This window comes from Vulpes vulpes, chromosome 9 (assembly GCF_048418805.1).
Source record: "Vulpes vulpes isolate BD-2025 chromosome 9, VulVul3, whole genome shotgun sequence".
NCBI lineage: Eukaryota > Metazoa > Chordata > Mammalia > Carnivora > Canidae > Vulpes > Vulpes vulpes.
Genome location: NC_132788.1, coordinates 101,490,035 through 101,624,975, shown reverse-complemented (window position 1 = coordinate 101,624,975; position 134,941 = coordinate 101,490,035). Strand labels below are relative to the sequence as shown.

Below are 134,941 nucleotides of genomic sequence, written 5' to 3'. Positions count from 1 at the left end.
CCTGGGCTTTTCCAAGTGCGGCCGGTACGTTCTTTCATACACCAGCAGCAGTGGGGATGACGACTTCTCCTTCTACATCTACCATCTGTATTGGTGGGAGTTCAACGTGCACAGCAAACTCAAGCTGGTAGGGCTGGGCCCAGGGCTGGGCTGTCCCTTCCAGCAGGTGACCCGCAGGTCCCATCACTCCCCAAACCTCTGCTTCCTTGTCCATAGAGTGGGGAAACTATGCTGTGTGTTAGGTCAAACCTGATGTGAAATTGCCGTTTTCATAGTTGAAAGCGGGTAAACAGCAGCACTTTCTTGTGACTCAACTCAGTGTATATAGCCTGTAAGAAGGAAATGGCAGGCTCAGGCCAGGTAGGACCCGTTAGGTTTGCTAGCTCATTCACTTCACCCTGACTTTGACACCTTGACCTACCCCTCCCCCCACTCCAGGAGGTGAGTGCTGTTACTTCAGTTTCTACATGTGCTCAAAGAGGTGAACAGGTTTCAGGGTGAACGGCACTTGGAACTGCTGTGTCTGGCAGAGTCTGATTTCTTGGGGCAGGGCTCCCATCAGCTCCCCCCCACCCCGTGCTAGGCTGGCCTCCCTGATTCCCCTGCTTGTAAGGGGAGCCTGCCCAGCCTGTTCTTGGGAATGCAGAGGGGGGTGGTGTAGGGGCTGCTTGGGACTCCCTGCCTGGAGCCAGAAACACCCCTAGCCCCCCAAAAAGGTGCTCCTGCCAGCTCAGCCCCAGCTCCCATTCCAGCCCAGTGTCATGTGGCTTTGGGCCCCTTGCCACCCTCCACCCAACCTGCTCAGACCCCATACCCTGAACTTGCTGCTCAGGTCCGGCAGGTGCGGCTCTTCCAGGACGAGGAGATCTACAGCGACCTATACCTTACCGTGTGTGAGTGGCCCAGCGATGCCTCCAAGGTCATTGTCTTCGGCTTCAAGTAAGACTTGGGGACATGGAAGGCCTGGGGACCCGGGAGGGGCGGTGCATGGGCCAGGCTGCTGAAGGTGTGCTGGCCCCTAGCACCCGCTCAGCAAATGGGATGCTCATGAACATGATGATGATGAGTGACGAGAACCACCGGGACATCTACATCAGCACTGTGGCGGTGCCGCCACCAGGCCGCTGCGCTGCCTGCCGCGAAGCCAGCCGGGCCCATCCAGGTGAGCGCCTGGGGGCCTTGGGGTGCAGGCTGCCTCCCTGCCCCGAGGCCACAAGTGAACCTGTGTGGCATGTGTTAACCGCAGGTGACCCGAGTGCGCAGTGCCTGCGGCACGGCTTTATGCTGCACACCAAGTACCAGGTGGTCTACCCCTTCCCCACCTTCCAGCCTGCCTTTCAGCTCAAGAAGGACCAGGTGGTGCTGCTCAACACCAGCTACTCTCTGGTGGCCTGTGCCGTCTCGGTCCACTCAGCAGGTAGGCCCCCCCGGGTCTGATGATAGGCCCAGTACGTGCTGGGAGCCTCAGAGCTCCTGGTCCAAGATCCCTTGGCATCCCTTGTCCAAGATCACACAGCTGGAAAGCAGGACTGCTGAATCCAGAGCTAGCTGTGTTCCACCCCAGCACTGTCCACTAGAACTTTCTGCAGGGCTGGGATGGTCTATATTTGCTGTGTCTGCTATAGCTGCCCCCATTAGCCACTTGAAAGCGGCTTGTGTGACCAAAGAACTGAGTTTTTAATTTCAGTTCTTTTTGGTTGAGTTTCAATAGCCACATGTGGCCACAGCTACCATGCTGGACAGTACAGTGTTCTTTTCGAAAATTTAAAATTTCAAGGAGTGAGTGGACAGTGGACATGTGGCTGTCGTGCATTTTTGGAAATAGGAAATATGCCAGTGAAGATCACAGGGTGATGTCCCTTGACGGAGTGCTCAGCATTAAGAAGCTGATAATGCTACTGGCTGGTGGTGATGTGGGGCCCTGGGTCTCCCCTGTACTCTCAGGGCCACACGGCAACAGTGTGACTGCAGCCCCGCTGTCCTGCGCCTGGGAGTGTCCGAGGCTCTGGGGGCTGCCTACTGTCTATTCTTGGGGATCGGGGAGGTAGGACAAGGCGGGTATTCTCTTGGATCAGCAGTCCCAGTGGGCACCCCAGCCTGCATGTCCATGGAGCATGCCTTCAAGACATGCTCGAATGCAAAAGAAACGAAAGGAGATCTATGGCCAGATAATGATACCACTTATGTATAAATTAAAAATATATTCCAGTTTTGCAAGAGCCCAGTCAAATACAAAGATAACCACCAACTACAATAAAATGGTTGCCTCTGGGAGAAGAAAGGGAGTGGACATGAAAAGAGAATTAAATGTGTATATAACTAAGATCACAAATCAGCAAGGGCCAGAATGCCTTGTGCCTAGGCCCATCCAGGGGCCCCTGGCCCTGGCCACCTGGGCCACTGTACACAAGGCCCTGCCCCTCATCAAGCTGCAAGCCCCCAACAAGCCAGGCCTAGCCAAGGCCCATACCCCATGTACCTGTGGCTGTGGGTCCCTGTAGGAAGGGTTGTGTGGGACAGGACTCAGCTGCGTGCAGTCGGGGCTAATGGGGGCACTGTCACCTGTACCTAACACTCACCTCACCATAGGGGTATTGTCTTGCAGTGTGGCCTTGGCCAAGTTTCTCTCTGAGCCTTTGTCTCTAGTCTCTGGACACAGCTCCTACCCTCCCAGCGTTGATGGTGGGGGGCCCCACGGAGGTGGTGAAGGGAGAGCCCTGGGCCCAGCTCCCGGTGCTGCTCAGTGGACTTGTCGGGGTCGTCCATGCTGAGCCCACATTCCCCAGAGGGGGAACTGGTCCCTAGTCAGGCAGACACAGACGGAGGCCTGGGATTTGGCTGCTCTGTGCCCAAGCCAGCTTGGTTCCCGATGGGGAGGATGGATGGCTGTGTAGTAAACTCAGACTTCAGTGATTTTTACCTTTTGTCACTATAGACTGTCAGCTTCCCAAGGGCAAGGATTTTTGTGTCTTGTTCACTTGTGTCCTCAGCGTGTGGCATTTGGTAGATGCTCCAAATTGAAGCCTGAATGTGGTATTGATGCGCATGCGTGTGTATAGGCCTTTTCCCCTTCTGAATGTTTCAGACTGATCTTTGAACATAGGTTAAGTCCTCTAGAAGGGTCTCTTCAAGGTGGATCTCTAAGAATCACCCCCGGGACGGTAGGGAGGTTGGCAGTGTCCCAAACTTGAACTCACCTGTTGACCACCCCCCACCTCCCTCCCCTCTTTTCGTTCCAGGCGAGAGCAGCTTCTGCCAAATCCTGTATGACCACACCACCTCCCCGCCGGCCCCTCCCAGCCCCCCTGGGCCCCAGAGCCCCGAGGTGCCCCCCGCCCTCCCCAGCCCCTGCCCTGAAGCAGCTCCCGCCCGGCCCCCCGGGGCCCCCGAGCCATCGCCTGCCATCGCCAAAGCCAAGGAGTTTGTGGCTGACATCTTCCGCAGGGCCAGAGAGGCCAAGGGAGGGACCTTGGAGGAAGCCCGGCCACCCCCGTGCCCGGGGCCCTCAGGCAGCCGCTGCCGCCTGCCCTCCGAGCCCCTGGCCCCAGGTGGGGAGGTGGTACCCCGAGATAGCCCCCCCGCAGCAGAGGCACCAGCTCCAGAGCCTGGCTACGTCAACTACACCAAGCTGTATTATGTGCTGGGGTCCAGCGAAGGGACAGAACCGGAGGACGGTGAGCGGGCAGGGCCCGAGGTGTGGGAGGCCAGCCAGAGGGGCCATCAGCCCCACCCCACCCCTACCCCCACCTCCTGTTCCCTCAGAGTTCGAGGATGACAAGATCTCCTTGCCCTTTGTGGTGACCGATCTCCGTGGCCGCAACCTGAGGCCCATGCGGGAGCGGGCTGCCGTCCAGGTTGGTGCCAGTCGGGGGGCAGCCCCTGGGGAGCCTGCCAGCGTGGCAGGTGATGCAGCCCCCCACCCCCACCCCCAGGGTCAGTACCTGACGGTGGAGCAGCTCACACTGGACTTTGAGTACGTCATCAATGAGGTCATCCGCCATGACGCCACCTGGGCCCACCAGTTTTGTTCCTTCAGTGACTATGACATTGTCATCCTAGAGGTGGGCCCTGGGAGGGGACGGGGTGGGCCCAGGGCCCCTCTCTTCTGGGTGTCACTCAATAGCTGTCACTGCCATCCCCACCCACCCACTCCAGGTCTGCCCGGAAACCAATCAAGTCCTCATCAACATCGGCCTGCTACTCCTGGCATTCCCGTCCCCAACTGAGGAGGGCCAGCTCCGGTGAGTGAGCAGGGATGCCCCTCACTTGTCAGCAGGCAGCCACACTCACATACTTAAGTGGGGATGTGAGACGACCTCCCCTGCCCCCATAACCTGGATCGGGCACTCCATTCCTGCTCCAAAGACAGAAATCCCTGAGTCGCCTGGGTCCCAGCTGCAGGACCCATTGGTCCCATCCCTTTCTCCTTTGCCCCCCACCCTGCTGCAGACCAAAGACCTATCATACCAGCCTCAAGGTGGCATGGGACCTCAACACAGGCATCTTCGAGACAGTCAGTGTAGGCGACCTCACCGAGGTCAAGGGGCAGACCAGGTGAGGTGGGGCTGGGGCGGGGGCCAAGGGCCAGGGACTGGGGAGGGGGTGGCCTGGGTGATGAGAGCCCTCACCCCCTTGCCCTCAGCGGCAGTGTCTGGAGCTCATACCGCAAGAGCTGCGTCGACATGGTCATGAAGTGGCTGGTGCCCGAGAGCAGCGGCCGCTATGTCAATAGGATGACCAACGAGGCGCTGCACAAAGGTAGGCTCCATGACCCATTGACGGTCAGAACTGAGGCCCTTGTCTGGTGCCATGCCAGGCCTAGATTGATATGTTCCTGAATGGAGTCCACTGGCCATGCTAGTGGATACCACGTAACTGGGGTGAAGGAAGGGCTGGCTCAGAGGGGACCTGGCAGGTGTGGTACCTGGGGACCCCCAGCCAGTCCATTCATTTGCTCTGTAGATGGCTACTGGGTGGCTGTAGGTGGGAGGCCCACAGGGTAACTCAGGGTCACTGCCTTCTGGAACCTGGGGCCCAAGTCCAGTCAGGGAAAGAGGCACCCCAGCCTGGGCCTGTAGACTCCGAGGCTCACCCCTGACCCTTCCCTGCAGGGTGCTCACTGAAGGTTCTGGCGGACAGTGAGCGATACACATGGATTGTGCTGTGAGGGCCCGGCCGCTCTGGACACTGACTCCAACTACCTCCGCGGCCTGGGAGCTGGCCGCCTCCCTGGCAGCCTCTCCCCGGCTGGCCGGCCCACCGATGCCCAACTGACGAGCGGCACTCGTGTTAGGCTGCGGGGAAGGGGGCTGGGCGGGGCAGCCCCTGGTGGCCCGAGAGTCTGGACGCTTCTTATTTATGCCTATTTAAGTTGGTAAGGGGCAGAGGGAGGGAGCCCCCTGCCCCACCAGCCTCAAGCGCCCATCTTCACCCTGCGCTGGGCACAGGCCCTCGTTCTCTGCGCCTCTGCCCCCTTTCCTTGGCTACAGCTGTGGACATTACTCCCCCCCCCCCCCCTCATGGAGGCCAGTTGGACCTCCTTGTCCTGCCCTGCCCTGCCCTGCCCGCCCCAGCCTCCCCCCTCACCCGACACTGAGGTGGCCAGCCTCGTGGCCATCCCCTCCCCCTGCCCGTCCTTCCTCTTCATGTAATAAATGTTTTATTTCTGAACCTCCCTCAATTCCCTTTCCTGCCGCTCGGGGCCCAGCTGGAGCCCCCAGCCCCAAGGCCCCTCGAGTCAGCAGCAGCCACGTATCACAGCGGAATTTATTGTGTTTTAAGAAAGACTACAAAAAGGTAGAAAACAGCTCGGCACACTAGACTACCACACGCGTGGACACTTTCACGGCCAGGAGGGGGGGGCCCCGAGGGAGTGGGTAGGGGAAGGGGGGGCCACCCCAAAAGCTGTAGCACGCGGAGCACACAAAATAGTGATTTTTATACAATAGGTCAGATTTTTTTTTTCTTTTTTCTTTCTTTTTTTTTTTTTTTGCTGTTTGCCATAAACATCTATCTCACAGGTTGAAGACACTGAGAAAACCGGAACAGATAAGGCCATGATGGTTGGAAAAAAACCAACAAGTTACCAACTCCGCTCAGGCGGCTCACAAATCGCACAATAGTCATGTGGGGGGCGGGTCGCACTGCACGGAGGAGGAGCACAGTCTCCCGGGAGAGAAGGAGCACAGAGGTTCCATTACAAACCAGAGGCGGGTGACCTGGGACACTGGGGTCTTGGATCTGAGGGAGCCGAGCCCCCAGCCTGGGCCAGGACAGGCGGGCACTTCTGGGCCCCACTGCCGGCAGCAGGCCCCTAGGGGCTCCCAGGTCCAGCCCAGCCTGCTGCTCTTTGGAAGCTGGAGGCAGTGCCCCCTGCCGCCCTCCCCCCAACCAGGCTGGGCAGTGCCCCCCTCGAGGGCTGCGGGGCAAGGGAGGGCCCAGCTCTGGAGAAGATGCGACACCCACGGCTTTAATTGCACTTATACCAAGGAGTGGGGAGCGGTGGGGTTGCTGGGGGAGGGGTCCCGGGGCTGCTGCTGACAGTGGGGGTCCCCAGGTGATGCCCACCTGTGCCCACCTGGGGCTCAGGGTTGGGCCCGGGACAGACTGTGCAAAGCCAGCGAGCTGAATAAGTTAACGGTTCCACAGGGGAGGGGGGCCTGCCTGCCTGCCCCCCGGGATGACGGGAGGGAGGGTGGGACTGGGGGAGGGAGATGCTGAGGCCTTCGGGGGGCCAAGGAGCCTAGCTGGCTGTCCCACGGGGCACCTGGGCACGGCGGCGGGTTCCTTAAGGCACGTCTTTGTGTCAGTTTGCAGCTGCGGCTCCGCCCGGCCCTGTGATTGTGCCGGCCCCACTGGGGGCGGGGACCCCCTAGCCTTCCCTGTCTTGGAGGCCCCCTCCCGGCCCTGGCCGAGGCTGGAACGGTGACGGCGAAGCCACAGAAGCTGTGAGGGACCCTGGAGTGGACGGGCGGCGGGGGTGGGGCGGGCGGGGCGGGGGATGCCGCGGGGCTTAGCTGGAGGGCAGCGCCTGCACGAAGAGGCCACGCGCGTCTGTCCGTGCCAACTTGGCCGGCGGCTCCAGGGCGTCAGGGCCCAGCGCGGGCGACTCGCCGCCGGCCGCCAGCGAGATGTCCTGCGGCAGCTCATCCTCGCTCTCCTCCTCCTCTTCCTCCTCCTCGTCTGAGGCAACAGAGCGGGCCCGGCTCAGCGGGGGGCGCCGCCTCCACCCCCCCCACCCCACAGACATACACAGTCAGCCGCCCCGAGGCCTGGAGACACGCCCCGCCTACCTTTGTCCGGGTCTAGGGGGTTCAGCGAGGTGGTCAGGTTGGCGAACTGCAAGGAGGCAAGACAGGGAGTGAGGATCCCGCCGAGGGGCGCCCCGCCCGCGCCCTCCGAGCCCCGCCGCGCGCACCTCGCCCATGACCGCGATGGGGGTCTCGCCCTTGGCCTGGGCCACGCGGTGCTCGATCAGGTAGTACATGTACTCGTCGTAGAGCAGCCGGATGAGGTGGAAAGAGCCAAAGCTGGCAGCGCTGCGCAGGGTCAGGTCCCGGATCACCATGGAGCTGTGGGTGGCGGCGGCGAGGAGGCCATGAGGCCCGGGGCGCCAGCAAACCCAGCTACCCCGGCCCGCACGGGCTTCCCCGGCGCGGCCATCGTGAGAGCTTAGGGGCTTCACCCTGCCCACTGCCGGAAGGGCCTCCGCCTTGGTGAAAGCGCTCCTGCGCCCCAAGGAAGCCGAGGGGGGGGTCTTCTCGGGCCCCACGTTCCGCGAGGAGGCGTGGCCTCCGTGATCCCGCGTTGGCCCGCCCCAGAGAGGAGGAGCCGCCCGAGGCCCCGCCCTGTCCCGCGCGGGCCGCCCGCAGAGCCAGAGCGCACCTGTAGAAGGACCACTTGAGGAGGAAGAGCTTGGCGGCCTTGGGGAAGCCGGCGCTGCCCTGGTAGGGCTTGAGCACCTGGCTCACGACGCCGTCCAGCCAGGCCGCCCACTGCTCCAGCGAGTTCTGCTGCTGCAGGGTCACCTTGAAGTCCTGCTCCAGCCGCTGCACCACGCGGTCCTCGCAGCGGCACACCCACGAGGCCTGCTCCTGGAGTACAGCGGGCAAGTGCCTGCGGCTCAGCCGCCGCCCCGGGCCGCCCCGCCCTCACCTGCGCCGTCCCGCGCTCACCTGCCCTGTCCGGCGCTCACCTGCCCTGTCCGGCGCTCACCTGCACGTTGGCGAAGTCCACACGGTTGAGGTCGCTCAGCATCTGGTTGATCTGCGCGGTGTTCTGCAGCACGGCCCGAGCCGCCTGCGCCAAGTGGTTGAGCGACGTGTAGCGTCGCAGCGTCTGAGCGAAGGCTCCGGCCGCTGCCACCTGCGGGGCGGGGGTGGGGGGGGTGCGCGTGTGCTTGCCGCTGGCGCTGGTGCGGAACCCACCCCCCACCCCCTCAGCCCTGCTCCACCCGCTGCAGCTGCAACTTCTAGGAGCCTTTCTTTCTCCTAAAAGAGAAGGTTGTACCTCATTGCTTTGGTTGACAGATCAAGGGGTCGGGATTTTCAAACTTCGGGTGGACACCCAAAGTATGGGACAAAAAAAAATTCACGAAATGTGTCTGACCTGCATTATTATTAAGGATTAGGACACAACAGAAACCCTCAGAGGGCACCGACTAGAAAGGGCAGTGCTTGCACTGTTATTCCCTTGAACATCAGGTTGGGGGGGGGGTGTTGTCCATCTCAGTGGTTGCTGTGCTCACAGCATTGAGAACCGCACTGCCACACAGTAGGTGCTCAATAAATACATGCTGAATAAATGAATGAATGCATTTATTTATTCATTGGATCGAGCTTCTACTCCTTCCACCTTCCACCTCTCCACTGCACCCAGGGGTGATGCCTCAGATGCCCAGTTCTGTGTAACTGTCTCATCATTTTAAGGATGACACCCCCCCTTACCTTCCTTTTATTATTTTGCTCAAGAGCAAGCACATCACATCTAACTCCTCACATCAGAGTAGTTAGTGAATGTGCAGCATTGATGAAGAGTCCCGTTATTCTGTTCCCCCACAGATGCTGTTTTTTTTTTTTTTTTCCTATTGAAGCTGTCTGGAGAGAACTACTTCAAGTTGCATTTGGTTTTTATTTTTTCAAGATACTGTGTTGTGTACAAAAGACCACAAAGGGGTTGTGTTTCAGAAGTGGGTACCTGAGGAAGCTGGTTTGTCAAAACAATACCCAAAGCTCACTCTGAAGAACAGGCAGGACAAATGCTATGGCCTCTATGGGGGACCATGGCCTCCAGCCCCCAGTTCCACAGGCAGGAGCTGGGCTGTGCACCCAGGCTGGCCAATCGGGCCCTCCCTGTAAGCCGGTGCCCAGCCCCCCATCTCCCCTCACCTTCACACGCAGCATCTCCTCAGGGATGTTCACCATGGCATGGGTGAGCCAGCTCTCCAGGCTCTTGGCAAAGTTCCGGATCGCTTGGGTCAAGGCACCTGCGAGGGGGGCAGCAAGGAGGGGCTGAGCAGGATGGTGGCGGGGTGGTGGGGTGGTGGTCAATGGTGGGGTGGCTGCTGTGTACTCACTGGGGATGGGCCGCAGTACGTCAGGGATGAGGATCTCCACCAGGCCCTGGTACAGCACGTTGTCACAGTGCTTGGTCCACTGCAGCACTGGCTCAAACTTGGAGAGGAGCACCAGGCTGGCCTTGGGCAGCCGCTTCTCAGCCTCATCATGCCTGTGGGCACCCGCCCCCCACCCCCCAGGTCAGATGGGGGAGGTCTTACACACAGGCCCCTGCCCACTGCAGGGAGGAAATGGCTTAGTGGGGCTGGCTGTCCCCCATGCAGATGCACAAGCATGCTTGGGAGCAGGGGTCAGGAGGCTGTGGGGACCCCACCAACTGCAGGGTGCAGGCAGATGCACCCGCGGCCAAGGTCTGGCTGCCCTGGCCCTGGGTGCTGACTCCGCGGTGCCCCCCTCCTGCTCTCCTCCCCACTCCCACTGAGGGACTCACACGGCCAGCGGAGGCGCCTCGTTGGGCTGGCTGAGGTTGTACCTCCAGAAGGTTTTCCACAGCGTCTCCACCAGTGTGAATTGCAGGTTCACCATGACATCGACAATGGCCTGTTGGGGAGGCTAGGTGCTCAGGGATGTGTGGCGGGGTTAGTACGGGGCCGGGCGGGCAGCACGCCCTCCCCTCGCCCCTGCCTGCCTGCCCAGCTGCCCCTACCTCACAGTGTTCCCGGTACAGGACCTGGAAGGCCTTGATGTCCCCAGGCCCGACGCCCTCAGGGAGCACTTTGCCCTGGAGGTCAAGCTCTGAGAAGTCAGGGAGACTCCGCGAGGCATCTGGAGGCAGGAGAGGACACTATGAGGGCTTTTACCCTCCACCTGCCTGCCCCCCTCAAGCCCCTCCCTGGGGTCTTATCAAGGTGTCCTCAACTTTCCTCACAAGCGGGGGTTTCCTGTGAGCAGTGGGTCATGGGGAGGCTCAGGGAAGGCAGATGAACCCCAGCCCGGCCCCCGCCCCATGGGCCAGGGTGCTCTCACCCAGGAACTGCTGGTACTGCTGGACCTGGGCGCTGATGTCGGACAGCCCGGTGGCCTGCTGCGGCCCCACGGCCACACCGTTGGTCATGCCCTCCATCTTCTGGATAGGCTTGAGTCTGGGGAAGGAGCCGGTGGGGCGCTGAGACAGGCCAGCACGCCCTCCCCCACCCACCGGCACAGGCAAGAGCCGGCCCCTCCTCCTACCTCTGCTTCTGTGAGAAGGGCTGGCCCCGCATGGCCATGTGCTGCTGGTCCTCCATCAGTCGCAGCAGGGGCGAGCTGGCCTTGATGCGCAGGCCATAGTAGTGGTACTTGGAGTTGCCCCTGGGAGGGAGGCAGAGGCTGAGAGCTCGGCTGGGGGGCCTCCAGGCGTCCACCAGGACCTTCATACCACACCTGCCTCCCCTGCTCGGGGGCCACACAGCTTGGGGGCAAGACCCATGTTCCACAGAGCCAGGGGTGCTGTGCTGGGGAAAGTACAGGGGCTGTGGGTGCCAAGAGAGGTCCCCTTGTACCAACTGAGTTCCAAGAAGACAGGGCCAGCCGTCTGGGGCACTCCTCAGCCTCCGATGCCGGCATGGGGCAGGAGCTCAACAGTACTTGTTGACTACTAGTTATGACAATCTGCCAGGCACTGTTCTGAGCACTTAGCATATACAAATCCATGTGTCCCTTAGCTCTATCCTATGAAGGGTGCTTCTGGCATCCTCCAGGGACAGATGAGGAAACTGCAGCACAGAGAGACGTGGTACTTTGCCCATGGGTTATGCGTAAGTGAATGAGGTGACACCTAAGCCGGGACCTGGACTCGAGAGATGAGCAGAGCTCACCCCAGGGAGGTGTGAGGGTTGCGAAGGATTAGAATGGAAGGGTGGGCTCAGGGGAGGGCCCCTTGTTCTTTCCTACATAAATTCAGACTTGAAGGCCCTGATTAAGCACCAACTGTGGGCAGCTACCACACCCTCAAGGTAAGTGCATTTCAGCACTGGAGGCCAGATCAGAAAGAAAAGAATAACCACAAAAGGCATGTGGGATAGTGCTCCATAGTAAGGAGGGAGAGCAAGCAGGGAAGGGGGGGTGGGGAGTGTCAGGGAAGAGGGAGGTGGGAAGGCTTCAGTTTCAGTTAAGGAGGCCAGGAGGGCATTTAAGTAAGGAGATGGAGAAAAGCACATGAAGGTGGAGTCACAGCTCATGCAAAGTTCCTGTGGTGGGAGCGTGGGGATGTCAGAGGAAAGGGCCAGTGGAGCTAGAGCAGAATGAGTAAGGGCATGAGAGGGGTAGCTGCGGCCCTGGAGAACTTGGGGTGGGGGCGAGGGTGGGCCTTGCAGCTGTCGAGGGTGGGTGGCCCACCTGGTGCCAAGACGTCGGGTGCGCAGGCCCATGAAGACAGAGCGGATGAGCTTGCCAAAGGAAGCGGCGTTGACGGGCTCCAGCTTCTGCTCCTGGCAGTGCAGCAGGTAGTGGCAGTAGAGGGTGCTCCGCGGCAGGCTCACACCCTCCGCCGTCTCATAGTTGTCTAGGAGCCACTGAACCTGGGGCCGGACCAGGGACAGAAGAGCACTAAGAATCACCTTAGTTTCTCGAGTACTCGTTGGTCAATGCTCTCTGTACCTATTTCCAATTGCGATCCTGAGAACCACACTGTAGGGCCCATCATATCATAATCACCGATGGGAACTACATCCCATGAATTCTCTAAAACTGCACTGTAGTTGCTGCCAACCACATGGGGCTATTTAAATTAATTAATACTGAGTGGAAAAATCCAATGTCAAAAGGTCATGTGGAGTATGATTCACAGAACATTCTCTAAATGACAGCATTCTAGAAATGGGGAACAGATTCGTGGTTGCGGGGGTGGGGGGGGGCAGGAGGTGGTGGTTAGGGATGCCAGGAGGGAGGAGGGCGGGAGTTACTATAAAGGGGGAGCAGGAGGGCGATCCTTGTGACATGGAACAGTCCTGCATCTTGACTGTAGTGGTGGTTTCCCAAATGTACACTCGTGATGAGATGTAAGTAGACACCCACACTGTACCAAACCCAGTTTCCTGGTTGGATGCTATACTGCAGCTATGAAAAATGTAACTAGTCGGGTAAGGGCGGGGGGTGGGCATAGGGATCTCCCTGTACTATTTTTGCAGCTTCCTTTGAAACTACAATTACATTAAAATAGTTTAAAGAAAAACAAACTCAATTCAGTTCCTTGGTGACCCCAGCCACATTTTAGGTACTCACTAGCAACATGTGGCCAGACGCCTCTCTATTGAACAGCACAGAGGAATATTTCCATCAATGGAAAATGCTTTATATGACAGCATTGTTCTAGCACAGAATGTTTGCAAACTTCAGGTAAGGACCCGTTATGGGGTCATAAAATTAGGTAGGTCACAACCACATTAAAAAAAAAAAAAAAAAAGACTAGAAGCCGTGCTGCACGGGAGTATGAGGGAGGGTCTGCTTGCTTTCCAAGAAGCTTCTATTTTGGTTATGAGGTCCATGATGGGTTGCTATGCAAAGGGCAGTCTTAATATCACTCCAGACCCCAAGTTCCAAGAGGACAAGGACTACGAGGACTCCTCCCAGGACTATGAGGCCCTGACCCATCCACAGTCACAGAGCTAATGGGGGGCTCTGCCCATGTGACTCCATACAGCCTACCTCTGGGCAGAGTTTGTCTTGATGCCTTCAGATGGACAAAGAACTTTGCTCAGGGCCGCTCCCCCCACGCTGGTGCCTGCCTCTCCCTCCCCTTGCTCTATACCCACCATCATCAGTTATAATCACAGGAGACAACACTTTGTGAGGCACTGTTCTAGCAGCTTCATGCGTATTAGGTGAGGCCCAGAGAGGCTTGGGACCTGTCTGAGGTTACCAGTGAGGATTTGATCTCAGAATATCTTCATCTGAGGACTCTGGTGCAATGGTTATGGTGGCTGATGGTGGCCACCGACCACCCAGCCCCATCACCTCCATCCAGTCCCCCTCCTCCCACCACCTGCCTCTTCTGGGGCCCACGCTGGCACTTACGGTGGCTGGCGAGGCACGGGTGGTGTGGGAGTAGGACTGGCTGGCACTGCCCAGCATGTAGCCGCCCTGGATCACATAGGTGCCTGCTCCGCTGCTGCCGCCTCCGCTGCCGCCACCACTGCCACCACCCCCGCCGCCGCCTCCCCCACCGCCGCCACTGCCGCCACTGCTGCTGTTGCTGGCCCCACCTCCGCTGCTGGTGGAGCTGGTGACGACCTGGCTGCCGGACACATACATGGGCACAGAGCCGCTGCTGGCCACCGCCTGAGAGGTGGCAGGTGTGCTGACCTGGGCGGCTGTGCCCGCAGCTTCGTAGTAGCTGGTGCCCGCTGTCTGGGTGTACAGCGGCGTCTCCGGGTAGGGGTAGGTACTGGAGCGGCTGAGAGAGAAGCAGAGGGAGGAGTCAGAGGGCCAGAGCCTGACGGATGGGGCTCCTGGGGGGCAGGCCCCTCCCGGGAAGGGAGTGAGGAGCAGCAGCCCCAGCGCAGCCAACACCTAGTTACCTACACGGGACCAGGCACTGCCCTGAGTGCTTGGTGGGACACAATTTCTTATTTCATCATCAAAGTGGCCCCTGGCACAGGAGTCCACAAAATTTTTCAGAAAAAATTTCTTTTTTTTTCTAATTTCTAATTTCCCACATCTCAGGTGGGAAGAAGCCAACTTGGAATAGGCCAACACAGTCAATCCAAAACGAAACAAAACAAACAAACAAACAAACAAAAAACAATTATTGAATACCTACTGTATGCTGGACACTGTTCTAGGCGCCTTAGACCCAGCAGTGGGTAAGCAGAAAAGGCCCTGCCTGGGGGAGTTAATGTGGTGGGGAAGACAGAGGAGAAGCAAGCATGAAGGTAAATCAAGGCAGAAGGTGGGCCATGCCCAGGTGGTAAAAAATGCAGGAAGGTGCTGGAGAAAGGGGGAGAGCCACCCGGGGGAGTCATTCAGCGATGACTTTTGGAGTGCAGAGTACGTCCCTCTGAGGCAGCGACATAGCCTGCCCTGGAGCCTTCTCCCTAAGCCATCCCTGGACCGGAGTCAGACGATGCAGGCTCACGGCTGCAGGGTGAAGCAAGAGAGTGAAAACTGGGGTCCATCTTTAGAGGAATGCTAAGTGAAAGGTGTCAGAATTCTATGGAGGGATGAGAGAGAAAGAGGAAGGTCCTGCCCAGAGAAGCAGCTCCAGAACATTCTGTCAGGTAAATGGAAGAGGTGGGGAAAGGAAAGGATGGGGTTTCCAGAAGAGTGGGGCGACTAGGCCCCATTTCATATCTCCATCTGCATCCGTGGGGGTGGAGGCCCATGGAGGGGAGCAGGCCTCTCACAAGACAGCGCTGGGCACAGTTTGGGTTTCTGAGCCGTCTTTACATATTAGTGATTAAAAACAACATCAAATTTTAGAAAACCAAGAAGAGAGCAAAGCCGGCCAGGTGGGGCTTGCCTTAGAAGGCACTGCTGGAGTCTCCCGAGGAAAGCAGGGGAAGGAGACTTGAAGGCCTCTGGGGCTCTGGGGGCAGCAAGGAGAGGTATGAGGGTGGGGGCTGGGGGGAGGTACGGTCACCAGAGCTGAGCACCCTGCCTGCTGGACACCAAGATGCAGCTCTTGACCAGAGCACCCTGGTCCACATGGACTGAGGTGGTGCGGAGCAATCCTGACAGCATGGGACCCAAGCAGCCCCATCAAGTGCCCTCCACCCCACCCCCAGGCAGGGACCGTAGCCAGCCCAGCCCAGCCCAGCCCAGAGCCCCACATGCTGACTGACTGAATGAATGAATGTATGCATCTCTAGGCACGGCCTAGATGGGGCCAGGGACAGAGGTGCAGGGGCTTTGGCCAGGGTGGGGATCCAGGCTGGCAAAGGGCTGGGGATCCAGGCTGGCAAAGGGCTGGGAACCCAGTAAAAACTCACTGCAAGAGAGAAACAGAAGACACAATGCCGCTAACAACTTCACACAGAAGAATCTGACGGCAATGATGGGCTACGTGCGATCACACATACTATAATCACGGAGAGTAGAATTCAAACGAAGCAAAGGACAGATGCTACCAGGGGAGGCAGAAGGAGCCAGCGTGGCACCACAAGGTCTGGGCTTGTGCCTCGGCTCCGCGTCTCACATCCCTAGAGGCCCTAGGGGGCCATACTCTTTTCCAGAGTGTCCCCTATGCTCACTACCCACTCTGGTCTGCATGGCTGACTGGCAGCACTGGAAATAAATCAAGGGAACTATGAGGTAGCTGGATGCCACGGACCATGACTCAGGTGCCTGGGTTACACCCTTGGGATCTACTACAGCATCATAACTCGGAGACTGAGTTGCTCCATGAGCTAATCCACAGCATCATGCCCACGTGGGACAGGGGAGAGGATATAAGAAAAACAAAACAAATGCAAAGAAAACCAATGGAAACTTCCAATAATTAAAACAATAATCACTATAATCCTGCAATTATTACTATGGATGATGGGAGAAGGTGGTATGTGGGGTATCCGGGATGAGAGGGAACCAGAGCCAGGGCTAGGGCAGGCCTGGGGCATGCCATGTGCCTGCTGTGGTACATATTAATGCTGCAGTGTGGGAGTGGGCATCACCCAGGTGTCAGCCGGATGTGCACTGACTATGTGGCTTGTGCGACATCTGCACAGTGAAGCGCCACATAGCCATTAAACAGAGCGACCAGAGCCCACTCACGGAAACAAGGCAGAGCTTCAAGACACACCGCTGGGGTAAAAATAAGGGAGAGAACACTCTGCCTGTTTCTGAACAAAAAAGGGGGTAGTTTCTATTCTCAGAACATCTCTAGGAGGAAACAAAGAAACAGGTCACAGCCCCCCCTTTGAAGCAAGGTTGGGCATCAGGAGTGAAGATTTCTTTTTTTTTTTTTTTTTTAAAGATTTTATTCATTCATTCATGAGAGACACACAGAAAAGCAGAGGGAGAAGCAGGCTCCATGCAGGGAGCCCGATGTGGGACTTGATCCCGCGACCCCAGGATCACACCCTGGGCCGAAGGCAGGCACTAAACTGCTGAGCCACCCAGGGATCCCCAACAGTGAAGATTTCCTCTTCACTGTTTAACATTCTCTATTACTTAGATAATTTAGTCTGTTACAAGTAAAATTGTCTTTTTCCTTTTCTAAAGACGAGGCCCATCTGACTCCAAAGCCCTAAATTACACTGGGGTGCTTTTGCCAAGCTGCGAGGGGTTCCCTCTGCTTTGCCCCTGCCTGGCGGCTGCTGGCTATCCTTAAAAAGCACCCACCATCTGTCAACCCAAGGCCTTGAAGGCGGGCTGGTCTGCTTGGGGTTGGGACGCAGGCCTCAAGTCCTAGCAGGGTCCTGGGCAGAGACATAGGTCATCCCCTCCTTTGCCCTCCCCCAGCCCTCTGCCCACTCACATGGCACTGGCCGTGTAGCTGGCGTCACCGCCCTCCACATACTGCACTTGGCTGGAGTACACGTGTGGGACAGGCACCTGCTGCAGCTGCTGCACCTGGGGTGGGAGGAAGGGCACAAAGGAGGTCAGGGGTGGGCCAGCTCCTCTGCCTCCATCTCTAAAGGGCTGGTGGCTGTCCAAGCTTGCAAGGACACCTGGCTCCCCCAGGCTGCATGTCTGGACTTTCTGAATACATCCTGGACAGAGCCTGGGGTCAGAGGCCCAGGGGCCGCGGGCTCGGCCAGGGCTGGGAATCAGGCTGAGCTGTGTCAGAGCCAGGGCTCTGTGCTTAGACTGGGGACAGCAAGAGAAGGGCCTGAAGTGGAGAGGGCTGAGAGGACCCCAGAGTCGTACTGTGGGCGTGGAAGCTGGACCCCAGGGATAGAGCCAAGCCCTGGCACAGGGCTGTCACTACAGCTAGTCAAAGCCAGAGCCTGAAACTACGTACAAACAGGGCCTCGGGGGTGGAGCCTGCATCGAGGGAAGGATCCCCGTCTGCAGGGGCGGGGCCTGGAAACTCGGTCCAGGATGTCAGGGGCGGAGTGAAAGATCAGAGGTGGGGCCCCGGTTCGTGGGACGGAACCTGGAATTACTGACAGAGCCTCGGGGGCGGGGCCCGAGTTCCCCACCCCCACCCCCACCCGTCTGTGGGAGCCGAGCCGGGGGCCTGGAACCCGCCTTGGGGGTGGGGTGGGGGTGGGGTCAGAGGCGGGTCCCCGGACTGGCCGGGCGGCGGCGGAGGAGGTGGTAGTGGGTGGGGGTCTCCAGGGCCTGCGGGGCCGGGCACGGGCCGGGGCCGGCGGATCCCGCCCCCGCCCGCCCGCCGCCCCCCGCCCGTACGTCCGCCACCTACTTTGAGGGCCGTGGCGGCCGTGCCGAACACTAGCACCTGGGGGACTCTCTGGATCCTGACCCTCTGGTCGGGGCTGGCTCGGGCCGGGAGCCCGGGCAGTGGCTCGAAGACCACTTTCTGCTGCGGCAGGAGCAGGTGCGGGGGCAGCACGCCCACCAGCTCCACCCACTGCTCGGCGCCCGGCTCGTAATGGGGCGGCGGCGGCTCGGGGCTGCCTAGCTGCGGGACCTCGCCGCTGCGCGCGGGCGGGAGCGGCGCCGGCGGCTCCGGGGCCAGCGCGCTCGGCCGGGGCCCGGGCGTGGGTGGCCGGGGCGGCGGCTCCGGCGGCGGCGTGGGCCGGGGCTCCTGCTGCTCTGCCTTCCTAGCGGGAAACTGACTGCCTGAGCTCTGGAGGACAAACAGAGACACTGGGGGGTCACCCGGGGCGGCCGCGGGCGGGGCTCCAGGCCTCCGCCGCCCACCGGGTCGCTGAGCTCATGCAGCAACCCAACAGATCTCCCCCCCAGGTGTCTCAGGGAGGGGAGAATCCAGATCTCTCTCTTAGCAAACCTGGGCCCCTGAACTGCCAGGGGCGGGGGCGGGGGGAGAGGATGTGCCAAGACCGAGTCTGCAGCTCACAGCCCCAAGTGGAGCCTGGAGCCGGGCTGGGGCCCTTGAGGACCCCCGCTCCCCTCCCTCCCTGCGCCCTGAGGGGCCCGCACCCCTCCCCAGCCCAGCCCGGGGCCCCAGTCCCGGGGTTTGCCCGGAGGCAGGTGGAGAAGACACGCACCTCTTGAGCCACGTGAACCGGCTGGAGCCCCTGCACTGTGAGCTGCTGCACAGGGCCGGCTTTGGGGGCCTGCGGAGTGGCTTGGACCACCGACCTCTGGGGAGGGAAAAGGAAAGTCAGACTCTGGTAACCGTGGGGCCCCAAAGAGGCCACCATTCTGCAGCTTTTCCCTGCCTGCCCTTCACCAAGTGCCTGTTAGATTCAACACCACGTTGACTTTGGGCTCAGCAAAGTGAGGCCCACCGGAAATGGCAGAACTGAAGTTGAACTTGGGCCTGAGTGAGGGAGTCCTTGCTGTCCTCCCCTCTACTCTACATGGATTCCCCCACACCCCCACATCCTTGGTGCTGCAGGGATCCTGATCACCCTCAGGATCACCTGATCCTGATCACCCTCCTGATCACCTTCCCACCACACAGGGGACACAAGCTGGGGGCAGGGGGTGGAGGGTGGGGGTGCTGCGTGGTGGATTACGGCTCAAACCCAGGCCTGGAGGGTCAGAGGGTCTGTGGTACCCGGCAGGAACATCTGGGAATCCTTCAGGGTGAGGTTTCTGCTTTCTTTTGGGAGAAGAATCTATGGTTTTATATGGTTTTCTGAGGGGTTTGGAACCCCGCAACTTGAGTGATAGCAACCAGGTGGCAGCCATCCCTTGCCATTTAAGCTGCTTCAGCTGCCATGACTGGCGACTGGCAGCTCAGATCAATAGCCTCCTCCCAGAGGCTGGCCATGGATTTGGAGGTTGGGCCTCCCCCAAGCTCCTTAGGGGTAAGCCAGGACTCGGCCTTGGGACTTCCTCCAGGCAACTGGGCCCAAAGAGGCCAGGACATTTCTGAGTTTCCAGCACCCGTACAGTGCCACGTGCACTTCATATCATTTGCTGCTTTACACACAGAAAGCCACTCATGAAGACCACATTTCATCCCCCAGCAGCCCTGACCACCCTGCTCCCCTGGGCTCCTAGGGCAGAAGCATTATTTAGAGGAGGATGCTGAGTCTGGAGTGAGGTGGAAGCGCTTGCCAAAGGCCAGGGGTTGAGGGGCTGCTGAGGCTGTACCCCCATCTGCTGGGCTCCTGCAGCCTTCCCTGCCACAGCTCCCAGACAGTCAAGGAGGCTGCAGAGGCTGCCTGGCCAGGACCCCTTGCCCCAGCCACTGCCCGCCTTGGCCTGGCACCTCTTGGGTGACGGGGACACTCTGCTGAACACCATGGACCTGCAGCTGCTGCGGCACTGTGCCCGTGGGGGCCCCAGCCGTCTTGCTGGAGGAGCTGTTGGCTTGCACCGGTGACCGCTGCAAGGGAAGGAGACACGAGAATATGGTCTGGTTGCCCAGGCCCTGACAAAACCCTTTTCAGGAGGGCTCTCCCAAGGGCTATTTGGGGAGGGTGGCAGGACACAGAGATCTCAACCTCCTATGCCACTAACTGGCCAAATTCCCTGAATCGGAATTGCAAGAGTCCCTACCCCAGTCACTCCGAGGCAAAGCTGGGAGTCCGGCCCAGAGGCACTGGGGGGGGGGGGGGGGCAGCCTCCCAAGGGCAGATGGCCTCAGCTCAGAGGCTGCCTGTGGCCTCCATAATCAGAGAGACTAATACCCCTGAGGTGAGGAGGGGGAGGTGAGGGAATCCCCACTTAACAGATGATGTGCTAAAGCACCAGATGGGAAGAGACGTCCCAAGGCCACACAGCTGAGTGGTGGCGCCAGGCACGACCCCGGCCAGACTGGCTGCAGGTCCTCTGGGCCATGCTGCGGCACTTCATATCATTTGCTGCTTTACACATAGAAAACACTGGGCTTGGGAGGCTCCAGGGGCCTCGCCAGAGTCCCCCAGAAGAAATGGCTAAGCTGGGGAGGGGGGTCTGACCCCAAGCTCCTGATGCTACCACCCATGCTCCCAGGCACCCGTGGCCTGCCTGCCTCCAACACCCTCACTGATGTTTGGGGGATCCTCAGAGCAGGGCCAGTGGCCTCCTTTCCTTCCTGGGATATGCAGCCCTGAAGTGGAGGCCCAGCTCCACCCAGGTGGAGGCTGCTTCTTCCTCCCAGAGCTAGACCCAGCTCACTGCCAGTGGGGCCATGAATCAGGCAGCCAAGCCACTCAACCCAGGCAGGAGAAAATGGGCTTGAGGGGTAGGGACCCCTCCAAGTATAGTCTGGGGGTACATGGGGAGAGAGAGACAGGGAGGTCAGCTGATGGGGCCACCACCTACCTCAGGGGGCGAGTGCACCTGCTGGGTGCCATGCACTGTCAGGGAAACCTGGCCACCCTTGCTGCCTGGGGCTGTGCTCTGCACCACCAGACGCTGTGTGGGGAGAGCCTAGAACCAGGAGGGAAAGGACCACAGTTCACTCACAGCAGCCTGTCGGTTGCCATGAGCACCTGCTACCAGACCAGGAGATGTCCTAGTGCTGTGCCCCTGTTAGCTCACAGAACTGCCCCAACAGTCCCGGCACAGCCCTGCTACTAATTCCACTTCACAGGGGTGACAGAGAGGCTCAGGACGGCAAAAGTGCTTGCCTAAGGTCCTGGAATCAGTAAGTGGCAGAGCCACAGGGTCCTATGCTGAGCCCCACCACCCTGCCCACAGGCTTCCAGGGGACAGACCATCACACGCTCACAGTCCCTGTGCTGGCTACGGGCTCTCAGCTCCTAACCGGCATTGGGTTCTCTGCTTTGAGACACTGGGGCTGGACCCAAAAGCCACCTTCCTTATTGCTACTCCTCAGTTCTGTCTACTAAGATAACTTGTATGGGTCATCCTTTTCCGATGGGCCCTGACTGCCATGGTCTCACTTGCTGGAGGCAGCAGGTGGGGGGAGAGGGGCCTGGTTGGAGCCTATGTCCTTGATGCTGGTGAGGACAAATCTGAGCAGGCCACAGGGAGTTGGCTGTCTACCCTGGGGGAGGCTGTGAGGGCCAGGCCGGGCATGGCAGGCTTACCTGCTGGGGTACTGGGATGTTGGTGAGCTGGAGGGGTGACACATGGCCCGGCTTGGCCTGCACACTTGTCTGGACCAGCAGACGCTGTAGGGGCAAGGAATAAAAACCTGAGCCATGCCAGCTTTCCCAGTGAGGCCTGGCCCAGGTGGGTGGAGGGGTACTTGAAGCAAGCATCTTGATAAGAACATGTGAGCAGATGGCTCTGACAGCAGGGCAGGAGTGGAGGCCACAGTGCCCATGGCCACAGTCTCCACTGCCCCTCTCGTGTATCCTCCCAGCCCGCCCTCCCCAGGGGAGGGGTGTGTGTGTCCTACCTGCTGGGTGCCCTGCACCTGCTGGACCACCTGAGTGGGCACTCCGGTCTGGCTGGCTGTGGAGCCTGGGCTGGCCTCCGATACAGTCTCACTGGCCCGCATAGCGCCTTCTGTGAGGAGGGGTCACTGGGTCAGCTCTGCCTGCTGTCCCTGCCTCCACCCTGAGCCCAAGCCTGAATCCATCAGGATGGGACGATGTTGCCTGAAGCTGATCCCTACCATCGCTGGGCCTCTCCAAGAATTCTGCCTGCCTCCTGGCCAGCCCTGACACTGCCCATTGAGGTGAGCCATAAGGACCTATGATCCTAGATGTGCAGAAGCAGCCCCACCCCACCTCTCCTCATCCCAAAACCAGACCAGAAGGGGTGAATGAGGAGCCAAGATGCACCAGAGGCCCGAAGGGCTGGATCCCTTCTCCCAACAGATAAGATCTATGGACTTCCAGTGACTGGCCCTCTACCCTGGGGTCTCAGCAGCCCTAGAAGGACCAAAATGCTACGGCCACCTTCCTTCTGGGACCAAGATGACTCCTGGCTTCCCAGGAATGGAAGATAGTCAAAAGGGTGACCCTACAAGGCCCTGCCAGCCTGTGGCCCTCTCCTTCTCCACTGTCCCAGCCTCCCTGTCCTCAGTAGGTCGGGGGCAAGAGGGGGCTTGAGGTGGGCAGGCAGCTACTCACGCTGACAGGCAGCCGAGAAGAGGCAATTGTAGAACATGGTGCCCACCTGCCCCCACCCTGCCCCTGCCCCCGTCTATCTAGGAGAAACTGTTCTATACTCCTTACTCCTGGTCCACCTCTTTGGGAACAGCAGGGTGAGTGGGTGGCTTTATACCCACAACCTTGGGGAGCTAATCCCCCACCCCACCCCCAGGGATGCAGCTGTAGAGCTCCTCTGCTGCCCTCTTGGAATAAACACTGTCCTCCCAGTAGGCGTGGCCCAAGCAGAGCCTTCTCTGGGCTGGGGCCTTGTTATGAAGTCAGGAGGGGGGCTGGTACCCAGAGATTCTATCCGGCAGGCACAGGTCAAGTTTCAAGCACATCTCGCTGAGTGATTAACAAGGGAGCTGAGAAGGGGAGAGGCAAAGGGGGCATGCCTCCAGAGTGGGGAGCTGGGCCTCAGCCATGTGGGGACACAGGGAGGGGGCCTGGCCAGGGCAGAAGGGCAGTTCCAGGTCGATTCAAGAACCCCAGGGACTAAGTCCTGGGCAGAGCTCATGAATGTGTTATGTGTTGGGTGTAGGGGAAGCAGTGGCCAGATGTGGAAGGTGGTGTTGTGGGGAGCCTCCCATTGGCCACATGTGGGACGGGCACTGGAGCAACCTCAGGCCTGCCTGGCCAGCTGCATCTGCAGCCAATTCCAGGAGACATCATTTCCAACGTTTGGCTAGAATCTTCCTGGGCATCCACTTGGGCTTCCCTGAGCAGTGAAGGATGCAGCCCCCACTGAGATGGGCCCTCAGGAGAAACCTGAGAAAGCCCTTAGTCACGTGGGGGGCCCGGCACACCTGGGTGTCAGAAGGACGTGGGCAGCCAGGCCCATCCCAAGGAATGGCACCCAACCGAGGTGGCCTGTGACAGGTCTTGCCTAGTTCAGGGTAGGCAGTGAGTGAGTGGGGGGGCTGGCCAGGAGGTTCAGATGAAAACACCACGGCTGATCTTTCAGTCGGTGGGACCCTAAGCAGCTGGGAGGCCTGGGGACCTGCTGAGATCAGGCCCCTGCCTGGGTGGGGGAAGCCCCAGGAAACAGTCTGGGATGGCAGGGACCCCCACATCCACCAGGCATGCCGGGCCTGTATCACGAGGATAAACAGGTGAGATTCCAGAGTCTACTGTCCGGATGAGGGGCTTCCCGTGTGTGGGTTCCTGTTTGCCTGCATGTGGCCCTCGCTGAGTGTGTCTGGGAGGGCGGGGTGTTAAGTCTGAGAGCCTTTCCATCTGTCTGTCTGCCTCCTCCATTCTGGGCATGTGCCTGAGACCAGGGAGGGCCCTGCAGTCTCAAGTCTGTAGTCAGGAAGTGGCAGCTGATTTCCTGTCCCTCGATCTGATGAGCGTCTCTTCCTCCCTGGGCCCTGCACTTCCCCATCGAGACCTACTCATGTCTCCAATACCACAAGCTATGAAGGGGAAGACTGAGGAAGCCCGAGAGGCTCCATTAGGATGAGCTGGGGCCTTACTCCCTGTGGACACCCGGCAGGGCCATCTGGCTCCCTCCCTCCAGATCCTTTGCTCTAGGAGAGGACTTCAGTTGGGGGCTCCTGAGGGGGCTGGTGGGTCCTGGGTCCCTTGATCTTGGTTTCCCCATCTGTGCTGGGGATGCTGACAAACAGCCTCCCATCTTCCTCTCAGACACAAGTCTTCCTGGACTCCCTGGGACTCCAAGTGTGGGAGACGCAGGGAAGAAAGGCTGGCTGCTGCCGCTCCTTCAGCCCAGCCCTATCTGCTGTGGGCGGGCTTGGTTTCACCTTCCTGGGGGTGGCTGCCAGGGCCCACAGTGCCCTCCTCTTTCTACCTCGAGTTTGGGCAAGAGTCTGGTAGCCTGTGAAGACAGGGGCTTATGGGTCTACAAGGCTGTTACTAAGCCTGGAAACTGAGCTTCTTTCCCATCACCTCCATAGACACTTAGGGCAGAGCCTCTAAGGACCGGGCTGGATGAGCTGCCTGTGGGGTTGTTCCCAGCTGGCTTTCAGCCTGGGCTCCAGGTTTGGGCCCAGGGCCCCTCCCTGTTTCCTTCCTGAGTCTCCCTGGGTCCCTGATCGGCTCAGATTGCTCTGGCTCCAGAGGAGTCCCAGGCATCTTGCCTTTTACTGGTGTCAGTTACCTCCCTTACCCCCGCCAGGCCTGAGATGAGCTCAAGCGGCTCTAAGGCCACCTTTAGATGAAAAGGGATGCTAACCCATGAGAGAGTCATGGAGGAGTGCTGGGAACTCACTACAGGGGCTGGGAGAAGGGTCAACAGAACAGCAAGTGGAGTAACGAGGTACAGCCAACCTCCTCTTCCTCAGAAAAATTCGAGGAAGCCCATTCAGTAACCCTCCGGGGGACAAGCTCACTGCCACCAGAACAAGGAACAGTAGGGAAAAGAAAGTCCCCAGGACCCCTGTGAAAGACCATGAAGGTTACCTCAGACCAAAGAAGGAATCCCGAAAGTCATACCAGCAGCCCACTCACTGCAGCACATAAGCAGAGTAACCCCATGGTGATGGGGGAATTAGGGGGAGGCGGGAACAAAGGCCTCAACCTCTAAGCCCTGGGGACTCCCTGGAGTCCATGGACCAGGAAGAACTGGGGAGGCTGGGCAGAGAGAGGAATGTGCCAGGAGTTGGGGTGCTCTGGGGCCTGGAGCCATGTGCCGTTTCCAGAGGACCCTGGACCTCCCCACCACAGATCAGCCAAAGCCAACACCCAAGAAGTCCATGGCCAATCAGATGCCCTGGAAGCTGACCAAAGTCCTCCAGCAGTGACAGGCGAGGCTTTCCACCTGCTCTCAGTTGCCCAGGGCTAACAGACCATGAGGGCTGTGACGGGTCAGCCCAGCCTTCACCTGGGTCTCATGCCACCAAGACTCAGTGGACAGAGCCCTGCCCTCAGGGATGAAGGGTTGGACATCATCATCATCATCACTTCAGGTGGTAATGAACGTTAAGAAAAATCAAGCAAAGTGAGGACACAGGGATTGAGCAGTGGAGGTGGGGAGGTATGGGTGTCAGGGAGGTAGATCTGCACTGACACTAGAACACAAGGGACGAGTCACCAGGAGGTTTGGGATGGGAGTGCTCCAGGCAGAGGGCACTGCAAGTGCAAAGCCCTAGAAGCCAGACTGAGCCTTGTGGGTTTTGGAGCCGTGGGAAGGCCAGTAGGGCTGGAGCAGGTGTGGGAGGGGAGAGGGAAGGCTGGGAGTGGGGGCTGGGAGGGGAGTTGGCAGGCCTCCCAGACCAGAGCTGAGAGGCTAGAAAATTGTCAGCAGGGGATACAGGAAGTGTGGAGCTTTTAAAGCCCTTCCCTTGTGGGAGGGGCCACAGGGGGCCACCTGTCAGATGAGAAAGCCAAGGTCAGGGTGTCCCAGAGAGTGTCATCAGGGCCCCCTGCCTCAGAATCATCTGGGGTGGGTTGTGATGGGCTCCCTCCTGGTCTCTGTGCGGGTGGACTGTGACAGGTGAGGGCAGAGGCTGGGCCAGGATGGGGGCCGTGGTGGTGGGAGAGGTGGTGGGGGCTGGGGTGGTTCTAGTAGCATTTAGGAGGTAGAGACAAGACATCTGGCTCAAGGATAGGTAGGGTAGGAGTCCATGCTGAGCCAGGACCAGGGGTGGTATTTATTAGAATGAAGAAGTCTCAAAAGAGGATAGATTAGATGAGGGGAAAAATCCAGGGTTCTATTTGGCCATGCTGGCTTCAGGAGCCCACTCAGTCCTGAGTGGATGATCACAGGTGGCTGGGCTTCGGGGCCACAGCCCAGGGCACGGACCACAAGATGGGCACACTGTTAGCACCAAGGTGGCAGTGAGAGCTGAGGTGCTGGACGAAGGTCAGCACTTCTCCTCCTCTGAAGGGGAGGAGAAGGAGGCAAGAATGGGATGGAGACCAGGGCAGGGGGCAGTTCTGGGAGGAAGGAGACCAGGTTGTCAGGCGCCTCCCAAGGACCCAGGAAAACAAATACCTGAAGTGACCCAGCAGGAGGACAAGTCGGGGGACTCCAACTGGGGTGGCTGGGCAGGGGAGGGCAGAGAGAAGCAGAAGAGAGAGCATGAGAGAAGGGAGGGTGGATCACTCAAGAAATTCTGATTTAAAAGGAAGTGAAGACATGGGCAGCAACTGGATACAGGAACTGGGATTTCTGATTAAAATGGAGCTATTAAAAATAATAATAAAAAAAATTAAATGGAGCTATTTCATCTCTGCATGCTGGTGGGAAAGGTCTGCAAGAGAGGGATGCGATGAGGCCCTGGGACTCAGAGAGCCAGTGGCTGCTGATGACTGGGGGATGAGGCTGGCTCAGGGGAAATGGGATCCTTCTTGGTATGTGGTGGTGCCTGTCCGCAGTGAGGAAGGCAGTGGGGTCAGGGGTCAGGATGGCAGAGTGAGACAAGACGATGGAGGTAGGGGTGGGCTTCTTGCAGGGTGGGGGCATGCTGGTGAGAAAACCTAGCAGAATAGCTGGGCAGTGCTGGAAACCCGCTGGGATGCGGGGCCTGGGAACCCTGGCCACGTCCATGGCTGGTACTCTCAGCATGGCTCTCACGTGCCACCCCTCCAGACCAGTCCCTGGGCTAAAGAGTCACTACCCTGAGCCCCTGCAGGCCCCCACCCCCAGCCCTCTCTGGGGACCTCCACACTGCCAGGAGCCTAAAGGATGCTGCACAGGGCCCCAGCTACACCTGTTCTGGTCCCCTGGGGCCATGTCAGTTGCCACATGCCACTCTTTATTGTCCTATATTCCTAAGCCTAGTTTTGACCTGCCCCTTCCACAGCCTCCTAAGATGGCTTTTTGATTCCCGTCCCTTCCTTTACCACTCTGGAAAAACTGGGGTGGGGGGGTCACCACATTCTCCCCCCTTCACTGAACACACTGGAAACCACTAACGATGCCCAGTCCTGGCCTGAGCTTCACATTCTCAAGGGAATGACTGCCTGTCCTGACCCTCTGCTCCCAGTTCCTGCTGCTTGGCCCATCTCCATCATGGAGGGAAGTGGGGCGGGGGGAAAGATCGTCTGGGCAGGAATCACGGGTGCCACGACCTGGGCTTCCTGGTCATTTTCTCCACGGCCATAAGGGGAGAGAGACCACAGCGAGAAACAGGGGTCCTTGGCCACATGATCATGAAATTGCCTAATCAATGGCCTTCCTTGGCCCCCGGGACCTGCCAAAACCAAAAATGTGGCACCTCCAGGAGGCCTCCCAGCTGACCTCCCTACAGTGCCTCCGTGAAAGCCTCGCATGTATCCCCTGAGCTCATGAAGCCATTACCAGCCTTTACAGAAGAAGCAGGATGGCCGAGGGGCTGCGAGAAACCAGGCTAGGCCCAGAGTGCAGTGGCCTGGTGCTCACCCTCCATCTCCAACAGATGTTTGCAAACTTTTAGCCCACCACCTAGTCCTTTCCTCAAGTGGCAGTTTACTTGGGGATAAAGAAAGAAACAGCCCTAAGAGCTGCCCTGATGGAAAGGCGTTTATAGGTGGACAGAAGCCTCACTGCTTGGCCTGACTACTTCTGCCCCAGAAACACCCGCCAAGTCCTGCCCAGGAGCCCCAGCAAGTCTGAAAGCCATCATGCTGGGGAGGGCATCACTGTGCTCCCCACATCCAGGATGCCCATTCCCCAAACTCCTCTCCAAGTCATTACAGAGCACCCTGGCTCTGAGCGCATGTCCACTTACCAGACACGGTGACCACGATGTACTGCTGGGACGCCGGGGACGGGGTGGGTGCGCCAGCCGGCTGTGAGGGCGTGGGGGTGGCCGGAAGCTCCGTCACATATTGTTTCTGGCTGCCTGGTGGCTGTGCCTGGGGCTGGGGGCTCTGCAACTCAGTGACATATTGGGGCTGGGGGGTAGCAGCGGTGGCAGGCGGCTGGGGGGGCTGGGGTGCCGCTGGTGGCGGCGGCGGTGGCTGGGGCTGGGCCTGTGGTGGCTGGGATGGTTGCGGGGCTGCCTGTAGCTCAGTAACGTACGCTGGTGTTGCCATGCCAACAGTGGGGAAAATGATAATAAATAAGGCTTTTTTTTTTCTTTCTTGGGAAGAAGCAGAGGGGGGGAAAACAGGAAAAAAAAAAAAAAAAACAAAAGGAAAAACAAGAATTAATCTACAGGCAGAGGAAACCAGGGACAGTTCCTGGCTCCCTAGAGACACGTTTAGGTTCATCACTAACTTAATTAAATCCTGAGGCTGGTGGCCAGATACAACCAACCCATCACCGCACGGGGACTGGTTATGGACTGAGGCTAGTCTACGCCTCTTCCACTCATCCCTGTCCAGGACTCCTGCCTCCTTCCTTCCCAGTCCCTGGTGCCTGGAGGACCCCTGTGACAAAGGGGGGTGGGCGAGGGTGGGGTCTTGGGCCCTCGCCCAGAGACAAATGGCCCATTTCTGAGGGCTCCTGCAGACGGAGCACCATGCTCTCTACATTATTTCATCTTAAACTTTACAATAATCATGTCTGGGTTTGGGTTTGCTCTGGCAGATAAGGAGCTGAGGCTCGGAGAGGTTGAGAAACTTGCCCCAGGCACACAGCAGGCTGAGGCTGAACCCTGGGCATTCTGAGCACTTGAATAGTTGGCTAACTGCTGGAAGGCAAAGTCGGAGGGGAAAGCCATCTCCCAGCCAGCCTGTCCCAGTTCCCTATATGCCTGCTATTTGGGCTCGGATTCTTGGCTGAGTATCATTCCCAGTGGGGTGCCAGACAAGGGGAAGGTGTTTGAGTCCAAAAAGCCCTTATTCGGAAAGCATATTGTGGTTACAGGGGCTTTCAGGCCCTTGAATGAACCTTAATGGGTGACGACACCACATGTGAGCTCATCACAGGAAGAGTACCCTTCTGAGTCCAGGGGGACTGGGCTGAGAGCAGGCCCTGGCCACAGGGCAGGCTCAGCAGGCACTGCTGACCTCAGAATGGGGCTGGCCCAACCAGGCGGAGGCAGTTTTTCAGGATGCTAAGCAGTCATGTTCCCTCTCCCAGGTAGTGGGCTAGGCACCCCGTCTGTCTTGCTCAGCCCTGTCCCTTCCGGCTCAGGGCTACCCTCTCTCAACAAGTTCAGCCTCATCAGAAGATGAGCAAATGGTTTCCCCGCTGCCCACACTAATGGGGGCCATCCCCAGCTGCTGAGTATCTGAGGACAGCAGAGCAAACACTTGAGTGGTTAAGAGGAAAAGCTCCAACCCCCCTACCTTTGTGACCCCTGCCCGACCCAGGGAAGTATTTGACTTTGACAGCTCTGCCTGTGGTTACCTGTGACACTCCAGGGCCCACTGGCCACTGAACCAGAAGCTATTCTGCGCTAACCCTGGAGCACCTGTGGGCCATCTCACGCCAACAGGCGGCCCTCCAGCCACTGGTGACTAAGTAGGATTTGCAAGGGGAAGGAGGGGGGAGAAACAACTGCTGCTGGTTAACCAGAAGCCCCAGGAGCCTCTGTTGTGATCACCTCTGCACCGCAGCCCCATGGCAGAGGAGCCATCATGGCCATTTCACAGATGAGTAAAACCCTGTGAAGGGTGCCCCACAACTGGTAAGAAGACAATTTGAACCCAGGTCTCTCTGACCTCTGGATGTAGGCTCTTAGCCCCCGGCCCTGCTCAGGAAGCCAGGGACAGGGCTCGTTTATTTCTCACAAATAGGGAAGATAACATCTTCCCCGTTTTTCAGAGGGAGAGACCTGAGCCCCACCCACAGAGATTAAACACCTGCCACACATTAGAAAAAGGCATCTGTCCCCCAGCCCCTGCGCTCCCAAACTCCTTCCTGCCAGCCTCAGAGGGGCTGCCATCTGGGGGCTCCTCACACCATTGCATCCAAACTCTGGCCCAGTGCAGGAGCTTGAGTCACAGCAACTGATCTGTGTCCATCTGCCTGGTGTTAGACCCACCCCGACATGAACCTTGACCTGTCTCTTCATTCGCAACCACGTTACTGACCTTCCCCTGGGACTCAAGTGTCCCCATCTGTGCCTGGGGATGGTGAGGACACCAATTCATAGGGCCGTCATAAGGCTCCAATGAGACAAGCCAGTAAGCGCTGAGACACGGAAGTCACTATTATCATTGTCACTGGACAAATAACCCTGCCAGGTGGAGACAGAAGAAAGGGGAAGGAGACACACACATTCCTCAGGCTCTTAGAAGGAGGTGCCCCAGGGATGCCTGGGTAGCTCGTGGTTGAGCGTCTGCCTTTGACTCAGGGTGTGATCCTGGAGTCCCGGGATGGAGTCCCACGTCGGACTCTCCACATGGAGCCTGCTTCTCCCTCTGCCTGTGTCTCTGCCTCTCTCTCATTGTGTGTCTCGTGAATAAATAAACAAAATCTTTAAAAAAAAGGGGGGGGTGCCCCAGAGTCTGCTCTTTGAGCTAACCCCCCCTTGGGATGATTCTGAGTTCAATGGCCCTGGGGGAATTCTCTGAAAAACCCTGGCCTGGGCCTTGCTGGGGCCTAGCAGAGCTTGCTGTGGTGCCTACCACAAGGAATGGACGTTAAAAGCGCCACCCTTGCAGGTGCTTTCTCCTCCCTGAGGAGGAAGCCTGCCGGCCCCATCCCTTCCACTCAGGGGCAGGGGAAGGAGGCGACAGTAAAGGCTGAAAGGCCAAGCATGAAAAGGAGAAGGGGAGATTAGTAAAACAGTTAAACCCACTTCTCTATTGGAGGCCTTCCCAGCACTGTCCCTGTCAATCAGTCCCCAGGAAGGGCAATACCGGACACCGAGTGTCCCACAATTACTCGGCCAGGAAGTCGTTTTCTTTCCATTTGTGGATGGCTAAGTCAAGCAGAGTTCTGCAGGGTGCTCTCTAGAGAGAAATAAGTCACAAATATTTAAACAGCATGAGATCCTTTCCTTTACAGAGCAGGGCACACAAGACAAGGGAATCGCTCAGCAAATCTGTTCCTTGGCAATGAAACTGCCAAGAAAAGTGCCAATGGCTGCACCTATCTCCAAAGCCAATAGCTGTTTTGGGAGAATGTTTGAATCAATTGCTTTAGATCAGGGGCTGGCAAACTTTTATAAAGGGCCACAGCCAATATTTTTGCCTTTGTGGGCAGACAGCCTCTGTTGCAACTACTCAGCTCACCACTGCGGTGTGAAAGCAGCCATAGATAACATGTAAACAAATGAGCGTGGTTATGTGCTAATAAAACTTTATTTATAGACACCTAGATTTGAATTTCATATGGTATCACATGTCCTGAAATTTTACTCAGACCACAAAATATTCTTGTAATTCTTTTCCCCAATCATTTAAAAGTGCAAAAATCATGCTTAGTTCACAGGCCACACAAAACCAGGTGGCAACCCCTGTCTGCTGACCTCTGTCTTGGATGGAGATTCTATAATCAAATGGTTTACATCTTGGAACAAGCCCTCCTAAAGAAACAGAAAGAAAACTCCCTTTCCTCACCTGTAGAATGGCTTCAATAAGGAATTTGTAGAAGAACAGGGAAATTAGATCTAAAGATGTGGGTTTCCTTCATCCTCTACATTCAAGTGAGTCTAAGATTGCTCAATGATTTCTTCAAAATAGATCCTAAGGCTGGATACTTCTCTCCACCTTCATCAACACCCTCCTACACTGAGCTGTCTTCATCTCTTGCTTGGACCCCTCCAACACCCTCTTTATTAGCTCCTAGCTCCATGCTTGCCTTTATAGTCTTTAGGATTCTTTGAAAACACAAATCCTATCTTGTCACTCCTCTTTTCAGAAGGCTCGACGGCTCTTATGACAGAGACAAAATAAAATCCAGAGCCCTTCCCAAGCATCATGGGGCCTTGAGGTCCTTCCTATCTCACTTTGAATGTTCTAGTCAAACTAGCTCTTGCTCCTAGAATGCTCCAGGCCTCCTGCCTCAGGACCTTTGCACCAGAGTCTTCCACCTGACTGACACACTCACCTCACCTCTGCCCCCATTCTACACTGCTGGCTGCTTCTTATCATTCAGGTCTCAACTTCTATGTCACCACCTTGGGTCTCAGGTGTGCTCCCCTCTCCCACCCCCAAGCACTCTGAAGCACAGACTCCTTTTTTTTTTTTTTTTAAGATTTATTTATTTATGATAGACATAGAGAGAGAGAGAGGCAGAGACACAGGCAGAGGGAGAAGCAGGCTCCATGCCGAGAGCCCGACGTGGGACTCGATCCCAGGACACTCCAGGATCGCGCCCTGGGCCAAAGGCAGGCGCCAAACCGCTGAGCCACCCAGGGATCCCCTGAAGCACAGACTCCTGTTTTATTTTCTTCCTGGCCCTGTATTTCTTTGTCTGCTCTCTTATTCACAGTTTCCTTTCTCTCCATGGCCAGAAATGCAAGCTCCCCCAGGTCGGAGACCTGGCCTGCCCTGCCCATCACTGCATCTCCAGCTCTTTATAACACTGACGGGCACATGGTGGGGGACTCAAGTTTTACTGTCAAAAAAGTATCTACACGCCAGGAGCATACTGCTAGTGAGTGTCAAAGGCCGGTTTGAATCTACCAATTGACAAACCCTTGTGAACACATTCCAGCCTCCTGCCTCCTGCCTCTGCCAGCAACAGGCGTATGCAGCAGCAGCAATAGGTAATGCCCCCTGGGCATTACAGAATGGGCTTCCCAGCCCAAGAAGAGCATTATGCATTGTGCAGCTGCTATCTGCAGGCTGCAACCCTGGGGGAGCCTGCCTGGCCCACCCCTGAGACGCTGAGCTGTGTATGGGGAGGGAAAGGCAAAGACTTCAGCTCTAGAGACACCATTCCCACGACACCCACATCCCTGGCTCACCCAGCTGCCTCCTGGAAGCCTTAGGGCTGAGTCTGGGCGCAGGCCCAGGAGAATTTAGCTTTTTGGCTACTCTCCTAAAGCGGCAGAAAGGCTCTTCAGGAGCAAGGCAAATGACACTTTCTCACTAGAAACTGGAGTCCTGGTATCCAGCTTCCTGGGATCTCTCTCTCATCTCTGTCATCAGCCCACACAGCCCAGCAAGTGAGTCAACCTTTAAAGCCACTAGGCTCTCACCCAATTCAAAATGATAAAAATAAATGCAAGTGGTGTAATTCAGAGAGCTGAGCAGGAAGGGCCAATCATGAGAATGACAGTGGTAGCTAACAGAGTTTGAGCAATTACTATGTATCTGATACTCAACATGCATTCCTTTATGTAATCCATAACACAGTAATATGAGCTTAAAATTATTACCAGTGATCACTGTCCCTAGCTTAGATAAAAGGAAATTGAGGTCCAGAAAAGTAAAATAACTTATCCAAGGGCACACAGCTAGAAAGCAGGTGATTGTTTCCAAAAGCAAACCAAAAAAAAAAAAAAAAAACCCAAAAAAACAAAAAACAAAAGCAAAACAAACCAGTGCCCTCTACCCTTGTCAAAAGATCCTTCTGGGCTTGGACCCTTCAAATATAAAAGTTATGGGGCAAGAGGCGGGTGAGGGTGGGGACAAGCAGTTAACAAAGCTAGTTGAGGGACACCTGGGCAGCCCAGGGGTTGAGCGTCTCCTTTGGGCTCAGGTCATGTCCCCGGAGTCCCAGGATCAAGTCCCACATGGGGCTCCCTGCAGGAAGCCTTCTTCTCCCTCTGCCTGTGTCTCTGCCTCTGTATCTCTGGTGAATAAATAAATAAATCTTAAAAAAAAAAAAAAAAGCTAGTTGATTGGTAACATCACCTTCTGCTCAAAGTCTGCCTTTCCAACAGGTGGTGGTGACCTTTCAGGCAGGCTTGGTATTTCCAGGTTTGTACTGAAAACTAATCCCCACCCTTCCTAACTTTCAAAGGGGTCCTGCCACCTCTCAAAGAGGACTCAGTCTAGAAAAAAGTCCCTGGAGAAGTGAGGCCCGCCCCACCCCGCAAATTCTTGAGGGAAAGCTTTAGCAGAGCCTGAAATGATCCTTCTTGAAGTTTATTGATTTTAAAGGAAAACGGCTGCAGTTTGCACACCACCACTCTGCTCTGCTGATGCCAAGCTCCAAAGCAAGACAGAGAATAAGCAAAGTGGACTTGGCCCAGCTGGCTGTTTGAAAAAAATAAGTTCTCCAGCAAGCTGGCAGATCCTGTTGCCCAGCAAAGCGGTCGCTCACATTCTCCTGTAACAAACATGGAACACTTCCCTTTCCCTCTGATCTTCATGTAGCGCTCCTGCCCACGTGGCTCTGGAGACTGGTACCTCCTCAGTGACATGTGACCCAGTTGACACCAACTTGATTGACACAAAAACATGTGTCCGGCCAAGAGAAGCAGCTTAAGAAATCTAAGAAACTTCCTCGGGCGCCATTTGCTTCCCATGCCCAGAAAGGGAGACCTTTATGGGCAGAATGGTTAGAAATCATCCCCACTCCAAAAACAAGTCTCTGCCCAGGGATAACACTAGGTCTAAGAGCAGCTGCCAGAGAAGCAATCAAGTTTCTGTTCTTCTGTCTCAGTCACCCAAGATCACTCCTCCCTGCCGTCGGCTCCGATTTCTGCAAACCAAATCCTCCCGGCTAAAGCCATATTCCCAATCCACAGCTTCGCCATGAAACTTTGCTTCTCTTTGCCTTCTCTCAGGGAGAAGAAGACAGATTTAGGAGCAGACAGCAGTGCTGAAATCAAGATTAGCTAACAGTTCCATCAAACCACATTCAAAAACAGGACATGGGGTAAAAGTTCAAAGATGAACCCTAGAGAAAGTCCTGAAAGGAATCAAAGGAGTCCCTGAAATGCAGAAAAGGGACGATGGCAAGGATTCTCCCCACTTTACAGGATGTAAAACTGAGGCCTCAGATGTGGCAGATACTGTGTACTAGGAATGACCTGGGCGGGGGCGGGGGGGGCAGGGCGGTTTCTAAAGCGACGCGGCACAGGTGGCCTCCCATCTCTGGGATGCGGTAAGGCCCCGGCGGCAGCCGCCGCACCCGGTTCTCCCTCGCACCCGCCGGCCCCGCCCACACCTTACGACCTGGCCCCGCCCACTCACCTCGGCCCCGCCTCGCCCCTCCCTCGCTCCCATTGGCCCAGCCTCCCCAGGCCCGCCTCTCCGCACCTCCCAACATATAAAAGCCCCCCGCCCCGTCCGGCCGACCTCCACTCGCCGCCGGCCTGCTAGCGCCCGCCCCTCGCGGGGGCTGGGCCCCGGACCCCAGGGGCGGGTGGTGTCGCCCCAGCCGGGCCCCGGCCCCCTCCCCCACGGCCCCGACAGTCGCCGCCGCCATTTTGACCGCCCGCCCCTTCCCCCCGGACTATGATTACAGCGACACCCGCCTCCCGGGCCCCGTCGCCCTCCCTGGCCCGGCCAGCCACCCCGGGGCCGCCCCGGTTACCTCGGCTTCTTCCTACTTGTGTCCGCAGAAGGGCTTTCCAGAGGTCTCGGAGGCGATGTTGGGAGGGGGACGGAACGTGCCGGGGTCCCCGGGCCAGGCAGGGGGGGGTGGGGGTGGGGGTCGGCCGGGCGGTTGTTGTTGTTGACTCGCGTTGCCGGGTTGCTTGGTCGCCACGACTACCGTGGCTATGGCGCCTCCGTTTCCCTCACCGGGGCAACTGTTGCTACCCACCCTACACACGTCACGGGCGGGGCGGAGTCCCGGGTGATTGGCGGCGCCGGGAGAAGTGATTGGACGGCGCTAGGTCCTGCTGCGAAGCTATTGGTCCGAAGTCACGCTTTTCAACACCTCCTCGACTTCTCGGCGCTCTGATTCATCGCTCTGCATGTCCATCAAAGGAAACTGAGCCCTCAAAGGCAGAAGAACCCGTCACTCCCGCGAGGAAGCGGCCGCCTAAGAATAAAGGGGTGGGGTCTGTGAGGTCGGGATTGGTTTGCGGCTGTAAAACCTGCCTTTTGGTTCAGCTACTGGGACGTCAATCTATTCCAAAGGTTTGCCGCGCTCTCCGGCTGGGGACCGTGCGCATGCGAGGAGCAAGGCCAGCTGGGAACGGTAGTCCGCTCTGCGTACTTCAAACGCCTTACCAACTATAAAAGGCGAGGAAGGAAAGCTCTCTCCCTTCAGACTTCTCCCTTCCCCAGTGGGTCAGTTCCTGCCCTCGCGCGCTTACGTCACGGGAGGAATGCGGTGACGTGCACTGCTCGTCTGTGACGTCGGCGGCGGGGGCCGGGCTAGGGGGTTCGATGACGTCACTGGGCGCTCTTTTCCCCCTACCCCCACTGCCCTCCGACGGTGGGATGGTCTAGGGGAGCCGAGGTGGAGTTCGATTCCTGGCTCCCCTACCCGGAGCAAACTTCCCCCGCCACCAACCCCCATCCCCGCCACCTCTGCGTAGACGCGGCCTCCGCGCCAGCTCCCGCCTCCCCGCCCTGTTGGGCAGGGAAAGGTCACTGCTGCCGGGACGGCCGCGGCTATCTCGCTCCCGCAGGCGGCGCGGACGGCCCTGGGAAAGGTCTCCCGCAGGCGGAGGACTTAATTAGAGGCTTCTACCGCGGGCGATAAGCAAAGGTCGGCGCCCAGCCCCTCCCGGGGGAGCTCGGGCTGCTCCGCTGGGCTCCACACCGTCCCCCTCCCACTCCCCCCAGCCCCGCCACAGAGCATTCCCCCCTCACCGTCCTGCTTGCCTCAGTTTCCCCAGGGGACAAGAGATAGAAGCGGGTCAGGATTAGGGTGGAGCGCACCTCGGGCGCAAAAACTCGATCATCAGGATAAATGACATTCTAATATTTTTTCCAATATTTTTTAAGTGTCAAAATTAATGGGAAAACGATAAATCCGTGATAAGCAAAATGCCAAAATGTTAAAGATAGGACCCGCCAGGACTTGGGATTAAGGGGAGGTGAGTCAGGCAAGCACAGGATCGGAACTTTTACTTTTTTGAAAACATTTTGATCATGGAAGTTTTTGCATTAATTTTGACTTTTCAAAATATATTAGTTATCTTAATAAGTGAATGTTTTGGCACCCCGTCCCTTAAATATTGCACCCCAGTCTCCACTAGACACAGTGAGGACAATAAACGCAAAGGCTCAGAGCCCATGGTTCTAATTCCACTTCTGCTGTGTGACAGTGAGACAAAATGGCTCTAGCTCTGAGCTGCTGTTTCCTAGTTCAACCAATTTCACACTTCTTGTGTGCAAGGCCCAGGATGTAAAAATAAAGCAGACAAATCCTCAGACTTTGCATTCTTCTAGGGGAGATGCAATTATTAGTGAAGGTAATGCATGAGATAAGCTTTTAAGGGCTGTGAGAGCAATATAAGAGGGTGTGGGGGAGGAAAGAGAGGGTGCTGTAGCCTCTGTCACCTGAGGAGGGGTCATGCAAACAGAGCCTGAGTGGTGAGAAGAAGCAGGCCCCATAAAACCCAGGTGGAGGGAACTGCAGAGGCAAAGGCCAGGTGGGGAAGGAACAAACATCTGGCTGGGGCAGAATGAGCAAAGAGGGAAGTGGCAGGAGGTGAGCCAGAGAAGTATAGGTAGCCAGATGATTCCTCAGAAATCCTCCCAACAACCCAGCAAAGTGGAATATTCCCCCGACTAGACAGGTAAGCAAACAATCTCAGGTGGAAGTAACTCCCTCGGGATCACACAACTGGAGGCAGCAGAGCCCAGACAGCCTGTCTCCTTTTTTGGGACTTCCCATTGTGCTTTGATGCCCCTGGATATGACCCTCCATGGAAGAGGAGAAGTAGCATCAGTCCTGATCTGCCTAGAAATGCCAGCTGAGCCCCAGCCCTGAAAAGTCCCCCCAAGAATTAATGAGACTTCCAGGCATAAGTTGCCCAAGATAAATCCCAGCTGGCAGAGCAAGTCACTCAGACCCTGTAGCTGCTTCTGAGAGACAGGCAGAGCTCTCAGGGCTAACCCTGTGGGCAATGGGAAGGGGACTAGAAGCCTTATTTGCACCTCTCACCCATTTCCCCACCTTCCTGACCTCTCTCAGCCCCAAGATGGGCACAGCCAAGCCTGGAAATCACTTCTTCAATCACAAATAATCATTATAAGACTTTGTGGCAGGGAAGGTAGTATGGGCTAGAATTGTTCTTTTTTTCTTTTTTTTTTTAGGGTTTGTTTATATATTCATGAGAGACACAGAGAGAGGCAGAGACACAGGCAGAGGGAGAAGCAGGCTCTATGCAGGAAGCCCGACGTGGGACCCAATCCCAGGGCCCCGGGATCACGCTCTGAGCCAAAGGCAGATGCTCAACCACTAAGCCACCCAGGTGCCCCTGTTCCTTTTTTTTTTTTTTAAATAGTGGTTGCATGGCTATATAGAAATAAAGATTCCCTTAGCTCTCCATTCAAAATCTGTGCACTTGGGGCACCTGGGTGGTTCCATCCGTTAAGCATCCAACTCTTGATTTTGGCTCAGGTCATGATCTCAGGGTTGTGGGATCCAGTTCCGTGTCAGACTGCGCTCAATGTCTACTTGGGATTCTCTCTCTCTCTCTCTCTCTCTCTCTCCCCCTCTCCCCCTCTGCCCTTCCCCCTGCTTGCTCTCTATAAATAAATAAATAAATATCATTTTTAAAAATCTGTGGGAGCACCTGGGTGGCTCAATCAGTTGAGCATCCGACTCTTGATTTCAACTCAGGTCATGATCTCAGGGTCATGAGATCGGGTTCTGTGTCAGACTCTGCATTCAGCGTGGAATCTGCCTGCCCCTCACTCTCTGCTCCTTCCCCTGTTCACACTCTCAAGTAAATAAATGAAAATAAAATCTTAAAAAAAAATCTGTGCACTTTATATATGTTATGCTCCAATTTGAAAGTTAAAAACATATACATACATTATACCATTGGAAGCAGCTCTTGACCAATTCCTTTCTGAAACATTGGTAATTAAAAGTAAGGAATTAAGGATCATCTTGCCTCCCCAGTATTAGCTGTAGTGGTCACTAAACAGCCCAAGAAGAATGCCAGCTGAAAAATTTAGGAGGAATGGGAGAATGAGAAAAATCACCATTTTGCAAAAGCCAAGGAAATAATTGGTTTGGGCAGTGATCACCAATAGGCATTATAAAGCATCAAATGAAAGGATGATGGGGAACAAAATATTCACAGGGTGTTGGATGGCTCACTGGGTATTGGGGAGTGGACCTCATCGTGGAGGCCAGACTATCGTCAGACTTAGCTGCAGTGAAGCTCAGTGTCACAGTAAAGGGACCTGTGGCCTCATTAGTTCACAGCTTCCCCTATGACACATCTTGCCAAAATGTTAAACCTGACTCATTAAGTCTCTCCACCTAACATCCAGTTGGCAGAAAGTAGAAAGAGAAGAGAGAGAAATTAAACGACAACATCAGGGGCACCTGGATGGCACAGTCGATTGGGTGTCTGACTCTTGGTTTTGGCTCAAGTTGTGGTCTCAGGGTCCTGGGATCAAGTCACATGTCTGACTCTGTGCTCAGGAGGGAATCTGCTTGAGATTCTTCCTCCCTCTCCATCTGCCCCTCCCTGCCTCCCCTAAAATAAGTAAAATCTTAAAAAAAAAAAAAAAAGACAACATCAGGAAGCAACAGACAAATGGGGTGGCGTGTGCTACAGGACGACTGTCCCTGTCTCTTCAAGTCAGTCCTGGAAAAAAAAAAAAGAGTGGGGACTTTTCTAAGACCAAATTGTTCTTTGTAGCAGGGGGCTGCCCTGTGCATTAGAGCATATTGAACATATAGATGCCAGTAGCACCATCCCTCCCCAGGTATGACAACCAAAGATGTCTCTAGAGAGAGCCAAATGTCCTTGGAGATACTATCCTAGAGGATGGTACAGCAACTGACAGAAGGACATGAGGTTCCCAGCCAGCAGCCTGCAAGAGACAGACATTCTGTCTTACTTAAGCCAGTTATTGGGTCTCTGTTAAGAGACCCAATAACTGAGAGAACTGTGACTTGGTAAATTCTGTTCCACATTTTTATATTCATTGAAAGTTTCACATCAGGTAAGGATGCTCATTGAAGTGGGAAGCTGGAGGCAATGTAGGTGTCCATCATTCTAGAAAGATGAAATCAGAAGGCTGCATGTTATAAATACTAAGCCAACAGTGAAAACAAAGTAGCTCTTAAGAAACGGAGTGCTAATGGGGTGAAATCCAGACACATCATAGCATTTTAAAATATAGCAACCTTGCTCCTGACCCAAACAGCAAAGGAAAGAGATCTCCATGGAATTTTGCTAAAAGGTAGAAAAAAAGAAATTTAAAACTATCTACTAATGTGCCAGGTAGTGAGAGTCTGACACTTGGTGCATTGAGATGCAAACAAGGTATCTTCCTGTTACACTGGCAAATCATCATAGAAGCTGGTGCGTTTCTGCTTATTATATATGAAGCGTTATGAATGATTAGCAGGCTAGGGTTGTTGGGTTTTTTTTAAGATTTTAATTTGTTCATGAGAGATACAGAGAGAGAGAGAGAGAGAGAGGCAGAGACACAGGCAGAGGGAGAAGCAGGCTCCATGCAAGGAGGCTGATGTGGGACTCGAACCTGGGAATCCGGGATCACGCCCTAAGCCAAAGGCAGGCACTCAACCACTGAGCCACTCAGGCATCCCTGGGGGATTTTTTTTTTTCTTAAGATTTCATTTATTTATTCATGAGAGACACACAGAGAGAAGCAGAGACATAGGCAGAGGGAGAAAAATGCTTCCCATGGGGAGCCCGATGTAGGACTCAATTCCAGGACCCCAGGATCACGACCTGAGCCAAAGGCAGATGCTCAACAACTGAGCCACCCAGGTGCCCCCCTTTAAATGTATTGTTGAATCCAGTTCACTAATATTTTGCTGAGGATTTTTGCACCCATGTTCATCAGGGATATTGACCTGTAATTTTCAATGTGGCTATTAAAAGTAAAAGCAACTAAAATAAAATAAAATAAAATAAAATACAATGAACTATTTAGTTCTTCTTTTCTCCTGAACACATTTCAAGTACTCAATAGCCACATATAGCCAGTGGCTACCATGTTGGAAAGCAAAGATATAGAACACTTCCACCATTGTAGAAAGTTCTGTTGGCCTGGGCTGCTCTAAATCAACTCTGAAAAGACATTTCAGAGACTCAGGAAAATTTGAATATGTGTTTGGTGTAAGATGATACTGAAGAACGATTGCATATTTGTCATTGTGTAAATGTCCTTATTTCTCTAAAGGCATCCTATAGTATTTAGAGATGAAAAATGATGTCAATAAGGTTTAATGAGATAGTGTGTTTAAAGCACCTAGCACAAAACCAGACACTCATCAAATCCTTAATAAATGTTAGTGTTAATTTAAAAGTTTGGAGAAATGGCAAATTGGGAAAAAATATTTACAACTCATTTTACAATAGTAAATCTCCATATATAAAGAACTCCTAGAAATCAAGAAGAAAAACATCAACAACCCAAAAAATAATGGGCAATGAAGGTGGCCAGAGAGCAAAGAGAAAACTATAATAGCTCTGGAATGCATGGAATATGCTGCACTGCACTTATGGAAGGGAAATACAAATCTTCTCTTCTCTGAGATTCCATTTTTCACCTGTTATATTGGCAAAAATCCAAAGGTTGATATACTCCGTTGGTGAGGCCATAGAGAAACAGAACTCTCATTAGTTGCTGCAGGGAATGTGAATTTATCCAGCCTCCAAAGGGAAAATTTGGAGATATCTATAAAAAGCACGGATGCACAAGGGCACCTGGATGGCTCAGTCGGTTAAGTGTTGGACTCTTGATTTTGGCTCAAGTCATGATCTCAGCGTCTTGAGGCTGAGCCACATCTTGGGCTCCAAGCTCAGAAGGGAGTCTGCTTAAGGTTCTCTCTCTCCCTCTCCCTCTGCCCCTCCCCCTGCTCTCTCTCTCTTAAACAAACCTTTTTTTTAAAAAGTCACAAATGCACATATTCTTCAATCCAGAAATCTCACTTTGGGGAATTTTTCTTAGTATATGTGCTGCCGAAGCGAGCACTGGGGAATTTTTCTACTGATACATGTGATGTATGTGAAATGGCGTTTCTACAAGGCTTTTCACTGCAATCTTAGCTTAAAAACAAATGTATGAAAAAATGTCTGTCTCTGGGAGTGAACAGCAGAATACCATGCAACCGTAGAAAAATAACAGGGTGTATGAAGAGAGTTTCATTTATCTTTTTTGGGGGAGAGGAGCAGAGGGAGAAGAAGAGAGAGAATCTTAAGCAGGCTCCACACCCACCATAGAGCCCAATACCGGGCCCCATCTCACGACCCTGAGATCATGACTTAAGTTGAAATCAAGAGTCAGATGCTTAACCAACTGAACCTCCCAGGTGCCCAGGATTTAATTTTGTTTTTTAAAGATTTCATTTATTTATTCATGAGACACACACAGAGAGGCAGAGACACAGGCAGAGGGAGAAGCAGGCTCCCTGCAGGGAGCCTGATGTGGGATTCGATCCCAGGACCCTGGGATCACGCCCTGAGTCAAAGGCAGATGCCCAACTGAGCCACCCAGGTGTCCCCTAAAGAAGATTTTAATAAGGGGAGATCTCTAGCATTTATTGTTAAGTGACAGGGCGGGGAAGGGGGGAAGCAAGGTGCAGCAGAATGTGTAAAGCATGCTACCTTGAATCGAAATTCTGAGAAATTCTGACGCATGCTACAACATGAACTTGAAAACATTGTGCTAAGTGCAAAAAGCCAGACACAAAAGGACAAATACCAACTGCTTACACAAGGTACATAGAAGGGACTCCCTGGTGGCTCAGCGGTTTAGCATCTGCCTTTGGCCCAGGGCCTGATCCTGGAGTCCCAGGATCGAGTCCCATATCAGGCTCCCTGCATGGAGCCTGCTTCTCCCTCTGCCTGTGTCTCTGCCTCTCTCTCTCTCTCTCTCTCTCTCTCTGTCTCTCATGAATAAATAAATAAAAATATTTTTTAAAAAAAGGTACATAGAAGAGGCAAATCCATAGAGACAAAAAGGGAGGGTGGTAGGCAGCAGGGGCTGAGTGGAAGCTGGGGAGGAAATGGGGAATGTCTTCAGCTCCTGTCATTGGATTTAGGGTCCAACCAGATAATCCAAGATGATCTCATCTCTAGCTCCTTAATTACATATGCAAAGACCCTTTCCCCAAATAATATCATGTTCAAAGTTCCCGAGAGGGGCAGCCCGGGTGGCTCAGCGGTTTAGCGCCGCCTTCAGCCCAGGGCGTGATCCTGGAGACCCGGGATCCAGTCCCACTTCGGGCTCTGCAGGGAGCCTGCTTCTCCCTCTGCCTGTGTCTCTGCCTCTCTCTGTATCTCTCATGAATAAATAAATAAAATCTTAAAAAAAAAAAAAAAAGTTCCCGAGGGTTGGGATGTGGAGGTATCTTTGTGCAGGTCACATGCGACCCACTGCCCTCACTCTGTGCTATGCATGCACAGACAACTGCATGCACCAACAACTGCGAATTTCACCAAAGTCCCCAAACAGCCCCATGAAGGAAATATGCTTATTAACCCCATCTTCCCAATGAACTCAGAGAAGTGCCAAGCCTTGCTCAAGGTCACGTGAGTACTGGAATTTGAATGCAGCTGTTTTGGGCTCAAAACTCTGATTCTGTGTGAGGCATAAATCAGTCAAAATCAGACAGGCAGCCGTTACTTTCTGGCATGATCTTTCCCAGCCGGTGAGTTAGGCACTGGGGATCTGGAGGAAAGGGCAGAAGGGTGCATCCCTGGAGAGTCGCCGGGAGAAGAGGAGATATGTGTGGGGGAGCATATTATTCATCAGCCCTTTCAAAGCAGTACAGTCAGAAATGATTCCCACCTTCTGGAGCATTGCCTTGGCCCAAGATACCACAGGGGGCAACCGAGGTCAGGGGTTTGTCACAAAGAAAAGGACAAAGGAATAAAGTTCGAACCCAAAGGGAATGTGTCAGGTAGACATAACATTTAAAAAGCACTCACTGACTGCCACAGAATGTTTTAAGGTGCACTCATCGAATCTTCCCTATTTTACAGAGGAGACAACCCAAGGTACAGAGAGGTTAAGTGACTCGCCTATGGTCACACAGAAGGGAAGAGGCAGAGATGGGATTCCAGCCCAACTCAGCCCATCCCCATAGCCCCTCTTGTTGTTTATTTAAATTGAGGTGAAAGTGACATAACAGAAAATTAACTGTGTTAAAGTGAACAAGTCAGTGGCATATAGTATATTCACAATATTGTGCTACCACTGCCTCTGTCCGAGACATTTTCCTTTTTTTTTTTTTAAGATTTTATTTATTTATTCATTAGAGACACAGAGAGAGAGGCAGAGACATAGACAGAGGGGGAAGCAGGCTCCTTGCAGGGAGCCGGATGTGGGACCCGACCCCAGGACCCTGGGATCACAACCGGAGCCAAAGGCAGATAGTGAACCACTGAGTCATCCAGGTGCCCCTGTCCAAAACATTTTCATTACCCCAAAGGGATATCCTGTGCTGATTACTACCCATTCTGTCCTCCTCCCAGCCCCTGGCAACTTCTAGTCTGTTTTGTTTTTTTTTTTTTTTTAATCCTCTATGGACCTGCCTTTTTGGGATATTTTAGGTCAACAAAATCATGTAATATGTGACATTCTGGCTCTGGCTTCTTTCACTCTGTGTAATGTTTTCAAAGTTCACTCACATTGTAACATATATCAGAACTTCATTCCTTTTCATGACTGAATCCTATTCCATTGTAGGGATCTACCACATTTTGGTTATCCATTCATCTGCTGATGGGAATTTGGGTCATTTCTGTTCTTTGGCTGTTGTGAATAGTGCTGCTATGAACACACGTGTACGTAAAACACTGAAATGGTGAACTTTATGTATAGGAACTTTATTCCAATATTTTATTTTATTTTATTAAAATATTTTTATTTTTAAATATTAAAATTTTTAATTAAAAATTTAAATCTAATAAAATAATATTTTATTTTGTTTTACTTAGATTTTATTTATTTGATGGGGGTGGAGAGAGCAAGCAGGGGGAGAAGCAGAGGGAGAGGGACAGCAGATGCTTTGCTGAGTGCAGAGCCCGACCTGGGGCTCTGCCTCACCCCCTGGAGATCATGACTTGAGCCTAAACCAAGAGTCAGATGCTTAACTGATTGATCCACCCAGGCGCCCTTATCCCAGTATTTTTTTTTAAAGAATGCTATTGGGGTGCCTTAGTGGCAGTGGGCAAGCATCTGCCTTCAGCACAGGTCATGATCCTGGAGTCCCTGGATGAGCCCCAAGTCAGGCTCCATGCTCACCAAGGAGTCTGCTTGAGATTCCCTCTCTCCCTCTCCATCTGCAGCCCTTCACCATGCACATACTCTGTCTCTCTACAAAACAAAACAAAACAAAACAAAACAAAAACCCTCTTAAAAAAAAATAAAATAGGGTAGCCTGGGTGGCTCAGCAGTTTAGTGCCACCTTCAGCCCAGGGCCTGATCCTGAAGACCCGGGATCAAGTCCCATGTCAGGCTCCCTGCATGGAGGCTGTTTCTCCCTCTGCCTGTGTCTCTGCCTCTGTGTGTGTGTGTGTGTGTGTGTGTGTGTGTGTGTGTATGTCTCTCGTGAATAAATAAAATATTTTTTAAAAATAAAATAAAAAATAAAATAAGGGGGATCCCTGGGTGGCTTAGCGGTTTGGCGCCTGCCTTCGGCCCAGGGGGTGATCCTGGAGTCCCAGGATCGAGTCCCACATCAGGCTCCCTGCATGGAGCCTGCTTCTGCCTCTGCCTGTGTCTCTGCCTCTCTCTCTCTCTCTCTCTCTCTCTCTCTTTCTCTGTCTGTCATGAATGAATAAATAAAATCTTTAAAAAATAATAAAATAAAATAAATAAAAGGAAAGAGGATCTTCCCAGAGCCTCAAAATGTTTCATCTGAAGCATTTCTCAATTACTGTACTTTGAACATATGTCCACAGATTCTTCCAAATTCTCCCCTCCCAAAAGGTGGAGATTAACTCCTCTGTCTTGGGGGGAGGCTGGAAATGTTTTCTGGACCCAGCCGTGGTTACAAAGTATGTTCAGTTTGTGTTACCTTATGATCTGTGCACTTTTCCTTATGTGTGTCATACTTTGATCAAAAGTTGAAATTGTTAGAATACAAAAGGAAAACAAAAAAAGGAAAGGAAATGAGACAAAGAACTATCTGTTTCAGAGATGCACGTGTTAGTGTTAGAGTTGTCACTAGAAGCAAAGCAGGAAGAACTCAAGGCAGGATGGCAGCCACCTCTGAGGGGAGGGCGCGGTTGTGACCAGAGAGGATGCACAGTAGGGGATGTCTGTGCTGCTGGCAACGTTCTACTTCCTGACCTGAGTGATGGTATCGTGGATGTCCTGTTTATGATTCTTTTCTCTGTCTCTGTCTCTGTCTCTCTCTCTTTTTAATGATTTTATTTATTCATGAGAGACAGAAAGAGAGAGAGAGAGAGAGAGAGGCAGAGACACAGGCAGAGGGAGAAGCAGGCTCCATGCAGGGAGCCCGACGTGGGACTCAATCCCGGGTCTCCAGGATCAGGCCCTGGGCTGAAGGCAGGCACTGAAACACTGAGCCACCCAGGGATCCCATGATTCTTTAAATTGCACATTCTAACAGTGTCCTGGAGCCAGCTGACACTGACTTGTGAGAACTGATGGTTAACTTGTTAGGACTTCCGTGACCACGCTGACATCACTTTGGTGCTTGAAATTGGCCAGAAACCAACAACTGCTACAAATTAGGGCCTTTTTTTCTTTTCTGGAGAACCCATTTGTCAATATTTCCCAGTTTCTCTATGTATATTAAACATTTTAATTTTATTTATTTATTTATTTATTTTTAAAGGTTTTACCTATTTATTCACGAGAGACACAGAGAGAGAGAGGCAGAGACACAGGCAGAGGGAGAAGCAGGCTCCACCCAGGGAGCCCGACGTGGGACTCGACCTCGGCACTCCAGGATCACGCCCTGAGCCGACGGCAAGCACCAAACCGCTGAGCCACCCAGGGATCCCCAATATTTTAATTTTTTAAGATTTTATTTTTTTTATTCATGAGAGACACAGAAAGACAGAGACATAGGAAGAAGGAGAAGCAGGTCCCCTGTGGAGAGGCTGATGTGGGACCCGGGATCACAACCTGAGCCAAAGGCGGATGCTCAACCACTGAGACCCTCAGGTGCCCCTAAATTAAACATTTAAAAATTATTATTATTTAATTGTAGTAAAATACACATGACATTTACCATCTTAACCATTTTTAAGTGCCCGGTGGCATCCAGCACCATCCATCTCCAGAACTCTTCTCATCTTGCAAAACAAACTCTGTCCCCATATTATATATTTTTTTAATCCTCAAAACTTTCCCTTGTCGGGCATGGATTCTGGAACCAGATGCCCCTTTTGAATCCTCATCTTCTGCCCCCCGCCCCTGCCTTACTAGCTGAGCCTGGGGACCATGTGTCACCACTCTGTGCCTCAGTTTCCTTATAGGTAATATGGGGATAATCTTAGTCCTAATCTCCTAGTCCAGAGGCTCTCAAAGTGTGATTTCTGGACCACCGCAGCATCAGCACGGCCTGGAAATTTATTGCAAATGCAGATTCTCAGAGGCTCTGTAAATAGGGCCCAGCAATCTGTGTTTTAACAAGCCCTCCAGGAGATTCGGAGGCTTGCTCAAATTTGAGAATCATTTTCATAGGATTAAGTAGATACAACAAACTTAGAGCAGTGCTTGACCTCGCAGCCCATACCAGGGAAACACTCATTATCATTGCTAATATTATTCACAGAGGAGGACCAGCCCTATGAGGGGGGCGGTATCTGGCTGTGCCCTCTCTTCCTATCTGGAGGGGTCTGGGTTCCTGGTCTCTGCTGAACTGAGACCTTCTCGCCCCTCTCTGTTGGAGATGACAGTGAGCTGGACCACGTCACCGCATCCCTGGTTAAAGGTTATCACTTGGTCCTGGAAACAGGAAAGGTCGGGGTGAGGAGGGCCGTGCCGCCTCCCCTCTGCCAAAGGAGATAAGGGAGGTCACTCGCCTTCTCCATGACAGGTGCGGGGGAGCCAGGATGTATAAATGGGGGGCCAGGAGGCAGCAGCGACACAGACACCCAGGGGAGTTGCCTTGCCTCGCCCCACTTGCCAGGTGTTCTGTCCAGCATGGCCAAGCGCCCGCTGCTGCTGCTGCTAGCCCTGTGGGTACTGGCTGGGGAGCTGTGGCTGAGGGCTGAGGCCCGGCCGTCACCCTACGGAGTGAAGCTCTGCGGCCGGGAATTCATCCGAGCAGTCATCTTCACCTGCGGAGGCTCCCGCTGGAGAAGGTCCGACATCCTGACTCATGAAGCTCCAGGTGAGGCTGGGGGAGGTAGTGTGTAGGGGCAGGGGGTGGGCAGTGGATGGGACATGGGATGGTCCAAAGAGCGGGGGATGGAGATGAGATGAAGGGCGGGGACAGAAGAGTCCCTGTCCTACTACATGCAACTAGAGAAACTTGCTCAAGACTCAAAGCTGTGCCGAGGTGAGAGGAGCCAGTTAGCAGAGCTGGGATGGGGGTGGCAAGGCATCCACAGCCTCTAGTCGTCGGAGAACTGGCTACTATTTCTGGAGCACCTGCTGGGTGTGAGCCTGCCTTAAGCAAGGCTGCTCCTGGCACAACTCCTAGGTTGGGGGAGTAGGTGGGAGGTAGGATGCCATTTAGAAACTGACACTGAAGTGCTTTTCAACCACTATGTACAAGGTGGTATATTAGGCCAGATTTTGCCACCACCTAGCAGGTGACCCTGAATCTCTCAGGATGGTTAAGTGGCAACACAGTCAAAAACAGATTAGGACACCGTCTAAGCTGGGCAGGGGGCTCAGCATGGGCTCAGCAGGGGGGATGGGGTCTAGTTTCATGAGATGCAACGGCCTGGCCAAAAACTGACAACAAAAAAAAAAGAATAGAAAAAGGCTTTCATGATGATGATGATACGTATACGGACCTGGAAGACACACTGCCTGGGTTCTAGTGGCAGCCCTACAACTTCATAGCTGCGTTTTCTTGTGCAAGTTAATCTACCAATCCCTGCCTCGGTGTTCTCCTCTGGAAGATGGGAATGATAATAGCTGCACCCACCGCATGGGGTTGTCATTGTGAGGAATAAAGGAGTTAATGCACTAGATCCTTTAAATGCACCAGATCCTTTAGTATCTGGCACATAAGTAAGTGCTCAGTAAAGGATCAGTGCTATTTTGAGTGCTTCTTATGTGCCAGACACTGTTCTAAGCTTTTCTATGGGTATTGATTATTTCATCTACTCCATATAAAATAGAAGTTATTACTATCCCCACTTTTATTCATTCATGAAAGACACAGAGAGAGAGAGAGAAAGAGAGAGAGAGAGGCAGGCAGGGACACAGGCAGAGGAAGAAGTGGGCTCCATGTCGGGAGCCCGATGTGGAACTCAATCCGGGTCTTCAGAATCACTCCCTGGGCCAAAGGCAGGTGCTAAACCGCTGAGCCACCCCGGGATCCCCCATATGCCCACTTTTCAGAGAAGGAAACTGAGAGAGAAGTAAATTCATTTGCTCAGGATTATAATTCAGAGAGGCTGGACTGGTGCTTAGTTCAGCTCCCAAACGCATGTTCTTAACTATCAGGCTCTCAATAAATAAAGAGGAGGAGAAAAGAAATGACGAGAGGAAAGGCAAGCTCAATGAGGTTGAATAATCTGCCCATCAGAGCTGGAGCCCTGGCTGGAATGGAATAAAACTTTTGACCATGACAAGAATAGAAGTAGCTGGGCCAGCCAGACTCTAGGTGTGACCGAAACTGAGCCCCAAGCACTAACTCTTTTCATGTTTCCCCTTCCCAGATGCAGACTCTGACACAGACAGTGAGCTGGATGAGGCTGTAGCCTCCAGCGAGTGGGTGGCCCTGACCAAGTACCCCCGGGCTTTCTATGAGGGCCAACCTGGCTGGCAGGGAACTCGGGGGGCTGTGCGTGGTGGCCGCGACGTCCTGGCCGGCCTCTCCAGCAACTGCTGCAAGTGGGGCTGCAGCAAGAGTGAAATCAGCAGCCTCTGCTAGACCAGTGTCTGGACTCTCCTGCATTCATTCATTAGCAAGTCAGAGGTCAGGCACTGTGCCCTTGGACACAGTCCCCCTAAATGACCCTGACCTTTGACCAGCCTATTCCGACCCTGAGCAAACTGCCCCTACCTGGCCAGATGGGAACCTCTGATCCTGACCCCTTCCCTCTCCCCAGGTCATATCATGCCTTTGCCTGGTCTATACCGCACGCGGCTGCAACCGTGCCCCTACTTTACCCAAACTGGCTGCATCGCCAGACCTTTGCCCAAACTGATTCTCTGTTGCCCCCACCGTGGCCAAGACCACGGTGTCTCCTGACCAGCCCAAACCGCGACCCGGCTCCACTCCGGCCTTTGCCCAGCCTTTCTCCCAGCCTTCCAGCCCCTGCACCCCGACCCGCTGCGGGCCCTAGAAGCGGCGGCGGGAGCCCTGGCTGGGTTCCCCTCACAGCCTGCGGTGGGAGGCCCGGCAGGGGGGGCGGATCAGGACCTTCTTCAACCCCGATAATAAAAGTTCCAGAAGACCTTGCAGCGTCTGTGTGCCGTCGCTGGGGGAGGAAGCGGAGGGGGGCGCACCAGTCCCCGCGGAGCTCGGCGGCGCCCCAGGCCGCGCCCCTCCGCGCCCCTCCGCGCCCGCGGCCCCCGCCTGCGCCGCCGCCTGGGACTTTCCGGCGCGGGGAGGGGGCGGGTCCCGGAGCGCAAGGTGCGGAGGCGGCGGGCAGGGGAGGGACGCTTCCCGTCGCCGCTCGGGGCCGGAGCCAGGCGGGCGGCGGCGGCGCGGGGCCGGGCAGGGCCGGGCGGGACTGGCGGCGCGGCGGGGGCGCCATGCGAGCGGCCCGGGCGGCTGCCCCCCGGCCGCGGCCCACGCCGCTGCGGCTGCTGCCTCTGCTGCCGCTGCTGCCGCTGCTGCTGCTGTGCCACCGGACCCGGCCCCAGGGTGAGTGCGGGCCGCCCCCGCCGCAGCGCCGAGCCTCCCCGCGTGCACCGGCGGCCCGCACGCGCGAGACGCCGCCAGGCCCCGGGCGGGCCGAGAGCGGGGGGACCGGGGACGGGGGTCGGCGGCGGGGGGCAGCCGAGGCCCGGGGCTGGGGTGGAGGCTCCGGGTGGTAACAGGATGTGGCTGGTAGAAAGGGAGGGGAGGAGTTATGCCCCAAGCCCGGGGAGGGGTGCCCAGCGCCCCCTTCCTGCTGCTCACCCCCGGATGGGACCCCCGGAGGGCCCCCCACCATGGGCAGAAGTTCAGCTTCTGGGATGCGCGGGATGGGGGAATTGAGCCTTCTGCCCTGGGAACACCCCTCCACCCCCCACCGTGCCTCCCTCTCCAGACAGCCCTGGGCCACTGCAGTGCTATGGAGTTGGACCCTTGGGCGACCTGAACTGCTCGTGGGAAGCTCTCGGGGACCTGGGAGCCCCCTCCACGCTGCACCTCCAGAGCCAGAAGTAGTGAGTACAACCGGCCGACTCGGGGAAACTGAAGCTTTAGAGGGGTGGCCGCTCAGGTCCCAGCATACTCAGGTTGAGAGGACCCCAAGAGTTCTGCTCCTTGGCGCCCCCCCCACCACTCTCAAGCCCTTCGATACCAGGTTTCCACGTTTCCTTGCCGTGTGACCCTAGACCAGTCGCCTTCCCTCCCTGAGCCTCGCTGTCCTCCTCTATCAGAAGGCGGTAATGAAGAAACCTGCCCCCCAACCTTGGTTCTGAGGATATGAGGAATTAGGCAGTGGTGAAGAGAAATTGCTTAATAATTTGAAGCTGTCTTTTATGGCTGTGTGACCTTAGGCAAGTAGCCTAACTTCTCAGTGTATAAAAAGATAATTCGGTAAAAAAAAAAAAAAAAAAGATAATTTGGTATGGTGCCAGGGAGGCAGCAATGAAAGGCAGATGAAAGCCTGGCCCTCGTGGAGCCCATAGTCAAGGGGGAGACCTGGGTTCCTTCATGATGAATCGCAGCTGCAAACTCAAATTCATTTCAAATTTGGCTGAAGGAGGAGTAAAAGGGGCATTGAAAGGTGGGAACCACAGTGGGAGGGGGGAAGCTGGTTTTTTTTTTTTTATTTTAACAATGGCAAAACGTAAAAGTTGCCATCTTTTAAAAAAAATATATTTTATTTATTTATTCATGAGAGACACAGAGAGAGAGACAGGTTCCCCGTGGGGAGCCCGATGTGGGACTCGATTCCGGGACTCTGGGGTCACACCCTGAGCCAAAGACAGAGGCTCAACCGCTGAGTCACCCAGGCGCCCCTGAAATTTACCATCTTTTTTTTCTCAACCATTTTAAGTGCACAGTTCAGTGGCATTAAATACATTCACGTTGTTGTGCAACTGTCACCACCGTTCCTTTCCAGAGGGGCCTAGTTTTAATTGGCATAAGACAAAGGGGAATCAGAGAAGGTCCCCCCCTTTTTTTAATGAGATGAAATTCACATCACATAAAGCTAACCTATTTTAAAATGAACAATTTAGTAGTATTTGGTACATTCACAGTATTGTGCAGCCACCTCCTCTATCTAGTTCCAGAACATTCTCATCACCCCAAAAGGAAGTTCCATCCCTATTAACAGAACACTGTATCATCATCCCCCCACCGGCCCCTGAGAACCACCATACTGTTCTCTATGGATTTTCCTCTTCTGTGGATTTGCCTATAAATGTAATTATAAGAAATGCAGCCTTTTGCATGTGGCTTCTCTCATCTAGCATATTTTTAAGTTTCATCCACGTTGTAGCAGGAATCTGAACACAATTCCCTTTTATGGCTGAGTAATAACTCCACTGTATGGATCTACCACATTTTGTGTCCACCATCTATTGGTGGACATTTGGGTTGCTTTCTTCATCTTTTGGCAGTCGTGACTAGCACTGTTAGGAACATACATATACAAGTCTTGAGTCGCTGTTTTCGGTTCTTTGGGGGTCTATGCTTGGGAGGGGAATTGCTGGGTCCTATAGCCATTCTGTGTTTAACTTTTTGGGGAACTGCCAAACTGTTTTCTGCTGCAATGGCACCATTTTTTACCTTCCCACCCGCCGGGTACCAGGGCTACAGTTCTCCACATCTTCACCAACACCTGCATTTTTTTTGTTGCTGCTGTTTTATGAAGGCCTTGTTTGGAACCCTTGAAATTAATCCTTTAGGATATCTTCACGGTGCTTTCTGTCACCCACATCTGGTCTGTCAGCAAGCCTGGCCGGCTCCACCTTCTACATTATCCAGAATCTGGCACTCTCTACATCCTGGGCAGGCACTCTGGTCCAGCCCCCACCATCGTGGCTAGCTGGCCAGGGTGGTGCAGTGGGTCACTTCCTTCCTGGGACCCTGGCTGGCACCCTCAGGCCCACAGTCTGTTCTGCATCACAGCAGCCAGGGGGCGCCTGTGAGCATTTGCGGCCGGGACCATCTCTCCTTAGCTCTCTGCCTTCCCCTGGGCTCCCACTTCACTCAGGGTAAAAGCCCAAGTCATTCTTGTGGCCCCCCCAGGCCCCGCACAATCTGCTTGTCACCTCCCTGCCTCACCTCCTCACACTTCCCCCTCACTCATTCCACTCCTGCCATGCGGGCCTCCTCCTTGCTATTCCTCAAACACACCAGTCAGCCCACTTCAAGGCCTTTGCTTCCTCCTGAAATGCACCCCCCCCCCGCCCCCCGCATCCTGCAGGGCTCTGTCCTCATGTCCTTCGGGCTTTTGTTCAATGGTCTCCGCATCTGAGAGATCTCTGCTGAGCACCCTCCCCAAAATAGCACTGTCGTGCCTCACCACATCATCACACTGCATCCTCTTCACCCTATGACTGCCCTTTCTGTCACTCACACCGCCAGCAATTATATACTCACGTGTTCCTCGTCTGCCTCCTGCACTGGAAGAGCAGCTCCCGAGAGCAAGGTCCTCGCTTGCTTCGATCTTAGTCCTATCCCCAGCTTCGACCAGATGACCTGACACAGTATATATTTGCTGACGGAATAGTTGCATAAGTGTAAATGTGCATACATATAAGTAGGTGTGGATAAACACAACATGCGATGCTCACGTAACGTGTATTGGGCGCCCAGTGCTGTTCTTTTTTTTTTTTTTTCTTTTTTTAATAGGGCAGTTACATGCTCTGATTTGTATTTTTACAAGATCATTGTGATTTCTATATAGAGACTGGTTACAGTCTGTACAAATTATTATTATTATTATTATTTTAATTTTTATTTATGTATTATAGTCACAGAGAGAGAGAGAGAGAGAGAGAGAGAGGCAGAGATACAGGCAGAGGGAGAAGCAGGCTCCACGCACCGGGAGCCCGATGTGGGATTCGATCCCGGGTCTCCAGGATCGCGCCCTGGGCCAAAGGCAGGCGCCAAACTGCTGCGCCACCCAGGGATCCCCCCCAGTGCTGTTCTAAGCACTTTTCAGTCATTATCTCATTGATTCCCCTCATTCTTTTGTCCTTCAGCTAGTATTTCTGTCACCCTCATTTTATAGACGAGGAAACAGACACAGAGAAGCTAAGTCACTTGTTCAAGGCCACACAGCTCTGAAGCAGCAGAGCTGGGATCTGAACACAGGCAGATGAGTTCTCATTATGGCTCCAGGCCCAACCAGATACACCACCCCCCCATGCCCACATTTCTCCTCACAGCCATTCCAACAGAACCTGGACTGTGGCAGTGCCTGCCGGGCAGAGCTGGGTGACCATTCCACGGGAACAGCTTACCATGTCTGATGAACTGCTTGTCTGGGGTACCAAGGCAGGCCAGCCTCTCTGGCCCCCTGTCTTCGTGAACCTGGAAACCCGAAGTAACAGGCGGGATGGGGGGTGTGCTGTATGTGGGGTGGGTGGTCCTGGAGGCCCCGGCTCAATGCATCTGGCCTCCCCTTCCTCAGTGAAGCCAGATGCCCCCCGGCTGCACCCTGATGTGGACTTTTCGGAGGATGACCCCCTGGAGGCCACTGTCCAGTGGGCCCCGCCTGTGTGGCCACCCCATAAGGTCCTGGTCTGTCAGTTCTACTATCGAAGATGCCAGGGGACAACCTGGACCCTGGTGAGTGTCAGGGGCCCCCTTTCCCCCACTGTATTCCAGGGAGGGCCCAGGGCATCATCCCCAAATCAAAGACCCAGCCCAGAGAGCCACTGAGAGCCCCTTTCTTATTTATCCTATGAGTCTGTCCATATCTCACACAAAAGGCCTGTACATGCATCTCGTTCAACTAAAAAAAAAAAAAAATTCATGCAGTCCCAATCCACATTCCATTTGGAATTTATGAGAAACTCAGTAAACTTCCTCTAACATTTTTGTGCATGAATAGAAGTCCTCAAATAGCTTACCTTAACCTTAAAATAATAATCGAAGATATTTAGAGAGCATCTACTGTGTGCCAGACACTGTTCTAGGCTCTTTATTGAACCCTTACAAGATCTCTTTGAAGTAGGTGCATTTTATACCTACCCATTTTATGGATGAGGAGCAAGGCTTGGTTTAAATAAACACCCAATGGCTCAGCGGTTTAGCGCCGCCTTCAGCCCAAGGCGTGATCCTGGAGACCCGGGATCAAGTCCCACGTCAGGCTCCCTGTATGGAGCCTGCTTCTCCCTCTGCCTGTGTCTCTGCCTCTCTTTCTCACTGTGACTCTCATGAATAAATAAATAAAATCTTTTTTCCTATGTTCTTGAAACCCCCATGGTCTTGGACAAAGCAGTTGGACCCTGCTGACATATCAGGTCAAATACTCTCAACTCAGTTCTTAGCTTCATTGCTCTTTCCTCTCTATCCCCCAGCTGGAACCAGAAGTAAAGTCCATACCCCTGACTCCTATTGAGATCCAGGACCTGGAGCTGGCCACAGGCTATGAGGTGTTTGGTCGTTGCCGAATGGAGAAAGAAGAGGATCTGTGGAGCGATTGGAGCCCCATTTTGTCCTTCCAGACACTACCCTCTGGTGAGGATCTCTAGGCTTTGCCCCTCCAACCTCTCCTCTCCTGGCAGTCTGTACCACTATACCCCTCTCATTTGTACCCCTTCCCTCATCCTTGACAGCTCCAAAAGATGTATGGATATCAGGGAACCCCTGTTCACCAGGCAGACAAGAACGGCTGCTTCTGTGGAAGGTGAGCTATAGTGATCAGTTTCATTTTTCTGCACATGTCAGGAAGCCCCAGATAACAATATAAACAAGGCAATGGTTTCAATGCTGCCTTCTTGAGGTGGTTTCAAGGCTTCAGGAGGGGTCACTCAGAGAGGTCCTAGCATAGTGTAAGGCACAGAGCAAGCCTCCACCAATGTCAGCTACTTCTAGGAGACATGAGCTGAGACATGAAGGTGGGTGCAGGTGTTCCAGACAGAGGGGAACAGCAGGTACAAAGGTTTGAAAGCAAGACTAAGCTCAGCTCCATAAAATACAGCACAGCGTGCCAGGACTTGGATGTTTGTATCAAAATGGCATTAAGCTGGGGCGCCTTGGCTGGCTCAGTCAGTTGAGAGTCTGCCTTCAGCTCAGGTTGTAATCTTGGGGGTCCTAGGATCAAACCCCACATCAGGCTCTCTGCTCAGAGGCGAGTCTGCGATTCCCTCTGCCTCTCCCTCTGTGATCTTGCTCTCTCTCAAATAAATAAATAGAATCTTTTTAAAAAAATGGCATTAGGAGATGATAGGCAATGATGCAACCATCCTCATTGATCCAACTCTGTTGAGCATCTGCTATGTTTCAGGTGTTCCAGGTCCCTGGCTCACAGTAAATATGGCAAGGGACAAAACAAAAGGGCCCATCTCTGCTCACACAAGCTGACAGTAATTTTAACCACACATAACACAGAGCTCTTCCTACATACCAGGTGCTAGCCTACATGCTCATTTATATTAACTGACTTTACAGATAAGAAAAATGAGACACAGAGGTTGCTTCAGACCACACAACTGGTAAGTGGCAGAGCTGATATTCCTTGCTTTCAAACAGCAATTCACAGCCTCAGTGTCTCTGTATCATAACACATCCTTGTAACACCCTTTTACTATACTGAAATGAAATACATAGATAACCCTTGTATACTCATGTTTTTAAAAATATATGACAGAGTGTTCTAATTGTAATATTCTGTAGAAGATAAAGGGAAAATAGGGTAACTGCATATGGCAATTATGTCACCAATATGAGATGAGCATTAAATCTGTATGTACCTAATAATATGGCTTTAAAATATAGAGAGCAAAAATTGACAGAACTACAACGACAAATATATGAATCTGCAGCCAATGTAGGAGATTTTAATGCACCCCCATCAATAATTTCATAATAAAAAAAAAAAAATAATAATTTCATAATAGATGGAAACCAAGTCAAGATCTAGACTGTTTGAACATGTGATTAACAAACAGCCTAATGGACTCACATAGGAAATGTCAGAACCCTTTCTTCCGTGTACAATTAGGGCATTTATCAAATCAGCTGCATGCCAGGCCATAGAGCCAGTTTCCAGGGACTTCAAAGGGGTGAGGTGATGCAGGGCAATTAAAGAATTCTCTAATTGGAACACAGATTGTGCTAGGAATTGATCATAAAAACTGCCTAGAAAGTCCCTATATATTCTGAATATTTAAATATTCAGTGAGTATGGGGGCTCCTGGGTGGCTCAGTGGTTGAGCGTCTGCCTTGGCTCAGGTCATGATCCCAGGGTTCTAGGATTGAGTCCCGCATCAAGCTCCCCACAGGAAGCCTGCTTCTCCCTCTGCCTGTGTCTCTGCCTCTCTCTCTCTGTGTTTCTCATGAATACATAAATAAAATCTTTAAAAAAAAAATTCAGTGAGTATTAAAACCAATCCTTCCCCGCCAAAGATTTTGTCTTAGGATTTTGTTTCCAGGATCACTTAACATTATTAGAATATTCATCTACAAAAGTTTTTCCTCTATACAACAGCAAGAATTTTGAAATCCCAAAGAATTGCACAGGACACAGATTAGGATGAGGCGAGTAAGGCAGGCTCATGCAAGTGCAGGGTCAGATCCCGTCTGTACTTAAAATCTTGAAATTTGGTTTGTCATGGGTTGTTTGGCTTTAATTTTGATTGATTAAAATATAATTTCTCTTAATTTACTGGGTTTTTGATATCCTCCCTTTTAACTTTTGCATCTAAGGGGAGTGCCTCACTCATTTCCCTTTCGTTTTGGTCCTGGAACTGTATTCTCATGTCACCTCTGCCACTGAGCACCCCCTCAGACTTATTTTCTTCACCTGCAAAGTGGAGCCAACAGAAATATTTCACTGACTGTTTTTCCAGGTGGACCCCACTGAGATATGCAGTGTGTGCCTGATAAATGGAAGATACTAACCCTTTCTTCCTCTCCTCCCTCAGGACCGGGGGCACTGCATGCAGATGAACTATAAAGTTTGGTTCCAGGTCAAAGATCAGGAGCTGATCCAGAAGACGGCTCCCTGCTGCAACCTTTTCATCCCCACCCAGGCGGAGTGGGTCGGGGTGTCTGCTGTCAATGCCACAAGCTGGGAGCCTCTCACCAACCTTTCTTTGGCCTGCTTGGGTAAGAGGCTGTGATTTCCTCTGAGCAGTGATAGGACTCCCTGGGACGGAGGCAAGGACTCCCCAACTGGACAGCTCAGACTTCTCCTCCCCCATCTAGGTCCAGATTTTGCCCCTCATGACGTGGTGGTCAGCAGCATTCCTGGGAGGACAGAGCTGCTGGTGACTTGGCAGCGGGGGTCTGGGGAGTTACAGGAGCACGTGGTGGACTGGGCTCGAGACGGTGATCCCCTGGAGAACCTCAGCTGGGTCCGGCTTCCCCCTGAAAACCTCAGTGTTCTGTTGCCAGGTGAGGCTCTGGGACACCTGGGTTCCCATCCCAGCTATTGCAGAGCAGACTGTGAGTCCACCTGCAAGAGAGAATGTTATGGCTGAAGTGTCACTAATTCATGCAAGCAGTGTTCATTGACCACTCACTATGTGCTAGGCCATGTTCTAGACACTGGTATGCGGTGACAGCAGCTGATGTCTACTGGCATTTGCCATCAGCATTAAATTATTCAAACTTCCTTATAAAGGAGGTTTCTGTTATTATCATACTTGAGGTATAGATGAAGATAAAGGCCCAGGAAGGTTAAGCAACTTGCCTGAGACCACACAGCAAGTAGGTGGTAGAACCAGGATTTGTTTTTTTGTTTTTAAGATTTTATTTATTTATTCATGAGACACACAGAGAGAGAGAGACAGAGACAGAGACACAGACAGAGGGAGAAGCAGGCTCCACGCAGGGAGCCCGATGTGGGACTCGATCCCGGGACCCCAGGATCACACCCTGGGCCGAAGGCAGGCGCTAAACCGCTGAGCCACCCAGGGATCCCCATAGAACCAGGATTTGAACCACATAATCAGGCCTTTGAAGCCAGACCCTGAGCCATCACACCACTCTCTCTCTCTCTCTCTCTCTCTCTCATGGAGTTGACCTCCTTGTGGGATGAGCAGCCCAGTGAAACAAACAGCAACAAAACAAGTACATTACAAATAATGTAATTGGAGAAAAAAATAAAACGGCAAAGGAGAGGAGGGAGGATTGCTATTTTAGAAAGGAAGATTAGGGGATCCCTGGGTGGCGCAGCGGTTTGGCGCCTGCCTTTGGCCCAGGGCGCGATCCTGGAGACTCGGGATCGAATCCCACATCAGGCTCCCGGTGCATGGAGCCTGCTTCTCCCTCTGCCTATGTCTCTGCCTCTCTCTCTCTCTCACTGTGTGCCTATCATAAATAAATAAAAAAATTAAAAAAAAATAAAAAATAAAATAAAAAAGAAAGGAAGATTAGAAAAGGTTCCTGGAAAAGCCGCATTTGAACCAAGACCTGAAGGAGGTAAGAGAGGGTGCTCTGAGTATGTCCGAGGGAAAAGCAAGAGGGAACAGACACAGTGCAAAGGCCCAGGGGACAGGAATGTGCCAGATGTGTTAGCAGAACAGCGAGGAGGCCCACATGGCTGGAGTGGAGTGAGTGAGGCGGAGAGTGGGAGGAGGTGAGGGCAGGGAGGTTGAGGACAAGCAGATTGTGCAGGGCCTGGTGAACCTCAAGAGAGACTTGGGCTTTTGGTACAAGTGAGGTAGGAGCCATGGAGAGTTCTGAGCAGAGGAGGGATATGCCCTGGCTCAGTTGTCTACAGGTGCTCTCTGGCTGCTCTTGGGAGGAATAGACTGGAAAAGGGATGAGGACCATACCAGATGGGAACTGAGAAGGGGAGACAAGCAGGTTCTGATTGGAGGTCCTGGGGCAGAATTTTGGGGATCCATTTGGATATGTTGTGTTGGAGATGTTCATCCAAATGGAGCTGTCCATAAGGCTGTTGAATATTCAGGTCTGGAGGCTTTCAGTGAGTTCTGGGCTGGGGTGTGGCATCGGGGAGCCCATTCTTGCTGTAAAGGACTTGGGAGAGCATGAGAAGGTATTGAGTGGAACATTTAGGAAGGAGGAACCCTGATTCTAGACAATTCCCATTTGGGGAAGGCCTGGCAGCAGCAGTAGGTCTTGAGAAGGGACTTCAGGAGCCTCACCCACCATGATGGGTGGTTTCAGGGCCCCACCTGTAGCCTGGTTTGAGCATCTCTCAGCCTCTGGCACCTGCATTTCCTGGCCTGAAGGTGCTCTCTGGTCACTGAAGCATTTTGCCTGTCTGAGCAGCAGGCTGGACGTGCTGGTGAATGAAGTTGCCTCAGATACAGCTCACGAATTACTAGTAAGAATTGGTGGATAAATACCCCAGATTCCTCCCTCCTTGGATGGGATGGCTCCCTGGGCTGATGCTCTCTGCTGCCCCCCTGAGGTCAGCAGTGGGATCGCGTTTCCATTGCCTCCATTGAGAACGTGTTCTCATTTACCTGCGGCCTTTCTGCCCCTGGTTAGCTCACTTCCCAGCTGCCCTGTTGGCATTGTGTGGGGTTACCACCCAGAAAAATTGCCATTCCCCAGATATTTATCTCAGCATGTCCTTCAGGAGACACAAATGAAGATGCCTATCGAGTAGGAAATGAGCAGGGGAGGGGAAGCCAACTCTAACTGTCTTTGCTCCTCCACCGACCAGGGAATTTTGAAGAAGGGGTCCCTTACCGAATCACAGTGACAGCAGTCTCTCCTTGGGGCTTGGCCCCTGCCCCCTCAGTCTGGAGGTTCAGAGAGGAACTGAGTAAGTGGTAGAGCTGGGGAATGAGGGAGCCCCCTGGAACCCCGGCAGGCCTTGACCTATTGGCTTTCTCCCCAGCACCCCTAGCAGGGCCAGTGCTTTGGCGACTCCAGGATGCCCCCCCAGGGACCCCTGCCATAGCATGGGGAGAGGTCCCAAGGCACCAGCTCAGGGGCCATCTCACCCACTACACCTTGTGTGCACAGAGCGGGACCAGGCCTTCTGTCTGCGTGAACGGTGAGTTTCACGGCCTCTTGCCCCCTGCTCCGAGCTCCCACAAGACCCACCCATCAGTCTGCCTCATCCTTGTCCCCAGGTTGGCCTCTTTTGGTTCCTTCTCAGTCCCTGGGAAAGTCTGGGATGTCATCTGTTCCCTAGTGAACAATAACCCTGGTGGCTATCATTATAATGGACTGTCATTTGACTATTAAAAGTGAAGACTTGGATCTATATTTATTGACATTGAAGGATGCCTGTCATGTTTTATTAAATGAAAAAGATAAAAAGAGGGCAAAATTCCTCGAGATGGTTCCATTTGTATAAAATAAACCTGGTGTCAAGCAAAGCAGAGACACAAATGTGAAAACGAATTGCCCACAGTGTCAACAGGATTGCAGGATTGTGTATGATTTATATTTCTTTCTCATACCTTTGGGTATAGGCTACATTTTTACTCTGGACATAAGTTCCTTTTTAAAAATGCCTTTATTACCCTTTTTCTCCCTAATTACAAAAGTTAACTGTGATTATTGCCATAGCTGACCCATTAAAGGAATAGGTCATCTAGAATATCATATCAGCATTCTTGAGGTGCCTTGGGGGCTCAGTTGGTTGGGCACCCAACTATTGATTTTTTTTTTAAGATTTTATTTATTTATTTATGAGAGAGAGAGAGAGGCAGAGTCACAGTCAGAGGAAGAAGCCGGCTCCATGCAGGGAGCCTGACTTGGGACTTGATCCCAGGTCCCCAGGATCAGGCCCTGGGCTGAAGGCAGCACTAAACCACTGAGCCACCTGGGCTGCCCCAACTCTTGATTTTGGCTCAGGTTATGGTATCAGGGTTGTGGGATTGAGCCCCATATCAGGCTCCCTGCTTGTTATTCTCCCCCTGCCTTGCTTCTCTCTCTTTTTCTCAAATAAGTAAATAAATCTTAAAAAAAAGAGAGAGAGAGAGAGAGAGAGAGGCACCTGGGTGGCTCAGTTAAGCATCTGCCTTCGGCTCAGGTCATCATCTCAGGGTCCTAGGATCCAGCCGTGCTGTGGCAAGGGGCAGGGTGTCCCTGCTCAGAGGGGACTGTTTCTCCCTCTACCTTGCTCTTGCATTCTTGCTCACTCTTTTGCTCTCTCTCTCTCTGTCTTAAATAAATAAATAAAATCTTTAAAAAAAAACCAGATTATCAGCATTCTCATAATTTTACTGACACTGATAATGCAGATTCCACATTTTTCCATCCATTTATTTTTTTTAAAGATTTTATTTATTTATTCATAGACACACGGAGAGAGAGGCAGAGACACAGACAGAGGGAGAAGCAGGCTCCACACAGGGAGCCTGATGTGGGACTCGATCCCTGGTCCCCAGGATCACACCCTAGGCTGCAGGCGGCGCCAAACCACTGCGCCACAGGGGCTGCCCTCCATCTATTTTTTTAAAGATTTTATTTCTTTTTTTTTTTTAATTTTTATTTATTTATGATAGTCACAGAGAGAGAGAGAGAGGCAGAGACACAGGCAGAGGGAGAAGCAGGCTCCATGCACTGGGAGCCCGATGTGGGATTCGATCCCGGGTCTCCAGGATCGCGCCCTGGGCCAAAGGCAGGCGCCAAACCGCTGCGCCACCCAGGGATCCCAAAGATTTTATTTATTTCTTCATGAGAGACACAGAGAAAGAGGCAGAGACATAGGCAGAAGGAGAGGCAGGCTCCCCATGGGAAGCCCGATGTGGGACTCAGTCCCAGGACCCTGGGATCATGACCTGAGCCGAAGGCAGACGCTCAACCGCTGAGCCACCCAGGCACCTCTTCAATCCATTAACACGGAGATATAGGAGTTGTGTTCTTTAAAGCTTTTTAACTTTGTATTATAGAAAATTCAAGCACATACAAAAGTAGAGAGGCTAGTATAACAAACCCTGGTGTGCCCACCACAAGGTGTCAACAGTTACCTGCTTTCTGCCAGTCTTTCATTATATCCCTTGCGCTTTTTTTCTAATCTTTGGTGTCACTTTACCCAACTACATCAGTGCTTCAGCATTTATCTCTAACTGATAAAGCCTATTTTTTAACATAATTACTTTGCCATGATTGCACCTTACCAAAAGTATATATTGATCATTGGATTAAATTTTTTACTTGTATTTATTTTTAAGGATTTAATTTCATTTATTTGAGAGAGAGAGAGAGTGAGAGAGCAAGCATGAGCCAGGGTGGGGCGAGGGGACAGAAGGAAAGGAAGAAGCAGATCCCTCACTGAGTGCAGAGCCAGAGGAGGGGCTCGATCCCAGGACCCCAGGATCATGACCTGAGTCAAAGTCTCAGGCTTAACCGACTGAGCCACCAGGTGCCCCATTTTTTTAGATTAAAGTTTTCGTACATATCTATATTATATATACATTTATTATTATTATTATTATTATTATTATTATTATTATTATTATTATTATTATTTTAGAGAAGGAGAAGAAGAGAGAATCTTAAGCAGACTCCATGCCTGGAGCAGAGCCCAGCATGGGGCTCAGTCTTATCATACTGAGATCATAACCTGAGCTGAAATCAAGAGTCAGATGCTTAACCAACTGAGCCACCCAGGCACCCTGGTATTATTATTATTTTAAAAAAAGGACCATGTTATAGACTATAGTTTGGCCCCTCAATCTCTTATCCCTGTGATGTTTTGCAACTTCCTTTTTTTTTTTTTAAGATTTTATTTATTTATTCATAGACAGAGAGAGAGGCAGAGACACAGGCAGAGGGAGAGGGAGACGCAGGCTCCATGCAGGGACTCGATCCTGGGTCTCCAGGATCACACCCCAGGCTGCAGGCGGCGCCAAACCACTGCGCCACCAGGGCTGCCCTGCAACTTCCTTTTTTTCACGTGCTGATTTAGCTTGGACATCTTTCTATGGCAATATAGCTCGATCAGTGTTCCTATCTTCCCCAATCCTACAACAAACCAAAAGCTTCTTCCTCTTTCAGCTTAAAAACGAAAAAGAGGGGGATCCCTGGGTGGCTCAGTGGTTGGGCGCCTACCTTTAGCCCAGGGCGTGATTCTGGAGTCCTGGGATCAAGTCCCGTGTCGGGCTTCCTGCATGGAGCCTGCTTCTCCCTCTGCCTCTCTCTCTCTGTCTCTCTGTTTCTCATGAATAAATAAATAAAATCTTTAGGAAAAAAGAAAACAAAAAAGAGCAGTTTAGTAAAAAAAAAAAAAAGTAAACAAATATAGTTCTGGGAGGTATATGTCTTCCCATCATTTAAAGAGAATCTCCATTCCCTGGGTTAATGCCCCGGTGGGGGATGTGCTTATTTATTCTTTATTTATTCGAATATATATCATTTTTAAAAAATATTTATTTATTCATGAGAGACACACAGAGAGAGAGGCAGAGACATAGGCAGAAGGAGACGCAGGCTCCCCACTGGAAGCCCGATGTGGGACTCAATCCCAGGACCCCGGGATCACAACCTGAGCCAAAGGCAGATGCTCAACCACTGAACCACTCAGGTGCCCCTGAATATATATCATTTTTGACTGCTTTCTGTGTGCCAGGCACTGATCCCAGTGCTGGGAACACGGCCTTTGTGGAGCTAACTTTGTAACAGTCAGGGAACATCTCACTGAGGAAGTGAAATTTGGCAAAGACCTGAAGGTGGGAGCCATGTGGATATCTGGGGAGAATTTTGCAGACAGATAAAGGAAGCACATGCAAAGGCCCTGAGGTAGGACTTGACTGCCTCTGCAACCTCTCTGGGTGTGTCCTTCAGTGAGTGGCAGCACCCAGAACATCACCCTGCCCGACCTTCAATGGGGTCCTTGTGAGCTGTGGGTGACCGCATCCACCATCGCAGGACAAGGGCCACCTGGTCCCAGCCTCCGGCTTCACCTACCAGGTAGGGGGTTTGGGGTGGGTCTGCCATGGGAGGGGGTCTGCTCCATTTGGAAATAGGGGTTTCAGTGAGTGAGCAACCTTTTGATGTGGGGGTGGTTATTGGTGATGCCTCCAGGGCACTCTGACCCTGCTAAATGGATCATTGGGCTGTCTGTGTCTCTGACCCTTTCACCTGTCCCTGACCTTGACCTATCACCAGCGACTGTTTTGTTTTGTTTTATTCACTAGCCTGCACTCCCACCCCAAGATCTCCCAGCCCTTAGCCCTTACCCACCCATAAGCCCCGCCTATTTACCTGCCTCCCTCACCCAAGCCCTGCCCCATCCTTTTTTTTTCTTTTTCTGCCCCATCCTTGACCCTTACCTGATCCCTCCCCATCCCTGGTGTCCAAATGTTCTTCTGCCCCTCCGCCTCAGATAACACCCTGAAGTGGAAAGTCCTGCCAGGTGTCCTCCTCCTGTGGGGTTTGTTCCTGATGGTCTGTGTTATGAGCCTAGCCACTTCTGGAAGGTAAGGCTGTCAGACGTGTGGGTGTCTGCCCAGGAGGGCAGCTGGACACTAGCTAAGCTTTGGTTGGGGGAGGTGGGGAGAAGTGAGGGGACACCTCAGGGCTGTGTGACACTCCTGGGCATGGGTATCAGGTCACCTGGATTCCTAACCCTGTTACCCACTTGCCAGGTGCGTCCACCTCCGGCACAAGGTACTGCCCCGCTGGGTCTGGGAGAAGATTCCTGATCCTGCCAATAGCAATTTTGGCCAGCCCCACATGGAGGTGAGCAGAAAGGCTGACCTGCCTGGGCCCTCTGGGAGGTTGGCGAATGCAGGGACAGCAGGGAGTGGGTGGGAGCAGGTCTGGGAGAATGGGAGTCAGAATCCCTGTCTCTTCTCTCCCCCAGGAGGTGGTGCCTCCGGCTCAGACCCCCGGGGACTTCCCCATCCTGAAAGTGGAAGACATGGAGCCACTACAGGTTATAGAGCCCCCCCAGGCCTCCACCCAGCTTGACTCTGGGTATGAGAAACACTTCCTGCCCACCCCTGAGGAGCTAGGCCTTCTGGGCCCACCCCCAGGTCCCAAGTTCTGGCCTGAACCCACCCCCAGCCAGGAGAGGGGTGCCCATTTGACAGATGAAGACACTGAGGCTCAGAGAGACTGAGTCACTTGCCTGAGGACACCTGGCCAGGAAGAACCGGCTGAAGGACCCCTATAGAGAAGGGCCTGGCCCTACCGGGAATAAAATAAATGAACATGGACGGATGAGGGAGCAAAGGCAAATGTATGAAATCCAGAGTGGCAGCTGCCTCCCCAGATCTGTCCTGCTGCTATAACAGAACCATAGCGGGTTGTATGCGCTGCTGCACCTGCAGCCAGGTGCGGCCACGGACCAAGTTCTCGCCAACGGAACGTGAGCAGACGTGCCACGTGCTGATGCCCAGATGGGGTCGGAGCTCCTCCACGTCCTCTCCCCTCACTCCCTGCGAGCTGGAACATCACCGTGCCTGTGAGCCACCTCGAATCCTAACGAAGGGGAATGTGGAGCAACAAGTGGAAAAGGAGCCTCCGTCCCCAAGTGACTGCATGACTCAGAGCCACCCTGAGAAATAAACTTTTATGTTTTTATAGCTACTGTGGCTTGGGTACCTCTTAGAGCAGCCGTGTCTGGACTCACACCAAGTCCATCTTTGATTGTGGCAGAGTCGAGCCTCTGCTGTCCCACCGGGAGATGGTCAGGTGGTTCTGTCGTGAACACCACACACACTCAAACTATCCAGTTGCTTGAACGTTTTATTTTCAAGTATAAAGGCTTTGTTGTCAAAGGGGGCCAGGGTCACAGGCAGTGGGAAGCGTCCGGAAAGCCCAGGTGGACGTGCGGGCCAGCTGGCTCCCAGGTGCCACAGCCAGTCCGGGGGTGCCCTGTCTGTGCCCAGGACCCGCTGCTGGATGCCAAGAGGCCGAGGTAGCTGTGAGAGGAGCTGGATGTGGGGTGGAGGGTGTGGGCTCACATGACCGCACAACACTGGCACGTCTTTTGCTTGGGGCCGCTTGCCTCTTCACCCTCTGGAGGGGCAGATGGCTCGGGCTGCCGCGCAGGTGCATAGGTGGGCACGGGCCGGGCCCTAGGGTTGGCCCTGGGCCCTTCTGCCTGAAGCAGTGGCTGGCACTCGGCAGGCTGCTCTGGAGCTGGGGTCTCTGCCAGGAGCGGGGTGGGGTCCCCCGAGGGGCCCTGGCTCTCAACAGGGGTTCGGGGCCTTACAGATTCCTCCTCCAGGGAGCCTTCCTGCTTCTCCTGGGGCTGTGGTTCTTCCTTTTCTGGCCTTGAGTCTTCCTTCGCCCCCAGGGAAGCCCCTGCGTCACTCACCTCCTCTGCCTGACATTCCTGTCCTCCCCCAGACTCTCCCTGCTCTTCTGGACTCAGATCTTCCATAACCGCTTCAGTCTTCTCTGCCTCCAGGGACTCCTCACCTCCTCCTTTCTCAGCCTCCAATGGAGTCTCACCTCCTCCTTTCTCAGCCTCCAATGGCTCCTCACCTCCTGTTCCCTCAGCCTCCAGTGGTGCCTCACCTCCTCTCTCAGCCTCCAGTGATGCCTCACCTCCTTTCTCTGCCTTCAGTGACTCACCTCCTCCTCTCTCGGCCTCCAGTGGCTTCTCACCTCCCATTTTCTGTGCCTCCAGTGATTCCTCACCTTCCTTTCTCTCCATCACCAACGGTTCTTCAGTTGCCTCTAGTTTCTCTTCATCTCCTTCCTGCTCCCCTCCCAATGGTTCCTCATGTTCCTCCTCGGCCTCTAGCCCTCTCTCACCTTTCTGCTCTACTGGCGGTGGCTCCTCGCCTCTTTCCCTCTCTGCCCTCCAAGGTCCCTCAACTGCCTTTCCTGGTGCTGCCAATCGTTCCTCAACTGCCTCCCTCTCCAGCCCCAGCTTCTCCTCATCCCCTCTCCTCTCTGGCTCCGGGGAGTCCTTGCTTCCTTCCCTTCCTGCTCCCTCCTGCTCTGCCCCCACCTTTCCCTCGCTCCTCCCTGCACCCACGGGTCCTTCTACTCTGCTGCTCCCTGCCTCCCAGGCCTCCTCCCCTCCCCACCTCTCGGCCCCCAGGGGACTCTCGGGGCCTCCCCCCCTTCCCCACACCCTTGGCCCTTCCAATCCCTCCACCACCAGCTCCTCCCACTCCTCGCTGAGGGTCACCTTCTCTACCCAAATGAAAGAGCCCTCCTCTCCTCCAGAGCCCCCTGGCCCATCACCATCAGGGCTGCCCCTGGGAACACCCTCCCCAGGAGCTGCCCCCTCTGGTCTCACCTGAAGGCTAGGTGAGCTGATCTGTGCAGGCTTCAGGCCCCTGCCCGCCTCCCCTGTGGCCTCTGAGTGGCTGCTCTCTGGCCCCCCCACCCCCTCCCAGACCACCTCCACGATGCCCCTGTCCTCCCTCACCCAGGATGGGCGCTCTGGGCAGCCAGCTTCCTGCCTGTCCCCAATGGCTTCCATCACCATCTCCTCTACCTTAGCCTCCAGCTCCGGGCCCGTGGCCTCCGTGGTACAGTCCTCTGTGGCCCTCAGCCTCTCCCATACCACCTTCACCACACCCCCTTTGGCCTCACCCACGCCCCCCTCGGAGGCTGCCAGCCCCTGGCGAGGCTCCTGCTCTGGAGGGAGGCTGGGTCCAGGGCAGGGGCCATTGGCTTCTGAGGAGGCCCCTGCTGCCCCAGGGGACAGCCTCAAGGCTGGAGGAGCCCTGCCGGTCTCATCTCTGGGCTCAGAGGGGGCCTCTGGGGATGCGTCCACCAGTCCGGCTGGTAGGGAGGCTCTCTTGTTCAGATCAGCGTAGTCTTGGGGAGTCAGAGGAGGAAAGGAGAGGAAACGGGGCGACAGAGTGAGATTCTGGCCCCCCACATTCAGGGCCCTCTTCTTGGGACCCTCCAGACCCGGAGTACAAACACCCACCTGTGGGATCTGTCTCCACGGTCGGCTGGGAGAATGGCCGGTGACCCTGCAGGGATAGCAGAAACAAGGTCAGGCCAGCCGGTGTCTCCACCTCCAGCCTCCCTGCACGTGGGTACCCTCCCTGCTCAAACACCCTCAGTGCCCCCCCCCCATCATGTTCAGGACCAAAACCTCAGCCTTCTTCACCTACCGCCCTCTGCTCTGCCCATAGTAGCTGCTTAATCGATACCATGTCCACGAGCCAATAGCTCTGTACTGGGGACCTACTCTGTCAGCTACTGAGGTTGCTGTGGCCAAGGGACACTTACTTTGGCTGTGGGAACCTAACATTCCAGGAGGGTGACGTATAAACAGAAACACAAAGAAATACGTAACAGTAAAGGAGTGACAAAGACTATGGCAAAAAAAAACCAAAAAAAACAAAAAGCAGGAGGAGGGGCTAGAGAGTGCCTGGGAGGTGGTGGGGGGCAGGAGGGCCTCTCAAGGAAGTGACACTGAACAGAGACCTGAAGGGTAGGAAGAGCTGGCCTTGAGTCCAGAGGTAGGTATGGGCATTGCAGGCAAAGGGGAAAGTGTAAGAGCCCTGGGGCCACGATGAGCTACACAAGTTCAAGGACTGGAAAAGAGGATCAGTGTAGCTGGAGTGGAGGGAGGGAAGAGTATGAAAGTAGGCTCAGGGAGGGGAGCAGGGGACAGCCAAGCCCCAGGGATCTCTTCCTCACAGTTCTCTGATCTTATCCTCTTTCCAGCCTCTGGGCCTTTACGTAGGCTGTTTTCCTCCGCCTGGAATTCCCTTTCCACTCTTTCCTGGTTCCTGCCCAGATCCCATATAGATGGCACCATCTCCAGGAAGACTTCACCCCCAACCTCACTCAGGTGATCTCTCTATGCTCCTTCTCTGCCCAGGGCTCCCCGATCACAGACTTGTTCTTGGAGGGTGAGCTCCCCTGAGCCAGGAATCATGCCTTGCATGCTCTGTGCCTCTCTAGCAAAGAACTCCTGGCCTATACTAAAAATCCACATCCATTAACAGGTCTCCTCTCCCTCTGTGCTCTGCAATGGGCACCTGGGAGCTAAGATAACACATCGGGGAGAACAGGGGACCGCGGAAAAGCTGCACCTCACTGTGGCCAGGCACAAATGTTGCCAGATCTTCAGACTTCAGGGGCAACCCAGAGAGCCAGATTTTAATGTGAAGTTGTCCTGGTTATCAAGAAGCCTGTGTGTTGGCGTAGCATGTACATTATATCATAATAAAGGTGCCACTGAGACAAAAACCCATGTGGAAACCCCAGATCACAAAAACATCTCGTAGTGCTCGGTTCCCTGCTTTGAGGCCTAATTCCAAGAGCACTCCCTCACACTTCCCCAGCACATTCCTCTCTCTGGCCATATTAGCAATCATGTATCAAAACTCTTCCTCATGCTTGTTTCTAGCTGGAACAAGGAAAGGGACTTGTCCAAGACCACAGAGCAAAGAAATAGCAGGACTCAGTGGTTAAACTGCACTTGGAGAAATCCTGTCTTTGTCCCTTCAGGCCGCCTCCCTCCCACCCCCCACTGGCTCTCTGAGCTCCTCACCTGTCTGCGCCAGGTGGGCCTGCCTGAAGACTTGTGCTGGGCACCTGTGGATGCACTTTGCAACAGCTGCAGCTGGGATTGGAGTCTGAGGAAGAGAGGAGGCTGCTGGGAGCCAGGCCCCCAGGCTCAATGCCCTCCCCCACCCCAGGCCCCCTTCAATTTCCCACTTCCCTGGAGTGGACCTGGGGACCTGGCCTAGCCAGGCTGGCAAAGCCAGCAGGCAGGGACCCAACTCACGTGAACAAGCTGTCTTCCAAGTTCCGGATTCGAGCCTGAGCCTGGCCCTCAGGTGACTGGGGGTCCTCCTGCTGCTCCGGCCCCTCAGCGGCCCCGTCCATTAGCCAGCGCTCCCGGAGAGACTTCCTCTGGGCACGGGAAGGTAGCTCTGGATGTGCATACTGACCACCCCACCCCATGGAGGGTCCCCTCCTAATCCCCTAGGCTGGGAAGATTTCTTATTGCCCAAAGCCACCCGAAGGGGACAGACATTTCTCCTGCAGGTTGGGATATGATACATGCCCTCATTGTGTTCCCCCAATACTGCCAGGGGGTCCAGACACCCCATTACCAGCCCATAGCTCTAACAGCCTGGAACAAAACACCCATCATCTCCCCACCCCTTCCAGAACGGGATAGGCACCCTCGAAGGTGAAATCGATGTCTCTATTGGCCTCTCCCCGCCGGAAAGCTGGGCAAACATCTTCACTGTCCCCATACTCTTTCCAAAGGTGGTACAAATGTCCCCATCACCACCATCATCACCACCTCCACCACCACCCACTCTCCCAAGGAGAGGAAAATCGCCCCCCCCAGCGGGAACCCATGCCCCCAGCCTCCCTCCAAATTGGACAATGGTCCAACGGTCCTGTGGTTCCCCCCAAACCGGCTCTCGTTGACACCCCCACTTGATTGCCCAGGCCGGGCAGACGCCCCCGGCCGCGCCCCACCTTGAGCCGCTCCACGCGCAGTTTCTCCTCCTCCAGCTCCCGGCGCGCGGCGCGGATCTCCTCCTGCAGCCGCCGCTTCTCCTGCGCACAGAGGACCCGGAGCTGCCCGAGGGCCGGGCGGGGCCGCCGCCTCCCCTCCTCCGCGGGGGCTCCCGGGGCTCCCGGGGCTGCGAGCCGGGCAGGGCGGCGGAGCGCACGTCGGGGCCCCGGGCGGGGAGGGGGCGGCGGAGGCGCTGACTCAGCAGCGGGCGGGGGCGGGGCGGCGGGGGCGGCGGGGGCGGGGCCGGCCGCGCCCGGGAGGCTGCGGAGGCCTCGCCCCAGCCGCGTGGGGGTCCGGGCAAGGGTGGGGGGCGGGGCCTTGGAGGGGGGATCCGCAAGGGGGACAGAGCTGGGGGCGTCTGAGATATGGGGTTACAGAGAGGGGATTCAGAGACAAGGGGTCCAGATATGGACATCAGATGGGGGGGGGGTCCGGAGAGGTGCCGTCGTGGGCGTCTGGAGAGCCTGGGGCGTGGAGATGAGGGTCCGGAGAGACGGAGGTGCAGAAGCCGAGGGCCGAGCGATGGGAGTTAGTGAGATGGGGGGTTCAGAGGGATGGGGTACAGATGTGGGGGTCAGGAGGATGGGGGTTCAGAGAGACCAGGGTGCAGAGATGGGATCCAGAAAGATGGGAGTGAAAGAAGCGGGAGATGAGAGACATAGGGGTGTTCACGGAGTGAGATGAGGATCCGGAGATGGGGGTCTGAGAGATGGGGTTCACACATAGGATGTTTGGGAGACCGGGTTCAAGAACAGAGCATCGGATGTGGATTCTGGGAGTGCGGAGTACACAGGCGCGCCTTTCCGGGGGTAGTGGTGACCAGACGGAGGAACTGGGGAGCAGAGGGCCCTGAGGATTTGGGTGGGGCGCCCCGGGCAAAGCTGCAGCTGAGGCTGCTGCCCGCCCCCCACTCCCCCCCCCCATTTCATAGCGTTAGGCCTGCTCCCCAGATTGAAAAAGAGGCGAAGAAGAGCCCAAAGGCGAGACTAGGAGCGCCCAGGACGCCGGGCGGAGCGCGCTGGGAGGACTTCACTTACAGCGATGACCTCTAGCCGCTGCCGGTAGAGGGAGCTCTCGGCCATGGGCCTGTGGGGGAGAGGGCAGAGACTGCGGAGGGGGTCTCCTAGCGCCCGGACCCTGCCTCAGGCCACCTCCTGAATGCCCCTCTCTGAGCCAAGATCCCTGAGCTGCTAGGAAACCAACCAAAGCCCAGCATTTTCCTCCATTTCTCCTTTGCAGCTGAAGGAAGTTGGGGTAGAGGGCCCAGGACCTGGGGAGGCGGGGTGCGGGGCAGGGAGAGAAGAGACCATGACAAGTTGCTCTAAAGCCCTTCCTGGGCCTGACATCACCTCTGTGAGCCTCAGTTTCCTCATCTGTAAAGTGGGCTGGGAGAGCTTGATCCTCACCTTGCAGAGAGGTGCCCTTGCAAGGAAAATATCCATGCAGGAAAAAAATAGGACATAGTGATCCAAAAACAGTAGTGTCATTTATTATTATTATTTTCAAAGATTTTATTTATTTATTCATGAGAGACACAGAGAGAGAGAGAGATAGAGATCTAGGCAGAGGGAGAAGCAGGCTCCATGCAGGGAGCCTGATGTGGGCCTTGATCCCAGGACCCAGGGATCAAACCCTGAGCCGAAGGCAGATGCTCAACCGCTGAGTCACCCAAGCATCTCAGTGTCATTGATTATTAATAACTTTAGTAATTCCTATAGTTAATAATGTTTATGGTTAATTATAAGAACCAGGGGATCCCTGGGTGGCTCAGCGGTTTGGCACCTGCCTTTGGCCCAGGGCACGATCCTGGAGTCTCGGGATCGAGTCCCATGTCAGGCTCCCAGCATGGAGCCTGCTTCTCCCTCCTCCTGTGTCTCTGCCCCTCTCTCTCTCTCTCTCTCTCTATGTCTATCATAAATAAATAAATAAATAAATAAATAAATAAATAAATAAATCTTTTAAAAAATTATAAGAACCATTCCCAAGCTGTCCTACAGACACTCTCCAATCCTGCCAGGCCCCTAACATGCTGTGTCTCTTTCCAATTCCACACTCTCTCTGGACCTAAGGCACTGGGGGATGGGAGAGTGTGGGGACAGAAGTGTCCATCCCACAATGGACACATGCCGTTGCCATGGAAACTCTGGAGCTACCTGTCAACTTCTCTCCCTGGGAGCAAAGGTACTAGGTCATGTAGCCTAGCATTGGACTCTGAGCTGGGAGGAGGCAGAGGGGTCTTGCTGTTTAAGGTTTAACTCAAGATTCCCCCCATCTTGGATATCCTCGCAGCACCCCAGGATCCCTGCTTCCCAGCCTACAGCACCACCCCTTCTGGGCTTCCTTAGGGGACAGTCATTGTCACATGAACCTATCATCACAGATGTGCACTGAGTGCCCACTATGTACAGGTGCTTCATGGGCCAGTATCTAGAAGGATGTATCTATTTGCTTGCTGTCCCTGACACTTAGCCCAGGGAGGGCATAGGGCAAGCCCTCCAACATTTATTAATTTGAGCACTAACTCTATTGGGTGAGCATTAGCCTCATTGCCCAGACTCTGCTGGGGCCTCACAGACCTTCCCTGGCCACTCCATAAAGACATAATAATGCAGTGCTTACTATCTATAGTGCTCTAAGTGCTCTACACGGCTTCCGCTACGCTCTCACAGCCACCTCTGCCTCTCCCTCCCGGCCCTGAACTTGAGACACTGTAGTCCACTATTTGCTGAGTTGATGGAATAAAGTCAGCCAACCATTATCAGCCATTGCATACCATGTGCCAGGCCCTGTTAAATGCTTTGCCTATGGTAACTCATTTAATCTTCCCAATGACCCTGGGAGGCAAGTAGTACTGTCCCTACTTTATGGATGGAGAAAATGAGGCTCCTAGAAGTGGTGAAAAGACTCATCTAAGGTCACTGAGTCAGGAGATCAGAACTCAGGACTCTCAGGCCCAATATACTGGGAACACCACGGGGAAGAAGGGAGTCCAGGCACCCTTTTCTTGGCATCCGGGAGGCCAGAGATCAGCCTGGGGGACCGATTTCAGCTGGGCCAGGGTGCTGAAGTCATGTTCTGCAAGGTGTCCCAAAGGAAGCTAAGATGCCTGCTAATGAGTTTCCCCTTGGGGGAGGGCTAAAGTCCCTCCTCTGCTGTCCCATTCCCAAGATGTAATCTCCCTGCCTCTTCCTTGCTGGGGGGGGAGGGGGGGGGAGGGGATCGGGTTCCCATTGCTAGGCAACCAGGTTTGTAGTTGGTGAATAATGCAACAGGGACCCAAAAGAGTGAGGAACCAAATTGGGGTCCCTGGCGGGGGGGGACTCTTCTTTCTCCAGAACTCTTTACAAACCTCTGGAGCCCCTCCATCCTCTTCCTTTGAAATGCCCTCAAACTTTGAATATTAAAATCCCCTGTACACTCTGTTTGATACTGTTTATTTTCAACTCTGCAAGAACGGTGTTAGTGGCCATGGCCTGTTGTCACCAGGAACAGTTGGTGGCCATTTCATTAAAGTGGGTGATGGTTCCGATTTTGCCATCATCTTGCCCAGTTTGGGAGCTCTTAACTTTTTCTGTTGTATCTCAAGCACTTCTTCTCACCCTGGACACTGGGGGGTGTTTCTAGAGGCAAAGCGCAGGGAGCAAGGGACCCTGGCCTTTCCGGCTCCCCACCCAGTCACAATCCCACCCCCAGGCTGGACTTTGAGCTTGAAGCCTGCCCCACTGCCCTACAGAATATCCCCGAAAAAAGGAGGTGAGGGTCTGCGTCTACCCCCTGACTCTCTGGGGAAAGGGACATGAAGAGCCTGCAGGATTGGCTGCCGACCTCTTTCCATTCCCCCAGTCCCCTTAGGAGAGGCCAGCTGGGGCTCTCACCCCTGCAGAAAGGCCAGTGACCTCCGAGCCCCTCCCAGGCCCTGCCCACCAGCCCCCCCACCCCCCGGATACTTACATGGGTGCGGCCAGAGACCACATCTGGCTCTGCAGGGCCATCTCTGTCCAGAAGCCCACCTTCAGGTCTTGAAGGTGCCCAGGAGGCTGTGACTTGGCTGGTGGGAAGGGGGGTGCTGCAGGAGGGCACCGGGAGAGCTGGTCCAGCTGGTTTGGGCCAGGAGGCAGGAGGCAGAGCACGAGGAGCAGCAGCAAGGGGGGCTGGGGGCTGGCGGGCACTTCTGGGGAGGTACTATCAGCTGTCCTGATAAATTATTTACCAGCCACTGGCCTCGTTGCTGCACTTGGCTGCCTCGCAGCAAACACACTCTCACATGCATGGTGCAGTGTGTGGGCGGGAATGGTGAGTCGCTGACCGCCCTCCAGGGAACGGCACCCGCACTTGGCACCGCAGATGCCTCAAGTCCAGTAGCCCACCAAGGTCACCAACATGTGACCGTCGTGGCACATCACACGCTTGGGGTATTCTTACATACTACTGCCCTCCCTCCTTGGACCCTGGCTCTGGGGCAGGGAGGGAGGGACTGATCCAGCTAAGGGATCCTGGAGACCAGAGGCTGAGTACCACGTGAACCAGGAGGCCTGGCCCCTGGGTAACTGTGGATGACTTGCCCCAAGGTTTCTAGGCCTTGGTTTGCCCTTTTGTGAAATGGGAGAATCAGATCAAGTGGCCTCCAGGACCCTGACACCCCTTAGATGCTATAACAGGGGTGGGGCAGTGTTGAGGAAGGTCCAGAGAACTTCCTACCCAAATCTTGAGGGTCCCTGTTAAAGCCGCCCAGTCCTGTTCTTAAAGGGCCAGCACCCCATTTCTCAGGTACCAGCATGCCTCATTTACCCTTTGCCATTTGGGGAAATCACCTCCTATCTTCCAGGCTCATCTCCCACAGTCCCCACCTTCCCCCAGTGCAGTCCTGGTCATGCTGCACAATTTGACATGAGCCTCAGTGAGAAGGAATGTTGCCCTCAGCCCCCTGCCCTAAAGGACACACTCCAGCTAGGACACTCCCCATGTGACAGAGGGAAAGTGCCTCCCTAACTCCTCCCTTCTCTATTAGGTCCTACCTACTCAGTATACTCAGACTTCAGAATTCCCTGCCCACATGGTCCTGAGCTCAAGATAAGGCCTATGTACCTCCTGAATGCAGACCTTGCAGCCAGGGTGTGCCTCACCCCACGATCTCCAGCCTGAGAAGCGGTCAAGGGCAGCTATGGGCAGAGGGGTGAGAATAAAGCTTGGACACATGGCACAGGGTCCCCAGGTACAGGCACAAGGCTCTCTGCTATGCAGGAGAGAGATGAAGTTGGGAAGTAAAGGGGGCCAGGCTGAGAGCTGGGGTTTCCCTGGGTCCCACATTCTTATACAAGACTCCTAGGGACTCAAAATGTTTTCATTTGAACCTGGCCTTCTAAGTCATCCTGAAAGTACATTTGCCATGACAGGAGAGAACATATTTTTTTTATTATTAGTTTTTAATTGTGGTAAAATACACATAAAATTTACCATTAGTGGCATTTAACACATTCACAGTATTGTGCAACCATCACCTCTGTCTGGAGCCAGAATATCTCCATCACCCCGAAAGGAGACCCCATGTCCATCACAATCACTTCTAATTCCCTCTCCCCCAGCCCCTGGCAACCACCAATCTGTCCCTGTAGATTTACCTATTCCACACATTTCATATAAATGGAATCATAGGAATGCCTGGGTGGTTCAGTTGGTGGAGTGTCTGCCTTTGGCTCAGGTCATAATCTCAGGGTCCTAGGATCTAGCCGCATGTGGGGCTCCCTGCTCAATGGGAAGCCAGCCTGCTTCTCCCTCTCCCCCATCCCCTGCTCGTGCTCTTTCTCAAATAAATAAATATAAAATCTTAAATAAATAAATGGAATTATATACTATGTGGTCTTTTGTATGTCTGACTTCTTTCATTCAGCGTAAGGTTCTTTTAAGATTTATTTGAGACTGAGCCATGTGAGTGAGAGTACAAGCAGGGGGAGGGGTAGGACAGGGAGAAGCAGACTCCCTGCTGAGCAGGGAGGTGGTGGGGCTCATTCCCAGGACCCCAGGATGATGGGGCTCATTCCCAGGACCCTGGGATCACGACCTGAGCTGAAGACCGATGCTCAACAGACTGAGCTACCCAGGCGCCCCAACTCAGCATGTTTTTAAGATCCATCCACAATGTAGTGTTGTGTCAGTATTTTACTCTTTTTATGGCTGAATAATGTTCCTTTTTTTCCCTAAGATTTTATTTATTTTTCTTTTTTAGATTTTATTTTTTTTTTAAGTAATCTCTATACTCAATGTGGGGCTCGAACTCACAATCCTGAGATCAAGATTGCATGCTCTACCCACTGGACCAACCAGGCACCTCTGAATGATATTCCATTGTATGGATCTACCACATTTTGTTTATCTATTCATGTGTTGATGGACATTTGGGTTGTTTATACCTTTTGGAGGAGAGAATGTATTTTTTTAAAAGATTTATTTATTTATTTTAGAGAGTGCTGTGAGAGCCCAACCAAGAGGGGCAGAGGGAGAGGGAAAGAGAATCCCAAGCAGGCTCCACACTGAGCATAGAGGCTAATGTGGGGCTCGATCTCACAACTCTGAGATCAGGACTTGAGCCAAGATCGAGTCGGAGGCTCAACCAACTGTGGCACCCAGGCAGCCTGAGAATATATTTTATTTAATTGTTTATAGTTTGATTTTATAACTGTTAAATATTTAGATGTATGGTATGTGGGCTTCCCTTTGTATTCTTGTCCTGTGTGCCACATTGAGGCAAGACTGTTCTATTTTCGTTTTAAGATTTTATTTATTTTTTCATGAGACTCACAGAGAGAGGCAGAGACACAGGCAGAGGGAGAAGCAGGCTCCATGCACGGAGCCCAACATGGGACTTGATCCAGGACACCAGGATCACACCCTAGGTAGAAGGCAGACGCCAAACTGCTGAGCCACCCAGGGATCCCAAGACTGTTCTATTTATAATTGTCTCTGTCTCCCAAACTCAATTGCACCTGATTTGTTTCTTTCTTCTCAGCACTGGGGTAGGCACCTAGTATCATTAAATAATTCTTAAGCAACTGTTATGTGCCAGGCACTGTTCTAGGCATGGGGTAGTTGAGTCTAGGGGTGACCAAACAGAAAATGGTATAAGGCAGCTCACTTTTGGTGGTAGTGAGGAGAGAGATAATATACAGATAAAGGCAATTAGTGATGACTCCTGTATAGGGTGAGTTACAGCCGATAGTAGGGTTAGGGTTATGGGGAAGGACTGTGTGTGATGCAGGCTGGGTGACCAGGGACTATTTGTCTAAAAAAGTGATATTTAAGTCAAAACCTGCATAGCAGAAGCCAGCCTTGTGATGAGTCATTCCAAGCAGAGAAAAAGGCAAGTAAGTGCAAAGGGCCTGAGGCAGGAGTGAACTTGGCAGGTCTGAGGGGAGAGAATGGAGGAGTGACAAGAGAGTGTCAAGATGAGATCTGAGAAATGGGCAGGGCCTTCTGTTCTGGGTCAGAGTAGGGAATTTGGATTTTTTTTTTTTTTTCTGAGTGTGGTGGGAACCACTGGAGGACAGTGAAGTGGCTGGGATGAGGGTTGAGAGAAGTGGACATGTTCAGAATATGTTTTGGAGGCAGAGCCTACAGATCCAACAGCAATCCAATATATGGCTGGATTGGAGCAGGGCCGAGAGAGAAGTTGAGGTAGATTCCCAGGTATGGGGCATGAAAAACAGAATAGATAAGTTTCCATACATAGTGAGGAGGAGTAGAGCTGGGGGGATCCGAGAGCTCAGTTTTTATTTTTTTAAAGATTTTATTAATGTATTCATGAGAGGCAGAGACACAGGCAGAGGGAGAAGCAGGCTCCCCACGGGGAGCCCAACTTGAGAGAGAGCTGCTTTTAAAGTGTCCAGTTTGACCTATTTGCTACACTCAAGAGTGTTGGAGAGGAGTCTACAACCCAAAGGAGAAGTGCAAGATGATAAATCTGAGACACCAGCACAGAGATGGTGTTTAAAGTAAGGTTGGAAAAAATAAATAAATAAATAAATAAAGTAAGGTTGGAATTGGTCAGGGGCTCAGTGCTGGCAGGAGAGATTGTGTCCCCAAACCGAGTAACTGATGAGAACTTAATACAGGGATGCCTGGCTGGCTCAGTGCTTGAACATCTGCCTTTGGCTCAGGGCGTGATCCCCGGAAGTCCTGGGATGGAGTCCTGCATCAGGCTCCTCACAGGGAGCCTGCTTCTCCCTCTGCCTACATCTCTGCCTCTGTGTGTGTGTCTCTCATGAATAAATAAATACAATATTTTTTTTAAAGTTGATTTATAAAGGTGTCAGGAGGTGTTCCTGGCTGGCTCAGTCAGAGAAGTGTGCAACTCCTGATCTCAGAGTTGTGAGTTTGAGCCCCACATTGGGTGTGGAGATTACTAAAATAAATAAACTTAAAAAAAAAAAAAAAAGACACTCTGGGTTAGCAGCAGTACAGGGGGATGGGGGGTGGTGGTGCTGTTTCCATGCCTTGACCTTGAGACAGGTGTGTAGAGTGGCACCAGCAGCGGAGGGACACAGGCTGGCAGTGTGGGTCAGAGGGGGCTTAGCATAAACCTGCTGACCTCACTCCCTTCTCTCTCATCAGCCAAACCCACGGAAGCAGGAGAAAAAGGAAGCCTGTTGCTGCAGGTGAAACAGAAGCCTGAGAAGTACCTGGGAGGGTCGGAAGGGAACCAGGCGAAGATGGTGCCCCCGGAGACCGAGAAGCTAACGGAGAGGCAGTCAGGGAGGAATCAGTGACTGGGTCTGACAGATGAAGTCCCTCAGTGTCCTTGGACGGAAAGGGCTCAGTGGCGCGGTGGCACCAGGAGCCTTGTTGGCACCACCCAGCAGGAACAGGAAGTGAGGCTGTGTAGCCCCCCCCTTCTCTAGGTAACTATATCTCTCTTCCTGGTCACCCCAGAATGGTGGAGTGAGGCCAGAGGGCAGACTCCGGCCACGATCTGCCGCCCGCTGCGGGGAGCTTCTCCGTGCCGCGAGCCCGGGTACCTCTGCGGGCCTTTCCAGCCGCCTGGGTCCCAGGGTGACCGCCTTTCGGTCGCAGCCGCTCCGCTAGGCCCGGGCGCGCTGTGTCCGTCCCTCCCTCTCCCCTCAATCTGGACGTGCACTTGGCCGCGGACGCCAGGCGGCCTTTTCCGGGAGGGGTGAGGGGAAAGCAGCCTCTGGGCTGGAAGCGGCGGTGCACACCTCTCGGGAGAGGCCTCGGGGCGCCCAGAAACCCGGAGGGAGCCCGGGGCGCGCCCTGAGAGGGCTCCTGGCGCCCCCTCGAGTCTGAGCCGTCCGCTGCAGGCGTGGAATGTGGATCGACAGCCCCGAGGCCAAGGGCGACGCTGCCCGGCGGCCTGGGCGGGGCTAGCGAGGCGCCGGAAAGATGGCTTTGGAGGACACCAGCGCGGAGGGCCAGTGGCTTAAAGGCCCAGCCCAGGGAGGGCACAGTGGGGGGTCAAGCCTCCTGGGAATGGCGGGGACGGCGGCGGGGGGCGGAAAGGTGCCAGGGTGGCGCCGCGTGAGTCGGCCGGCACCCGGACTTGTCCCCCAGCTGGCGGGCCGGCGCAGGGGAGCCCTCCTACCAGAAGCCTGGTGCCCTGAGCTGACCCGGGGCGCGTCGGGGTGCGAGATGCGCGGCCCGGCGGGGGCGCCCCCGCCGCGAGGGCGGGGCCGGGGCGGGCCTCGTCGTCCCTGCAGGTGTAGGGGGCGGCGCCCAACCCTGCCCCCGGGGGCCGTTCTTGGAGGCCAGGGGCGGGTCAGAGAAGCGGCCGAGGTAGGCGACGCCTTGGGACCTGCGGGCGGTGACTGTGCCACAGGTGCCGCGCAGGGCACCGCGTCCCCGCTCTGGGCATCACAACTCCGGCGCTGGAAACTCAGGGTTTCGAGCTGCTCCCAACCCTGGACACCGAGGCCCCCGGGCCGGAGAGCGGAGCCCTGGGGTCGCCCGAAGCGCGGGGCCCCGAGCCCCCCAGGTCAGACAGCGAGGTCCCGGGGCCTGCGGCAGAGCAGGACGCCGGGGTCCCCGGGCCGGGAGGCAAGGTCTCCCTGCCCTCCGCAGAGCAGGGCGTGGAGACCCCTGAGCAGGAGAGCCAAGTCCTTGGGGCACCCGCGGGGCTGGACGCGGAACGCCCCGGGCCGTGTGCAGCGGAGGGTTTTGAGAGCCTCGGGCCTGGCAACGACGACCCCGAGGCGTCTGGAAGCGCGAGGGTGCCCAAGCAGTGTCCTCGTCGGGATCCCGAGACCTCCTCCTCAGGGTCAGGCTCGGAAGCCCTCCTGCAGCGTTTCCTACAGAGCCCCGAGACCCCCCAGCAGGCGCCCGGGGAGCCGCTCATGGAGACGCCCATCGAGCGAGAGATCCGCCGCAGCTGCGAGCGCGAGGAGAGCCTGCGCCGAAGCCGGGGCCTGAGCCCAGGCCGCGCAGGCCGAGAACTCGTCGAGCTGCGTGTGCGGCCGGTGCTCAGCCTGCCGGGCCCCGGCCCCGCGCTCCCGCGCGCTTTGGAGCGCGCGCGGGCGGGCGCGCAGATGCAGCGAGACATCGAGCGTGAGGCCCACCGTCAGGCGGCGCTGGCGCGCCCCGCAGCCCCGGAGCCGTGCGCCCGGCCGCCGCCGCAGCCGCTGGGCGAGCTCAAGCGATTCTTTGAGGCCGCCGGGGGCCGCGGCTCCTCGCCGGCGGCTGAGGGCGGCGCGGGCCCGCGGGGGCTGCCGGATCCCGGAGGCCGGCCGCGCTTGGCCGTGCCCAGCCGGTGCCCGGTGCTGGCCCGCGCCCCGCCGCGGGTCGCGCCGTCGCTGCTGGAGCAGGAGGTGCGCGAGGTGCTTGAGCGCGAGCGGGAGCTGCAGCGCCAGCGGCTCAGCGTCTACGGCACCGCCGACTTCAAGGAGCCCGCGCCCAGCCTCACGGGTAAGCCACGCGCGCCCTGACGCTGGGGACTGTGGGCTCCAGCCGCTCTCACCGACAGTCCAACTCCAGTGGCCTCTCTTCTGGCCCTCAAGGTACCCGCTCAGGGCTCCCAGGGTCCTGGGACCCCCCCACCCCCACCCCCACCCCCACCCGCACCCCTCAACTGTCCGTGCCCTGCCCACCGCTGCTGGGCTGCCCGCTTCCCTGGGTCCACCCCCGACTCGGAATGGTCGCCTCCCGAATCCACCTCACCTAGGCTCCTGGTGGGGAAAGGGGGAGGATTCTAGGAGTCTTTATCGGGTTCCAGGGAACCCCGCCTGAGTTCTGGCACTCCCAGATCCTCCTCTGAATTTAGGGGTTTCCACCTCCCCACCCTGGGTTCGCCTGCCTCCTCCTTCAGGTTGCTCCCTCCTTCAGGATGGAGGCTTCCGTGGGAAGGAGGGTAGACGCCTGTGTGTTTAAGGGGTGCGGCCGGCCTCCTTGGTCCTGGCCGCCTCCAGCTGGTGACAGGAGGGGCAACCCCAGCTGAGCTCCCTTCCCCCGCAGCGAGCAGGGGCGACGGAAAGCTGGCGGTGATCTGGCCTCCCCGCAGGAAGTCATCGGAGAGCGGCCTGGAGCAGGTGGGAGCTCCCTTTCCCCTCTGGCCTCTAGCACTAGTGGCTCTTCCCTCCTCCCTCCTCCGCGGGCGCCAGGGTGCTGGGTCAGGCAAAGTGCACCCCCACGTCCTTGGGAAGTCACTCTGGGCTAGGACGCAAAGTTCTGGGCACGGCCCCGGGGTGAGGAGGCTGCGGCTGTCCCGGGCCCCAAAGCGCCCCACCCTGTGTCCGGGTGTCGCTCCTGCGGTGCGCGGGTGCCTGACGTTGGCCTTCCGTCTGGCCTCCTCTCCCCAGGAGGAGCGGAAGCCTTGAGATGCCAGCAGGCTGGGACCCTCTGCCAGAGGGCACTGGTGGGGGTGCCCAGGAGTGCTCTCGGAGTCCACTGAAGGCCTGGAGGGCCCGCGGTCTGCACGCAGGGGAGGATCAAATCGACCAGCCCCCCTTGGACATGACTTTGTGAAATTGACCGGTGTCGTCTATAAAACTGTTAGTCTCCACTGGGAAACACTCTCAATCGGCCGGCGACACTGTCCAGCTCCTCGCCGTCTAACCGCAAACCGAACTGGCGTCGCCCTCTGGCCTTTACTATTAGAGGGCCAGGGTCACCGCCTGCGCTACCCTCACTCCCCCAATAAAGCCCCCTCTCTCTGGGCAGTACAGGCTGTTTTCGTCTGGGTCCTCTTCGTCTGGGCTGGGGCAGGAGGGCGTCTGGCGGAGGAAGGCCTGAGAAAGCCCAGGAGGCGCCGACCGGAACCCAGAATGTGCCCTTTATCCCCCAGTTCTGGGGCTGCGGGTCTCCCCCGGCCCGACGCGGATCCTGCTGCCCCCTGGCGGCGCGGGCGCGAACTGCGGCGTTCGGACAAATGAGCTCAAGCCCGGCCTTTTCCCAGACTTCGCCAACAACGATTGGTGCCTGCGGCATGCATGCCTCGGGCTGGGCGCGGGCTAGGCAGAGGTGATAAGAGGTTGCTCCTGCTCTGGGGACAGAAACAACAGGTACCCAACAAAGGGGGTGGTGGTGAGGGGTACAAGCTTCTTAGCAAGGCGCACAAGGCCATTTATAATCTGTCCAGCTATGGCAAACCTCACATGCCTGTAGACCCGACAGACAGCGGAGCGTGCTAGAAAATGCCTTGTTTCAGCGGGCAGGTAAATGTTCCTCCATATCAGTAGTAGTACCAATGAGTGAGCTCAGTGGCATCAGAGCTTCTGACTTCCAAAAGCACGGGGGAAACCCAACCTTTAAAAGGGGAGCCTGGGGATCCCTGGGTGGTGCAGCGGTTTGGCGCCTGCCTTTGGCCCAGGGCGCGATCCTGGAGACTCGGGATCGAATCCCACATCGGGCTCCCGGTGTATGGAGCCTGCTTCTCCCTTCGCCTGTGTCTCTGCCTCTCTCTCTCTCTCTCTCTGTGACTATCATAAATAAATAAAAAAATTAAAAAAAAAATAAAAATAAAAGGGGAGCCTGGGTGACTCAGATAAGAATCTCACTTCAGCTCAGGTTATGATCTCTGGGTCCTGGGATGGAGCCCCATGTCCCACTCCCCACTCAGCAGGGGAGTCTGCTTCTCCCTCTGCCACTTTCCCTGCTAGTGCATGCTCTCTCTCAAAAATTTTATTTTTATTTTTATTTTTTTAAAGATTTTATTCATTTATTCATGAGACACACAGAGAGACTGAGGTAGAGGGAGCCTGCTGTGGGACTTGATCCCGATCCCGGATCTCCAGGATCACAACCTGGGCTGCAGGCGGTACTAAACTGCTGCGCCACTGGGGCAGCTTTTTTTTTTTTTTTTTTAAGATTTTATTCACTTGAAACACAGATAGTGAGCAAGCAAGCCTGGGCAGGGAAGAGAGGCAGAGGGAGAAGCAGACTTCCCACTGAACAGGGAGCCTGACTGTGACAACAGGATAATTGATCCCAGGACCCAGAGATCAAGACCTGGGCCGCGCAGGTGCCCCAATAAAATCTTTTTGAAAAAAGAGAGAAATCTACTGAACTTTAAATGTGACTATTTAGAAAACTTTCAAAATTGGGGGTGGGTGGGTGGGTGGGACACAGAAAGTGAAACAAGCAGCACTTGCTTGCAATACAGTTTGTAGCTGTCATTTGTTAAGCCCTCCTTAATTTCTCTCCCAACCCAAGGGGTTCAAGAGTCTGTGAACACCATAAATTGAATAAATGTATCTGAACAGTTATATTCCATGATTTCAGGGTACCAGCTTTTTAGGGGTGCATGAGACTCAGAAAAGACCCAGGAATGTTTTATGATTTAATTTTTTAATGTATTTATTTTTTAAGATTATTTATTTATTAATGAGACATACAGAGAGAGAGAGGCAGAGACATAGGCAGAGGGAGAAGCAGGCTTCCCACAGGACTCACTCAATCCCAGGCCCCTGGGATCATGACCTGAGCCAAAGGCAGACAGAAGCTCAACCACTGAGCCACCCGGGCATCCCCCAGGAATGTTTTAGACTCATTGTTTCAGCTCTTGGATTTGTCCAACTCTGTATGCCCCAGGTCCAGCAACAGTCTTGATTCTACATAAGGAGGACAAGTAGCTGATGAAGAATGAAAGAATGCTTACACAACATGCACCCCAAGAGAAGCTCAGTCCAAAAAGGAACTACTTGATCCCATCATCAGGACACTGAGCACATACTTGATTGTGACTTTGCAGAGAAAGCAAAGATCCAGTGCTGCCAAGGTGGGAAATGGAAACACCCAGAGCTGCTTCTTAATTCCCAGCAGGGGAGCTAAGAACGAAGCCTGTAGAGTGGATTATGTAAGTGTGGACCTGAGTTTCAACCTTTCCTGCAAATTAAAATTACATGAGGCACCCTTATGCCAAGTAAATCAAAATCTGACAGGGAGCTTGGCCTCAGTATTTTTTAAAGCTCTATAGGTGTTTCCTACATGGAGCCAAGTTTGAGAACATCATCACGTAGGGGTAGGTTCGCAGTTCTCAAAGTGTAGTCCTCGGACCAGCAGCATCAGGATGGCTTGAGAACTTGTCACAAACACATTCTTGGGCCCCCACCCCAGACTTAAAAATCAGAACGTCCACACGATTCCATGATAAAGTTGGAGACTCATGAATATAGACAGTTCGTGAGCAACAGGATCCAGGAAATCAAGCCTGTTTCCTTCCTCTGCCAGTACTGCCACCATGCATCAGAAAACTTTGGTTTAAGTGGCCTGTGGATTTGCCTTGAGGGTGACAGTCTAGGGGCTCCTGGGTGGCTCAGTGGGTTAAGTGTCAGCCTTTTACTCAGGTCATGATCTTGGAGCCCTGGGATCAAGCCCCATGTCAGGCTCCCTGCTTAGTGGGGAACCTGCTTCTCCCTCTCCCTCTCCCTCTGCTGCTCCCCCTGCTTGTGCTCGCTCGCTCTCAAATAAAAAAATGAAATCTTACGGGAAAAAAGGGGAGACCGTCTAAAGCCATGTATGGCTGGTCTGAATTGAGATGTGTTGTAAGTGTGAAATACACACCAGGGTGCCTAGGTGGCTCAGTCAGTTAAGGGTCTGCCTTCAACTCAGGTCATGATCTCAGGGTCCTGGAATAGAGCCCCTACTGGGCTCCCTGCTCAGTAGGGAGTCTGCTTCTTGCTCTCCCTCTGCCCCTCCCCGCTTGCATTCTCTCTCAAATAAATAAAATCTTAAAAAAAAAAAATATATATATATATATATATACATATACACACACCAGATTTCAAAGACCTAGTACCCTCCAAAGAGAAATAGCTCAATAATTTATTGCACTGATTATATGCTGAAATAGTATTTTGGATAAATCACTAAAATTAATGTCACTTTTTTACCTCATTTTTAAAAATGTGGTTACTAGGAAATTTGAAATAACGTATGTGACTTGCATTTGTGGCTCAATTTAAATTTCTATTGAACCAAGCTGAAGAGAGTCTTACAATGTATGTGTATAATTCACAGGGGCTAACACAGTATGAGGGAGTTTCAGAAACCCCTTTAACTCATTCAGACTAAACAATCCTTGAAGTCAGAAATTGTACACACACACACGGCCCCTTAAAAAATATCAAGGGTTTTGCTTTCTGATCCTGATTCATTTTACTTCACACGTCCCTTTTTGTCATCTTAAACAGGGGCTTAGGGATCCCTGGGTGGCGCAGCGGTTTGGCGCCTGCCTTTGGCCCGGGGCCTGATCCTGGGGACCCGGGATCGAGTCCCACATCGGGCTCCCGGTGCATGGAGCCTACTTCTCCCTCTGCCTGTGTCTCTGCCCCCCCCCCCCCCCCCGTGACTATCATAAATAAAAATTAAAACAAAACAAAAAACAGGGGCTTACAATACTGTGTGCCAGGTAAGCGAGTTTTAGGTAAGCGAGTGCTTTGCTCAAAAGGGTCAAGGTTAGGTCTCTGCTCCCACTCCACAAATGCTGCAAGGAACGAAAAGGCACGCCTTAAAGGGGGGGGTACCTCGCAGATGAGTGACAGCGGGTCAGGAAGGCCACCCTTCCTCTCGCAAGGGACCAGCTGCAATCGCAAAGACCCAGTTCAGGTTCGAGCTCCGCCACTTGCTCGCCAGAGCTTTGAGCAGGTGAGTTCACCTCTCCCAACCTGGGTCTCCTTTCCAGCCCAAGGTCGGAGCTACGCTTAGAGATCCCAACTTGGAGATCCTTACGGCTTTCCCACCCGCCAGCGCCCCGGACACCCCGCGGAGTAGGACGACCTGCCCGCTCCACGATCCAAAAGCTGCAAGAGGAAGGTTCGACTCCGGCCTTTAGGAAGCTGATCCCGGGCCCTTTCCGGGGGCACGTCGGGAAATATAGTCTTTTCGGTAAAAAAGTCACTTCCGGGTCAAAATACGAGAGTGGGCGTGGCTCCGGGGTCCCTTCCCCCATTGGGCGTTGAATTTCCCGGCTACCCAAAACTTGCGGTTTTTTGGGTTCCGGTTGTTGACAGGCACGGCTACTTCCCTTTTAGCTTCATGTGCGCCTCTGCGCATGCCCCGTGTGCTTGTCCGCCAGTCGAGGGGGACTTTGGTTTTGTTTCAAAGACTACATTTCCCAGAAGGCCGCGCGAGTGGGCGGGGCTCCTCGCCCCAAGGGGTGGGGCGCGGCACTCGGAGCGGACGCCGAGCCTGTGACCTCTTTCTTTCTTTTATTTAACGCAAAACTGGTGTGTCCACGCGCAGTGCTCCGCGGCCGGGCCGGACCCGGCGCGGACTGGCCAGCTCGGCCCGGCCCTTTGGAAGGCGAGGCCGAGGTGCACTGGGAGAACGAGTGAGCCCCTCCCCTGCTCCCTCTCCTGGAGTTTGGAACTGTCAAGCTCCAGCTCCCATCCTCTCTCCAGGCTCAAGACCCCTGCGCGGCCCACGCCGCGGGCCCGGCCGCGCTCGGGGGCCGGGCGGGGCCTGCCTGGCCGGTGAGAATCTGCACCAGCAGGTCGGTGGCCAGCATGTGCGAGGGCTCCTCGAAGCCGATGGTCAGCAGCTGCTGGTAGTCTCCCGGCGGCTGCGGGCACAAAATCCTGGGGGCCAGGACAGACAGGCCTGGACGTGAGCGCCCCCTGCTCCTCGGGAGCCCCTCCCCTCGAGTGAGAGGCTGTGGCTGAAAGAGGCTTTGTTTCAGCTGGGGGTGGGAAGAACCCTGGGGGGAAAGTGGTTTCCCTGTTGAGGAGAAACCTAGAGGGTAATGGCTCTGGGAGGCTGCACGACTCTATCCCTGGCCTGGCCTATCTATCACCCAGCTGCTGTGTGTCCTTAGGCAGGTAACTTAACCTCTCTGAGCACCTGTTTACTTCTTTGTAAGATGGGGCTTGTAGCACAGACTTAAATGGGTTGTGACACAAGTCTGCATAAAGCACTTTTCAGGGCATAATAAAATGCTATCCTTATTACCAAGGGAAACAATGTTGGGAGAAGTGGATGGTCTTTGGTGGGGTTCCGCCCCTCCCTCCAGGTCCCAAACCTACTTTGCCATCACCCTAGCTCCTACCATGAATAAAGGTCATCCTCCGCAGGTCCCAGCGGCACCCAGCGGCCAATGGACCACAGCTTCTGGATCTGGGGGCACGAATTGGCCGGGCTCTTGCCTGTGTCTTCCCATGTATCTCGATAGCACAGAAAGTAGCTGGGAGGGGAGGGGGCATCAGTTAAGAAGGAGCAGTTTCCTAGCTTCTGTTGAGGGCTTTGAATTTGGGAGCAAGTGGAAACTCATCAGAATTTGCCCTCAAATCCTCAGGTAGGGATGTAGCTCAATATTGAGGCCTTTTCTCCCTGCTAGCCTACTTTTAAGATGAGGATTTTTATTTTAATGGAAGGGTGATTTTTTAAGGTGGGGATGGCCTTTCAAAGAGCTTTGGTTTCCTGCTTGGCTTTCCATGGTGGTGGTGGTGGTGGTGGTGGTGGTGGTGGTTCAGAGGCCCACACTGGCATTCTGCAAAGAGAGGGGAGAATTTTGGTTTTATAAGGGCACTCACTAATCCACATGGGAATCTTGCCCCCTGCCGCTGGGCTCTGGGGTGGTTTCCAGGTTCCATCGCATCTTCTTATAGAGGTATCGGGGGAAGCGGCTGGCGGTGTAGGCGGCTGGGGCACAGTATCTGAAGATGGACACTTCATGGGAAGGGCTGATGGAGAACCTCCCACAGAAGAAACAGGAGATGCTGACAGTAGACAGGAGAGTGGGGGAATGAGGCAGGGCTCTGGACTCCACCCTCTCCCCACCCCCATTCCAGTCTCCTACCCTTTTACCTTAGGGGGTCAGTCTCCTCCAGGTCCACGAACCCAAAGGAGGCATACATGAGGACCAGCTGTTCCAGGCGCAGGGTCAGCTGTTGGGATATCTCCAACAGCTGCATGGAAGAAGGGGCATAATGAGATTAGCTGGCCTGCCAGGATCGCCCTCCCCCCACCATCTCCTACTCCTGAGGTTCTGATGAAAAGGGCGTGGGGTCTAGGAAACCCTAGACCCCCTTTCACACACCCCCTTTCGAACCAGCTCCTGCAGGGCTCCGTAGATGGGGGGCACACTCCGTGCAGCTGCCTCCAGGTAGAGAAAGTAGGGCTCACACATCTGTAAGAAGGTGGGCATGGCCTTGGCCAGCTGTTCCTTCTGCACGCGGTCCCTGCTAAATAGAAAAGGAGGCCTTTGCCTGGAGTCCATTCCATTCTATTCACTGCCGACTTGTACCCCTAGCCTGGACCCCCTATTAAAAATTCCCCCTGTGCCAGGCCTTTCTCAGAATATCTTCCAGGATCATTTGCATCAAAACCATTGGGAACACTTGTTAAGATGCTGACACCTGAATTCTGCAACTGACTTTCACTCAAAATTTCCTGTAGGGTGGAGCCCAGAAATCTAGGGTTTAAACAGCCTCCCAGAGGATTCCAATGGATACTGGAAATGTGAGAATTACAGCCCCTTTCCCCCTGGGCTGGGAATCATGCTATCCCTTGGGGGTTTCGGGGTGTGTGTGTGTGTGTGTGTGTGTCTCACACTGGTAGCCCATGGGCCAAATCTGGCACAGATTGGTTTTGTTTAGCTTGCCCAGGGTTCAAAATATAAGCCAACAGTTAAAAAACTGGGAGAAAAGTCCTCGTGAATTGGCAACCCCTGGGGGCCACATAATAGCAGGTGCTCCCTCACCCCGAATGTCTACATAGTCCTCATCACTCTTCGAAATGGGATCCCCAATCAACGAGCTTCGTTTACTGTCTCTGGTTTCTGATGCTTTTGAGTTTGGGGAGCTAGCGTGTGTTGCTTGTACTGTTACCCTCTCCTCAGTCTCCTCAGGTAACTCAGTTACCCTCTCGGGAGCTAGGACCCCGTCCAGCATCACCTGTAAAGTAAGTAGCTCTGGAAATCATCTGCCTTCTTGAGCAGGTAGCGGAGCTGTTCCGTGATGGGGCTGAACATGGTGTCCAAGGGGAGGCGAGGCGGGGCGGGCCCCGGGGCCAGAGGCTCGGGGGAAGGAGTAGCGGTAGAGGCCTCCTGCAGCTGCCCCTGGACGTCCTCCGGTTCCGCCTCCGGTGGATCCCCAGGTCCGCCAGGGGACGCCAACCAGGATGCGTCTCCGCAGGGCTGCGCCCCAGCTTCCAAGTCGTCCGGGGGCGGTGTTTCCCCAGGGCCCGGGGGGAGCGGCTCCACGAACCACTGCTCGGTAGCCATCGTGGGGTCGCCGGCGAGGACCGCCGCGCTTTAAGCCTCCGGCGCTCACGTTGGCCGCGGGTTCGACCCCGCCCCGGGAAGCTCGGACTTGCCGGCGCTGGGAACGCGGCCCCTCCGACGCGCCCCTGCCTCGACCTCTCTGCCGGCGCGGCGCCGCGCGGAGGGAGTTCGCCTCGTTTGAATTTCAACACGCGGGAGGGGCGCGCCGCTCCGGTTCGCGCTGCGCGCCCGCGGGGCCCCCGCGCACATGCGCGCTCCCGGAACCTGGCTGTCTGGGGGCGGGGGGAGGGGGGCGTCCGTGAGAGGCGACCTGGGTGGGTGCTGGCGCGGCCCTGTCCTGGGGTGCGGCCCGGGGGCCAGCGCCTTTCTCTCTCCTAGGCTGCTTCCTAGGGAAGAGGGGTCTTTACCGAACCTCCAAACCCGGGGCGCAGGTTACATAAAGGGGGCACACCCCGGCCTCATAGAACCTGACTCTGGCCCCAGAATCTGTATATAAAAAAAATCAAACAAACAAAAAACCCAAACTCTAATGGAGTTGAAAAACTGCATTAGAACTTAGTAGGGACTTGTGAGGTCAGTAGCTGTTTCAACTGCTAACAATACTTAAAATCTCCGCTTGGAAAAACGTGCCTGTCCCAGGATCTCATCCCTTCTATTTCTTCTATTGGCGAGGACCGTGAAGCCTGGAGACCCTACACGGGCCCAGAACAGACCCCTGTATTATAGACTAGATTCTTGGTGGCATGCCAAGGCTGACAGACATACAGCTACGAAGCCAAGTGCATTTACACTTAAAAAGACTCTGGGTAAAGAGCTCAGACAGGTGTCCGACCCCACCCTGTGTGACCCTGAGCAAGCATCCTTGCTGTGCTGAGCCAGTTGCCTCTTCCAGAAAGTGGGTTTTTATGAGCTCTCTGCCTCATAGGGCTGCAGCCAGAACGACTGAGAAAATGCTCGTAAAGCCGAGTTAAACTGCTGGTCACTCAAATATTTGAGTGCCTACTGTGTGCCTGGGTACTGCTCTGAGCGTGGGGAGATGACCCAACTGAGCAAAGATCCCTGCTCTCCCGGAGCACTTCTTGTCCTAGTTGGCTGTGGGGCAGCCTCATGCACTACCTGTCTTTCTCCTCAATTGTCTTAACTCTAGCCCCTCCCAGGAGGCTGCTATAGCTCTTCCTGCCCCTCCCCCACTTCATTCATAAAACTCAACTCCTGGCATTTTTTTTTAAAACTTTATTTAAAAAACCTTCGGTGCAATATTAAAAAGCAATACAGCCAGCTGGAGCGACAACCAACAGAAAGAAAGGAGAGGGTTAGGGAAGACCCAGGGACCCCACCCCAGCTGTTCCCAGGGGCTGGAGGCCAGAGGCAGACTGGGATAGGGCATGGGTGGTGGGGGAGAGAAGAAAGGCCACCCATCAAAAAGAACAGGTAAAACAAAACATTTATATAGGAAACATCTGGGTGAACTGAAGAGGATCTAGGGGAGATAGGAAGCCCCCACTTTTTTTTTTTTTTTCAAAAATGTCCTAGACTTGGGGGGAGGGCTGGCCTCCTGGGATGAAATGAGCAGGCCCTGTCCCACCCCACACTCCTCTATTATGGAGTATAGGATGTGCTGGGGGCCAAATGTGTGTATGCTAGGAAAACACAGGGAAGAGATGAGAAGGGAGGAACGCCCCCTCACTGGAATCTGTTGAGGGCTGAGAGTGTCCCCATCCAGCTCCTGGACTCTGGGGGTCTTGGGTGAGATGGGGGCTGGAATGGGCTGGGGCAGAGGGGAGGCTGGGCGCTCAGCCTAGAAAGCCATCGGGGTCGTCATCCTCAAAGTGGCCTTGCTGTAGCACCTTGATGTGGTGCTCATAGATTTTCAGGGCTGGGCCCAGGCGGATGGACAGGCCAGTCAGCACATCTGTGCGCTGCATGAGCAGCAAAGACTTGCCATCAATTTCCTGGGTGGGACAGAGAGAGAACGAGCGAGCAGGGTCAAAGCAGGGTCAGAGCAGATGCCCTCCCACTGAAGCCCTGGAATAGAGGGGTACACCGAGGGATGGGAACTCGCCTGCTCTTGGAAAGCTGTTGCCTGCTCCGGGAAGCCGGCCTCGGTGAAGTACTCGACCACATCCATCACCGTCCACTCGACAGGGTCAGCCGGCTTCTCTTTGCGCCCAGAACTGTGTCAGAACAGACGCAAGCAATGAGCCGCGATCCTCCCGGTTCTGTTACACACATGTAGGCAACACACCCCCATGTCTCAAATACCCCAACTTACGGACAGCCAAAGGGGGTTCCATCAGCCCCGGGCAGGGCTGGTTTTCCTGGGGGCAAAGGCACAGGGGATGGGGAGTCGGGCCCAGTGGCAGCAGAGGCTAGGAGAGAAAACACGTACGCCTATGGCTTTGTCTTGGGGTTCAGTTCCTCCCCACCAGGCAACACCCTTCAACTCAGAGATCCCTACCTGACCCCCCCTCCTTATTCATGGCTGCCATGGAGAACACTTGGCGGGTACCACTGCCCGGTGCCGGCCCCCGGCCTTCATCCTGGCCCTGGTGGGGTCCACAGGGCGTCCACTCCTTGACCCTCTCCTTGGCACTCTGAGGGCCTCGCTCGCCATTAAGCTGGTGGTGCTGGGCACCTGCTGGACGGTCACCCTCAGGCACCTCCGAGCCCTCGGACACATCATCTTCCTCATCCTCATCTTCGTCGTCATCTTCCTCCTCTTCCTTCTCAAGCACTCGCTCTTCTCCACCTCTCTGGTGCCCGGGAGAGAGGCGGGAAAGGTTAGTGGCTGTTCTGGCCCCGGGCCCAGACCCTGCGATCCAGGAGCGAGTGGTGTGCTTAACACCCACCTTTAATATCAACACGGACTAACTTTTACGCATTCAGTCCGTGCCAGGCTCTGTGTTAATAAAGCCCTCAGTAGCCAAATCTCACTAAACTCGCTCAACAACCTCAAGGGGTCGCTACTGCTATTAAGTCGCTTTCTACAAGCGGAGGAAACTGAGGCTCGGCAAGATTAAGTCACTTGCCAAGGTCACCATGCGCCGAACCCGCAGGAAAGACGCGAAGAGCCAGGGCCGCCCGCCACCCGGTTCCTCCCGGGACTCGCGCCCCGCCACCAACTTCGCCCGCACCTGCCTACCGCGCGGCACCCCCCCTTCCCCAGCGCGCTCACCTTGCTCCGCGACGCGCGGGCGCTGGCGGCCGGCGGCGCCCGTCCGGGCCTGTCCCCGCGGGGCAGCGCGAGCGCTCCGAGGCGGGTGCGCTCCAGGCGGCCCCGCGCCGCCGCCTCTTCCTCCAGCAGCCCCTGCACGCGGCCGCGGGTCAGGCGGCCGCCGGCGCCGCCGCTGCCCCCGAGGTAGCGCACGACTTCCCGCAGGCTCACGGGCCGCGCCGGGCCGCCGGCCCGCGCCGCGCCCCCCTCCGGCGGCTGCTGTGGCTGCGGCGGCGGCGGCTGCTGCTGCTGTGGCGGCGCCGGCGGCTGTGGCGGCGGCGGCAGCGGCGGCTCCCGGGCGGCGACGGCGGGCGGGGGGGCGCGGCGCGGGCCGGCCGGGGGCGCCACTGCCGGAGGAGCGGCGGGCGCGGGCGGCGGCGCGGCCAGGGGCGCGGCCCGCTGCGCGCGGGGGCCCGGCTGCGCGGGGCCGGGCGAGGGGGGCGCTGTGGCGGCGGCGGCGGCGGCCGCGCGGGGCGCCCGGGCCGGGGCGGTGGCGGCGACGGGCGCGGGCGGTGGCGGCGGGGCGGGCGTGGGCGGCGGCGCGGCGGCGGCGGCGGCGGCGGCGGCAGCGGCGGCGGCGGCGGCGGGGCCCCCGCGGGGGGCGCGCGGCGGGGCCGGCGGGGTGGCTCCGCGCCGGGGCGGCTGGACGCGCGCCGCGTTGCGGTACGAGATGCTCCCCTTGTAGCTGACCCGGAGCACGGCGCGCTGCTGGATCAGTTTCTCGAGCTCGGCGCGCGTGCGCTCCGGCTCCGGGCCGTGCCGCCGCCGCACCATCCGGCAGATGCGCTCCAGGTCCGGCCGCGCCTTGCGCGAGCGCAGCGAGTCGATGGTGTCCAGGATCCACTCTTGGTAGTGCGGGGAAGCGGCGGACGACGAGGCAGCGGCCGCCGTGGTGGCGGCCGCCGCCGTCTCCGGCGGGGGTAGGGCCGGGGGCCCCGCCATGCCTCCCGCCCGGCCCGGCTGCACCGTGCGCGCTGCCTCCCTCCCAGCGCGGCGCCCCCCTCCCCGGCTCCCCTCCCTCCGCCGCTGCCCGCCTCCTCCGCCTCCCCCCCCCGGGGGGCGCAGCGCCTCGGCGGAGCGGCGGCGGCGCTGCTGTTTCTTTGCAAAAAAAAAAAAAAAAAAAAAAAAAAAAAGCGAGAGAGAGGGAGCGAGAGAGAGAAAAAACAGTGAGAGAGAAAGAAAAGAGAGAAAAAAATATGCACACACTCACTCACTCGCACGCACGCACACACAGACCCGCTTCTGCTGGGCGCGCGCGGGGCCGGGGATGCGAGGAGGGAGGAGGGGAGCGCGGCGCGGCCGGCCCCTCCCCGCCGCCGCCGCCGCCGCACGCGCGCCCTGCGCCCGGGACACTCCGGCCCCCCTTCCTTCCCTCCCTCCCTCCTCCCCGCCGCCCGCCTTCCTCCCTCCCACCCCCACGCGCCCGCTTTTAAGGTGGAGCCCGGGCCCCCCGCCCGCCCCCTTTACCCTGCGCTCTCGCTCACTCTGGCTCGCTCCGGCCCCCCCTTACAACTCCCGCGCGCTTTTTAAGGAGGCGCCGTGGAGTTGGCGCCGGGGCGGGGGCGGGGGAAAGCGGCGGGCGGGGGAGGGGGAGGGGAGCGCCGGGGGGAGGGGAGAGGGGGCGGGCGGGGCGGGCGGGCGGCGCTCGGCCGCCCTCCAGCCATTGGGCGCGGGACCCAGACGTCCCCGGCGCCCAGCCCCCCTCTCCACGCCTCCCCGGCGCGCTCCGCTCTCGGGACCGCACTTACCGGGAACTCGCCGCCCGCGGGCCGGGCCGCTGCGCTTGCCGAGCGCCGCGGGGACCCTCGGACTGTCGCCGCCCCCGCGCCCCAGAGGCGCGCTTGGCCCCGCGCTCCGCGCCGAGGTTGCGGGGAGGGGGGCGCGCACGGTCCCCCCCACCCTCTACCCCCCCTGCCAGGGCCGCCCCCGCCGCCGCTCGGCCTCCCGGCGCGCCGGCCCCAGCGCCTCCCTAGAGCGCCCTCTCGGCCGAGGGCTGGACGCCGAGGGGGCGCGCCGCAGATTCGGGGACCCCGAATCCAGGGTCAAAGGGCAGTTTGGCGCCCCCTTCTCCTGCGGGGGGGGGAGTGGCGGAATTCTGGCCAAACCCGGCTTTACAGGGACTCCAGGCCAGATCCTGATTAGCCAGGACGTTGGGGTCCGAAATTCTCTGTCCAAACCCCCGGGGGTATGTGGGTGGGTGACCGAAGTCGGGAACACCAGCTACACTTTTTTTTTAAACAAAACTTTATTGGTAATAGTTTTCAAATATGTTTACAACAGCACACTGTTCAAGAGGAAGTCGCGTCCTTCGCAGCACACAGGTTGAATCGCCCCCGTGCCCACCCGGGGCCCCACCCCAGGCCTGAGAGCTCCTCCTGGATGGGGAGAAGTTATGAGAGGGACAAATATGGGGATGAATGGGGGTGGCTCCCCACTTTTCTGTTCAGAGAGAAAAAAAGCACAAATGGGGGGAGGAGAAGGGGTGATGGACAGCTGACAGCTAAGCAGAGGAGGAGCGCCCAGGATGGGGGGAATGGGACGGAGGCTGCTGGGTGAATAAAATGGGCAGCCCCTCCCTAGCAACCCTGGCCTTGAACCCGGGACGTGAGGGGGAGGAGGGCTTTGCCTTCTTTTTTTTGGGGGGGGGGGGGTTGCCTTCCCAACTGAGCTGAGGAGGCTGGGCATTAAAATCTAGCTCAGAATAAAATTAGAGTTTAGGGGGAGTGCTGGTGGGAGGAAAGACCCTGGGCTTGGAGCTCCCCTTCTATCTTTTTGGGGGACAACTCCTCTTTGGCAGGGACAGGGGCAGCTGCTTTCTTTGTCTCGGCCAGAAGCCCAAGGGTGAAGAAAGGTCTGTTGAGGTGGAAGGGGACAGGGGCTTCCTAAAGGGGCTGAGACCCTTCCAGGCTTGCCAGGGGACCCCTGGGTTGGGGGGAGGTGGGCAGAGGAGCAGAGTAGATTAGCAGCTTGGGGCGGAGGTTTGAACCCCAGCTCCTTCCTTTACAAATTCAGTCTGCTTCCTAGCCTTGTTAAAATGGATTTGGGAAAGGGGGGGGGCTGGGAGGGGTAGGGGTAGAGGAAGGGGGGGAGGCACTGGTGGAACTTAAATAAGATTATTATTATTTTTTTCTTTTTTAAATTCTAGCAAGCAGCCCACTGAAGAGGTCACTAAAATCTCTCCTTTCCAGGCACCACTGCTCTGAAGAGAAGGCTGGTCTTTCCTTCATTTGCCCTTAGTGGGTGATGCCTGTGTTCAGGGGAGGTGGGGATGGAGTTAAGTTTGGGCCCCTCTTTCCACACCCTGTCCCTGAATATGCCAGCAAGACATGGTCTGACTGGAACTCAGAAACTCATTTAAAACAGGCAGAAGTGGGCTGGGTGGTGGGCTTCTGGGGAGAAGGAAGGCAAAAGCAGTAGGGGTAGGGGGCAGGAGGGTGAGGGGATAAGGGGGAGCAGCTGGTGTTTCCATTCCTCTGAATATCTGACTTCCTGCTCCCCCTACCCTGGAGGGTGGGGTGGGGGTGAAGTTAGATGCAAGGAACTCTGGGGCCCTCTGGCTGTTCAATCCAACCCTCCCACCCCCCCCACCAAAAAAAAAAAAAAAGAAAGAAAACCCATGGGGGCACAGGCACACCCCTAAAACTCAGTAAACTCCTTGCCACACTTTTCATTGATGGAGACTCGGATCTCTTCCTCCTCATAGTCGTCAAAATTACTCGTGTCCCCAGGGCCTTTAAACTTTGGTATGAAGGGAGCTTCCACCTGGAGAGGGGTCAAGAACCACTCAGACCTCAGTAGTCAACATAATCACCCTTACAACAATAAATATGAATGGCCTAACATTCATGAGATAATTTACTCTGACCCAGGCCTGAACTTACCATGAGAGTGTGGACTCACCTTTACAACCTAAGAATCTCATTATAGCCAATTCACCAGAGGGGTGTCTCCTACCCAAGGTCACAGAGTGACCAAATGACCCCACGGTCCCACTTCTAGACCCCCGCCGCTCTAAGGTGCCTCAGCTAGATTGACTCCAAACCTGTGGCCCATTTTCAGATGCCACTGCCTTTTCCTTTTTTTTTTTTTAAATTTTTTTTGCCATTGCCTTTTCCATCTCTCCACTGACAGCCCTCCCTGGGAGCTCATGGCCAGCTCCCGAAGCTGGTGCATATATTCAGTGGTGGGACAGGGGAAAGGAAGCGGCCCACCTTCCTCTGATAGATGGCGATCCAGTCAGTTGTGGCAAACCACTTGTGGTTCTTGATATCATTCACCCCATTCTTGAGGTTCCCGAAGCGTTTGGTGAGGTCCACCTGCAACAGGTTCCGTAGCAGATCCTTCAGGTCAGAGCTGAAGTGGGACGGGAACCGCACCTGGGGAGGGGGTCAACACAGACAGGGTGGGGCGTTTGTCTGGAGTCTGGGGATCCCACAATGCTACCTTTGCCTCCTAACAGCCCTACTGGGTGGAGAACCCCCAACTTGAGTGTGCTTTAGAATCCCATTAAAACAGCGTGTGGGGCCCCCTGGAGTATCTGAGTCAGGAGGTTTGAGAACCTGTAGGTCTAGCCTGTTCCTTAGCCATGCTGATGCTTCTGGACAGGGGGCCACTCTGAGAACTGCTGCTCTGGGGTAAAGACTAGGATGGTTCCCATTTTAGAGATGAGGAAAGAGGCTCAGGAGGGTTAAACAGCTTGCCAGAGGTCACACAGAGGAGCGGGACAGGGGGGTTTCATCTTGGGTCTGTTGGACTCCAGAACTTGCATTCTTAGCCACTGCTTCCTAAGGCAGCTCTGCTGGGGCCTGGGGACTTCTGAAATATTCATGTTCTGAAAGAGATGACTGTTCTTCTGTTTCCCCCTCTTTCTCTCCGTAGCTAAGGCTCTTCCACTCTTTAAGGCTCAGTTCAACTCTTCCAGAAATTTCCCCAAAGCCTTGTTTGCAAGTAGTCACTGGGCTTACAGCTGCCACAACTAACTTCCAGCACGGCTCTCCAGCTTACATGCTGTATGACCTTGGCCATGGCCTTTAACCTCTCTGGGCCTGCGCCTGTCTCTTGGGCTTGGGGCAGATATCCCAGAGTTTCAGGAGGGAGATAATACTGCTGAGCGTGTGAGAACTGTAAAATGCTACAAAGAAGGCAGTAATGGTCATCTTCTTCTCTTGCCCCCCTCAGAACAATCTATGTTTTTTTCTTTTTCTACTTTGGGCCATTTTCCCTACAATTTCTTTTCTGCCTGGTGACAGACACCTTGTCTTTTCTTTTTTAGTGACCCCATGTTGCAGCTGATTTCTTTCTTGGAGAGGCAAGCATCTGGTTCCCCAGTTCTCATATGGGTAGGATGAAGCTCAGAGGGGCAAAGGCACTTGGCTCAAGGTTTCAAAGCCAATGGGTGGCTGCGCTAGACTTGGAGCTAGGCCAGCGTCCCAGGCTGAGCTGGGAGCTGCTTCCACTAATTCCCGGGCTAAGTGGACGGATGGCTGGGTCCTCTCAGCAAGGCAGTGAGCTGAGGGCAGAGGTGGGGCTCCCACTTTGTCTTGAGCCCGTGGGGTCTATGATCATGTTCTCCAAGCCTGAGCTTCGTCACTCCTTTCAAGTGCTGGGGTACAGCCGAGGGGGTGCATCATGGGATGGTGAGCACATACTGTACTCTGTGACAGTTCTGCCCCCCCCCCCCCGTACCCCAAGAGTTAGCAAGTCTGCATTTGGGAGAGGACATATGGGCTGCATACCCTAAGTGACCCTGCAGGGTCTGGAGCAGTACCCAGGAACTGCACACAGTTGTTTTTCTGCTGTGTAACTTGTGAAGACTCATGCTCAGTGGGACGACTGGAGGCAAACAGAGCCTCCTGTCGGGCAGGGAAGGTGTTCAGATGAGCCTTGGGATTCTGGAAGCCCTTGAGGTTATCAGCAGTGTGGGTCCAGGATTAGATGGGGAGGTGGTGTGAGGTGCTGGCCTCTTAATGTGACTGGTGCATCCAGCTTCACTGCTTGGCCTAACTTAATGAACTTCTAGATTGTTCTGACAACATGCAGGGCTCCACGGTGAGCAGGACTGGTGGGGAAGGATCTGTCTGGGGGCTTAGCCCCCATATCCAGGTCTCACCTTCCCAGAGACAATCTTCTCGTAGATCTGGATGGGCTGGTCAGCAAAGAAGGGTGGGTAGCCAGCGGCCATCTCGTAGATGAGAACCCCTAGGGCCCACCAGTCCACAGCCTTGTTGTAGCCCTGGAGTGAGAGGGGAGTATGATGTGAGGAGAGGAGGATGGGGAGGGGGTGCAGGTGGAATGGGCCTCAGGGCAGTAGGATGGGCGGAGAGTGCCTACTTTGCTCAGGATGATCTCTGGGGCCAGGTACTCGGGGGTCCCGCATAAGGTCCAGGTGCGGCCTTTTACACGCTTGGCAAAACCGAAGTCTGTCACCTGTGGGCACAAGAAAAGGCTGTTGGCCAGGAAGGAGGGCGGGAGGGGCATGGATCCAGCCCACAGCCGCCTGGGCCTGCCCCTTGCCTGCCCTGGTAGGCACCTGAATGTAGCCCTGCTGGTCAATGAGGAGGTTCTCCGGCTTCAGGTCCCGGTAGATGAGGTCAAGTGAGTGCAGGTACTCGAAGGTCAGGACGATCTGGGCCGCATAGAAGCGGGCATGCGGTTCACTAGTGGGGATGATTGGGGAAGGGACAGGTGAGTGCAGGTGGTTATGCCCAGCATGACCTGCCCACCCCCACAAATGGTCTAGCAGCTGCTCTAGCAGCTACCCGACAGAGCCGCCCCAGCCCAGCTATTCCAAATACATAAGCAGAGCAGACTTCTTCATATATGGCACCAAATGGGAAAGAGCCCGCATGTCCATTAACAGAGGAACATGATCAGAGTGCAGTAGATTCATACAATGGGAATTGTCCCCAACACCACTACCACGACAAATGATGAATATGCTCAACAACATGTCTAGATGTTAAGACGATTATGTGAAGCAAGAGAAGAAAGGAACAGAAAACTATAAACTCTGTGATTCCATTTATATCATGTCCAAACCCAGACCAAACATATATATGGTGTTTGAAACCAGAAAGGACAACTGCCTTCTTCAGGGCGGCAATTTGCCAAGAACAGGGTTTGAGGGAATTTTCTGGGGGGATGGAAATGTTCTCCATGGTATTTTGGGTGGTGGTTTCACAAGTGTATGCAACTGTGAAAACACAGAGGGCAGAACGTTGAACATCTGCGTATTCTGTTGTATGTAAAGTGTATACCTATATAACTAAGAAAAATGATAGCATAAATTTTTAAACTGCCAACTTAAACAGTGAGCTCTAAGTCACTGATTCTGTTTTGTGGTGGCTGGGAAATCACAGATTCCTTGGCTCAGGGGCAACAAGAACCTAGACAGACAGGGAGAGCCCACTGCCCATCCCCAGATGGCTTGGTCATATGGTGACACCTGTGGACACCCCAGGCCTGCTGTGTGGCAGGGGCTGGCCGGCTCACCTGAACCTTCCGATCCGCCGCAGGTGCGAGAACATCTCCCCACCAGGCACATACTCCATGACCATGTATAAATTCGAGTTGTCCTGTGGGAAGCAGCGGCTGATCAGGCCCCTGGTCCCCAAGCCCTGGGCCCCATTTGAAGGCCTAGTGTCCTTCCATAGCAGATGTATGAAAATGAAGTGACAACAACAATCCTGGTTCCCATATGAAGCCTGTTTGGAGTGCCAGGCACTGTACTCCCTGAGCCACCCGTCACATTTCCTTCTGCCCACAAAGTAGGAAGGGCAGCTAGTATCCTGCTTCTAGGGGGTCAAAGTGAGGGCTGGCAGGTGGGGTATAAGGGGACCAGCCAACATGCCTGGGCTGGAGAGAGGACTCCTTGGTGGACTGTCTTGACCAAAGCTTGAGATTTTGTCAACAGTAAAATGGGACCTGGATGGGCTAGAGAACTGATGGGGCCCCAAAATGAAAATGTGAAGCCCCTTGTTAAAATTACTACAACTTTTAAGATGACAGCAGCAGAGCTTTAAATCACACACGGGGCCTGTGTGACTGTCTGGGTCTCAGGCCTTGAATGGCTGTCCCCAGATCTTGTGATCACAGCTTAGGACAATACCTAAAATAGCTCATGTGGGGCACTCACACTGTGCTTGGAATGGTCATGGCTACCCCATTAGGTGGGGACTGTTATGAGCCCATTTTATAGACAAGGAAACTGAGACTCAGGGCTTGCCAGCATCACACGGCCTGGAGGTACACAGAGCTGGCACTGGAATCCAGGCTGCATGGCACAGTTCGGGCCAGTGGTCGTGTGTCAGGTGCTTGCTGTAAAACGGAGAGGTGGTTTGGAGGGATGTCAGCCAGGTTGGGTGATCTGCCCAAGGTATTCAAGCTGGAAGCTGGCGGGTCCAGGAGTTGAAGACAGGTCTCAGAGAATCTCGTGGCTGACTCGTGCCCCCTAGCATCCCTCCTCTGGGGCTCTCCTTCTTTCCTGTTAGTGGGCCTGCTTCCGCAGGCAGCCACTGCTTGCCCTCAGCCCCCACCCAGCTTTGGGGAACCTGAGGCTGTACTGCTGAGCAGTGACCCTGGCCTGGGGACCCCACCTTGAAGGAGAACTCGAGTTTGACGAGGAACGGGAAGTTGACCGCTTGCAGGATGCGCTTTTCGTTCAGGGTATGCTCAATCTGTTTCAGCTTCACGACCTGTAGGGGCAGGAAGGGAGGGCAGAGAGGAGGGTGTGTGAGAGGTTCCTTCTTTTCCCTGATGCCCAGAAGTAGGGCCTGGTAAAGTCAGGGGGTTGGGAGAGTCAGAGAAGGCTTCCTGGAGGAAGGGACAGCTAAGCTGAAACTGAAAAGACAAGCGAGAGTAGTGCCTAAGAGATGGGGGCTTTAGAAATACCTTCCCTGCATTCAGAGCAACCTCACCACAGCCACTCAAACCCAAGGCTAATTGTTCCTCAGCTGTCCCCAGCAGGTATCTCACACATAGTGACAAGAGCCCTGAGGGGTATGCACTGTGCATGTGGCAGTTTGGAAGACTCAGATGCAGAGAAGGGAAGTGACTTGCCTAAGGTCACTCGCAGCTAGTCAGTGTTAGGCCCACATGACTCATGCAGGCAGGTTGGCCCTTTGGTCAGCTCTGATCTGCTGTGCTCGGGCATTTCCTGCTCTGCTCACAGCTGGTGCCATAGGTCTACACCTGCACTGTCCGTTGAGTCCACACTAGCCACGTATGGCTGCTGAGCTCCTGAGATGTGGCTAGTTGACTAGGGAACACAGTTTAAAATTTTAAGTTTCAGAGGCACCTGGGTGGCTCAGTGGTTGAGCATCTGCCTTTGGCTCAGATCTTGATAGCAAAGGTCCTGGGATTGAGCCCCGCATTGGGCTCCCCACAGGGAGCTGGCTTCTTCTTCTTCTTCTACTCATTCATTCATTCATTCATTCAAGACACACACAGAGAGAGAAGGGGGGGGGGGCAGAGGGAGAAGCAGGCTCCATGCAAGAAGCCTGACATGGGACTCGATCCCGGGTCTCCAGGATCACACCCTGGGCCAAAGGCAGGAGCTAAACCACTGAGCCACAGGCTGCCCCGGGAGCTGGGTTCTCCCTCTGCTTATGTCTCATGAATAAATAAATAAAATCTTTAAAAAAATAGTAAAATAAAATTTTCAGTTTCTAAAATGAACATTTAAAAATGGATATTGGGGGCACCTGGGTGGCTCAGTGGTTGAGCATCTGCCTTTGGGTCAGGTTGTGATCCTGGGGTCCTGGGAATGAGTCCCACATTGGGCTCCCTGTGGGGAGCCTGCTTCTCCTTCTGCCTGTGTCTCTGCCTCTCTCTCTGTGTCTCTCATGAATAAATAAATTAAATCAAAAAAAATTTACACGGCAGCCCAGGTGGCTTAGCGGTTTAGCACTGCCTTCACCCCAGGGCCTGATCCTGGAGACCCGGGATTGAGTCTCACGTCGGGCTCCCTGCATGGACCCTGCTTCTCCCTCTGCCTGTCTCTCTGCCTCTCTCTCCCTCTCTCTCTGTGTGTGTCTCTCGTGAATAAATAAAGTCTTGAAAAAAAATTTACAAAAGGAGGCTTCGGGTGCCTGGGTGCCTCAGTCGGTTAAGCGTCTGCATTGGGCTCAGGTCATGATCTGAGTCCTGGGATCAAGCCCCATATTGGGCTCCCGGCTCAGCAGGGAAGCTGCTTCTCCCTCTCCTCTGCTGCTCCCCCTGCTTGTGTGCATGTGCTCTCTCTCTCAAATAAATAAATAAAATCTTAAAAAAAAAAAAAGGACACTCAAGGTAGTTCTTGGGTAACTTAAGCTTGATTAGAACAACACGGGCTATGTGAATCTGCTTTTCCAACCTCTCTGCTTTTTCTTGTTAGAAAGTGAAGACTAGAAAAGTAAAGATTTAACATCTGAAGAGATATAAGTATAAAATACACACGGGACTTTGAAGACTTAATACAGAAAAAAATTGAGATATCTCGTTAATGATATTTTTACACTGGTTACATATGTTCAAATTACAATATTGTAGATATACTGGCTTAATTAGAGTACACTGCTGAAATTAATTCTACCTATTTCTTTTTACTTTTTAAAAGGAGTTTTTTTTTTTTAAATTTATTTATTTGCGATAGTCACAGAGAGAGAGAGAGAGAGAGAGAGAGAGAGAGAGAGAGAGGCAGAGACACAGGCAGAGGGAGAAGCAGGCTCCATGCACCGGGAGCCCGATGTGGGATTCGATCCCGGGTCTCCAGGATCGCGCCCTGGGCCAAAGGCAGGCGCTAAACCGCTGCACCACCCAGGGATCCCTTAAAAGGAGTTTCTAGAAAATTTAAAACCGGGATGCCTGGGTGGCTCAGTGGTTGAGCGTTTGCCTTTGGCTCAGGGCGTGATCCCGGGGTCCCAGGATCGAGTCCCACATCAGGCTTCCTGCAGGGAGCCTGCTTCTCCTTCTGCCTATGTCTCTGCCTCTCTCTGTCTCTCGTGAAAAAATGAGTAAAATCTTTTTTTTTTTTTTTTTTTTTAATTTAAAACCATATATGGCTTGTAATACGTTTCTACTGAACAATGCTATCCTACAGCAGTGTCTGGCATAAAGTAGGGTCTCAAAAATATTTACAGAAACAAGGTCTATGTGGGGCACCTGGGTGGCTCAGTCAGTTAAGCGTCTGCCTTTGGCTGGGGTCAGGATCCCAGGGTCCTGGAATCGAGCTTTGCATAGAGCTCCTGGCTCAGCGAAGAGTCTGCTTCTCCCTCTCCCTCTGCCACCCCCAACTCCTCACTCCTGCTTGTGTTCTCTTGCTATCTCTTTCTAATAAATACGTTTAAAAAAAAAGAAAAGGGGATCCCTGGGTGGCGCAGTGGTTTGGCGCCTGCCTTTGGTCCAGGGCGCGATCCTGGAGACCCGGGATCGAATCCCACATCGGGCTCCCGGTGCATGGAGCCTGCTTCTCCCTCTGCCTGTGTCTCTGCCTCTCTCTCTCTCTCTCACTGTGTGCCTATCATAAATAAACAAAAAATTAAAAAATAAATAAAAAGGTTTTTTAAAAAAAAAAAAAAAAAAAAAAAGAAAAGAGGGATCCCTGGGTGGCGCAGCGGTTTGGCGCCTGCCTTTGGCCCAGGGCGCGATCCTGGAGCCTGGAGACTCGGGATCGAATCCCACGTCAGGCTCCCGGTACATGGAGCCTGCTTCTCCCTCTGCCTATGTCTCTGCCTCTCTCTCTCTCTCACTGTGTGCCTATCATAAATAAATAAAATAAAATTTTAAAAAAAAAAAAAAGAAAAGAAAAGAAAAGAAGAAAGGTCTGTGTAAATACAACACTTTCCCCAGGATGACTTCTGACTTCCTTGATATAGACTAGGTGTCTGAACCCATGTCCACTACCTGGATTTCCATCAGTGGCTGGTCTGGAGGGGAAGCTTCATGAAGGCAGCACGGGCACTTCTGGCCCTCGGGTCTGGCACATTATGGAGGCTCAGAAAACAGTTGATGAATGACAGATAGGGAGACCACTTCAGGCAGTGGGAACAGTCTGAGCGAAGGCCCAGTGTGGGGAGGATGGTGGTCTCCTGGCCCAGCCATGCTTACCTTCTGTTTGTCGAGGATCTTCATGGCAAAGTGGTTCCCGGTCTCCTTGTGCTTCACCAGCATCACCCGCCCAAAGGAGCCCGTGCCGAGGGTCTTGATTCGTTCAAACTGATCCAAATGGGCTGTATTCTGTGAATGGAGGATTTGGGAGGGTCAGGGATCCCCTCCAGGTGGGAGCAAGGCCAAGGTCCGGGGCATCCCCTCTGCCACCAGCAGAGGGGGCCCAGAGGAGTGGGTAGAGTGCTGGGGGTGAGGACAGGGGGCGGAAAAACAAGATGGCGAAGGACACATTCCTTAAGGCGGGTGGCAAGGGCCAGATCCGGCCCTGGCCTGGGGCCCAGGCACTGCTGGCAGCTGCGTGGGGGGCAGGGGCCACCAGGTGGAAGGGGGTGGTGGGGTGGGGGAGTGTGGCAGTGGGCGATTGGGTGCCTCTGCCCAGGAGTCCCCATGGGCATCTAGGGAGCAAATGGGGGCAGGTCCAGAGACTTCCACAAGGCCCTAATAGTCCTCGCCACGTTACAGGGACACAGCTGTAGGATGGGGGGCCGTGTGCTCACCCCTCCACGGCTCTTCCTCCAAGGGAGGCTTACCTGAGCAGGATTTTCCCATTTTTTAAGAAAATCTTCTTTGGCTTTGGCTAAGAACTCTTTCACTGAAAAGAAAAGAGAGTGTGTTAGGTAGAGACCCCATCTTATCAGGGTGGGCCTAGGCTATTCCTGGGGAGATGCTCATTTGTGCAAAGTGGGACATAGCTGTCTCAGCCCAGAGACTGACCTTTAGTAACTTCAGGTACCCTGGCTGAGCTGGAGGGCAGCTTTGGGGGGTCCCAATCTGGGCTGGGTCCTAGGCCCCCTTTATTCAGAGAAGTGGGATACAGCCTCAACTCTAAACCAAACGGGGTGCAAGTTGCCTCGGGGGGTTACTCTTAGGGGTACAGAGAGTGGCGCTCAGGCCAGCCCACCCCCACTCGCCCCAGTTCTGACCGACATTCCATGGCCAGGGCCGACGCCAGCCAAGATATTTATAGCCTGGGGATTTGGCTGCTCCTCCAGCCCCTTCTCTGGGGAGGCCAGGCCCTGGGTGGAGGCCTCTGGGGCTCGGGTAGCAGGCGCCCTTGGGGGGGCTCAGCTGTTGCCTGGGCCCCCAGCTGGCCCCACTCCTGCCTTTGCCAGTCCTGGGGTCCTTCTTCCAGAGCTGGTTCAAGGGGGGCCTTACCCAATGCCCATGCTCTATGGGCCCTTCAGCACCCCAAGGCAACATCACCATCTGGCTAATGGTGAAGACCTCCTGGTGGACCCTGGGCCTACCAACTTTCCTTTGACCCATTCTTCCCATTTACTATCCTAGGAAGCTGAGGGTTGAAAACAGGCATTCTCACCAAGGCTGAGAAGGAGCCCAGCAAAGCAGTAAGGGGCCAGGACTCTGGGACAAGATCAAGTTCAAATCTTAGCCTGGTCTCTGATGAGCTGCACAACTGACCTGATCTCAGTTTTCCTCATCTGTAAAATGGGATTAAGACTAGTAATGACCTGGTAGGGTGGTTGTGAGGACTGAACAAGTTAATCTTGGCAAAGGCGGTTGGACAGTGGCTGGTACAGGGTTAGTGCATTATATACACGTTTTTAAAGATTTTATTTATCTGACACAGAGAAAGAGAACACAAACAGTGGGGAGCCGCAGGCAGAAGCAGGCTCCCCAGTGAGCAGGGAGCCTGATGTGGGGCTTGATCCCGGGGATCATGACCCGAGCTGAAGGCAGCCGCTTAGCCACCTAGGCACCTCATGGGTTAGTGCATTATAAATGGCAACTACGGATTCTGTTTTTAAGTATTTCTAAAAACTGTGATACAAAATATGGGGGCTGAGGGAGGGGTGTGTGCATTGACCTTTCAAACTTTAAATGTACAGCCTGGTGGATTCTTGCGCTACTGACCTGTCCTTGTAATCACCATGCGGGGCCAGGCACATTGTTGTTCAGGGACCCTTCTCGTGTGTCAGTCCTGTGCTGAATGCTTTCTATGCTTAATTCCTATCCTGATGGGTCAGAACTGCTATTACTCTCATTGTACAGATGGGAAGACTGACCAGGCCTGAGGTTGCCGGCCGGACCTCATTGCCCACAAGATTAACTGCTTTACCCTTGGCTGGAGGCAGTGCACCGGAATGGCCCACAGACAGAGCTGTCTTCTATTCCTTGATGTTCCTGCAACATCTGCCACCCTCAGGGGTTCTGCACACTTGCACTTTGGCTTTTGTCTGTCATCTGCCTGGACTACCCATACACAGTGCTAGGAATCCCACACAGCCTCATGGGTAGCCACCACTCCCATGGGCCCCAAGACGCCCCTAAGCGTCTGGGGAGAAGAGCCTTCCATGGGGCTACAAGTGTGGCAGATGAAGACACTGTTGGCCAGGAAAGCCTTAAAATGAGTGATGGAGCAGACAGGGGGCAGTCAAGAAATGGCCAGGAGTCCTAGGCTGGTACCTGGCTGGGCCATCCACTGCTTGAGACCTCTCTGAGCCTGAGGGCTGCACCAAATCCAAGGCTTTGGCTAGCAGAATCTTTTTAGACATATAACACCTTCCTTGGAAACCTCCAAACATACACACTGGATTCTGGATGAAGGTGGCCGTGGAGAGGGTACCCTCTTGGGGCTTCATCTTTGCCCACCCAAGAAGGCGACGGAAGGGGTGTGGTAAGAAACCAGAATGCCTGGTCCTGTTCCCCTGAGAACTGCCATACTCTGCTTTTTCTTGACTCAGTGGGCCTGTGCCTTTGGCTGTCTGTTAGTACCCCACTGAGAGGCTCCAGTCCTAATACAGCCCTTGTCTGGACTCTCAAAGTACTAAAGGCCAGACTGTGTCCCCTTTGGTGCGGTTGGCTTGCCAGATTTGGGCACAGTTGGGAGGCGAGACAGTGCCAGAGGAAGTGGGCAGATAAAGGGGGATAATGATGGGGGAACCCCAGCCAGGAGCCCCCATACTCACCTCTGCTTCCTACCTCTTCCAGCAGAGGATGCAATGCAATGGGGGGGGGGGGGTGGAGAAGAATAGGGTGATCTGGGACCCATCTGCCCCTGGCCAGGGAGGCTCAGGGTGCTGGCTGTGGCTTAGGGGCCCAGAAAGCGTGGTGCAGGTAGGCCAGGAAGCGGATAGTCAGGTGGGCCCAAAGGAGCAGCTGCAGCCACAGCTGGAAGGTGGTCTCTGAGTCACTGCCCCGGCTGCTGCCTGACCCCACATCCATTCCAGGCAGCCCTGGACTCTCCCTGCAATCTTCCCTTTGCAGGGAAACCAGGAATACGCAAAGCCTCTGAGCTGGCTTCCTCCGGAGGGCCTCAGGGGACCAGGGAGGAGGAGCTGGTTGCCAGGGAAGCATTTAAAGGTACCTGCTCCCAGCTGGCCAAGGTTTGCAAAGGCCCTCCTTGGCAGAAGGCAGTGGGAAGATTCTCCTGAGGGTGTCCCTTCTGGCTGGCCTGGCTGCCCCAGGGGTGGAGTGCTAAAGCTAACTTCCTGTTCCAGGGACTTCACTGCTCCCAAGATGCCAGGTCCTGCCTTCCTCAGTGGGTGAACTACCCAGAGGATGGCACCGGATGTGCCCAGGGCAGTGCCCACTGGGCAGAGGAGAAGGAGTTAAGGTTCAGGCCCAGGCAGCAGCAAGGGGCTCCCTGGGGGCCAAAGAGGCCCCAGAGCCCCGTTAATTAGCTGAAAGAGCGGATGGAGAGAAAGGCGTGGTGGTTGGGGGGAGTGGCAGATGCAAGAGCCACCCTATCCGTTCCCCAAAGTCCTCTTTGAACTTAGAGCCCCCAAATCCCGCTACCCTGAGAGAAAAGTGGGTGCGTCTGGATTTGTCTTGTTCCTGTGTAGAGGCAAAAAAGGGACCGACAAGCGCAGGATGTCCTTGGCCTCTGCCAAACGTTGCCCTGTGCTTGGCTCTGCTTTCAGCCATGAAAGTCCAACCGGAAACGAAAGGCTAAACCTAGGGGTGGGGGAGGGGGAGGCAGCCTTGACCATCTTCCTCCTTCTTTCCACATCCCAAATAAAGTGGAGGGTCAATGGTAGCTTCTCCAAAAGTGCCCAGCACCCGTGGCCCCTGCTAACAACAGGAAGTGGCAGAGAAGGGAAATCCAGCCAGCTGCTGGCTTATGAAACCTGCCCCTCTGCCATGTCTCCTATGGGGAATTGAGGGGGGGTGGTTGCCAGCCTCCACTGTGGGCTGGGTTTGATTTGGGCTAACAGAACCCCAGACACCCCTCAACAAGCCAGGGCCACAGCAGGAGGCAGGAGCCCAGTCTCAGACTCCCCAGACAACCATCACAGCACACTCTGCCCTCCCAAACCTGTTTGTCCTGGGAATTTTGGGGCAGGGATGGATGCCCTGCCTGGGCTGGGACCCCTACTTTGGGCTGGCTGATTTCTCCAATCCAGCTGGGACCCCAACACTGGACTGGACCAATTGCTATTCTGAACTAGACCCCTATTCTGGACCGGATCACTCCCCAGTCAGATGAACCCCCATCCTGTACTGAACCATCCACTATCTCCTGGACTCCACCATGAGCTGAACCAAGCCCCATTCTGAGCTCAGCCCAACCCTGGTCTGGACCATCCCACCGCCTTGGTCCAAGCTGGACCCCCACTCTGGGTGGACCTTGTCTCTGGATGGGGCCACCCATACCTCCGCTTTTCCCCAGGCCTGCAAGCTCGGGGTTGTTAGTAAGGGAGGGTTTGCAGGGCCAGCCAGGGGTCCACAGACTCTTCCTCTCCACCTGTTCTCTAGACCCCACTGCAGCCCTTCCCTGGCTTGAGGGGCAGAGTGCCTGGGAAGTTGCTATAGCAACAGGGCTCATCCTCACCATCGTTGGTGTTGGAAGCCATCACTCAGTCTTCCTCTCAGGGCACCAAGACTACGGTGGCTGGGAAGGCTCATGAGACCTGCTGCACCAGCTGGGCTGCCCATGCCCAATGCTCTATCTGTAGGGGGAGGCAGGGAACTGTGGGGTGGTGGCAGGAAGAGAAACCTAATTTAGGGACCAACGGGTGCAGGGGAGGGACAGACAGGACCCTCAAGCTTATGTAGGCCTGACTGGGCTGAAGGAAAAGGTGTCTTGGCAGGACCCTCTTGGGCACCCATACAACTGCCAATGCGCACAGGGTGTTGCTACTCTCAGGCTTCTGGAGGATGGTAGAGGGCCACTATTCTTTCTATCCAGGGGCCTCTGGGGGGCACATCTCGCACAGCCTGGATCTGCTTGTCCCTGGACCTGGAGGGGTCTCTGGGGCTCCCTCTCACCAGCCCCACTCCATCTGTGGGCCAGCTCCCAAGGGTGCCTTTGGCCAGTGCCAGCCAAGGCCTGAGCTCCACTTGGCCGCTTGTCCCCGGGCCTCTTGGGGCCACTGCTTCTCTCAGTTCTCCAGCTTGCTCAGAGCCCAGAGCTTGGTCTTTTTATATGTCCTCTTAGCATCTTACTCTGGCCTCTGCCAATGGCTTTGGCATTTTTGGGTACAGATCCCTCCTCGCCGGCACCCCCCACCCCCACCTCTCGCACCGCCTCACCCCAAAGCTTGTTCTAGATCCCTGTCCTCCTGGGAGGAAGCTGACACTTTCTCCTGCCATGGAGACAGTAGCATGGGGGCTGCAGGATGCCTCACTGTTGCCTACTATGGCTTGGGCATGTTCCTTACCCAGGTCAGGCTGGCAGCTGGCAGATGAAATTCAGGTGCCCCCTGCAGGCTGGCCTGGCTACTGCCCCCACCCCTACCCACATCCCACCCTAGTTACAGGAGGGCAAAGTTTGTCTAATTCCATCCTTTTGGAATCTGAGCTTGGAAGCAAAAAGGGGCTTCGTCTCTCATCCTATATCCTTCTCTGAGGGCCCCTGCAAGCCTCTGGAAGGAAGTAGAGCTTGGGACATTTCCCGAAGTTTGACATGGGTCGCACTGGTGGGGCATAAAATGATTTTAGGGATGTTTCACTTGTCCAGTTACATTGTATTTTAATGTGTATCAGAGAGAATATGACTGGCACAGCAATCTCACAATTTCATTTATATATATTACTGCTTAGGAAAGATCAAACTTTGCATCTGAACAAAGGTGGGTCAAAACTTTATTATTTTAAATTAAGAAAATGTAAGCAAATAGAGTAAAAATTAAGGAGGCAGCTTGAGCGTATCTGGGCTGGGAAATTCTGGCGTCTAGGAAGTCGGCTGTAAGCGGATCTGGATGTGAATCCTGCCTCTTTGACATCGTCTGTGTCAAACTCAGATGGCATGTTTGGAAAATTCGGAGAAAACTCTTTTAAAAATCACTCAAGCAGAGAGATCTATGGAGACCATTTAGCCTGGCACATCCTAGATGCCAAATAAACAGGAGCTCTGTTTCATCGTGATAGTCTACTTCTGTGTGTCTGGCCTGTGCTCTGAGAGAATTAGTGTTTCCTTCCAGAGCCTCTTTGATCTTTTTCTCGGGGATCCTTTTCCCTGTGCAGCTTTTTGCCCCACACTGCATGTGTTTGATACGCCTTGAAAGTTTTCCAGGACGATGTCATTTCCCCAACTTTCAACTGAGCTACTGCAATATATAGCCACTTGCTTCCACCTTCTACCTCCCAGATAGCCTCACCTGCTGGGGGCCCAGCCCCTCCCCCTTTGCCCAGTCCCCTCCAAGCTCATGCCTAGACCTTTTTTGGTCACTACCCACCTGCTCCTCTGTCATCAAGTGCTCAGCTACAGGCACTTGCCTCCCTGTCCCCCGCCCATCGGTGACATGTCACGCCTTCCCATGGCTGCTTGGTGATTCTGAGTTCTGCCACTTGAATCCGTGTGGGAATAAAGTTCCTTGGGTTTCATGCCTGGGTCTTTCTGGGGGAGGGGGAGAGGTGTATTCAAAGAACTCAGATGTTGGGGTCTGAGACCGGAAATTGGGAAGGGCGTATTTGGACACGGCCTCCCTTTTCAGTTCTGACTATTTCTGGGTAACTGGAAGGGGATCCTAGCTAAGGTCCAGCTACAGGTCTGGAGTGATGACAAATTAAGATCTAGGGGAACTGAGTAAGGGGCTTGAGGCCATTTCTGAAGGCATTTCCAGACACAGAATCTCCCTGGCCGGAAAAAGCCAACATAATTTGGGGACTGAGTGGGGAAAACAGGCCTCTCTCTGGCTGAGCCCTGGGAATGATCAGAATCTATTTGTCTCTTGGCAAAGCAAGTCCTTAGATGTCACTCACTACTCTCCCCAACTGTCATGCCTCAAGTCCCCTTTCTTACCATCCCAGCTCAAGCTGAATGAGCCCTGCTAAACCCAGACACTTCATACCCCACTTTTCATCCTGGGCCAGGAGCGGGTGAAGAAGCCCTGGGCACTGGGCGAGTGACGGAGCCTCAGTTGTGAAACAACCATTTATTGAGGGGCACTCCAAGACGCCTAGAGCTCACTGCATAGCGGGAGATGAGAAGGAGCACTGCTGCTGCCACCCCCCCTCCTTGCCCCGAACCCAGGAAAGAAGATGCAATGAATCCCAGCAAGACGGGCTCAAACTTGGCTTCGGAAGCACTGAGGCAGTTCTTAAGGTTCATAAACAGTCTGCTACCTCGGCTAGGGACAGACGTTTGCTTGGAGGAGGGTACACAGGCAGAGAGGCAGAGTGACAGAGTGACAGGATGGGAGAGGGGCAGAGGGACCCAGAAAGATCCTGTCCCCCATGCCAAGTGACACAGAAGGGAAAAACAACGCTGGAGGTGGCTCTGGGAAATGCTTAAGGGGGGCAGCCATGGGTTTGGAGGGGGGTGTGATAAGGTGAAAAGGGGAAGGGCAGGAGAAAGATGGCGGGGGGTGGAGGGGGGAGGGGTGTGGTCACCAAGTGGCCAAGGTCCCTGCGGGGTGGAGGCAGACCCCACAGCGCTCCCACTACGGCAGAAGCCTGGGTCGGGGTCTGGCAGTGGGTCCCATTAGAGGCAGAGGTGAGGGAGGAAGTGGGGGGAGAGGGACCAGGAAAGGAGGAGTTGGGGTGGTGACAAGGCCCCATGTGGGGCCCCAGCGGTCATACGTGCCTTGGTTGGCAGTGACAGCTGGGTGGGGGGGGCACAGTCTTTGCAGTGGGGGGTGGCCTTTGGCAAGGGGGCCCCTACGAGGGTCTTTTGCGGACCCTGGGCGCCAACCTTGGACAGGCAGGGGAAAGGGGCGCCGGGAGGGGGATGAGCAGAGAAATGGGGGGGGGGCGCACAGGGGGAGGGGCCAGGCGGTGATGGACAGGGCGGGGGCCGGCAGCGAGGGGCCGGGATCAGGGTCACGGCCCGGGCACTCACCGCTCTCCTGCTCGCTGCCCTTCTTGGCGGCTGCGGCGTTGCCCATCGCGGCGACGGCGGCCGGGGCCGGTCCCGGAGCTGCGGCGCGGCGGGTGCTGGCGGCGGCCGGCGGCCCCGGAGCGCGCTGGGCGGCGGCGGCGGCCCCTCGGGTTGGCTGCGCTGGCTGCGGCGCCGCGACCCCCGCCCAGCCCCTGCTTCCCGCGTCTCTCCGCGCCCGCCCGCCCGGGAACCTCAGCCCAAGTCCGCTGCTGCTGTCCGTGACGCCCCCGCAGCCCGCCGCTCATTGGCCGAGGCCGCCCTGAGTGACGGCGCCGCGCCGCCGCCCATTGGTCCTCCGCGGCCCCCCCGAGCCGCCATAGGCCCTCGGCTCCGTGACGCGCGCCGCGGACGCCCGGCCACTCGCGAGCTCGCGAGGCCTCAGCGGGGCGGGCCGGCGCTCCTGATTGGCCACGGCTCCCGACAGGGCCCGGGGCCCGCCCAGCGAGGCCGCCAATTGGCGGAGGCGCGCCGCCCGGCCAGCCCCCGGCAGAACCTTCAGTGTCAATCCCGGGGTGAGAGGGCGGGGCGCAGATGCAGCTTACGGCCCGGGCCGGCCGGGCGGGGCGGCGGAGCCTGGCGGGGGGCCGCGCCGCGCTCCGAGGCCCAGGAGGCGGTCCAGGCGGGCGCCCGCCCGGCCCCGTCCGCGCCGCAGTCCCCCGCCTCCGCTCAGTGCGGCAGCGGCCGCCGGCCAGCCACGGTTGGCGCCAGGGCCTCCCCCCAGCCTCCCGGCGCAGCCGCCGTCCACCTGCCAGCGGGGGAGGGGCGCGGCGGGCGCCTCGGGTCAGAGGTCGCCGGGCCTCCGGCAGTCGTCATTCATAAGGCCTGGCGCAGGATGTCAGGGTCCAGGCCGAGGAGCCTTCTAGGTCTCCTCCAGCCACAGCCAGGGCTTCAGGAGGATGCTGGGCCCGGGAAACGCGGGGTGGCTGGGAGGGGGCTATGTGTCCATCCCCTTGCTGGGCGTCTACCCTGGGCTTGCGCGCGTCAGTAGTAAGAGCTGGCGCTTGTTAAATCCCTTCTTTGCACCAGCACGCTTCTATCACGGAGGTACTATTACTGTCACTCCCATTTTACAGATGAGGAATCTGGGGCACAGCCAGGCTGGGGATCCCCTTTGGGCAATACAATGGGAAGCTGCCCGCTCCCCCCAGAGCAAGAAAATGACCCTTTTTTCTGGGTGCCCTTTTATTTTTATTTTTAAAGATTTTAAAGTAATCTCTACATCCAATGTGCCGCTCCAATTTACAATCCCGAGATCAAGAATTGCATGCTCCACCCACTGAGCCAGCCAGACGCCCCGGGTGCCCTTTTTAAACACAGCCTGAGGTCAGTTTCTCACTGCCACACTACTGACATTTGGTGCAGGGTCATTCTTTGGGGGGGGGGGGGGGGGGAGAACGACAGTCTTGTGCACACACTAGTTTTAGCAACATCCCATTCCTACCCACTGGATGCCAGTAGGACCTTCCTCTCCTCCAAAGTATCTCAGGCATTGTTAAATGTGCCCCAGGGGGCAAATTGCCCCTAGTTGAGAACCACTTTAGTAGAAGACCCAAACAAGGTGCCAAAGAGGGGCAGGGGGCCAGCTGAGCCAGCTGTCTTGACTTAGAGGGGGCTAGCTGGTCTCAGGTCTATAAGCCAGTTTGCTGCTCTGCCTAAACACAATGTGCACCCTATCAGGCAGCTATCTGCACCCATGTTCCTAGGTCCACCAGTTTCCAGGAAGGAAGAGTCAGGGCACTTCTGTGAATTACAGGGAAATGGCTCACCAGCCAAACCAGTCTACTGGGCTGTATGGTTACAAAGTAAGGTTAAGTAAAATTTAATAAAAGTGTTGCTGCGTGTGTCCTTGGAGCATGATGTTAATTTCTTCCTGTGGGTCAAGGTCAAAGTCTAAAAAATCACTGGTTATGCTCAATCCAGAACAGCTGGGTTGCTTAACTTTTGACAAAGAAAAACCCCTCCCTGAACCTCAGGCTGGAGTACAATTATGTAACCAATTAAGACTAGGGTAAGAAGCTGAGCAAGGGGACAAAGGACGGTCAGCCCACTGGCTGGGGCCAGAGCCCCTTTACCACATCATGAAGAGAGATGGACAAATCTGCTTCAGCCCACCTAAGACAAAAGCAGAATCAGTCTAGAGGAAGTGCTTTTTATTTTTAGATCAACCAAACATATTTAATATAAAAACCTTTTAATATACAAACTGTAATCACAATCGCATCCACGTAGCAGCAAGGGAATGGGGTGTTGCAGGGAGCATGGCAGGGGGAGAGGTTTTCAGGGTCCCTATGGTTTCCTGTGCCTGCAAGAGCATGAGGTCTTCGCAGAGGGCAGATTAAGGCAGGCAGAGGGGCCCTGATGCCAGCATTGAGACAGACTCCACCAACCTGCCACCTTCCCACCATGGCAGCCTCCAGGGAAAGCCAGATCCAATTAAGAGAGGACAGGAAGGTGGTTGTATGGAGAGGAGTCAACCATCATCATTCCTTAGCATCCTGCTGAGCATACCTTTGGGAACAGACTTTTCCAGAGGCTGTTGGATTGAAAGACCTAAAAACTATCCTAGGAGGACAGAAACTGTGTCCAAGTCCACCTTCTAACCAAGCTTGGTTCCTTGCCTGTGACTCCAAAAAGCTGGGTGGATTTGCTCAGATGTTTGGGGAGGGACAGGAATGACAGAGCCTTTGGCTCAACAGGCCTGGAGCCTTGCCAGGCGTTGACCAAGAAAGCCTCAAGGCAAGCCAGGGAGGTCTGTGGGAAGAGCTCTGGGTCAATGGTACTCACAGGAGCATGGTGGCAGAAAGGCCTGCAGGTGGAATTTATAGTGTGTGGAAGACAGAAAAGACACATGTCACAAAGAATTAAAAAGTGAAGTACCTGCTTCTTACAGGCCTGGGCAGTAGAGGTAAAAGCTGATCCTTCTGGGTCAGGGTTGGGAGAGACCTGAGGCCTGCTCCTTCCTCAGAACCACATCTGGCTTGGGTATAGCTGATGGCCCCAAAGTCCTCTAGACGGCCTCCATGGGATTGTCCAGGAGGCCCAGCTGCCCTCTCCAGATGTGCTAGGAGACTGGCCACAGTCCCGGCTGGGCCCAGGTAGGGCCTGGATTCCTCGAGTTAGATGCAGTCCATGGAATTCTCGGGTAGGAGCCCAGGAATGCAACCTGGGAGACCCAAGCCTTTGATGGGAGCACAGCTGAAGGGGAGGCCACAGCCCAGGGTGGGGTCCTGGTTCTCTATGGCCTCTAGTCTGTCCATGTTGTCCCAGTTGATGTGGAAGCGGGTCACTCGGGGGTTTGAGGCCAAGATGTTCCTCTGGAGCTGGGGCAGAAAGAGGAATGTCAACCCTTGTCAGCATGCCCCGTCATTACTCCCACAGAGCCAGGGCACCCCAAGACCCTGCCCCAAGGCCAGGAAGAACAGAGCTTACTTATTCCATCACCATCAACAACTATGTGTAGAACTCCCGGGAGTGCCTATGTACTGTCATTTAGGGCTGAGACCTATCTAATCTCGATTCTGCCAGGCGTGCTTCTGAGAAACAAAGACCTTTCTCTCTCTGGTTCTGGTCTGGAGCTCCAAGATCTGAGCAGGGCTTGAAAACCTTAAGAAGTGACCTTGGCTCCCAATTCCAATGACTCAACTCCCCCAGGTGCCAAAGAGCCAGCCTGTCCGAGGCAGGAAGTGCAGAGACAGGCCCCACCTGAGAGAAGTCTGGCTTCAGGGGTGGGTTCTCCCGCAGCTCGGGATTGGGGTATTCATTGTTGACGTAGTAGCCCACACGGATGAACTCCTGTCCATGGTAGGTGCAGGTGATGAGGACCACGGTCACACCCACAGCATCAGTCTCTGGGATGAGGGATGGGTTGGGGGCATCAGCCTAGAGGAAACACACCCTGTGCCTTAGCATTGATCGTACAGCCACACCTCTACCACTTAACACAATGATTTTCAAGCAACACATATTTACTGAGCCAAAAGGTATGGTCTCTGCCAACAGGAGTTTCTAATCGAGTGGGGAAGACACAATCAATCTCGCAAATGCCTGTAAAATGCTCAGTGTGACAAGTGCCACAAAGAAGTAAATGTAGTGCTGAGAAGTGTAGTGAGGCGGGGGGGTGGAGGGGTGGCATAAGATAAGGCTGTACAAGTGGGCAGGTAGGGACCAGGGCGCCCAGGGTCTTTTGGGCCAGTTAAGGGCTTGGGAAGGAGCAAGAATGTCTAACAGGAGGTAAGTGCTGCATCACTCCTGTGGTCTGTAAAGAATGGCATGCTGTGATGGGAGGAGGGCAGTTGTGGGAGCAGAGAGACTGGGCAGGTTACAATCAACCCAGAGTGCAGACAGCGATTTACACCAGGAAGGAGAGGACAGAGGCAGACACATTTGGGGTGTGTTGTTATGGATAGGACCCGCTATATAACTGGTACAAAATAAAACCAAAACGAGACATGGGGTCCCTTATTCACAAATTAGCAAGTTTTAGCCAGCGACAACAGAACGTTATACCAGGTGCCGGGCCCTGTGTGGCTGCATGAGCTGAATGCTCAGGAAGCCAGCCTTGTTCGTGGAGTGGAGCAGGTGGGCTTGCTGGTGGCCTGGCTATAGGTGGGTGAGGCGTTAGGGGATGGGATGAGGTTGCCTGGACTGGGGTGGGAGCAGTAGACTGGGAGGTAGGCAAGGATTTGAGTAGAACCTTTGATTTTTATATATTTAAAAATAAATAAATATTTATTTATTCTTAAATTTTATTTACTTGAGAGAGAGCGAGAGAGCACACGCAAGAGCGACTAAGAATTGGTGGGGTGGGGAAGGTGGGGGACAGAGGGAGAAGAGGATCCCAAACAGACTCGCAATGGAGCTGGATGCAGGGCTCGATCCCATGACCTCAAGACCAGGGCCTGAGCCAAAACCAAGACTCAGATGCTCAACCGACCGCGCCACCCAGGCGCCTTGGTGATTTTCTTGTTCAGGATGGCTACCAAGTACAGTGCTTAGTGCAAGGTGATGATGCACCTTATGGAGAAAATACGTGTGTTAGAGAAGCTTTGTTCAGGCATGAGTTATAGTGCTGTTGGCAGGGAGTTCATGTGAATGATCAACAATAATAAATACTAAATAAGGTGTCTTTCAACAGAAACACACATGAAACAAGATTATGTATTGACTGGTTGACAATAGAACTTGTAGGAACCCAACCCTGCATTCTTCCAGGGGCACTGGTTCTGTATTCATTAATTTGCTAATGCAGCATTTGCAGCCACCTTATAGAACATAACTCTGGTGAATAATAAGAATCAACTATATGAATCAGTGACTCATGGTGACAGCTATGACAACAGAAGTGGAGGAAACGGAAATGTATGAAGTACTTCTAAGAGGTCAGACAGTTCCTGAACACAGAGCCAGAATTTTAACCTGAGCTTTTAACCACTGAACCACACTGTGTGCTTTCAGGTAGAAGAAGTGCCAAGGCCTCAGGCCCTGTCTTTCTTACCTGAAAGATGAACATGTGCCTCCCTGCTGGGACAGGGCCAACTAGCACAGAGTCCAGGATTTGGTCAAACTCCTCACTCTCAGCTGAGCCAACATAAATGATCTTCCATTCTAGATCTGTAAGGATATGGGGTATTAAGGACTTGAAATAGCTGGGCAGCATGAAGGCAGGGGAAGGTCTTGTGTTGAGTTTTAGACAGATCCTTAATATATTGAAAGATTTTTATTCTCAAGAATGCCTGACATCTACTGGGGAGTAAGTGCCAGGCACCACCATCCTAAACACTGAAGGGGGCATGAAACTACTTCTAGTGGGGAAATTTCTCTCGTGAGCCTAGCTTTGCTGGGTGACCCTGACCCTGCATCTTTGGGATAACTCGGGGATCTCAGAGCCTGAGGGTGAACCGTATGGCAGAGGTTGAATTAGGAGCCACGTGACAGAGGCGTGCAGAGGAGGGACAGCAGGGAATTGGGCCATTTCAGGGCCCTGCCCACTGGGTGCTGGGATAGGAAGCAGCATCCTCTTTCACACACAGGGACCGGTGCCACCAAACTGAATAGATCCCTCGACAACTGGGGCAGGGCAGCAGATTCCAATCTAGCAGGAGAGCCAGCCGGCAGGAGGGGGAAGACGAGGCCACAGGGGGAGCCAGCCAGTCTCCAGGTCTTCCAGTTCCAGCACCAACTCATGCCTACTTTCAGACATTTGGGTGACAGCGACTCAGTCAACAAATGTGGCATCCTAGGGTGATCCTGCGAACCCCGCCTCTCTTGCATCCCAACAAAGTGGTGGTGGTGGGGAATCTCATCCCTGAGTATGTTCCAGCAAGGTGAGAGGAACAGTGCTGAAGGAGACCCTGCCCATCAAGTACAGGAAATTCCCGGTGACCGCTGCCTCTTGCAGGAGGTCCAAGTGTATCAGGGGCAAGGTCACGCTAGTACAGGGAAGCTTGGCAGGAGACCTGAAACTTATTTTAGGTTCTTTGAAATTACACAACCTGTGGCTCCAGCGGCTGGAGGAAATTTCACAAGCTATGAGTTTCACAGGAAGCAAAGTGTTGTTGAAGTTGCCCTGGTCTGGTGTCCCACAAGAGCATCCAACTTGGTAAACACCGCTATGCTGGGCTACAGCTCCGGAGGTTTGTCACCCGAGCCCCAAGCTCTTCCTCGATACACTGATTTCCTGTTCCTTTGCAGTGTCACCCAGGTCTTCTATGCAGGGACCCTAGTTAGCAGGTCTGGGGCATACAATGACCCGTGGGCTCACTGGGGTTCAATTCTAGTCTCTTATTATTTGCAGGAACCAGTTAAGTTTACTGATTTATCTTTGTTACAAGGAGTGACATGACTAGATAAAACATGTTTCCGGGTGAACAAAAATCAAGCTGGCTCTGTCCTTGCCTTTCTAACACAGTTCTCTATTTTGGTAGCTTTCTTCCTGGCCTTCCCTCTGCCACCAGTGGAGTCCTGTATGTGTGCATTTAGCTAAAGTGCTGGGGCAGCAAGGGGGGGGGCGGTAGATAAAAAGGGCACCAAAGTAGAGCAGGCCCTGCGTTGGCCACGGGCACTGGATGTTCGATACCACTGGCAAAGACTGGTGTGGTGTGGGTGCCGCCCGGAGGAGAAAGCGCACTGCGCTGGTGGCCAAATGGTCTGCAATGGCTCCCTCAAGAGAGGCCGAAAAGAAACCAGAGAATTGACGGAGGGCCACAGAGAAATATTGACTCAATGGATAGGGGAGCTGATACAGTCATCTATGGAAAACACCAGATGCTTGAAAATAAGGACCTACAAACTGGATTGCCTTAAACTTGCTGAAGCGTTTTCAGTAGAAGCATACTTAAGTGGCTCCATTTTTAAAATATAACCACGAATGTCCATCACGAGTACAGCACAGACTCATTCCTTCTGAATACAGGACGCGATTGTACATGCATAACACGGTGTGCCTAACTTTTTAGGCAATTTCAAGGGTAACTTGACAATATTCAATTTTGTCTTTAGGCCCTAACTTTGCAATGGAACAGTCAACAACATGTTCTTCCACTATGTACGAAAACAAAACCAAAACTAACAATCTGATCAAAGGCATGTAAAAGTTCATTTTCATTGAACTAGCTGGAGAATGTTTCCTGCCTTAAAACAAACAAACCAACACAAAAACTATCTAGTAGGCATTTTTCTATTTATCACTTTGCCAGTGTTCAGATCATATAGATGAATCTTGGCCTGCCCACGGTGTTAGCTGTGGGTCAGAACATCTGGTTTCATGACTTATTCAAACAGTGGCTGTTGAATTTCTCAATGGAAGAGAGGTAAACACATCTAATGTATGAAATGTGGACCCATGCCTAGGAAGCATCTATTTCTAGATGCTGAGGAGAAAAACAGAACCAAAGGGGCTTGGAGCCCTTGGGAAATAGAATCAGTCACTGATCGGGGGTTGGGTCTTTTGTCAGATCTTCAGTTGCTAGTGTCAAGGTAACAAGACTGAGATTTCTCCAGAATTTGAGAGACTTCTAAAGCCAGGCCCCCTCCATCTCTTTGGGAGGCAGGAAACGGATTCTCTCTGTTCCATGGGAAGAAGGCCAGGAATAGGCAGAAAGTAAGTTGGCAGGTCAAAGTCATGGACAGCCCTAGGGGTAGAACCAGAGTCTGGATTTCCAGGCCAGAGTTTGCTTTCCAACTTCCATTTCTCCGAGCAAAAGCTTTATTGTCTGGGTGTAATTAATAGTAGCACTCCCTTCATTTTCTTTTGAGAGCGTCCCAACATGGAAATCAATTCTATGGTCAGTCTTATTTATGCTCCACTTCTAAAATAAGGGATGAAGGAACACCTGAATGGCTCAGTGGTTGAGCATCTTGCCTTTGGCTCAGGTTGTGATCCTGGGGTCCTGGGATCAAGTCCGCATCGGGCTCCCTGTCACAGGAAGCCTGCTTCTCCCTCTGCCTCTCTCTGTGTCTCTCACGAATGAATAAACAAAAAATCTTAAAGTAAAATAAAATAAAATAAGGGATGAATTCTTTTTTTCCCAGGTTATAATAGCAAAGGTAGAGAATTCTGGACTCAACTCAGAGACAAACTCTAGTGTCATTACTTCTACAGATCGGCTTGTGTGACCTCAGAAGTCAGCCCATTTCTCTCTATTAAAAAATAATGACCAGCAGGTTGACTTTTGACTTTCCTGCTCTGAGTCTATAAACAGATTAGTAAAGTAATAGAGCAGGGGTTTTCCTAGGAATAGAAGTACTAGATAATGACTATGCAACCCTTTTTAAATGCAAGGAGCACAAACAGGCTGTTTGAAACCTGATCTCCTGCCTTCTGGGAACTGTGAATCCCTTAACCTATTAGCTCCTTACATCTCCTCCTGTCTTTAAAATTAAATTCTTATTCCACAGTGTCATTCTACACTTTAATTATTTATTTACACCCTGGCTTGTTCCAGAAAGGATTTAACTGGGCTTATTCTATAGTTAGTCACAAGTAGATTCCTTAATTTAAAAAAGGAGAGAAGCTGAGAGACTGATCTATTGGCCCAGGCCAAAAGCACACACATCTCAAATTTTATCAACCCCAAACTAATACAAATGGCTGGCTTTTCCCACAAACCACCCACCTACCACTGAGGGGCGCTAGTTAGCACACCATGGCCTCATAGATCCCCATCTCCCCAGCTGCCTGCTGCCTCTTCTTTAACCACCAAGTGGAGAATCTGTCTAATGGAGTACTTCCTCCTGAAAGTGGTGCCAAGAGTCCCTGGGCAACCTTAGATTTTCGATTTTTATAGACCTTTACTTGAAAGGTCTTTCATTCTTTGTGGTTCCTGTCTTCTCATCTGTGAGATGAGAACCATGTCCATCTTTATAACGCACAGATGAATAAGTCCATCTGTGAAAGCACCTTGGAAAAGATTCACAAAAAGTTCTGACCTCCCAGCCGATTGTTTGAAGCCAGATACCGTCATGGCTCAGCCTGGCCCCAACTCCCAGACTGGGTCAGCCCATCAAAAGTGTGGGAAGAACTGCTGCAATAGATCTGCTGGAACCTGGTGGGCAAACAGTGGGAACCGGCTGATGCTTGCCTGGTGTTGCCACCCTTCAGATATGAGCGTGTTTATCGAAGCACACAGACAGGAGGGAGGCACAGGAGCTGGGGAGACCAAGTTATCCTGAAAGACTGGAGCTGGAAACCTGCCGTGCTTCCCCCCGTGGAGCGCAAGCTGGTAAAACTGGGGCCAGGATAAGGAGGTGGGAAGCCAGGGTCCAGGGTATGTGCTTTGGGGGTAGAAAACAATCCGAAGTGGGTGGGGGTGGGGTTGTTTTAAATATCATGCGGCTTAGGGAGGGGAGACCGACTGTGCGGAGAGACAAATGGGGAGATGGGGACGAGTAAGGTCTTGCCACGAGGGAAAGGGATCTCATAAGGATAACTGTGAGGGTCAGTCTGGGTGACTGGCGGTCTGCACAGGTGAAAGAAGCTCCACAGGAAGGGGGGGGGATGAGGAGGTCTCCGTGGGAGAAATGGGAGTAACCGTGGGGCGGGGGCGGCTTGGCCAGGGGTGTCAGGGGCAGTCTCTCAAGGAGGCTGGGGCTGAAGGGGAAGGGAGGAGGGGAATGGGGGGGGGGGGCTCGTTTCTCGTGGGAAGTCTGGGAAGGCGGGGAGGGGTGGGGGAGGGGGATCTCCACACCGGCCCAGCCTCACCGTCCGCCAGGGCCTCATTGCACTCGAAGCTGATCTCGAACCGGAAGGGGCTGTGGAAAGGGCTCGGATTCTCCAGCACCGCCACGTTCAGCACAGAAACCTTGGCCATCGCCTCGCCGGGCCGCGGCAGAGGCCACAGCTGCGGCCGAGCCCGCGCCTGAGTCCTCTGCGGTCAGCGGGGTAGCGTTACTCCCCACCGCTCCCGCCTCTTCTGTCCGCCGACTGAAGTGCGCGTTCGGTCCGCGCGCCTCCTTCAAATAGCCGGCCCCACCCTCCGGCCAATCACCGTCAGCGCTCGCCGACGGCGCGAGCACAGCCTCAGCCAATCGTGGAGCGCGGGTCGGCGCGCGCCGAGACTCCTCGGGCCAATCCGTGGGGCTCCCTCTCCGGGATGCTCGAGGGAGGCGGAACCATTTCTCGGCTTTTTTGGGTGTCCAGCGGGAACCAATCCCCAGCGTCTCCGACTCGGATGTCTGGGGGCGGGGGTAGGCGGAGGCAGAGCGCGAGTCCCCTCTTGGCCAATCCCGAAGGTTCCCGCACCGGCGTGGTGCGCGCTTCGCCCCGCCCTTCCGGGGGACGCAGCCCGGCGGAGGACAGCTCCGCCAACCGCCTAGCGGTGGCGCGCGGCGCCCGCTTAAGAGGGCGGGAAGGGCGGCGCTGGCTCTCGTGGTGATTGGCAGGCCGGCGTCTGGCAGGGCGGATGCAGATTCTCTGCGACGTGATTGGCTGGGTTGGTCGTGGGGCGGGAAGAGAGGAATACTTAGCTGGGGATTCGCCGCCCAGAAGCGGAAGTCGGCTTCCGGCGTGCTTGAGCCGCGTGTGGAGAGAGTGAGAGAGAGAAGGAGGAGCGTTTGTCGCCCTGGCGTCTGTTCGCAGGTGAGCGTTGCCGGGACCTTCCCTGAGGGACTCCCGGCCCCTCAGGCCCAGCGGCGGGGGAATCCGTTGTGAACGTTGGTCGCACCCCTGAGGGGAGACGGAGCGGCGGTCCCGCGGCACTCTGGGACCGTGGCCCCGGGAGTCGGGCCCGGTTCGAATCCCGCTCTCGCCTCCTCGAGGGCCACTGGGAGGTTTCAGGTGGACGGCGCAGTAAGGAGGACTTGGAGTCCGGCCTCTGCCACTCAACTCCCGGGGCCACAGGCGCCCCGCCCGGTGAACGGGGCCGTTGAAAACTCCCTGACTTGGCTCGTGACTGCATAATACAACCAGAAGCTTGTCTGCACCCCTCGTCTGGGTCTGACTGCCGTCGCGCCCGGCCTGGGAGACCCCGGAGCCTCTGCCTCCACCCGCGACCCGTGGAAAGTTGACGCGAGCCACACTTCTCGCTTCACATTTTTCTAGCGAGCACGTTTAAGAAAAAGTAAAAACAAAAAACAAACAAAAAAAAAACCCCACCACAACGGTGAAATTAATGTTTTATCTTTAACCCAGGGTAGTCAAGATCTTATGTCCACATACAGGTATAAAAAATACAAATGAGCTTTCTTCCATTCTTTTACTAAGTACCAAGTCTTCGAAATCCCGTGGGTTTTCCGTTGCAGCCACATTTTCTTTCTTGTTTAAAATTTTTTTTTTTTTTTTTTTTTTTTTTTTTTTTTTTTTTTTTTTTAAGATTTGTATTTATTCGTGAGAGGCAGAGACACAGGCAGAGGGAGAAGCGGGCTCCCTCTGGGGAGCCCAATAGGGGGATGCTATGCCTGGACCTGGGATCATGACCTGAGCCAAAGGCAGATGATCAGCCACTGAGCCACTCAGGTGCCCTGTGCAGCTGCATTTTCGTCTGAAATCATCGGTCTGGCGTTAGTTTTCATAAAATTGGCAGTTGAAAATGTAGATCCACAGGCCCACGCTGTCTGTTTCCAACATGCTTACAAGTTTTCCAGGAGCTGGACTACATGTCAGGGTTTTCAGTGTAAACGTTAATCAGTTAGAATTCGGGGCGGGGGGGGGGGTGCCTGGGTGGCTCAGTCCTTTAAGCATCTGCCTTCAACTCAGGTCATGATCCTGGAGTTCCAGGATCGAGTCCTGCATCAGGTTCCCTGCTCAGCTGGAGTCTGCTTCTCCCTCTACCCTCATCCCATTTGTGCTCGCTCTTTCTCTCTCTTACTCTCTCTGTGTCTCTCAAATAAATAAGTCTTAAAAAAAAAAAAATTCAGTGAGGGGGCAAGTTCTGTGCTTCAGTGGCACCATCTGTGTGCAGGTGTTCATAAGCCCCTGTGGCAAGTGGCTGCCGTATTCCTGGAGAGTGTAGGACTGAAACAAATTGGATCACTCTTAAATGTGAGTGTTTTTCTGTTCTTTGGATGGGAATACTGTCAGTATTGTCTTGAAGACTCTACATGGTGTGTTTCTTACTGCCCACTCCTCCCCCTGCCTCCCGCTTCAGTTCAGCCAAACTGTCTTTTGGTTCCTTACAAATCTGACCTGGCATTTCCAGTGCGGAACCTCTACCAGAACCTCTTCTCCCTGCTCTTGGCATGGCTGGTGCCTTCTTGTCATTCAGGTCTATCTGTTCACATGTGTTTTTCTCAGAGAAGCCTTTGCAAGGATCCCCTGGCCCCAGTTCTGTCTTAGAGTGTAGGCCTGAACAGAACCAATTCAAGCCACTTGCATTTCTTACCTGGCCACCTCTGTGGTGGTGGTATAGTCATAATGCCTCATGATGCTAGGCACTTTTTTGGGTGGATGGAGGATATCTACATTTCACATTGTTTAAAAAAATGTTTTGTGGTTAAAAATATTGACAGTTTTTCCTTTGAGGTGATTTGGCTTCAGGAAGATCCCCGTTTATGATTAGCTATGATTTCTTGGCAGCCATTGGACATACTTGTGAGTTTTTGCGACTGAAAAAATCTAATTTTCAAGTTATTTCCAAATGTAATTCAACTGTTTATGTGAATACTAAATTTAATGAAGTTGCCATGATGTTATTTTCTAAGTATTTAATTAAATACTTATTCGTTCCAACTTTGTGGTTTTCTTTCTGCGTTGTGGAATCCCCCCCCATGCACCCCCCCTCCAACCTTTTTGTACCCCCTGAGAAGCTCATCAGCCACAAGCACTTTGTCTGGGTGCTGATGAAGAAAATGGCTCTCTGCCTGTAATGAGTTCTCCATACAGCTGGCTGAATAATCTTCTATTGTAAACCAGATCATGTCATTACCCTGCTTAAAACCTTCAAAGGCTTATCATACTTAGAATGAAACCTAAGATCTTTACTGTGGCTTAGGAGGCCCTGCATGGTGACCTCAGCTGACCTCTCAGGCCTCATCTACCAGTCTTCCCCTTGTCACCACTCTCCAGCCTTCCTGGCCTTATTTACTGTCTTTAACACACCAAGCTGATTCCTGCCCAGGGCTTTGCACTTGCTGTTCCCTCTGCCTGGAATGTGCTGTCTTTAGACAATTGCATGGCTGTCTCATTGTCACTACTTACGGTTCTACTCAAACATCCCCCTCAAGCCTTCCCAGATCACTCTAGTTAAAGCAGCCCTTCCTTAATGACATCACCCTGCTTTATTATCTTAGTAGCATTCAGATCCAGTACTTTTTTTTTTTTTAATTTTTATTTACTTATGATAGTCACAGAGAGAGAGAGAGAGGCAGAGACACAGGCAGAGGGAGAGGCAGGCTCCATGCACCAGGAGCCTGATGTGGGATTCGATCCCAGGTCTCCAGGATTGCGCCCTGGGCCAAAGGCAGGCGCCAAACCGCTCCGCCACCCAGGGATCCCCAGATCCAGTACTTAAATTGGTTTTAGACTATGCTTCTCTCTCATCATCCCTCAGTAGACTGACAACTGGTTGAGGGCACAGATCTCTGCTGCCTCACATTGACCTCTAAGTGTATTTAAACAAATTAAGTTGTATAAAGGGCTTAATATAGTACCTTGAATGTGTAAACAAACTTTTGCACAACAAAATACATTTTTGCCCATTAACAGCTTAAGGAGTCAAACATTTAGAGATGCAGTTGAAAGGTCTTGTGTAACCCTGCCTTGGTCTTTTCTCCTTTTCCGCAAATGTAACTACAACTCTAGATTTGGTGTTTGTTTTTTTTTGTGTATATTTGTACGTCTTTATATACATGTGTCCTTAAACAACATGTAGAATTATATATCGTGTTCTACAATTTTATATAAATTTGTGCAAAAAAGAGTTAACATTTTAGGCATGGGACTGCTGTCTTAGAAAGGCCTGTTTGTGGGTGCGATCTTGGAGACCCAGGATCGAATCCCATGTCGGGCTCCCGGTGCATGGAGCCTGCTTCTCCCTCTGCCTATGTCTCTGCCTCTCTCTCTCTGTGTGTGTGTGTGTGTGACTATCATAAATAAATAAAAAAATTAAAAAAAAAAAAAAAAGAAAGGCCTGTTTGTGAGGTTGGCCTTTCACTGGTCTCGAGGAACTTGGATTTCAGGAGGGTTCCTGTCATCTTTTTTTTTTTTTTTTTAAGATTTTATTTATTTATTCATGGGAGACAGAGAGAGAGAGAGGCAGAGACACAGGCAGAGGGAGAAGCAGGCTCCATGCAGTGAGCCTGATGTGGGACTCTGATCCCGAGACTCCAGGATCATGCCCTGGGCTGAAGGCAGGCACTAAACCGCTGAGCCACCCAGGGATCCCAAGTTTCTGTCATCTTGTAAATGATAAGAGCACCTCATGGTGCCTAAACTGTACAATGTGCTTGAATACCTCCTTTCCTTTTGGAGTCTGGAATTTTGGTACTTGACCAGCCCCCCCCCAAAATACTCTGGGCATTGAGTCTCTAATGAGCTTTCGCTAGTGGGCAACAGTTCACACGTGTTATCACAACTTTCCCGTAGGAACTAAGTGCATCCCACATGACTTCACTAGGAGAAGATTCTTGGAATCTTGTGCCTGATTTCCTCTAGACTTTGCACCCTGTACCTTTTTCCTTGGCTGATTTTGCTCTGTACCCTTTCACTGTAAGAAACCATATAGCTGTGTGTCAGCTATTTGCTAAATCCTGTGAGTCCTTGTGAATCATTGAACCCAGGATGATCTTGGGGACACCTGACACAGCATACCGAATATCTACTTACAAGGTGAGACGAGCAAGGCACTTGGGGCCCAAAATTTAAGGAGGCGTTCACTCTCGGGGTCACACAAGTGTCCATCCTGTACCTGGTGTACAACCCTGAGGGTGAATGCCTCCTAAAGTTTAAACTCTACACTGCTTGCTTCACTCTAGTCCCAGCCATTACCTTCTGAAACTTGTTTTTCTTGTCCAATGTAATGCTTTTGCAATGTATCTACATTTACACATATGTAACTCGAATTCACTTAATTTCACTGCTATAGCCATGCTGTCTGATGTGGTAGCCATTAGCCACATGTGGCTGTTTAGATTTCAATTAATCAAAATTAAATAAAAATTTCAATTCTTTAGTCACTCTGCCACATTTTGTGTATTTATTAGGCACCTGTGACTGGTGGCTACCATATTAGACAGCATGGGCAGAGAACGCTTCATGGTCGCAGAAAGTTTTGTCGGACAGTGTTTTACTTATTTATTTACCTCTTGCTTGATATTTAGGTTATGTCTAGTTTTCTACTCTCAACAAACAGTGCTTCAGTGGTCACTGTTCTATATGTCTCCTTGTGCACACATGCAGGAATTTCCCTAGGGTACATATCTAGGAATTGAGTTGCTTGGTTATGGGAATATCCATCTTACTAGACACTGTGTCTGCTCTTGAAAGTGATCGTTGAAGTTCTTACTCCCACCAGCAGTGTTGCTATTGCTGTGTCCTTATCAACACTTGGTCCTGTCAGATTTTTACATTTTTGTTTTTCTGAAGGGTGTACATGAGTAGGTTTCAGTTAGTATTTTCCTGATTACTGGTGAGGTTGAACTATTTATATCTGTTTATTGACCATTTGTCTTCTGTGAATTACCCCTTCATATCTTCGCCCATTTTCCTGCTGCATTGTCTTCATCTTAACTCGTGCAGTTCTTTTTACACTTTGCCTTTTTATTTGCATATCTTTTGATGAGAATTTATTATTACGTTATTGTCATCAGAGTGAGCAGTCTACTTATAGTTTGTAGTTTTTGTGCTTTGCTAAAGAAATCTTAACCCTGGGACGCCTGCCTGGGTGGCTCAGTGGTTGAGTGTCTGCCTTCGACTCAGGGTGTGATTCCCCAAGTCCTGGGATCAAGTTCTGCATCGGGCTATCTGCAGAGAGCCCTGCTTCTCCCTTTCCTTGTGTCTCTGCCTCTCTCTGCGTGTCTCTCATGAATAAATAAATAAGATCTTAAAAAAACAAAAAAAGAAACCTTAACCCCGAGGTCAATACGATTTCCTACTGTGTTTTCTTCTGGAAGTTTTACGTTTCATATTTAGCTTTTATTTATTTATTTATTTTAAAAATATTTTATTTATTCATGAGAGACAGAGAGAGAGAGAGAGAGAGGCAGAGACACAGGCAGAGGGAGAAGCAGGCTGTCTGCAAGGAGCCTGATATGGGACTCGATCCCAGATCCCGGGGTCATGCCCTGAGCTGAAGGCAGACACTCAACCACTGAGCCACCCAGGCGTCCCAATAGTTAGCTTTTTAAAAAAAATCTACCTGGAATTTATTTTTGTTTCTGATGTGAAGTAGGACTGTGATTTAGTTTTTGCCAGACAGAAACCAGTTGTCCCTGGTTTTTTTATTGAGTAGCTCAGTGGTTTTCAAAATGTGATCCCCTGCGGATTCAGGAGATAAACTATTTTCATAATAATTCTAAAGTGTTACTTGAATTTCTCGTGTGCGCTGTGTTGTCCTGTGTCCTACTGGTACAAAAGCAGTGGTTGGGTAAAACTGCTGGTGCCTTAGCAGGAGGCAATGCAGTGTCCCCAAACAGTAGTAGTAGTTGTCATTGTATTCCTCACTGTTGCTACACATTCAGTGTTCAAATAATTTCACTTGAGTGTCCTTGAAGAAGCAGTGAAAAGTAATAACCTGTGTTAAAACAGCCCTGTGAGGAAGTCTAATATTCATTGTGGTGAAATGGGAAGTTTGCATACAGCACTTCTGCTTGCTGAAGAGTGATGGTAGTTGAGGTAATGCACTTGTACAGTTGTTTAAGTTGAAGTGAAATTAGTAACTTTTTTTCATGGAACACCGTTTTACTTGAAAGAATGATAGACTGCAGTTAATCAGGGTATTTGGCAGATGTTTTCTCAGAAATGAAAGAAGTGAGCTGGTCACTTCGAGGACAACTCATGGTTTCTTGCCAATTGATAAAATTTGAGCTTTAAAGCCAAATGGTCTTTGGGAAAACTTTTCTTCACCATTAGCCTGACAACTCAATAGTGAAAGATTTTTCTGATGAGATCAGTGGTGATATTAACAAAGAAGATTTAAAAAATATTGTATAGTGAAATGTAGTCATTCAGTAGGTCAGTATTTTCCAATAGACGGTGGGGTTCAGTATAAACCAGTGTGAGAAGTTCACTGATACAGTTTCATATTCCACATTATAACTAACTTGAACATACTACTACTTTTTGAGTTTTGCTATAAGTAACAAAGTAGAATATCTCCAGATAGCTGAAAGACTATAGCACTTCTCCCTCCTCCAATTATGTATCTGTTGAGGCTGGATTTTCTTCATGTACTTCAATCAAGACAGCATATTGCAACAGATTGATTGCAGAAGCCTGTGTGAGAATCCAGGTCTCTTTGATTAAGCCAGATAATAGGAGCTTTACAAAATGTACAAGCCATTCTTTTCACTACTTTGGTTTCTTTTTCTTTTCTTTTCTTTTCTTTTCTTTTCTTTTCTTTTCTTTTCTTTTCTTTTCTTTTCTTTTCTTTTCTTTTCTTTTCTTTCTTTTCTTTTCTTTTCTTTTCTTTTCTTTTTTCTTTTTTTTTTTTTTATTTAAAGACTTTATTTATTCATGACACAGAGAGAGAGACAGGCAGAGAGAAAAGGAGGCTCCATGCAGGGAGTCTGATGTGGGACTCGATCCGGGTTCTCCAGGATCACACACCAGGCTGAAGGCAGTGCTAAACCTCTGGACCACCAGGGCTGCCCCACTACTTTTTTTTTTTTTTTAATTTTTACATAAAAAAAATTTATTTTAAGAGAGCATGTTTGCGTGTGAGCAGGCTTTGGGGAGGGACATAGGGAAAGGGAGAGAATCCTGAGCAGATTCTGCACCGAGCACGGCTGACCCCGCGCAAGACTCAGTCCCATGACCCTGAGACCACAACCTGAGCTGAAATCAAGTCAGATGCTTTAACCAACTGAGCCACCCAGGTGTACCTCACTACTTTGTTTTTAAAAATGTATAGTTATTCTCACAAGATAGGTTATTTATGTTAACATCTGATGTATTAGCTAATTTAAATATTTAAAATTGCCAGTTTTAATTTCTTTTTTTAAAGATTTTATTTATTTATTTTTTAAATATTTATTCATAAGATACACAGAGAGAGAGAGAGAGAGAGAGGCAGAGGGAAAAGCAGGCTCCATGCAGGGAGCCCTCCGTAGGACTCAGTCCTGGGTCTCCAGGATCACGCCCTGGGCCAAGGCCGCCCTAAACCATTTAGCCACCCGGGCTAACAAAGATTTAATTTATTTTTATTTTTTTTAAAGATTTTATTAATTTATTTATTTATTCATGAGAGGTACAGAGAGAGAGAGAGGCAGAGACACAGAGGGAGAAGCAGGCTCCATGCAGGGAACCCGATGTGGGATTCGATCTGGGTCTCCAGGGTCACACTGTGGGCGGAAGGCGGCGCTAAACCGCAGGGCCACTGGGGTTGCCCTGATTTCATTTATTTATTCATGAGAGGCACTGAGAGGCAGAGAGAGAGGTAGAGACACAGACAGAGGGAGAAGCAGTCTCCGTGCAGGGAGCCCTATTCAGGACTTGATCTCGGGACTCCAGGATCACGCCCTGAGCCCAAGGCAAACACTTAACCACTGAGCCACCCAGGCGTTCCACCAGTTTTAATTTTTTTTTTTTAAGATTTTATTTATTCATGAGAGACACACACAGAGAGAGGCAGAGACACAGGCAGAGGGAGAAGCAGGCTCCCTGTAAGGAGCCCGATGTGGGACTCGATCCTGGGTCTCCAGGATCACACCCTGGGCTGTAGGCGGCACTAAACCGCTGTGCCACCAGGGCTGCCCCCAGTTTTAATTTCTAATTTAGTAAATATACATAGATAAAATCCCTGTCCCTTTGAACAGCTCTTTA

At 53.9% G+C, this 134,941-nt stretch overlaps 11 protein-coding genes across 25 annotated transcripts in view; 4 read left to right on the top strand and 7 right to left on the bottom strand.

Moving 5' to 3' along the window:
* DCAF15 (DDB1 and CUL4 associated factor 15) overlaps positions 1-5,670 on the top strand; it is a 7,796-nt gene extending 2,126 nt beyond the window's left edge. Inside the window, exons 3-13 of the mRNA XM_025983545.2 lie at positions 1-127; positions 833-939; positions 1,023-1,162; positions 1,247-1,417; positions 3,240-3,674; positions 3,763-3,854; positions 3,933-4,061; positions 4,156-4,241; positions 4,450-4,554; positions 4,643-4,758; positions 5,112-5,670. The exon at positions 1-127 is cut by the window's left edge and continues 9 nt beyond it. Coding sequence (XP_025839330.1) covers positions 1-127; positions 833-939; positions 1,023-1,162; positions 1,247-1,417; positions 3,240-3,674; positions 3,763-3,854; positions 3,933-4,061; positions 4,156-4,241; positions 4,450-4,554; positions 4,643-4,758; positions 5,112-5,167 — 1,564 coding nt within the window. The 3' untranslated portion in view covers positions 5,168-5,670. The remainder of the gene's footprint in view (positions 128-832; positions 940-1,022; positions 1,163-1,246; positions 1,418-3,239; positions 3,675-3,762; positions 3,855-3,932; positions 4,062-4,155; positions 4,242-4,449; positions 4,555-4,642; positions 4,759-5,111) is intronic.
* An 82-nt stretch (positions 5,671-5,752) lies between these two features.
* Positions 5,753-36,096, bottom strand: RFX1 (regulatory factor X1). Of its 4 annotated transcripts, none has more exons than XM_072721440.1 (22): positions 35,859-36,096; positions 28,258-28,611; positions 21,886-21,995; positions 21,572-21,655; positions 20,841-20,948; positions 19,804-19,920; positions 18,629-18,724; positions 17,860-18,246; positions 16,969-17,063; positions 13,569-13,947; positions 11,892-12,073; positions 10,746-10,865; positions 10,542-10,657; positions 10,222-10,340; positions 10,006-10,115; positions 9,575-9,726; positions 9,387-9,484; positions 8,215-8,364; positions 7,885-8,093; positions 7,418-7,571; positions 7,293-7,338; positions 5,753-7,182 (listed from the first exon to the last, which is right to left on the bottom strand). In XM_072721440.1, exons 2-22 carry the CDS (start codon positions 28,562-28,564, stop codon positions 7,013-7,015), a joined length of 3,309 nt encoding a protein of 1,102 aa, XP_072577541.1. In that variant the 5' UTR covers positions 28,565-28,611; positions 35,859-36,096; the 3' UTR covers positions 5,753-7,012. The 4 variants fall into 4 exon arrangements, with proteins under 4 accessions (XP_072577541.1, XP_072577540.1, XP_025839272.1 ...); XM_072721439.1 differs by having other exon boundaries at positions 28,258-28,607; positions 35,859-36,077; XM_025983487.2 differs by lacking the exon at positions 17,860-18,246.
* A 12,430-nt stretch (positions 36,097-48,526) lies between these two features.
* On the top strand, positions 48,527-51,007 carry RLN3 (relaxin 3). The gene is made up of 2 exons (XM_072721438.1): positions 48,527-48,761; positions 50,266-51,007. Exons 1-2 carry the CDS (start codon positions 48,572-48,574, stop codon positions 50,478-50,480), a joined length of 405 nt encoding a protein of 134 aa, XP_072577539.1. The 5' UTR covers positions 48,527-48,571; the 3' UTR covers positions 50,481-51,007.
* Positions 51,008-51,279: 272 nt separating this feature from the next.
* IL27RA (interleukin 27 receptor subunit alpha) lies at positions 51,280-67,354 on the top strand. 5 transcript variants are annotated; one of them, XM_072721431.1, is made up of 14 exons: positions 51,286-51,419; positions 51,808-51,925; positions 55,109-55,266; positions 55,354-55,511; positions 56,246-56,405; positions 56,504-56,574; positions 58,814-58,997; positions 59,097-59,285; positions 61,531-61,632; positions 61,708-61,866; positions 65,610-65,735; positions 66,151-66,244; positions 66,413-66,506; positions 66,631-67,354. In XM_072721431.1, exons 1-14 carry the CDS (start codon positions 51,308-51,310, stop codon positions 66,886-66,888), a joined length of 1,983 nt encoding a protein of 660 aa, XP_072577532.1. In that variant the 5' UTR covers positions 51,286-51,307; the 3' UTR covers positions 66,889-67,354. The 5 variants fall into 5 exon arrangements, with proteins under 5 accessions (XP_072577536.1, XP_072577532.1, XP_072577533.1 ...); XM_072721435.1 differs by lacking the exon at positions 55,109-55,266 and having other exon boundaries at positions 51,280-51,419; XM_072721432.1 differs by lacking the exon at positions 61,531-61,632.
* A 145-nt stretch (positions 67,355-67,499) lies between these two features.
* On the bottom strand, positions 67,500-81,041 carry PALM3 (paralemmin 3). 3 transcript variants are annotated; one of them, XM_025983480.2, is made up of 8 exons: positions 80,910-81,041; positions 76,189-76,303; positions 73,275-73,323; positions 72,198-72,278; positions 71,488-71,615; positions 71,251-71,335; positions 69,670-69,715; positions 67,500-69,554 (listed from the first exon to the last, which is right to left on the bottom strand). In XM_025983480.2, the coding sequence occupies exons 2-8, from the start codon at positions 76,227-76,229 to the stop codon at positions 67,732-67,734; spliced, it is 2,253 nt and encodes a 750-aa protein (XP_025839265.2). In that variant the 5' UTR covers positions 76,230-76,303; positions 80,910-81,041; the 3' UTR covers positions 67,500-67,731. The 3 variants fall into 3 exon arrangements, with proteins under 3 accessions (XP_025839265.2, XP_072577529.1, XP_072577530.1); XM_072721428.1 differs by having other exon boundaries at positions 76,189-76,431; positions 80,910-81,033; XM_072721429.1 differs by lacking the exons at positions 73,275-73,323; positions 76,189-76,303; positions 80,910-81,041 and having other exon boundaries at positions 71,488-71,613; positions 72,198-72,277.
* A 436-nt stretch (positions 81,042-81,477) lies between these two features.
* On the top strand, positions 81,478-84,395 carry MISP3 (MISP family member 3). 5 transcript variants are annotated; one of them, XR_011994464.1, is made up of 3 exons: positions 81,478-83,142; positions 83,560-83,762; positions 84,033-84,395. XR_011994464.1 is itself a non-coding variant. In XM_072721436.1 (3 exons), exons 1-3 carry the CDS (start codon positions 82,575-82,577, stop codon positions 84,048-84,050), a joined length of 660 nt encoding a protein of 219 aa, XP_072577537.1. In that variant the 5' UTR covers positions 81,478-82,574; the 3' UTR covers positions 84,051-84,395. The 5 variants fall into 5 exon arrangements, 1 of the variants encoding a protein (XP_072577537.1); XR_011994463.1 differs by having other exon boundaries at positions 83,543-83,762; XR_011994465.1 differs by having other exon boundaries at positions 81,478-83,234; positions 83,689-83,762.
* A 4,589-nt stretch (positions 84,396-88,984) lies between these two features.
* Positions 88,985-91,941, bottom strand: C9H19orf67 (chromosome 9 C19orf67 homolog). The gene is made up of 6 exons (XM_025983596.2): positions 91,563-91,941; positions 90,707-90,851; positions 90,475-90,575; positions 90,201-90,386; positions 89,717-89,851; positions 88,985-89,249 (listed from the first exon to the last, which is right to left on the bottom strand). Exons 1-6 carry the CDS (start codon positions 91,889-91,891, stop codon positions 89,075-89,077), a joined length of 1,071 nt encoding a protein of 356 aa, XP_025839381.1. The 5' UTR covers positions 91,892-91,941; the 3' UTR covers positions 88,985-89,074.
* Positions 91,942-93,429: 1,488 nt separating this feature from the next.
* Positions 93,430-96,154, bottom strand: SAMD1 (sterile alpha motif domain containing 1). The gene is made up of 5 exons (XM_072721427.1): positions 95,067-96,154; positions 94,350-94,644; positions 94,164-94,260; positions 93,954-94,065; positions 93,430-93,843 (listed from the first exon to the last, which is right to left on the bottom strand). Exons 1-5 carry the CDS (start codon positions 96,045-96,047, stop codon positions 93,685-93,687), a joined length of 1,644 nt encoding a protein of 547 aa, XP_072577528.1. The 5' UTR covers positions 96,048-96,154; the 3' UTR covers positions 93,430-93,684.
* Positions 96,155-97,331: 1,177 nt separating this feature from the next.
* PRKACA (protein kinase cAMP-activated catalytic subunit alpha) lies at positions 97,332-115,677 on the bottom strand. Of its 2 annotated transcripts, none has more exons than XM_072721425.1 (10): positions 115,492-115,677; positions 107,780-107,841; positions 107,190-107,318; positions 103,700-103,798; positions 102,597-102,679; positions 101,635-101,761; positions 101,436-101,531; positions 101,215-101,337; positions 99,317-99,481; positions 97,332-98,867 (listed from the first exon to the last, which is right to left on the bottom strand). In XM_072721425.1, the coding sequence occupies exons 1-10, from the start codon at positions 115,535-115,537 to the stop codon at positions 98,742-98,744; spliced, it is 1,056 nt and encodes a 351-aa protein (XP_072577526.1). In that variant the 5' UTR covers positions 115,538-115,677; the 3' UTR covers positions 97,332-98,741. The 2 variants fall into 2 exon arrangements, with proteins under 2 accessions (XP_072577526.1, XP_025839230.1); XM_025983445.2 differs by lacking the exon at positions 115,492-115,677 and adding an exon at positions 112,042-112,617.
* On the bottom strand, positions 110,280-110,911 carry SMIM46 (small integral membrane protein 46). Its single transcript, XM_072721426.1, has one exon. The coding sequence runs from the start codon at positions 110,562-110,564 to the stop codon at positions 110,280-110,282; it is 285 nt and encodes a 94-aa protein (XP_072577527.1). The 5' UTR covers positions 110,565-110,911.
* Positions 115,678-117,665: 1,988 nt separating the features above from the next.
* ASF1B (anti-silencing function 1B histone chaperone) lies at positions 117,666-126,418 on the bottom strand. The gene is made up of 4 exons (XM_072721424.1): positions 125,729-126,418; positions 121,025-121,140; positions 119,233-119,409; positions 117,666-118,850 (listed from the first exon to the last, which is right to left on the bottom strand). Exons 1-4 carry the CDS (start codon positions 125,835-125,837, stop codon positions 118,647-118,649), a joined length of 606 nt encoding a protein of 201 aa, XP_072577525.1. The 5' UTR covers positions 125,838-126,418; the 3' UTR covers positions 117,666-118,646.
* Positions 126,419-134,941: the final 8,523 nt, after the last annotated feature.

Bases quoted from the DNA above. Each gene is read 5' to 3' on its own strand.
- SMIM46 (XM_072721426.1), bottom strand. From the start codon at position 110,564: ATGCTTCCCTGGCAACCAGCTCCTCCTCCCTGGTCCCCTGAGGCCCTC.
- PRKACA (XM_072721425.1), bottom strand. From the start codon at position 115,537: ATGGGCAACGCCGCAGCCGCCAAGAAGGGCAGCGAGCAGGAGAGCG. The intron at 101,532-101,634 runs GTGCCTACCAGG...TTGTGCCCACAG, and splicing joins ACCAGCAGGGCTACATTCAG to GTGACAGACTTCGGTTTTGC. The intron at 99,482-101,214 runs GTGAGACCTGGA...CCCCCTCCCCAG, and splicing joins AGAAGATTGTCTCTGGGAAG to GTGCGGTTCCCGTCCCACTT.
- C9H19orf67 (XM_025983596.2), bottom strand. From the start codon at position 91,891: ATGGCTACCGAGCAGTGGTTCGTGGAGCCGCTCCCCCCGGGCCCTGGG. The intron at 89,852-90,200 runs GTGAGTGCCCTT...CTCCCCTCCCAG, and splicing joins CAAGATTCCCATGTGGATTA to CTACTTTCTGTGCTATCGAG. The intron at 89,250-89,716 runs GTAGGAGCTAGG...CCTGGCCCCCAG, and splicing joins GAGGATGACCTTTATTCATG to GATTTTGTGCCCGCAGCCGC.
- RFX1 (XM_072721440.1), bottom strand. From the start codon at position 28,564: ATGGCAACACCAGCGTACGTTACTGAGCTACAGGCAGCCCCGCAACCA. The intron at 10,866-11,891 runs GTGGGCCACCCA...CCTCCCTCCCAG, and splicing joins ACCCGACGTCTTGGCACCAG to GGGCAACTCCAAGTACCACT. The intron at 7,339-7,417 runs GTGCGCGCGGCG...GCCTCCTTGCAG, and splicing joins CCATCGCGGTCATGGGCGAG to TTCGCCAACCTGACCACCTC.
- ASF1B (XM_072721424.1), bottom strand. From the start codon at position 125,837: ATGGCCAAGGTTTCTGTGCTGAACGTGGCGGTGCTGGAGAATCCGAGC. The intron at 119,410-121,024 runs GTAAGAAAGACA...TGTTTCCTCTAG, and splicing joins GGCACATGTTCATCTTTCAG to GCTGATGCCCCCAACCCATC. The intron at 118,851-119,232 runs GTGGGGCCTGTC...TTTCTGCCCCAG, and splicing joins TGAAGCCAGACTTCTCTCAG to CTCCAGAGGAACATCTTGGC.
- IL27RA (XM_072721431.1), top strand. From the start codon at position 51,308: ATGCGAGCGGCCCGGGCGGCTGCCCCCCGGCCGCGGCCCACGCCGCTG. The intron at 59,286-61,530 runs GTGAGGCTCTGG...TCCACCGACCAG, and splicing joins CCTCAGTGTTCTGTTGCCAG to GGAATTTTGAAGAAGGGGTC. The intron at 66,507-66,630 runs GTGAGCAGAAAG...TCTCTCCCCCAG, and splicing joins TTGGCCAGCCCCACATGGAG to GAGGTGGTGCCTCCGGCTCA.
- RLN3 (XM_072721438.1), top strand. From the start codon at position 48,572: ATGGCCAAGCGCCCGCTGCTGCTGCTGCTAGCCCTGTGGGTACTGGCT. The intron at 48,762-50,265 runs GTGAGGCTGGGG...TCCCCTTCCCAG, and splicing joins CCTGACTCATGAAGCTCCAG to ATGCAGACTCTGACACAGAC.
- PALM3 (XM_025983480.2), bottom strand. From the start codon at position 76,229: ATGGCCCTGCAGAGCCAGATGTGGTCTCTGGCCGCACCCAT. The intron at 73,324-76,188 runs GTAAGTATCCGG...TCTCCCCCACAG, and splicing joins TGGTCTCTGGCCGCACCCAT to GCCCATGGCCGAGAGCTCCC. The intron at 71,616-72,197 runs GTGGGGCGCGGC...TCCCGTGCCCAG, and splicing joins TGCGCGTGGAGCGGCTCAAG to AGGAAGTCTCTCCGGGAGCG.
- MISP3 (XM_072721436.1), top strand. From the start codon at position 82,575: ATGGAGACGCCCATCGAGCGAGAGATCCGCCGCAGCTGCGAGCGCGAG. The intron at 83,143-83,688 runs GTAAGCCACGCG...CTTCCCCCGCAG, and splicing joins GCCCGCGCCCAGCCTCACGG to CGAGCAGGGGCGACGGAAAG.
- SAMD1 (XM_072721427.1), bottom strand. From the start codon at position 96,047: ATGGCGGGGCCCCCGGCCCTACCCCCGCCGGAGACGGCGGCGGCCGCC. The intron at 94,261-94,349 runs GTAGGGATCTCT...TTTCTCTCCTAG, and splicing joins GAATAAGGAGGGGGGGTCAG to CCTCTGCTGCCACTGGGCCC. The intron at 93,844-93,953 runs GCGAGTTCCCAT...TGTCCCACCCAG, and splicing joins CAACAGCTTTCCAAGAGCAG to GAAATTGATGGCAAGTCTTT.